This window comes from Hyaena hyaena, unplaced genomic scaffold (assembly GCF_003009895.1).
Source record: "Hyaena hyaena isolate Hyena2069 unplaced genomic scaffold, ASM300989v1 scaffold_47, whole genome shotgun sequence".
NCBI classification, from domain to species: domain Eukaryota; kingdom Metazoa; phylum Chordata; class Mammalia; order Carnivora; family Hyaenidae; genus Hyaena; species Hyaena hyaena.
Window position 1 is genome coordinate 4106510 of NW_024080679.1, and position 144179 is coordinate 4250688.

The window sequence follows — 144179 nt, forward strand, 5'->3', positions numbered from 1 at the left end:
TTAATGTTTATTTTTATTTTTGAGAGATAGCGAGAGACAGAGCACAAGTAGGGGAGGGACAGAAAGAGAAGGAGACACGGAATCTGAAGCAGGCTCCAGGCTCCAAGCTGTCAGCACAGAGCCTGACGTTGTGCTTGAACTCACTAATCGTGAGATCATGACCTGAGCTGAGGTTGGATGCTTAACTGAGCCACCCAGCACCCTGAAAATAAATTTTTTAATTGAAAAAAATTTTAATTTTAAAATTAAATTGATGAGAGAAATTTTAAAAATCTCATGAGAGTCCATAGAGAGATCTAAGATCTCGTACCCATAAAGAAAGAACTGGCTGCTATGAAAAAAGCCTACAGAAAACAAAACGAATTAATGGAAATGAAAAATAAACTGCCAACATAAAATCGAATAGAATGGCTGCAGATGAATTTCATGGGCTTTTTCAGAGTCCAGAGTAATATGGTGAAAAGATGAAAAATAAGAGAGGGAAATGAAGAGATAAAATATCAGTCCAAGAACTCCAGCATTCAAGTAATGAGAGGTCTGGAAAGAAAGAACAAAAGAGAGGAAATGATGACATAAATTATAGCCTGAGTGTTCTAAAAATTAAAGAAAAAGTATTAAAATTTAAGTCATTTTGATTTCTGAGCAGGAAAGTGAATAAACACTCATATCTTTTTTTTTTTTAATGTTTATTTATTTTTGAGAGAGAGAGAGAGAGAGAAGAGAGAGATTGTGACCAGGGAAGGAGCAGAGAGAGAGACACACACAGAATCTGAAGCAGGCTGTAGGCTCTGAGCTGTCAACACAGAGCCCGATGTAGAGCTTAAACTCACAACCTGAGAGAGCATGACCTGAGCTGAAGTTGGACACTTAACAGACTGTGCCACCCAGGTGCCCCACTCATATCTTTAGGTGAAGCAATATAGCACAAAGATAAAGAGAAGAGTCTAGACCTGCATTGTCCAGTACGGTATCCAGATGCCATATGTGGTTATTGAGCACTTGAAACATAGTCTAGAATGAGATGTGCCATAACTATAAAATATATGCTAGATTTCAAAGACTTAGAATGAGAAAAATGTGAAATATTGAATTAGTAACTTTTAACTTTTTTAATGTGGCTCCCAGAAAAATTTTAAATTACATATGTATGAAAGTACAGTAAACACTCTTCCAGCCATGCTGGGTTCAGAATGAATCAGAATCTTTATCTACCAAGAAAGCTTCCTTTAATACGTTTATGTGAGGATGTTCTCTACTATGAGTACAGGAGGGAGATAAGCAGCCAAGAGCCCAGGAAATAGGGATAGAATTCTGGATTTGAAATGAAAGCCATCCCGGGATGATACCTCTGCAGTAGACCTAAAAAAGCCCAGCTCAAATTAAAACATAAAGTAAGAGAACCCTAAAAATTTGCTCCAAGAATAGAATGGGGATCCTTTAATAGGCAGCACGGTTAAGAAGCCGGGAATGCCAAGAAAACAACTGGAAAACTAGAGAAGACACTTTTGGTGCAAATACAAACTAGCAAAAATGTGGCCTGATGTTGAGCACTTGATGGAATACAAGACAATCCACTTGACCTTAATCCTTGGGGCATTCTCCTTTGAGGAGAATCAGGAATCAGTGACAATTATATTTCTTTTTCAATGGATATAATCACATGACTTCTGCAGAGACCAAGAGACATATAATCACATTCACATAATTATAATTAAATGGTTACTAGTTTCAATTTTTATAATCAAAACAGAAGTCTTCTCTACAATTATAGAAAAGCACATATAGGCAATAATTAACCCAGTAAAGGTAATGCTCCAATTGACAGAGGTCAGCTTGTCAGCAGTGGGGGGAAGGTGAGTGTAGGGGTGCAGCCTTCCTCCTTTTAGTTGGGGATGAGGCAAGAGATACTGTGTAGGGAGGGTGGAGCAAACATAGAGGATCAGTTAAAAGAGTAAAGGCAACTAATAGAGGAAGTAAACACACTAGCGTAAGTGACCAGACTCAGAAGAGGGAGAGTTGAATGGAAACGTAAGCTAAATTCTTCCTCTCTCAAACAGAATGGAAATGACTTGCTGTTATCTACCACCGCTAAATCAAGAAATTAGGATCTGAGCATATTGTTTAGAATTATGGCAATAACTTAGAAGAATGAAAAACAAAAGATTAATAACAGGGGTTTCCTCCAGAGTGTGGGACTTGGGTTGAGGGTGGGGAAGAGAGATGGAGAGATGTACTTTCCTTTCTTTTTTTCTTAAATTTGTTAATGTTTATTTTTGAGAATGAGAGAGAAAGAGAGAGAGACAGAGAGTGGGGGTGGAGGGGCAGAAAGAGAGGAGGACAGAGATCTGGAGCAGGCTTTGTGCTGACAGCAGAGAGCCCAATGTGGGGCTCGAACTCAGAAACTGTGAGATCATGACCTGAGCAGAAGTTGGATGCTTAACTAACTGAGTCACCCAGGCGTCCCTGTACTTTTCATTTAATGCCAGCCTGTGCAGTTTGAATTTTCTAACTTTATGCATGTGTTATTTTATAATAATAATAATTATATGTATATATACACATACATACATATATACATACAACATTGGTGTTAACAATAGGTGTAAAGAAAGCCCTAATTAAAGAATTGCTTTCCCCTGCTGGTGACATTTGCTAGCTTGAGTCTTTAGCTAATGATGTATCTACTTGTCCTTTGGGGGGTCCCTACTCTGTGGCTGAGTTCCTGTTCTTTGCGCGGACACTCTCCATCATTCTAAATCAACGCATGCACTTAACAGTGCTCTTTAAGCCTTAATAAATATTGTATTAGCATTCACAGGGGATGGTCTGGAGAGATGGGAGTTCACGAGAGAGGGACTCTTGTTGTGGCCATTGTGTGTGTATTTGGCACAGGGAGGAAACAGATTTTCGCTGAGATTCTGGAAAACCTCGTGGGAAAACTTACAGGGTCCTTCTACGTTTCCTTGGGACTGGCAGACAGCCAAGGGCTCTTTGGGCTGCCCCAGGATCATGCTCCTGGCCCCAAGGAAATCTGCCTTAACCTGTCTCTTTCCTCTGGCTTGTAGGCCCTGAATGTTCTCAGTAGTGTGGTCATCAGAGGCCGCCGTACCTGGGCACTTCCCCATGGGAAGTGGAGCCCCTGGGCTTCCGTAGCGCTGGCGCTGGTCCTTGCCCGAGCTGTAGAATTGTGTGCTCCCCTGGCAGCTGGCTCTTCAGTGGCTCCTGCCTGAGGCACAGGACACTGCCTCTCATCAGAGCCCTGCTCATGCCTGCTCTCTGCTTCCTTCCGTCAGCCCTCTGTCAATCAGTGTGCTGCTAACACTCGGCTACTTCCTGACCTCACTTCTCTTGCTTTGTTTGGCTCTTGGCTCCTCTCCCCACTTGGCCTGACCTTTCCCATTCTTACTGTTTCCTACTTGCCTCTAGATCTCATGGCCCACCATGTAAAGGTAAGATGCTGGTGATACAGAAATGAGTAAGACACAGCCCTTACTGCCAAGCACCTAAAGATAGGGGTTAATTGCCAGAAGAACGAATCAGGAATAGAGGTTTGAACTTTCATTTCTACCCCCAGACCTCCTGGGATGTAAGAGGAGCTAGAGAGTGACTTTAATCACCAGCGGATGGTGATTTAGTCCATCATGGGTGTGTAATGAAGCCTCCATAAAAACCCACAAGGAGAGAGTTCAGAGGGTTTCCTTGTTGCCGAACACGGGAGGTTTGGGGAGAGTGGCTTGCTTGGAGAAGGCATGGATGCTCCATGCCCTTTCTCCATACCTTGCCCTGTGCACCTCTTCTACAGGCTGTTCTAGTAAGTAAAAAGTTTCTCTGAGTTCTAGGAGCCGCCCTAGCAAATTAATCAGACCTGAGGAGGCGGGTGGGGGAATGTCCCATCCATGGCTAGTTGGTCAGAAGCACAGGTGGAGACTGGTGTCTGAAGGGAGGGTCATCATATAGGACTGAGCCCTTAATCTGGGGGCTCTGATGCTGTCTGTGGGATGATAGTGTCAGAAATGAGGTAAATTGTAGGATGCCCAGCTGGTATGCAAGAACTGCTTGCTTTTGGATGTGTGGGGACCCTGACCCCCACATTGGAATTTGGGCATAGAAGCCCATTGGTACGTCTTAGAGTATTTATTTAAAACGTATTCACCTTACTTTATAATGTTATTTAACCATATTATGTACATACCTTGACTTTCAATTGGATTATGAACTTCTGAAGGGAAGCGGACCAGTTTACACTTTGTGTGTGCTGTGGTTACTAACATGGATGCTGGGCCCAAATAAAGAGTGTTCCTAATTATTTGTCAAAGGAATAAGGAGACAGTGTACTTCTGAGAGTAAATAGGCAGTCAATGCTGCATTGTCTGGACTTTTACAAAAGGGATATCTCTGGGAGCAGGCATTTTTGATATTCTCTCTTGTAAATCACTGAACACAATCATTGAAATTCAGCTACAGTGCCAGCACATTTGAAAGATGTCTGACCAAAATGCAAAGTCTATGCAGTCTCCAATGACTTCAGCGAAGTAAAAATAAGCCTACAGGGGAAAATAAACCTTTTCCTGGAACTTCACACAGGGAGAAAGAAAGTTTCCCAAGTTTCTGAAGAATGACTAGTATATTCAAAGTGGGGTTTGATTAGGAATGTGACAAGCAAAGGTGGTCTGGAGCAAATAAGGGGGCAGTTGGGAAGCACAGGTAGCTGAATCAGGCTTGGAGAGGAAGTGATAGAAATGCAAATCCCGGATTTGCTGCTCCCGGATCCCCTGCGGCATAGAAACACCTGGAGGCAGAATCAATTTCTTACTGTTAAATGATGCCTGCATTTCCTACAGGTTGAGAGCACAGAGGCAGGTAACTTTCAAAGTTCTCAGGAAATGACAGGTAAAAGGCTTAAAAATCATTTCTTCTGCCAAATCACTCTCCCCTGGCCTCTCTCCTCCCCTGGAGAAGGTTTGGTATCTCTATCCATCCTTCCTCTCCAGGACCGAGTTTTGCAAGCCCAACTACTAGTTGGTTTGTGATGGAGTCCTGGCTTAGGAGAGAGCGAGTGGCCGAGAGATCTAGGGCCAGTGGGGAACAGGCCAGGGTGGAGCGCGCAGCTTCAGGACCTAGGCAACCTCCGGGAAGAGCCTGAAAAAGCAGAGAAAACTGCATCGGCTTTAGAATTTCGCTGAAGGCCTGCGGCATCTGGGTGGCTCAGTTGGTTAAGTGCCTGACTGTTGATTCGGCTCTAGGTCATGATCTCACGGTTTGTGAGTTTGAGCCCTGCATCAGGTTATCACTGACAGTGTGGAGCCTGCTTGGGATTCTCTCCCTCTCTTCCTGCCCTTCTTCCACACGCTCTTTCTCTCTCTAAATAAATACATACATACATACATACACTTAAAAAAAAAAAGAATTTTGCTGAAGACCTGCTCTGCATACATACCGTGTGTATGTGTGTGTATGTGTGTGGGTGTGTGCATATGTTATTGATCCGATGACTGTTTTCTGTTTGCTTGTTTGTTTTTCCCACGTGAGGACTAAAGCATATTTAGGGGATATGCTGTGCCAAACTGCTAAGACTAGAGCTTTGCTGGGAACGCTGGGCTGTTGTCTCCAGGAATTGAACAGAGCTAGGTAACTACTCCCAACGACAAGCTGCGGCTCTCAAGTGCAGACTGGGAAAGGCCTGAGGGGGGCCGGGGAGCAGGCTGAGGCTCTATGTCATGGCAGATGGCTCCCAGCCTCAGTCTGGGTTTGCGCTGAGCTGGTGGTTCTGAAAAGCTGGGAATCTGGGGGTGGGAGTGGATAAAAAGGAAGGGACCCCGCTCCTTCAGTGTAGCTGCACATAGTGACTTCTTTCCAAAGAGAATGGCATGGAAAGGGGAAGAAAGCAGCCTCCCGGTGTAGAAAACTGACTATACCGCCTCAGCCAGGCCATCAAGGCCAGCAGCAGGGGTGAGTCAGGGCGATGGTATCAACCCCTCGATTTGATGTAAGGCGGATGGTATTTGACTTCTGTGATCTTCCTCCCCCAAACTCTTAATCCTAGCCTCATCATGAAGAAAAGATCAGACAAATCCCTGTAGAGGAGCAGCCTACAAAATACCTGGCCAGTAGTCCTCAAAACTGTCAAGATCGTCAAAAATAAAGAAAGTCTGAGAAACTGTATCTGCTTAGAGGAGAAAGGATGCCTAAATGTAATGGCATCCTGAAGCAGCAAAAGGACATTAGGTAAAAAGTAAGGAAATCTGAATAAAATATGGGCTTTCATTAATCATAATGTGCCATTATTGGTACATTAATTGCAGCAAATGTACCATACTACTGTAAGATGTTAATAATAGTGGACACTGGTTGCGAAGTATATGGAAACTCTCAGGACTATCTCTGTAATTTTTCTGTAACTCTAAAACTGTTCTAAAAACAGTTTTATTTTTTTATTAAAAAAATTAACATCCACATGAGAAAATGCTCAACATTCTTAGTTGAGTTTCTTAGGAAATGCAAATCAAAACCAGAACGAAATATGACTTCACATCCAGTAGGATGGCTGTGATCAAAAAGACAGACAATAACAAATGTTGATAAAGGTGTTAAGAAATTGGAACTTTGCACATGTTGATGGTGAGGAAGTAAGGTAACACACAGGTTGGTGGTGAGTTTATGGGGAAAGAATATTCTTTCCAACAAACGGTCCTGGAAGAATATGCAAGAAAATAAAGCTAGACCCCTACCTCACTCCACATGCAAATATTAACTCAAAGTGGATCAAAGACCTGCACGTAAAAGATAAAATTATAAAACTCTTAGAAAACAATATAGGTGTAAATCTCAATGATCTTGGTTTAGGGAATGGTTTCTTAGATACGACATCAGAAACACAACCAAAGAAGAGGGTGTGTGATGTGGGTGGAGCAAGAATGAACTGGAACCCTGGGGTGAGCTGGCATCCCCATCTGTCCCTCACTTTCTCCAGACCAACTTCCACAATGAAGGCGTTGATGCCCTCCATTAGGGAGCTTAGTCACGAGCTGATTTGGAGCTGTGGAGGAAGATGTGGACAGGAGCTACAAGATGGGCTGCTGCCCCTGTAAAAGCAAAGAGAATCAGCAGATTGGTAACCCCATGTTTGATGTGGAACAGTGCCAGAGCCCTGCGCCACCTTCCTAGCGTTAGAAAAAAACGTGTGGGGGACACTGCTTTACTTCTGGCTTCCAGATCTTCTGTAAAATGTCTTTTATGGCTCAGGCTAATCCAGAACTAAGCAGTTTCCCTAATTCTGGGAAATAAGGATCTAAGAAGGGGCCCCTCGCTGGCTCAGTCAACAGAGTGTGTGAATCTTGATCTCAAGGTTGAGGGTTGGAGCCCACGATGGGTGTAGAGATTACATAAAAGTAAAATCTTAAAAAATATATAAAGATCTAAGTTGACAGTTCAAATCTACCACAGGACCTCAGCATCCTCCCAAAGCACTCTTCTCTACCACAGAACCCTAATTTCAGTAGCTCAGATCATCCTTAAGTCTGCACCACCTCTTCTGGTCCTCGGTTTCTCCCCCTGCACTTACTGTAACTCGCATGTATTACTCTACATGTTTATTGGCTTAATGACTTCTTAAATATCTCTTCACTACCCGCCTATCAGCTCCCTAGAAGCAAGAATTTTGTCTTATTTACTTCTGAATCTTCAGGATCTAATATTCATGATGATGAAGATATTGATAAATAGTCATAATGGCAGGCATCTATATAACATATGTCATGTGCTAGGCCCATTTTAGTGGTTGATGTGTGTGAGTTTTTGCTTATTGAACACAGAACACGGTACCTGCCTCTGGCGGGACTCCTATGGGATGCCTGTCAGGATCTCCAGGGCTCAGTTCAGTTGTCTGAAGATGTCAGGGAGTGGATACAAAGGAATAGTCTAGTGGCTCACTAGAAACTCACTAGAAAGTAACTTGAAGTTTTGCGAAATCCTTTTTCTTATCTGAAGGGGCTATTAGTCTAAAGATTTTTGTCCCTACCCACCTCTGAGAATATTTGGCACTCAAGAGCACTGCTATTGGGAGCATAATCCCCTCCTGGGAGTTCTCTGCTGTCTGGTCAGCCCCTCTGACACCACTGAATGTCCCTTGGGGCTGCTTAGTCCCGTCTGCTTGGCAGTCAGGGCCCATTGCTCACCAGTCATGAACTCTGCAGGAATGGACTTTAGCTTCAGGACATTGGAGTTGGCCATCTTCAGTGTGGAATGTTATTGAATCTTCTTTAAAAGTTTGCTCCTATGCTGGTGATAGGCATCTGTTATTTGTGGTTATATCGCTTTATTGATCCCCATGTCCCATGGGCAAACTGAATGACTTAAGCATGAGTAATATCATAGAGGAGAACCAGCACCTCTCAGAAGAGTCTGGTCTCCGATACGCTTCTGTTTCTCTAGGTTGTTCCTCTTGATTCATGCTTGAAGCTGTTTTTGGAAAAAGAAAACACCCTTCAAGTTAAAATTATCTTAGAAGTTAAGAACACAAATTTAATAGAAGGCGACACCCAACTGCCCACCAAAATGGATGGTAGTACATTATAAGTGAAGGAAATTCTCCTGGGTGGAAGTCTATTTTTGGGTCCCCCCTACCCCACCATCTCCTCTTTTTGCTTTAAGCCGTTCCATTGATGGCACTCAGGCCAGTGAATTTTCCTCCTGTAAGGAAGATGGCCTGCTGAAATGAGTCCATCTTGAGTGTGATGGTGATTTAATATGCTGATCTTAACATGGGAGTGATTTTCAAAGAGAATACCTTTCAAATGAAGGGCTCTAAGAAGACTTACATGCTACTGCTGTGAGTGTAGACTGGGGTAGCCTTTCTGGAGAGCAGTCTGTCCATACTTGGTTTAATTATATAAACATACCTTATACCCAGCAATTCCACTCCTGGTATTGACCCCACAGACATTCTCGCATGGACAGTATGGGGCCATGCCCAAGGATCTTCCCTGCAGTAGTGTTTATGGTGGCTGGGAGTGGGAGTCAATCTTGGGAGGCGTTGGATGGGTAAAATGTGGTGATCCCTTCTGTGAGTTACCATGTAGCACTTAAAGCCAATGGATCCGCATATACACAGCAACATAAATGGACCTTAAAAACTGGGTGATGAATGAAAACTATAAGAAACAGAACACGAGCTCTAATGCAGTATCATTCACATAAACTGAAAATGCATGCACCCAAACACACATTTTTTTTGAGAGAGAGAAAGGGAGAGAATCCCACAAGGAGAGAGAGAGAGAGAGACGGAGAGAGAGAGAGGGGGAGAGAGGGCAGGGGGGAGAGAAGTGGAGCTCACCCAGGGCTTATGTTTTACCCCATGCGAGACTTGTGTTCACTGGAAGCAGGGCTCAAGCTCACCTGATGTGGGACTCGAACTCATGAACCGTGAGATCATGACCTGAACCAAAATCAGATGCTTAACAACTGAGCCACCCAGGTGCCCAACAGTATACATTTTATATGAACAAATCCAAAAAAAAAAAAAAAAAAAAGATAGTGTTGCTCTGGGAACAGAACAGAGTGTGTCCCTCCTGGCACTGCTGACATTTGGGACTAGAGGATTCTTTGCTGTGCAGGGCTGCCTTGGACCTTGTAGGATGTTTTGCAGCATCCCTGGCCTTCCCACTGGATGCCAGTAGCAAGACTCAGCAACGTTCCTGGACATTGCCAATGCCTCCTGGTGGGGAAAACTGCCTAGCTGAGAACCACTGCATAGAGAGCAAAGACAAATGAATGAAAAAATATATGCAGGACATGGGCTTTCTCAGAAAAGTAAATAACTAAAATTGACGATGTAAAGAGGGCAACAGTTAACGCAAAAGATGACCCTATGCGCGGTGGGGTTTCAGGCACTGGCGTCCAAGTGTTAGCACTTTCCTGTCACGCACCAGAGGCAGCTGTCCACTCCACTGTGCATGCAGGAGGGACAAGCGTGTTCTTTGCTTCTTAGACTCTAAGCCTGGCTTAATCCTGAGTACTACGTGACTAGGTTTGTTCTGGAAGATACAGCTACTTCTCTGAGGGGAGAGCAGTGGTGCCTTTGGTACAGTGGGTCATGAGCTGCCCTTCCTTGGCCCAAGGAGGACAAGGACCTGGGGCCTCTTGTCTTCTGCTCTGCTCTGCTGTCAGTGGACGTGGGCCACTCTCACCATGGAGCAGAAGTGCCACACAGCCTACACTCTTGATCTTCCTTTCGCTGTAGGGAGCTGAGCAGGCTGCGGTCCAGCTAGGAGAGAGGCAGCTGAGGGGTGGTGGCCAATCATGAGTAACTGTGGGCAGAGAATAGTTTTGGAAGCTGCCCATGGCTCTGGATTTGACCTCACAGCAGATCGGAGAGAACATTGATATTTCACCTTGGGCAGTTTTTCAGGGAAAAGTCAAGTCTTGAATTGTAGATGGGCCAGTTTGGGGGGAAAAGAGTCCTCTCACACTCCTGTTCAGCCTGCCTTTGCCATAAAATTCACGGGAAGAGTATTTTAGATCTTGTGCAATTTAGGTCTTAACAAATACGTAATGTCATACAATCTAATCCATGTGGGATCCAGGCCCTATAGTGTTACAACACGGGACACCCTATCGCTCTCCTCCGTCTCTTCTCTTTCCCCCTCCTCCTTCTCCTTCCTCGCCTCCTGCTTCTCCTCTTATCTTTTTATCCTCTTTCTACAAAATGTTAAGAGAAAATTACAGTATCTAAAATGAAGCAGGAAAAGTATAAGTAACTAATTAATTAACCACAGAACCAAGAGGTCTTGATCGAAGTTCAGCTGTCAAGTGACCAGGAGCACTTTCTCCTGTCTGTTATGGGTTGAATTTTATCCTCCCCAAATCTACACGTTGAATTCCTAAATACTAGTACCCCTACATGTGACCTTACAGGGAAATAGGGTCATTGCAGATGCAATTAGTTAAGATCAGTTCATATAGGAATAAAGTAGGCAGGCCCCTAATGCAATATGACTGGGGTCCTTATAAAATAAAGGGGATTTTGGACCCATTCACACAGAGATAGCATCCTGGGAACATGTGAAAGTAGATGTGAGAGCCATGTGTGTCTACAAACCAAGAAATGCAAAAGATTGCCCCAACCCACCAGGAGCTAAGAGAGAAGCCTGGAACAGGTCCTTTCCTAACACCTTCCAAGGGAACATGGCCCTGCTGATACCTTTGGACTGCTGGCTTCTGGAACAGGGAGATCGTAAGTGATTGTTCTTTGCTAGGTTTGCCCTAGTTTGCTATGCAGCAATAGACCCCAAATCTCCACTCCCAGAGGACCGGTCATATTCCAACAGCAGGGTGGGAGGGAGTAAGGCTAAGCAGGATAGGGTGGCCTGAGCCATTCTAATTGGAAGCGTGAGCATGTGAAAATGGGCTGCTTCATTTGCTGATGTTGTCCCTTGTTTCATGATTTGCCTTCACACTGCTTTTAGCGCCTGTTCATTGTCATAACCATCATGTTAACGTATTACCTTAAAAAATTTGGAAAGATACTAGTTTTGTAAGCTATACTCAAGAACAGCAACGATTTCCCAACTTTCTCTCCACCGTCAGCAGTTCATACACTGTTTCCATCCCTAACACCTGCACACAGGCTGAGGATGGCAGTGTTCTCTTGGGGGACGTCCTGGCCCACAGCAGTGCCTCCCACGCTGCTGGGTGGCCTCAAATGCCCACAGCCTTCAGCCTTTGTCCAGTTTGGATCCCCCTTCAGTTTTAGTTCGCTTACATCTTACATGTTTAAAGAGGATAGAGCCTCTTAATTTTCTATTTCTGATCTTCAAGAGCCCTATCCAGTTGTTTTGGGGAACATGTTAGGAACTTAGTCTTACTATTTCATAATGTCTCTTGTTGTTTAAACAGTCTGCTTTAGGAAATAGTTGAGTCTCTTAGATTTCCTCCCCTTTCCTCCCTCCTTGCCAAGTCTGTGTCTGTTTTTTGTTTTTTTGTTTTTTTGTTTTTTTTTTTTAAAGAGAGAGAGCACGAATCCACCTGAGCTGACATCAAGAGTGAGATGCTCAACGGCCCAAGCTACCCAGGTGCCCCCAGGAATCCCATTTTTTTAAACTGTTTTATTTATTTCTAGGAGAGAGAGAGAGAGAGACAGCATGAGCAGGGGAGGGTCAGAGAGAGAGGGAGATACAGACTCTGAAATAGGCTCCAGGCTCTGAGCTGGCAGTCAGCACAGAGCCCGACGCGGGGCTCGAACCCATGAACCGCGAGATCATGACCTAAGCGAAAGTCGGACGCTTAACCGACTAAGCCACCCAGGTGCTCCTGTGTCTGTTTTATTTAGGGGACGGGAGAGCGCAGTGAAGGAAAGCATATAAGCAGGTGTGTTAGATTAGGTTCTCTGGAAGGTAGGCCCAGAGACCCCAAGATCCATATGCAGGAGGTTTACTGGGTAGTGCTTTTGGGAGCAAACCACATGAAGGGCAAGGAGCAGGACCGAAAAGAGGGAAAAGTTGGCCGGCAGTTTGAGGGGGTAAGTTAACTTCAGGAGCATTATATTAGGAAACTCCTTTGGTCGCAAACCCAATGCATGTTCTCCACTCCAGCTCTACCAGTGAGATAGAGTTAAAAATAATACTATTTAATTTCTAGGTGTCTTTCTCAGTTTGTTCTGAATTCAGGAGAAGACAGGAGGATTTTTTATTGGTCTGAAAATCCAGCCAGAGTGGTACGGGTGAAGGTTGTGATGACAGTAACTAACAATGAGGGTGATGGTGAGGACCATTTGAAGCTCAGACAAGGTGATTCAAAAATAGTTCTGTTAGGAGATGTATTTGTAGCCACTGCTTCATCCCAATACCAACTACTTTCTTTGTGGTTTCAATTCTGCAGCTCTATCAGTATCCCTTAAAAATTCACTCTTGTGGGCACTCTGAGTACCCACAGCCGCCAGTGAACTCTTATACCCACTCTGTGTGCTTCTCTGTGGTTGGGAAGTCCCAAATCATCAGTGTCAGCTCCCTAGCACTCCAAGCTCATGTCCTGGATGGGGTTCCCCAAGGGTGAAATGAAGACACAGAAGGGGAGCAGGTTCTGAGCAGCCATCAACTATAACATCAAGCTGTGAACACGTTTTGTAGAGATGTTGGAAGGGCATTTGAACTACCTTCACTTCCATCTATGTCTGCTTCTTAGCCATCAGGGTTTCCTGTTGAAAGAACACAGGAGTAGGAGTCCCCAGCTGTGAGTACTAATCTAAGCTCTGCTAGCAACTGAAGGAAACTACAGGAAGAAGAACGTAGTTTTGGAGTCAGTCTGCTTCATGGTGACCTGTGGCAAGTTACTTCATCTCTACACACCAGTTTCTTCATCTGTAATGTAGGAGATAGTTATAGTACTTGCCTCACAAATAGTTGGGAGGATAAGAAAAGAAACCATGTTGGGGCGCCTGGGTGGCTTAGTCGGTTAAGCATCCGACTTTCGCTTAGGTCATGATCTCGCGGTTCATGGGTTCGAGCCCCGCGTGGGGCTCTGGGCTGACTGCCGGCTCAGAGCCTGGAGCCTGTTTCAGAGTCTGTGTCTCCCTCTCTCTCTTTGACCCTCCCCTGCTCACGCTGTCTCTCTCTCTCTCTCCTAGAAATAAATAAAACATTTAAAAAAGAAAAAAAAAGAAAAGATAAACCATGTAAAGTGTTCAGCACAATGTCCAGCACATAGTAAATATTCATCCACTTGAACTGTGATTAGATGAGTATGAAGAGGGTGATTTAAATTCTTAGCACTTAATTATTCAATGGGGATAATAATACCTGTGCTCCAGGTTGTAGGGAAAAATGAGATGAATAAATGAATAATTGCGATGTAAGGTATTATAATTTATATTGAAATTAACATGTGCTCTCCAACCTTTTCTAACAGAGGATGTGGATAAAACATGGACTTTGGTTGTAATGACTGTGACTCATTTTAGCAGACATTAGCACAGAGAGTTCGGTAATGTGTGTCAGTTTGTTCACGCAGTAAATTGTCCTAATCAAGGGTGTGCAGCCTGGGATGGTGAGTGAACAGTGTTTCTGAGGAGTCTCACTCCAGGGCCCACCACCACTCACTCTTCTCTTCAGCTAGCCACATCTCAGTCACCACCCAGCTCTGCTCATTAGCATAATGGATGCAGAAGTGGTGTTTTAATGGTGAAAATAGTAGACCATCGATTATCATGAGAAATGTGACAAGTGGACTCCGGTGTTAGGTAAGATTAAAGGTACTTAAGATAAGTGGGTTGGAGAACCCCTCCCACCCTCCCTTGCTTGCAGAGGGTGTAAGAATCCAGTGCTTGCACTGTTGGCGAATTTACAGGAGGTCTGATAACCTGAAAGATCCTGCGTTCGGTTGAGGAAGTTGCTTTTTGTCTGAGGCTGCCCAAGGGCTAACCAAAGCCTGCCTCTGGAATGTTCTGGGTCTATCTAGAGTATGGATAGAGGTCCCTATAGGACATTCAGTCTATACAGCAGGTAATGTGCCTAGCATAGTGACTGATTTGCTCAATAGAATTTGTTAAATCCTCATATTATATGTGGCAGTATTTGGTCTTAGACCCACGTTCTTTAAAATCTGACAGGGAGTTTTGGGGAATTAAATAACTTTTGCCCATCTCAAAGCCTTTGGGTGGCTGTCATTAGCCACCAGAAAGAACCCAAATGTGCAGGACCCAATCGGCTCAGTCAATTCATGACAATTTTTATGAATAGTTCTTGCAGGGCAGAACAAGTGAACTTAGGGGCTCAGTTGGTTGTGTCTGACTCTTGGTTTCGGCTCAGGTCATGATTTTGTGAGTTTGAGCCCCGTGTTGGGCTCTGAGCCAATAGAGTGGAGCTTGCTTGGGATTCTCTCTCTCCTGTTCTCTCTGTCCTTCCCCCACTTGCACTGTCTCTGTCTTTCTCAAAAAAAAAAAAAAAAAAAAACTTTTAAAAAAAGAACAAGTGAGTGTATTCTTCTACTAGTTACTCTTCTATTGCCAGGGCTAATTGTCAAGTAATGTCTTATGACATGCCATTCACAAGTATGCACTTCTGCAAGTGCCACAGAACTTTCCTTGGGGAATCCATGTTTAAATAGTAATTTTCATGTACTTTCAGGTGGGCTTTGATACTGACAGTCCTGGGCTCAAATATCCTAGCTTCACTAGTGTTATTTAGGGCAAATTACCTAATCTCTCTGAGCCTCCAACTTCTATTTTTATGAAACGGCCGCTATCTTCAATAGTGCACATCCATATACACCACACTGCCTGATAGTCACAATAACTTTGCCAACTAGGCAGGACAGTAGCACATTGTTATATTCTTATTCCCAGTATATAGGAAAACTGAAGATCAGAGAATTTAAGTGACTTGTGTATATTAGTGAGAGGTGGACCTAGGACCTAAATTCAAATCTTCTGACTCAAAACCCTGGTTTCCTTCCCATATGAGAGCTAAAGGTGAAAATGGAAGCATGATTCAGAGATCTAAATATTAATAATCTGAAGAGCATACTGTACATTTGAGGTTAGTTATGTGGGGAGAGGGATGTCCTCTCTTCCTCTAAATCTAGATTAGTTGGCCACGCTTGAGTTGTGCTCAGCTGAGTGTGTTAATAAGATGTAGCACTTAGAAATCTGCGTGAGGCGAGAGAAGCCTTTTTTTTGATCAGCTTAGGTTGGTCATTTCTTCTGAATTCTTGGCAGTTTTTGATTGTTTGTGACACTTATTTGGCATCTAGCAGAGATGACTCCATAGCAATAGTGATTTCATGGTATATGTTTTATTGCTCTAACCAGAGAAAGCCTGCCGTGTGAATCTCCGGTCCCTGTGGTACATACAACACTGAGTGACTAGGTACAAGGGACTCAACTCTGACATCTGGGTCTGAATGCTGGTTCTGCCACTTACTCTTTATATTGCTGCATCCCATGTAGCACCATGTAGCATGATGGCCCCTGCCCCAGCCTGCTGCAGAGGGGCGCCTTGCACTGCAAGGAAGAAGAGTTATGGAAGTGACAGCATAGTGAGTACTTCTGATGTTGGCAACCACCATTATTATTACTTCCAGAAATAATTATTCTCCATCAATAGTTATGGACTGACCAGTGTTTCCTCCTACCTGATAGGTCTACAGGGATTTATTCCTGTTTTTTCTTTTCCTTTTACAAGTACTTTCTCTTCTTAAAAATAGCCCCATTAAAGAGTCCAGGGAACAGATAAAAGTTAGAGAAGGGATTTGTAAGGACTGTGGCTAATCCTCTTGGGGTATTTTGGGGGCCCCTGGGTGGCTCAGTCAGGGTTTCAGCTCAGGTCATGATCTCACAGTTTCATGGGTTCAAGCCCTGCATTGGGCTCAGCACTGACAGTGTAGAGCTTGCTTGGGATTCTCTCTCTCTCTCTCTCTCTCTCTCCCCCTCTCTCTCTCTGCCCCTCCCCTGCTTGCACTGTCTTTGTGTCTCTCAAAAATAAATAAACTTAAAAAAATAATTTTGGGTATTTTGACTTAAGGATTCCCTTTCCCATCAAGTGGCTCTAACCAAAGTCTAGACAGATGGTGTCATGTCAATAAGCTTCCCAAACAAGAAAGTATTTCCCCCCAATGGGCCCAATCCAAAGGGTCAATCAAAGGGTCCACCTACATTACAAATTTCCTTTGTTTCTGCTGTCCTGAGGTGGCTAGAGTGAGACCAGAGATCTCTGAGACTTGGGATTTTCCAGCTTTAGCTACTGTTTAACTTTCTGAGTAACAGTGATGGATTATTCAAGTCAGCAGAGAGCAGAGGTGGAAGAGGTTTTGGTGATCATCTAGTTTAGACCTGGCCTAGCATGTTTATTGTTCTCTAAGATGGTCCTCTTTGTCCAGGATCCTGAATAAAGGAGGGCATGCCATTGGGGGAAGAAAGATGCCAATAGCAGATAAGAGGGACTCCACCTTAGACCCAAAGGCCATGCCATTTCCAGATCTCCATGATTGGCCCCAAGGTCGTGCTAGGCCCGGTGCTGTTCCCTGCATGTGCCTGAGATAGCCCAGAGTTCCTCCAGAGTATTCTAGCAGGAAGAGCCCCATGCATAGCTCCTGTCTTCCCAGGGCCTCCCACCAGCTCTGCACAGGGAATGGGTTAGTGGGCAGGCTCTGGTAGCTGAGGCTGGAGCTCATCTGCCAACAAAACAAATGTCTACATCATTCTGGTTTTGGGCAGATGTTTTCAAGTATATAAAGTCAACCTATAGGTGATAACCTATACTACAAGTTTGGAAGTTCTAAATAGTTTTTTCATAAAAGGAATCCAAGCTATACAGTGAAGGTATTTGAAAGAGGTGGCACAGATTACAGTTGGAGTTGTGAAAAAAAAAAAAGAAAAAAGAGAAACAGTAGGCTTTACAGTAGTGTTTTTACAAATTTGGCTGGATATTAGAATCTCTAAGAGAACTTTAAAACGTATAGATTATTTTTAAAAAATACAGCACTCCTCCTTTGGTAATGTGATTACGCCTGTCTTCCCATTAGACCTAGAGTCTCATTTCACTCTTCTCCTTGTGAATCTGGGCTGGATCTACCATGATTTTCTTTGGTTAGTAAGATACAGCAGAGGCAATAATACCAATTCCATACCTGAGGCCTCAAGGGGCCCAAACAGAGGCCATTCTAGACCAGCCAGCCCCCCTGGGGAGCTGACATGCAGATACAGGAGCCAGCCAAGGTAAGAAGAAACACCCAGTTGAGACCAGTCCAAATTGACAACCAGAGAATTGTGAGCTATAACATGGTTGCTTCTTTGAGTGTGTACGTGTGTTTGAACATGTGTTTTTTTTTTTTTAATTTTTAATGTTTATTCTTGAGAGAGAAAGAGAAACAAAACGTGAGCACGGGACGGGCAGAGAGAGAGGGAGAGACAGAATCTGAAGCAGGCTCCAGGCTCTGAGCTGTCAGGACAGAGCCCTACTCAGGTTCGAACCCACAAACCATGAGATCCAACTGAAGTTGGATGCTTAACCAACTGAGCCACCCGGGTGCCTCATGAACATAGTTGTTGTTGTTTTTGTTGTTTTTAAGTCACTGTGTTTTAGAGTTGTTTGTTATATAACAAAAGCTAACTGATATGTAAGTATTTGGGGTCCTCCCTGTCAAATCTGATTGGTCTGGAATGAACCTAAGTATCACTAGATTTTAAAAGCTCTCTAGGTCATTCTAATGTAGCCAGAACTAAAACCACTAGCCTAAATAAAGGCACTAACCGCTTCATGGGCTGGATTATAGGTGGGTTTTGCACTTAGACCGATGGTCTAATGGAACTCCTTTGCAGCTTGGGGATACTTAAGTTTAAAATGGATTAAAGAACTCTGTAACTCATTAAATTTAAAAAATAATAAGCCAAGATATGACCTATGCCAAAAATATAAATGTCTTCCAAAATTTCTGACAAAGATGTAAAGGACTTCAGATGTAACCTATCCTAACCTTAACCTCGTTGGAGAAACTGAAGGCCAGAGAGTGTAAGTGACTTCCTGAAAACTATATGGATTATGGCAGAGCCTAAATTCCATGAGGTCTCTGACTCCAAATTTATTTGTTTTTCACTCTTCCATATGGTGACAATAAAGTGATCCCCTTTTTAATTCACCACATGTGACCTCATATGGAGTCTGTATAAGGACAAAGTTAGGATAGGTCATCTCTAATGTTTTAATGGGTTAGGAGTAAGACAGTCTTTACAAGGCATCCCTAACCCTTTATGGTTGATAACACAGCTGACAGATTTGTTAATTATAATGTGTGCCTTGCATCCTGTCAGAGGTAAAGTTGCAATCTTACTAAGCAGAGCAACTTTACTGTTCTTTATGAAACCACGATGGGATGCAATAAAGGAAGGATGTTTAATCCTTTCCATGGAAAGAGAAAGAAGCCAACTGAGCCATGGTCAATGAATGAAAGCAGTTTATTTGACATTAATTGCAGAATTTACAGCACTACCATTTAATGATAGGAATAAAAATAGAAAGAATCCAGTGTAAGCAATGTTGTGGACGAAAACATCAAGGTGGGAAATGAGCAAAATTGAAAATGCAATTAACATTCAAAGAAATCTTTCAAAGGACTGGGAGCTTATCAAGGGGTGAGCAGCCCCTTGATAATAGTGTGTGACCCTCAGGATTTCAGGGCAGCCACTGACCAGATACCCTGTTGACCATCCCTGGAAAATCTTTCGGTACAGTCTGACTTAACTAACATGTCTGAGATGGGGCAAAATCTGCGATAGAATATGCTTTGGAATACAGCTCAGGGTGTAAAGAAAATAAGAATGTGGATTAACTAGTGTGGGTTTTCTTTTTCCCAATGAAAAGGAGTGCAAATTTTAGGGGTGTGTTTTCCTGATTTTAACTCTGAGAAGTGATGGCAAAAGGATTGATTAAGAATAAAGTTTAAAGCTTTCTTCTGTGATTTTCTTGGAGATAATATCTGAAAAGTCAGGGGAAGAGAACAAGAGGTGTGCGCATGACTCTTTGATCTCTCATCATCTTGGATCTGGATAGAGGCCTGTGAAAGGTAGGTGGGTTTCTATGAAAGGGCTGGATATCTGGAATTGCTAGCCTACAAGCCATGTGGCAGAGCATGGCTCTGAACGAGGGAGGGGAGTGTTAGCCACTTTACAGCCATTTTTCCATGGCTTAATAAGTCTCTTCTTTACATTTTAAAACTTTAAATAGAGCTGGGGCAAATTCTTCTCTCTTTTCCTCTTCCTCCCTTCCCTCATTTTAGTCACCTTTAAAACACCATAAAGCAACCAACAGATTGCAAGAAAGGATTCAAGTTCCACAGGCCAGAATGTGAAATTTAAAAGATGTTTTTAATACCCAAAGTAAACACATTTGCGATCCGGGCCTAAAGTGAGACAATAGCCAGGACTCATTCAATCCTGAGAACAAAAGCCCATGAAATAAAAGATATTAGAACTTGTTCTCACTCACTTTGGTGGAAGGATAGCTTCTGTAGTAAGAATTCATTGACAAAGAAAGAATGTACTGTACCTGTACTAATAAAATGTTAATTTGGGTAGAAATACTCCAATAGGAAAGATGAAAAAAATCGGCCAGGCTCTTTCTTGGCAGTCCAGGAAAAGACTTTCTTGAAGAGAAGCAAAGGATGAAGAAGAGAACTAATTGAAATGTTGCTCCTAAAATTATTTGGCATCCTAGACTGGGAGAGAAAAGCCTGAACTGCTCTAGGATTGGGGGGGTGGGGGGAATAAGATCTAGATGTTGGCCGTCTAGATTAAAAGAAAACCCAGCACCAAGATTATGCCTGCAATATCTCAGTCCTTGCCTGCCAAACTTAGATGTTCTTTACCATTTTGTTAACGTGAAAGTTGTCTTCTTGTTTCGGGAATTCCAATTTGGCCTATGTCTTCTGACCTGCCATGGTAAAAAGTTTGCTGGCACCATTTAGACAGAAAATGGCATAGTAAAGAAAGGAAATCATATTCTGTTTTCAACGAAGTATCTGTTCATGGTGGGACTCCCTACCCACTAGCTAGTCTTTGAATCCTTCATTTTCTTCCTAGGTGGCAGGCTCCCTGTCATAATCTGAAAAAACTTTCCTGGAGTGCAAACTGACTCTTAAACTAGATGCCAAACTGAGTCAAAGCAAGGAAGATGGAGGAAATCCCAAGTTGTACAGCTTTTTTAATAGAACTTCCAAGCAGAGATAAAGTACACATTGACAGGCCATGTCCCGGTTGGCTGGATAGCTGTGGTTCAGCCTGTCCCTTATGAAAGATCAATAGCATAGGCCATGTGCATGGCTCCCTCAGAGGTCAGCAAGGCATAGAGAGGCAGTGGGCGCTCCTTTTCTCTGTGGTATTTTCCCAGATCAAAGAACTGGGACTAGCTAAAGTACAAATTAGAAACAAAAATGACAGAAAAAGCCCATTCATACTTTTCTTGGTTTTCCACAGAACTGTCTCCAGAGGTTATAGATGGAATAACTAAACCAGGATGCAGAGGAAGAGTGGTAAGGGGGACTCTGGTTTGAAAGAGCCCACTTGGACTATGGAACATGTATGCTTTGCGGTAAGATGGTAAAGCCAACCAAATGGGCCACCCATAGCCTTGGCTGCTAGAGCCCTTCCTGGGGGGAAAGATGGGTGCCTGGTGGGCCACTGAAGATTAGGGATTGCTATTGTCTCTTCCTTGACTTTCCTGTAAGGATTGGGGTCTGCTTTCATGCTGGCATGTGCTCGAGGCCAAGGGATCTCAGGGAAGTGTTGGGGTTGAGAGACAGAGAGAGAGAGAGAGAGAGAGAGAGAGAAATGTTAGCAAGCTTAGGCCCAGCTCTCTTTAAAGTGACACTCAAGAAGATCTCTTCCTAGAGCCCAAGTCTACCTTCTAGCCCACAACCTTAATTTCCCAGGCTAGGACCACGCTCCCCCATGAAAGCAGGAGCGAACTCCAGGCCAAGATGAGGGAATTCCATAGTTCTTTGTCTCCAAGGAAAGGACGTCCACTGGCACAAAACATTGAGTAAAAACCCTTTAATAACAAAATAACATTCACGATGTAGCTACTTCAGTTGTCTGGAAAACTCAGCTTACACTTGATTCAACATATCACTTTCCACAAAGTTTTTTTTTTTTTAAGAAAAGAACATAAAATGGCATAACAAAATATACCTCGAGTTTCATAAGACAAGTCTTCTTGGCAAATCCTAGTGAGCAAGACCCATGCGTTGCTTGTAATAAAAAGGGCTGGGCACGCTCATGTCTCAGACACTCCTCTGTTTACTTGGGATCGAAAATGCATTTGAACTTTGTAGATATGACAATATCTACACCAAGAGGAATAGTTGGTGGGTTTGTGAGTGTGAGGAGAACTTCACTGAAACAAACAATCGATTTGGTTTATTGCAGAAGAACACATAAAGCTTTCTGGAAGGTTGAACACTATTACAATCATTTACTGTCTTACAAAAGCCAACTGAAAATTCTTGTATCCATTCCCATCTTTGGCAAATTAATAAGGGGGAAAAATTAAAAAGACTATATATTACAAAACTTTTATTATCACAATCTACTTTATAAGGCCAAATAAAAAATATGCTTGTTTCTATTGGTAATGAAAGCACATTGCCCCCAATTCTCATTGACCGATAATCAGAATGCTCCACTGTTGGTGATTTCCGCCATTTTGCATAGCAGACTGCTGCTTTCCCACCACTGTTTCCTACACTGCACTCTCCTGTGCAGAATAAAGGGTGCTTGGCAGTTGGTTTGGCTTTATGTCAAGTATATTGGTTTGGGAAATTGGTATGAAACTTGAGAATGAGTTTCAGACCCTAAATGTAAGAAAGAACAAGTCTGCCCAACTCACCACAACTGTAAAATACTTTTTGAGGTACAGAGACCTCAGATAATTGGGGAGTTTAAGCCAAGATGGTTTTCCAAAACTGTGTTTCAAAACTTCTTATACTCCCTTTAGGACAGACATCAAATTGTTGGGCAGGAAACAGTCTTGGGAGCAAGAAGCACAATTTGGTTGCACAGGTGGTGGTTTGGGAAATGGCTGTTTTGGCCGAAAACACTGGGACAGTTGGTGGGGTTGTCCAGGAGAATGGACCGAAAAAAGGCCAGAGAGTAATTGCTCATCTTGACTCCATTTGAGTTTCTACTGAGAATGAACCTGACCACAAAATACCAGACGAAACCAAGCAGAAAGTCAATTCCCAGGCAGAGACCTAGGAGTGGCTAGGGCTGGACGACTTCACATCTCCAGATACACAGGCCAGTTAGGTCTGAGGTCATGAACATAAAGCCAAAGTGACTCCGTTTCGGGGAAACGAAAAATGCAGAGTTGTTTTTCAACGCTTGTTTCCACACCCCTCTGAAATGCAGTGATACTGCTGGATTGTGAAGATCCCAATTTGTGGAATACAAGTTGGTAACTCAAACTTGGAGTGACCTTTCTCACAAAATTTGAACTTGACTCCATCTGACTCATTTGGAAATCCCAACAGATGTAAAGGTATTTTTGAGGTGAGACGTCTCCCAATAAAAGCAATATTACCAATGTCTGAGGCTGAACTGTGTACATTTTCACAGTTTAATGTATACACAACTGTTCCACAATTGCTAACAAACGATGGGCGCCCATGCATAAATAAAGTCCACTGAACCAAAGGGGAAGATCTACTTCAAAATGAAAAATGTTGCTATTAAGACCACAATGCATCACATTGCTAACGTTTTAGCCTCATGCATAAAATTATAGCACTGATTGGCAGTTGCTAATTATAATACTACACTGTTAACACAGAACAATTAATTGTTCAGACCAAGTAGCACAAATGTAGAAAATAATTTTTTTTTCAACAGAGCAAATGAACACAGATTGTTTCTTCAGCAAAATATGAAACTGTAAACTTTGGGCTCATTCTGCAACTTTCCCCAATCCAGAATAAATAAAATCCAAAGGGGGAAAAAAAAAAGAACATACATTTTTTTAAGCGCACCTTTTTGTCTATTACAAAAGCACAACCTAAAACGTATAAAGCTTTTTTTTTCTTTTTTCTTTTTTTAAATCACAGTTACCAAAAGAAACAGTGAATAATTTATTACATACGCTATAATAACATTACTCTAAACACTATTATCTATGAGGTATATCTGAGAAAATTCGGTAAGGAATTGCGCGGTCTGCATTGCCAACATGCCCAGGTTCATATTAAAGCTTTGGAACCATGAAGAATTAGAAAAGGGACATGAACGGGGGAGGCAGAAGGAGGAGACAGAGAGAAAGAACCTTTGGTATTAGTACAAATCTTGTTCTTTGCAGGGTTGCGTCGCAAAGCACCACAGTACAATAAGCCCACCAATTTACTGTATGGAGGCCCAGTTGAAGCTGAGGTATTCACAGGAAGGATTAAAAAAAGCACAGAGAGGTCCAGACTGGCTAAATCGTTGCTTTGGTTCAAGCAAGGCACTCGTCCCGTGGTTATGTCACACTTTGCAAGTGAAGCATGAGGCTAGGGGTGGGGGTGGGGTTGCCGAGGAGGGGGCTGCCCATCAAGGGATGTTTTCTGTGTTCGGGCTGCAGTCGCTCTCTCTGGGTTCCCTCTTGCGGGGGAGTGGGGGGGTTTGGTGGTGGGAAGGCTGGGGAAGGAGGTGTTTGCTTCTAGGGGAGCACTCTGCTGCTTAACCGTCAGATCTTCCTTCTTATGTCTCCCAGGCATTCTAAGGGTTCTAGTTTTAGTAGGAGTTTGGGAAGAAAACCAAGTGGAAGGAAGGCCTTACAAGTCTGCCTTGTTTGTATCAGGGAAGATGGAGCTTGTGTGGACAAGAAAGAACGTTGGCATCTATCTGTACTGGAAAGTACAGAAAGGGGTGAGCATCTCCTAGGCCACCAATTTGGCTTCTAAAATCCTCTACTAGCTACAGTCTCTTGAAGCATGGGACAGACGAGCTGGCTGGTCTTTTCCCTTCTTAGCTTCTTTGCCTAGTGGTCTCTTTAAAAGCTCAAAGATAACTATATTATGTGAAGTGCAAAATACTAGCACTGAAGATCAAAGAGCCGTACTGAGGAGAGGTGGGTCTTTGCATGCGTCTAAAACCCATTTGGTCAAAAGCGGAGAATGATTCATTAGCTAACATACAAAACACTCTGATGAATGGATCTTAACAGTGATTTAATCACTTCCTGGACCCAAAAGAAAATTTAAAAAGACCAATTAATTTTGTGAGTAAGAAGGGAAGAGAGAAGCAGCTTTAAGTCATTGTTTCTTAAAGTAGCCTGTCTTTTCCTCTGAAGTTTTAGGGTCATCTTTCACTTACAATGAATAATCCTTAAGGATCCAAGGATGTAAGGCTTGACCTTCCATAAACACAGAGCTGGCCTAGAAACAAGGTATACACACCTACAAATCAAGAGGAAGAGGCCAAAAGCCGAACACCTTCAGTGTCACATGTGCACTGATCGAAGTCCCCTTCTCTGATAAATATGACCTAAAAGTATCCATAATAATTAAACTCAACAGACCAAGAATGAACTTTCTCTTCTCACTGAATTAAATGCTTCTATATACAACATTTTGTAATGCACAGGTTCATCGGTGGGCACACGGATCAATGCATACGTCAGGGTAAAAACCCCTCTATGAGCTTTCACATTGCAAGACCGACCACCTTGACAAGCGACTGACCATAGCTGAGGTCATGTTGAGATTCTAACTAGACAGACGTTGTAATACCCGTGGCTTCTTCCACAGAGTGAAAATGTTAAGTGACAAGCCCCAGGCCCTGCTCATTGCTATAGGATTGCCACCTTCCTCTCTGCTGACATATGGCCCAGCTCACGCAGAGGTAGCACCGAGCAATGGGTGCAGCCCTGGAGCCGGGCGGCAGGAGGACTGTCTGGGCTTTGCCTGGAGACAGCTGTTTCACCCGGATAACTATTTCACGCCTCCAGGCCCCTGGGGGTTGGACTGAATAATTTCTAAGGTCCCTTCCAGCTCTTTCCCCCAACAATTAGAATTCCTATGGTTCAGTAATTAGAGATCTTTACTGTGACAGCTCCAAAGCGGGGACAGAGGTCATGGCCAGCACTGAAGGCCACTTCCCACCAGCCTTCTTCACCAATTTGAAACTGGGATTTAAGGAATCCAATTACAGCAGCATCTGAACGTGTGCAGCGGACAGCGAACAAATGTGAGAAACACAGAAAATATCCCTTTCCAAATTAGCAGCCACCGTCACACAGAGAATTATTTCTTTGGGGTATCTGAGCTGTGGCTTACATACCATATGTCAGAGAGAATAGTTAAAATTATAAAAGAGCACAAGCAAAATGCAGACCGCACAGAGAAAGAAATCTTTGGTATCTTTGGTGTCATCAACACGATTAAAATTACAAATGGAAAAAGTCAGTGAGGTAGCCTTCTTTGGTTCTCACTAGAAATAGAAAGTTTTTCCTTTTTTTTTCTTTTTTTTCTGCTTTTTTTGTTTTTCCCTTTTTTGTTTTGTTGTTTTACACACGCGCACACACAGAGTTCATTCTTGGAAGCAGCTAGCGTAAGGGTTTCTCTCTTTTTTGCTGTTATGATCTTTTAAAACTTATCTTTTCCAGTTTCTGTAAAGAAGCCCTGAAATCCAGGCTGGTGAAGCAGGGTCTGAATGTACAGGTTCAGGCTCGGGTTGAATAGTCATTGCTTGTCCACACACTTTGCTCTGTTGTTCTGACAGCAAACAAACTGCAGTGCTCTCTATCGTTTTAAATAAAAAATATAAACTATACAGCGCACCTTTTGTAGATGCTGAATAAGTTAAATAAATAAGTTACGATATGAAGGCTCTGAGGGGCCCCAATAATTAAAAGGTGAAGTTTGCCTGGTACCAGGTGGGGCTGCAAACTTAAATTAAATAATTTAATAATCATTATTTAAACTATTTTCAGAGTTAATTCAAGAAAGAAAAATACCTTGATTTTTTTTTTTGGTAACCTGTATTTCATCCCAGTCTGTAACAGAATTTCACTGCTTTAGAAAGCAAACTACCTTTCAAGAGAATTCTAAAAGAAAGCTTGCATCTCTGATGCACCACTGGGCTATAGTTTGATAAATAAGTACAAGGCATAAAAATCAATGTAAGATGATTAAATCATTACCCCAATCCTACACATTTGTGTGCTAGAAACTAATTTAAATAAATTAATTACATTAATTGTACATAGCTTGTCGGGTCATAACCCAAAGAAACAAGAGGGAGAAAAAAGTTTCTTTTGACTGTCTTCATTCTTCAGATGGACAAGATGGTATAGCCTCTTTCGAAAGTCTACATGAAACTAAAGCAGGAAATCATAACCTCTCAAGCTTTCTCACGTTCGTAAAGACCATTTAGATGTGACAAGCGCAAAGAAAAAGATCCCCACGTTCCCCCGTAGCTGGTGCAGCCCCCACGACACCATAGCACATTGTCTCAACCCTGGAGCCCAGAGCTCATTTTTCTCCTATTCGTTTGCACTTTGTTTTGCTATTTTTTTCTTTCTTTTTGTTTTTTGTGGTTTTTTTTTCTTTCTTGTCTTTTTCCAAGTCTTTGGATTTAGCCGTAGTTATGAGAAATCCAGAATAAAGCTATTCAACCGAAGTCATCAAGCATATGTGTATTCTTAGATGATTAAACAATATCCAAGTTTTCTTGAAAGTTGAGTTTATCTCGGATGTGCCCAAATGAAAGCAATTCCGGGTGTATAACCATGAGGATGCTGGGATACTTTTCTTTCCTGCACTTTAGTGTTTCTCAATGTTATAATAAATAAAGCAGTGTACATTGTAGAAGGCTCGTAGATGTTAAATGATCATTTAAATTCATTTATTGTAACAGATGACAGTATATATGTATGGAGACATCTGTGCACACACGTCTGGACACCCACAGGTCGTCTGTGTTGCTAAGGACAGCTATGAGGACACATGTCGAGAGAGATCTCTAAATTCGTATACATCCACGCTGACAGACTGTATGAGCTTTAGGCAAACTCATCTACCAAGGTTTATGCTCTGTGAAGTGTCTGTGAAGTGGAAGGCTTGCATGGAATGAGCAGACCTGTAGCAATGTGTGTTTTCTTAGACATGTTTTCTCCACTACAAAGGCCTTAGCTGGTTAATTCCAGTCAACCAAACTCAAAACCCTCTAAGGAATGCTGGGGTGCCAGCTTTAACTTGCCCCAGATGTCGGAGTCATTTTGGTATCTGAGAACAATGAGCATTTCTGGTCCCGGTGGGATTCATGCAACAGCCCAACGGCCTCAATTACAGGCTTTGTGCCTACCCATATGTGAGGCCTTACGTTATTTCAGTAATTATTTTTGTATCTTATAACACATTCTGAGGCTTTCTAAAACAGACACCCCTCCCTGTCCCCTTGGAAAGAAAGAAATCGTGGGCAGAAGTAGGCATTGGGACATCCGTATTTAAAGCCAGCGTCATTCATTTATAGGACTTCTACCTATGGAAGGATTCTGTGGCCTTATTTGAAAGCTAGAATCTCCTGTTTTTTACAGGTGACTTGGTTTTAGCTAAGTGTATGAAATTATTAAGCTACCAGTCTTGCCGGTGACTATTAGAAAGTTACAGGTTGGGGCGCCTGGGTGGCTTAGTCGGTTAAGCATCCGACTTTCGCTTAGGTCATGATCTCGCTGTAGTGGGTTCGAGCCCCGTGTCGGGCTCTGTGCTGACTGCCAGCTCAGAGTCTGGAGCCTATTTCAGAGTCTGTATCTCCCTCTCTCTCTGACCCTCCCCTGCTCACGCTGTCTCTCTCTCTCTCCTAGAAATAAATAAAAATATTTAAAAAAAAAAAAAAAGAAAGTTACAGGCACACCACTTCTATCTATCATTCCATCCTCACTCCCCTCCGGTGAGGCTAACAGGTCCGAATCACATAGCTTCAGCAGCAACAACAAAATACCATCTCTGATCTGTTAAGAATCATGACTGTTATTTTCACAGTACTCGTGTTTGGGCCTCAGGGTCAACTTTACCCACATGGATCATCTCTTTTTCTCTGCTTTTTAATATAGTCCATCACTCTTCAACAACATCGGGACTCAGGCTGTTCTTTTTATATTTTAAAAAACTCCTACCATTACGACCTCCTGAAAATTAGAGTTCGCCACAACGGTATCTTGTTATGACACTAATTGTAATGGCAGTCGGACACTTGAGTAATTCCAGCAGCATTTTCTAAAGGGGGAAAGTGTCCCCACCTGTACCAGGTGTTAGTGATTTTTTGAAACATTGGTTCAGCTTTAACTTATTGGTATTAAAAGGTGGGTGCCCAGCACAGGTAAGAGGAAGTGATTGCTTATCTAAAAGGTATTTATATTTGGCTCTGAAATACACTGTTTGAATTATAAAAATGCAGAAATCAATATTTGTGTATGTGTGTGTGAGTCAGATTTACCTTCCTAGTCTTGATTTCATTTTAGCTAGAATGAAAAGTAGCTTAAATTTCCCAAGCCCACAACTGCCAACAGCCTGTGGGAAAAAAACGCAGAGGTGGTGCTCTGATCTATCCAGAGGAAGAGTCATGCTGGGCCCTTCGTTTCTTTTTCTCTCCTCCACCTTCAAGTGGCACAGCCTACCCTTTTACATTTTGGAAAAGCCTTTACATATCAGGGTGGAGCTTTTGTTGTTGTTGCTGTTTTCCTTTAAGAAAGAAGTAAGCTGGCTCTTTTACACAATTCCCTGGAATGGAAGACTTATATCCCCAGTACCAAAATCACGCTGAAAACAAAAGAGCGAGCCAATTTCCCTACAGGAATAAAGAAAAGTAGTTTTCCACTCAATAGCCTTTAGATTTCTGTTGCCTCAAGAATGTGAATTTGGGTTCAGAACTGTCCCTTTATGCTGTCCCCTGTGTTGCTAATGGCTGAGGCATGCCTGGAATTTTTCTTGGGTTGAAGAAACGGAGGCTAAAGTTTAAGTCCAAGTCCAAATGGTTATCTTCTCTGAGACTAACTTAAATTTTAAAATGCTTGAGGAAACCCACTGAGTCAAATTCCATTACCTTTCAGTTAGCAGGGTTTTTTTTCCTTTCAGATTTTTTATAAATTGAAATTATGTAGGGCTTAAAATTTTGATACATAAATATATGAATACACTCATGTATTTATATATGTATGTAATTTTCTAAAAGCAAGTGCTTCTCTCTGGTATGACATTATCCAGTAGGGGACGTTTAACAAAAGTCCTTGGAGGGAAGTTCTTGCCTTTTTTACACTAGGACATCTTCCTCAGGTGACCAGGAACACCGAGGGGGTGTTTGTGGCCACACCAGGTTTTACCAGTATTGAAATCTCAGGCCACAGAGGCAGCCTCTTTTGGTTTTGACCTCTTCAGAGGATGCCAGAGCCTAGATGGTGAGGTTAGTGTGCCAAAGGATCACTAACCAAACCGACCAGGCTTGATCCCCAATCCAACCTCCAGAACGTTGGCCACAAGTCACAAGGATTTCACTTAGAAATAGCCAAGCTGAAATTCATTTTTTCTCAACCCACATGGAGCTTTCCCCTGCTGAAACACACTCTTTTCAAGGTCATTTGACAAAGGGGACATGGGGTATGAGCAAGAGACAAAAAGGATACAGGGGGAAGTCCCGGAACATCCCGAGGTAGGATGAAGTACAAAAGCCACGGAGAGTCGCGTTCCTTCACGGCTCCATGGCGGCCGCCCCTGCAAAGGGAGACTCGCGTGGCAGGAGCAAGGAGGTGGCAGAGTGGACGGTGGGGCTCCCAGGGGCACGACTCTGGCATTCTCCCCGCACCCTGCCTTGCATTTTCTTTCCAGGATCGAGACAAGCCCCCAGTCGGCACCAGTGCCTCACTCCAGTGCCCGCTGTGGTTGCACACAGGCTTGTCAACACAAATTGGTAATTACCACCCTGAGGAAACCTGATCAGCCCATTGCAACAGGAGTTGGCCCTTCCCTGTGAGAAGTCCCCTGTGGTGGACCTGCTCACGGAGGGGACCTGGAACACCCCGACGGGACGGGGTAGCTCCTGGAGAACAGATTTCTGGGCTGGCCTCATCTCCATAGGCAGTGGGAATGGCCTGCCGAGCCTTCCCAGCAGTTACAGAAGATGAGCACCCCACTGGCCCTGGCCCGCTTGCGGGCCAGGCTCCACGGACAGCCCTCACTTACCACCTTGACTGTGGTTGAGGCGTAGACTAGAGATGACTTCAAATACAAATAAAACTCATTTGCACCATGAATCCACTTATCAACAGGTTAAATGTTGAAATGTTTGAATTTGACTCCCAACCTTTCCTAGAAATTTCTACAGAAATCTGAATACTCCAAATCACCCACAGTGGAAGATGGACTCTGGGATGGCATGAGAAATGAGCAAAATTCTGAACTGAATGCTTAATAAATGAAACACTTGACCAACACAAGACATGGATTTGGACAGCAATAATTTTGGGTTATCACCAATGTCAACTTGAATCTATATATGTATTCATATATTATATATATATATCTTTCTTTAGAAATGCAACTTTACAGCTGATTTTTAAAAAGCTAATAGAAAAGTAGAAACTGGCAATTATTTTTACATGTTTCCCCCCACCCCCAAATGAAGCCATTATGATGTAGCAATCACATGAACATGAGGCTGTCGATTCCTCTATAAACTCTTTGGTTTCTGTGGTTCAGGAGAGGATGTGTCACCAAGATCCCTAACCCTGACCCTCACTCCCCTTCCCTCCCCTGATGCTGAGACTCTGAACATAGAAGGAACCAAGTCTAAGGGATAAGCAAAGAACATTCAAGTGACATTATTCCCCATACTCTGAGGAGTAGAGAGAATAGTTCAGTATCCCAACATCTTAAACTTGGAGCCCGTGGAGGCTTCTGAGAGATTCCGTGTTGGGGTAGAAAGCCATAAAACAAAATTAAAGGGAAACAATCAAATCAAATCAATGACCCTTTCCTTTTGTTGCTCAGAAACAAAATTGATTACCTTTACACAGATCAATGGCGCTATTAGTATTTTAGCCAGACAAGAGGAGATAATGAATTGAAACAAAAGATGTGAGAAATCCTCATCTTTGGTATTGTAGCTGTTGAGGTTTCTGTTGCTCTGTTCCGTGTTCTTTTGAAAAACTGCATAGGCACAAATTAAAGACAATCTTCAACTTTAAGATTACCGCGTGAGTTGTCAAATGAAGCAGTAGCCGCTGAGGCTTTTCCTTAGATCTATTCTTGTCTCAACCCTTTCTTTAAAATCTGCTTCCAAAAAATGTCCCAAGAGGTCTGTTAAACACAGTGTGTCTTGCTGTTTTTTTTTTTTTTTTCTGGCGTGCTTCCTTCTTGGTGGTGGTGATTTTCATTGATTTACGTATTTATTTATTTATTCATTTTAATGGAACAGTTTTTGTTTGTTGCAGAAGTAGGTGCAGAAAAAGTTTCTTTGGTTTCGATTAAGTAATTCATAAAAAAGTCAGTCTCAAGTGTCTGTAAAGAATCATTGCAGCGTTTGGCTTGCTTTGAACACCCCCATGGTGCCCCCCGGGGGCCATTCACTGGTAAGTATGCACATCGTGACCTTCGCAATCTCCCAGAGTTCTGTGGGCGCTCGGCCCCTCGCTGTGGGAAGGTGACAGCCAGGAACCAGAGTGGCAAAGCCGCTCCCTGGGTGACTTGGCCAGCCGGTTCGCTCAGCCCGATGGTGAGCCAAATGCAAGAGCTGAATGCCATTCGGAGTTGCAGAGGTTTTCTGATTTCTAAAAGTAATCACAGTATTTTTAGGCTAGAAAATGGCAAGTAATAAATGTCTTTGGTTTGCAGTATTCTGCTTCTTTGGTGTGCTGTGTTTTTTTTTTTTTTTTTTTTTTTTTTTTTTTTTTTTTTTTTTTTTTTTTTTTTTTTTTTTTTTTTTTTTTAGGAAGAGATTTGGGACTAGATGACCCTCATGAATGACACGTATGGTGGTTTGAATTACTTCTTTTTCTTTTTTTCTTGCTAGAAAACACTGAAAAACGTCCCTACCAATGGGATGGATGTGGAAACAACTGAAATCTGAAAGAGTGAGAATGAATGGCGTGGTGGTTACAATGCACAGTAGGAGGAACCAGGTGACTAATAACTGAGAAGGAACATTAATGATCTAAAAAAATCTAGATCTTTTAAAATGCTGCATTTGCTCCATGTACCGTAACAGTTAGATTGGCCTCCTGAGTGTGCGTGTCTGCATTATGTACAAACAGAATTTGTAGCAAACTGCAAAATGTGCTTGAAGCCATACTCCCAACGGTTCCCCTCATGACTTCACAATCAGCGTCTTGAAAATCCAGATGTGGTGAATCCAGAACCTTCCTTACTTCTCTGTTTATCTACGTTGTGCTTGATACGTTGAGCTCGAGAGAACTGATTTTTTTTTTTTTTGATGGATCCAAGACCACGTGAGATTTCCAGGAGGTAAGGAAAAGAAAATTGTGAACTGGATCAACTTAAAGCTTTTTAAACCATTCAATGGAACGATGCCTGAGTTGGAAAAACAGGTCCTTGGATTTTTTTTTTTAATTTCTGTATTTAAAAGTTGTGCTCAGTAATTATCATTCTGATGGATTTTTTTTTTTTTTTTAATGTTATGGCTGTGAATTTTGGTACACTGTGGTGCGATGAGGCCAAGCACTCGGAAAGCAAATGAGGTCATTCTTGTGGTTGGAAGCATCTCTTACAGTAGCATCTCGGGAGCCCACACTCAGAATCCTTCCACAGGCCAAATTCCCGCTGGGACACGGGGGACCCCTGACTGAAGCAGGCCCCAGAGTGAGACCGTTGATATCTGAAGTGATCCTGAGCTTGGCTGACACCACACTGAAATTAACTCACCCCAGGAAGGCCCCATTTGGGTTTCTGGGACGCTTAGCATGCTCGGAGGGCAGTGTCTGGTTCAAAGAGATTCGTTTTCGGCTTGCACTTGGACTCCATAACCATTATAAAACAAAACAAAAAAGAACACCTGGCCTATGATTACAGCTAGAATAGAAGTTTCTTTTCAAGAGAATTGTGCTTTCAAATCACCAGTGAAGGGCCCCAGCTAAGAATCCGGTGTCTTTTTCCTTTGCGTTTTCTTGTGGTGTCCGTTGTTCTCATCTGGAGGTGACCTGTGCCCAAGCGAGAGTCCCTCCTTCACGCTTTGGTACAAGTGCTGGAGGTGGACGAGGAGCCCCCTGTGCTCAGATCATCCTGCCACTTCTCCAGGCTGCGGCGTCGGGCGTTCATGAAGAAGTTGCTGACGGTGGTCAGCTCCAGGCCCAGCTGCTGGGAAATGGTGATCTGCATCTCTTTGGACGGGCGTTTGTTCTCCTTGAAGATGGCGAAGAGCGTTCGGCGTTGGAGGTCGGTGAACACCAGGCGCGATTTCTTCTGGGAATTGTTCCTGTCTTTGTTTGGTTCTTGCTCTTTGCGTTTGCACGCTTGAAGGGAAAGAGAAGAAGGAGCGAGTCAGTATGGGTGTGAGAACCAGCACCCGAGAAGGTGATCCATGGAAAACATTGACAAAGTCGTACAAGGGGATGTAAACCGTTAAACTTTATTGTGCAAATTGCCCAGCTGTCAATAACTAGCCTTCTCAGTTCATCTCCCGGTGACGGAAGGCACCAGTCAGTGGTGGAAGGAAGGAAGGGGAGAAGGGGCACACAGTCTGGTTTTAAACCAATGGCAGTTGCTTTCTTTCTTACCCCTTGCCTCCCAGCACACCCTCAGGCACCGTGAAGGGATGACTCCAAATTTCAAGTCCCGGGGTGGGGGTGTGGGTGGGGGTGAAGCCTGGGCAGGCACTTCCTCTTTCAGATTCAGCTTGTACAAGTGTTTACAGCTGGGCTGAAATTACTTTCTGGAGTCAAAACTTAAAAGTGCATAATTTCTCAAAATCAAAGCTTCTACTCATGGGATTCAAAAAATTGGAAACGACATTAGAAGTAACAGAGTGACGGTACCATCCACCTTCCTGCAGGCTCTTGGAAAATTAAGGACACACAAAACAACAACAGAACAAGGAGGGAAAGACTGAAGAAGAAAAAAATGTTGGCTTGGCCAACTCCAGTTTGGGTAGTTTGAAGAGAAGCAAGTGCAAGAAGACCAGGGCTGAGGGTGTCAGAAGCAGCCCAGACTTAGGAGGACATTCATGTAGGTCACCACGCCTGCCTCACCCTACAAACTCCTAGAAGGCAAGGAGCAAGTCTCTGCAATATTCCCCACGGGCTCCGTTTGGAGCCACAGGAGTAAAGGAATGGCTGGCGTGCTGATGACATGTGGTGCTCAGATTTTTCCAGGGGATTTGTGCGTTTCACAGACGGATCTGGTCTCAGAAAAGTGACTTGTAAGGGTTCAACAACACAGTGCATACGAATCAGGAATTGAAACATGAGACCCGGTCCCAGATTGAGAATTTCTGTGCCCTGGACTGACACTCCGCTAGAGCTAGCAGTTTGGGGTGTTGCACGGATGTTTTCCCAACAGCCCTCAAAGTCTGGGTTTGCAGGTTTTGCTTCTGAGCCTTGGGTCAGGGCACTGCCTCCTGTGCCGGGGGGGCAGTCGCATTTGGAGAATCAGGGGAACACTCTTCAAACTGATGGATCTTAGGATTAACCTGAGGACCAGCATGCCTCGGGAAGATCTTCAGGAGCCTGAATTCACCCCCTGCCCCCACACCTTACTGACCATCCTCCCTGGGGGGTACTATCTGCCATAAAGGAGTCACTTCTGAGATACACGAAAAAGGATTACACTTTGCTGAATGCTTCCTGATTTTTTCTTTTTCTTTTTTTTAAATAAAAGCAATCGTATTCCCTTTGAAAAGTAAATATACACACACCTATAAAAAACATTTGATTCCATCTTAAAACCCATTTTCTTGGAGGCTCAGACTTTCCTAGATAAGGCACACTTCCCTGGCAATGGAAGTCCAGACAGAAAGGCTCAAAGGGTCCACACCTGTTCACTCCTGCAATGGAAGCCCAGACAGAAAGGCTCATAGGGTCCACACCTGTTCACTCCTCACGGGAGCTTCCCAGTAAAGGCAGCCTCCTTGTTCATCCCTGTGAGGCTCTTATGTATTTGTTTACCATACTGTTATCTTCAGACTTTCTCTTGTCCAATCTCAAGTCTTCCTCAACAGGGCTTCTCAACCTTAAGGTGCCCGGGAATCACTTGCAAACCCATTCTGATGTAGTCGGCCTAGGGCGGAGCCTGAGAACCTGCATTTCTAATGAGCTCCCAAGGTGAATGCTGCTGGTTCACATTCCTCAGCTGGCTGCCAAGCAAATGCCTGATTTCTAAAATCTCAGAGGAGCACCTTGATGGAATGGAAAGCTCTGGAACCAGACATGCCTGGATTCAAAGCCGGGCTCCTTCACCTCCAGGGACTTGGGACCGCAGCCGACTGCTTCACCTAGCAGAGCCCAAGCTTGTCATCTAGTGGAAGTGACAGCGCTGACCTCTGCAGAGGCCCAGGAGGGCATGTGGAAGGGCTCCCTTCCCACCCTCCCTCTCACCACGTTTCCCCGGTAATCCTGATGTAGGTAAACCAGCCAAATTATTTCCATTTTAAAATGAAATAAATTGAGACCTAGAGGGGGTAAGTGATTGGCTTGGGGTACCATTCCTGTCTGCTCCAAACCCAGGGTAAGAGTCCTGTCTTCCAGCTCTCTACCTTTCTCCTCTACACAAACAGTGTCTGTGACATTGGCCCCTAAGAGGGGGATCTGTTTGCAAGGCAGTTTCTGGGGCCCAATCCCAGAGATTCTGATTTTCACCGTGTGGCGCAGGCTTCTGGAATCTGTTTTCACAAACCTCCTTGGGCCCCTCTGAGACAAGGGGGCCAGCATGCTTGACCACGCTGCCACTTCAGGTCCTAGACTTGTCCCTGCCCCGGCCTCCTGGGACCCCTGGTCCCCAGCCTTCATCAGGAGGATTCTGATTAAACAGTTTCATGGTAATCTCCTGATAACAAAATCTGGGCAAATATTCTCTACAAACACTGGCTGAGGTCCTTTGTCGATTCACGCTCCTTTGGATTAACTGTACAGCCCTCAATTTTCCCACCAATATTGATTACTCTTCGGATAATGCTTTATTTGTACTTTCAATAGGGTGTTTAGACAATCTTGATGAAGGTGCACATTGGCCTGTCACATTATATTTGGTTAGACACGCACGTGCATGAGTGTGCCCGCACACACACTTGAAGAGACAAATGTTCAAGGCACAATGTTCAGCAAACGAAGGGAAAGAACAGAACAACACATCTGCATGCACCTTTCCACAGCTTTCCAAATCCACCAGAGTCCACACCAACCCATGCAGAGATGTAGCCTGTGGTCTGCAAATGGATGGCAAGTCCAAAAGCCCAAAATACCGAGGCAGTAGGTCCATAACCTGCTCAGAGTCCTTATGCCCGGCACCTGGCACCCCACACTTCTCTTTGGGGGTCATAAGTTACTTACTTCTTCACATTTCAAAGAGACAGTTTTGCTTTCCACCCCCGACAGTTACGGAAATAACAAACACACCACCAACAGCTCTCACCCCACGATTCTTACGAAAGCAGTTGATCTGGAGCTGAAGGGAACTAAAAACAAGAGGGAGAAGACCTGCTTTACAAACCTAAGCCCAAATGATGCCTGGAGCTGGGATGAGGTATGAAGCCAGCTATCCCCACGGGCACGAGTGTAAATGGCGTTGGTGTGAACATACTACAGTACAATCAAATACCCATTTCTAAACAGCTAGGAGAAAGCCGTGTAGCTCCCTGTGACCCAGGAGTGTGTTAGAAACCCAACAGACAGGTGTTCGACAGGGGTGAGGGTACGTTGAATCTCCTATTTCTGGAAGGTCTGAGGTTAGCCCAGGTTCCTGCTGACCACCTGGCTCTGCTGCTACTCCCTCTGGGGGGCATGCCAGGGGTTGATCACACGGGCACCAATGTGTGTGGTCAGGGCATGCAGCAGGGTTACCAAACCAGAGGTGATTCACATCAGAAGGGGATTCAAAGACAGGTGAGACGGTGAGGGTCAATACCAGGGACTGAAGAAGATTAAGGAAGCCCAGGGGCTCCTGGGTGCCTCAGTTGGTTAAGTGTCTGACTTTTGATTTTGGTTCATATCATGATCTCGTGGTGGTGGGTTTGAGCCCCAGGTCGGGTTCTGTGCTGACAGCATGGAGCCTGCTTGGGATTCTCTCCCTCCCTCTTTCTGCTCCTCCCCGATGTGCGTGCTCTCATATTCTCTCTCTCTCTCAAAATAAATACTTAAAAAAAAAAAATATTAAAGAGGCCAAGAAAATCCCTGAATCATCTGTGCTTTCCTTTCTCTCCTTGTGGAGGAGGGGCCCTGGTGCCACAAAGGTCAGTGACTGTGCAGTTTTCTCCCGACAGAAAAAAGTTTGTTTTCACCCACCACCAATGTTCCATACTGTGACAAAGGTCTCTTGGCATCTGCATGCTAAGGGATGAAGGGCTGTTGGAAGCCAGGGCCTCTGTGGGGAAGGGAAGACCGAGTGGTAGGGAGAAGCAAGAAGGGGCAGGTTCAGGGCTCCCACCTGCCTGAGGCTTGCCAACTGCTTCTTTTCCCTTTCCTTCTTTCCCTGGAGGGCCTGGTGTCCCAGGTGAGTGGCCTCAGCTCTGCACGCTCGTGTGTGAGTGAGTGAGTGTGTGTGTGTGTGTTTGTGTCTGGAGAGGCCGACACAGGCCACGGCCATCCTGGAACCACACTTCACCTTGACACCTGGTCCCTCAGGTACAGTGGCTTCAGCTCTTCAAGGCGTGAAGGAAGAGGAACCCAATACTGGATGGGACTCCTTGGCCACCCCTGCTCTAGAGCTGAAACTTCTCACACTGGGGAGGGGGGTGGTTTGTCCCGTGAATTCAGTCCCCTGTTAAGCGACCCCTTCTGTTTGGGTTGGAACACTCTTCTTTGGGGAATTCAGACTGGCGGTTAGCTACAGAATTAGTGCTGGAAGGTTCTTTGGGCTTCTGTACACTAGCCTCAGTGGACAGGAAAATGTCTCATGGAAATGAGTTACATTCTCCAGACCTGAGATGCAGTTTTATTTTTCTTGAGCAGCTGACAGGGAGGAGAGAGAGACAGATGAGGGCTTGGCAGGTCGAACTGACCTAAGCACAGAGCCCAGCGCTGCCATCTCTTGGCTGTGTGACCTGGGTGTGGTCCCCGGGCCTCCCTGTGCCTCCCTTTCCTGGTGCTCACTGGACCCAACACGGCTGCCCAGGGCCTTCCCCCCTTTATGATGGATTAGCCTTCACGGGCCTCTCCCTCTGCCTTGTACCATTTTACTTATTTTCCCAAACCAAAGGCAAATGCTGTCTCGCTCAGTGATGTCATCTATCCATTTCCCCTCTGGTGGTCAGAAGAATTATGGAAATTTTGCAAGCTTAACATACACAATTGTGCTAATATACACAATCTGTTCTGCCTGGAAAGTCCCAAATTGGGCAGGTGCCTCTTCTGGGGACATTTATCCCACATTCCTAGTGAAAAGTGGAATCAGGAGCTTCTCTGCCCTCCCAGACTAGAGGCTTCAGGGTTTGGCCTCTGGGACCACTTCGCGAGGGTCCCAGGGGATGCTGGTGAGTTATCTGCTGGTGGAAGGTGGCCCCGGGTGTGCACTGAGTGTGAGTCAGCAGGGCAAGCGTGGCCTGATTTGGTCTCCAGGGTGTGCAGAGCTTCTCCTCTTCTCTCTGATCTTTCAGAGATAAAGATTTTTAAACTCCTGTCTCCCCAGTTGCCTCTCAAAATGTTTCGTTCCCATGAGCTTCCTGGCCTGGCCCGTCCCTGTCCTCCAGAAATCCGGCTGCGCCCGCCACCTCTGCTTAAGCACCTGCCTTCCCTCCTCCACCCACCGAGCGCCTGCCCGCCGCCGCCGTGCCACATCGCTGCCCCTGCGGGCCGGGCTGGCCCTGGAGCCCTGCGGAAATGGATTTGTCCTTCCAACCTTCCTCCCCGGAAACCACAAGCACACGGGCCGGACAGGTCCTTGCAGAGGCCAGTGGGAAGGTGAGCTGCCGGGTTCCTGGAGAGGAGGGGACTCCACCAGCAAAACGCGATGCTTGGGGCTGGGCAAGGGGGAGCTGCTTCCAAAGGGGAATCTGCAAGAAGCCACCATCTCAGGCGTAGGCGGACAAGGATCTAGCTGTGTGGCTTCCAAGAGCCCTGCAAGTGCCGTCCGCACTGCCCCAGAACGGCCTCTGCATGCTGGCCCATGCTGGGGGCGCCTGCTGTAGCTTAATCAGATGCGCTGAAGACTTAACCCCTGCCAGACTGACTGCCCTCCTTCCTCTTGGGAAGGGAGTCATTTTAAATTATCTACAGCAGCAGCATCCTGCCGCTTAGTATGAATGAGGAGAGGCTCCTGGAGCAGGCTTTGGGTGGGGGTGGGGGTGAAGGGGGCTTACAGGAAGCAGGTGCCCCCAAGGGGGCAGAGCAGCCCCACAGTGGGAACTGAGGCAGACTAATTGCAAAATTGGCCCCAATTCTTCCCTTCCCAATATCTGCGCCCACTGCAATATGACTGTAGCTCGGCCCAGCACGAGATGGTGTTTGCCTGCCTTTCCTGGGCATCTGGGCCGGCCGGGTGATGTGCTTTAGCCAAACGAATGTGGCAGTGCTGAGCCCAGGCCTCAAGGAGCCATGTGTTCTGTTCACGTCCTTGGAACCCTGCCTGGCTCCCATGTGACAGGCCCAGGCAAGCCTGGGTCAGCCGACCCTGGTGGCCCCAGCAGCTGCCGGCAGGTGCATGAGTGAGCCCAGCTCAGGCCACCCAAGCGTGGCTTGGAGCCGCAGAATCGCTCAGTGGACCACAGACTCCTGAGCAAAAATAAATGTTTATGGCTTTATGCCGCTGGTTTTGCGGTTCTGTGCTACAGAGCATTATGGCGGTGACAGATATAGATGCCAAGAAAGACCTTTGCCTTCCTGCCCAGGTAGAGAAGAAGAGTCGGCTTGAAACTGAGACCTGGTTATCAGCTGCATGACCTTGAGTCGCAGTTCCCTAACCTATAAAATGGGGATACTAATGCCCGTCTCTCCAGACATCAGGATGCTAGCTGTGACACCTGGCACATAATAGGTGCTTAATAAATGTAAATAGTCTCTTTTCATAGGGAAAGAAGAGAAAAGGCATATAAGAAGGTAAGGTTAAGAACTCATAATTTGAAGTGGTTTTCCAAGATTTACTCAATGGTAGATGAACTGCCCAGGGGGCTAATGGCAAATACAAGGTTAAAGAGATTTGTTTTCATTGTGAGGTTGTCTCATAGCCAATTCCCAGCCTCGTAGAAAAGGTAAGGCTGTGATGTGTTTTCATATATGTGTCAGACATCCTAATAGGTTTGGGACCACTGGTGTTTCCTAACATCACTAATTTATGTCCAAATACATTCTACATATGATGGGTATTGTTAGCCTCTCATAAATAATGCAGAAGTGCCATATTCTCCTTGCATTCAGTAAATACTTTCCGTCTGTAGTTCAGTGTGATCTTGCCAGGGCACAGGGTGGGAGTGGGGGAGGGGAGGAAGTCATGGTGGGGGCGGTTCATTTGTCAGTGGTCACTTCACCTCCAAGTATGTGGGTTTGGAAAATACGCTAAGGAGAATCGCTGCCCTCTTTCAGCTGGAGAGCCTGAAGCTGCCCTCCTTCAAGGGCTTGTGCAAAGTGGGAGTGTGGCCCCTCTCCGGCACGGAGGGCACACCAGGGCTGAGCGCTGTGCCGGGAAGATTAGCTGGGTTGTACCAGAAAAACCAATGACGAAAGTAAGTTCATATTTATAGCTCTAACCTGGTTTTGAGAAACCGAGGGTTGTTTTTTTGGTTTTTATTTGAATTCTAGTCAACATACCATGTAATATTAGTTTCAGGTGTACAATATAGTGATTCACCGCTTCCATACAATACCCGGTGCTCATCACAAGTCCCCTCCTTAATCCCCATCACTTATTAACTCATCTCCCTCCTGCCTCCCCTCTGGTGACCACCAGTTCTTACAGTTGAGTCTGTTTCTTGGTTTGCTTCTCTCTCTCTGTTCCTTTGCTCATTTGCTTTATTTCTTAAATTCCACATACAACTGAAATCTGACACACAAAAAGATGTTCAACATCACTGATTGTCGGGGAAATGCAAATCTCACGCAAACTGCAATAAGCTACCACCTCACACCTGGCAGAATGGCTAAACTCAACAACACAAAAAACAACAAGGTTGGCGAGGATGTGGAGAGAGGGGAATCCCGCACTGTTGGGATTGCAAACTGGTGCGGCCACTCTGGAAAACACTATGGAAGTTCCTCAAAAAGTTAAAAATAGAACTACCCTACGATCCAGCAATTGCACTATGAGGTATTTGCCCACAGGATACAAAAATACTAATTCAAAGGGATAAATGCACCCTGATGTTTATAGCAGAATTATCTACAATAGCCAAATTATGGAAAGAGCCCAGCTGTCCATTGACTGATGAATAAAGAAGATGTGTGGGGTGTTGAGGTAAGGAGAAGCAAAATAAACTCCCTTTGCTTCCCGGCTCTGAAGAGGTGGCTCTTTGGTCCTGACAGAAGAGCAAGCCCATGGAAGAGGTGACAGTGTCCGGGAGGTGCCCTTCCTCTGGAATGAATCTGCATATTCCAGAGCTTTTCAAGCAATAACAGGATCCCCTGCATTCAAATAGGGAAGCAAGAAGCAAGGAGTTGCATACTCTGATAGTCCATATTTAATGCTAGGAAGCCACCAATGCTGATAAATCTTAGCAAATGCAGGGAATTAGGTGCTGTGCACAGGAATTATGTGCTGGCACACTGCTACAGGGACATGGCACTGGAGGGTCTGACACACCAGACGTAGGGCTCCAGCTCTAAGCATTGGCCCCTGAGGGCCAGGGCTAGCAGGACACTGATCACCCACCTCGGAGGTGGGAGGGCTTAGTGAAGGGGGAGGGGCTGCAAGGGACACCATCTTTTCAAATCATTATTTAATTACCTTGGGCTGTCTAAAATTTGGAAGCTGTAGGGACGCCTGAGTGGCTCAGGTGGTTAAATGTCCAACTTCAGCTCAGGTCATGATCTCACCATTCACGAGTTTGAGCCCCATGTTGGGCTCTGTGCTGACAGCTCCGAGCCTGGAGCCTGCTTCGGATTCTCTGTCTCCCTCTCTCTCTCTGCACCTCCCCTGCTCACACTCTGTCTCTCTCTCAAAAATAAATATACATCAAAAAAATAAAAATAAATAAAACTTGGAAGCTATAAATAGTTTGCAGTTAAATGCTTTGCAGTTTTCCCTGTTTCTCTCTGATTCCTGACCTTATTATCAAAGGCCAGATTCTTACGGAGCCAGTGCAATGAACTCGGCCCCTGAGAGCTCAACCCTCACGTCACTCTGGTTTCTGCAAGTGTCTCTGGCCTGAGTAAGACAGGACGCGTAATGGTTCTGTCTCCAGGTTGGAAGCTGGGTTGGAAGCTGGCTTTCCTCACAGAACAGACGCCAATGCCCCCTGGCAGTGGAGCCAGTGACCTCTGGACCCACAGCCGTGGGGGAGGCCAAGAGCAGAGACAGGGAGGGCGTACACATCAATGGACTTGGAGTCATCATTGTTGTTGGGCTTCATCCTTCCTTCCTTCCCTTCTAACTGTGAGTGCAGACAAAGCCCTGGCGAGAAAAACCTCTAAACCATTTGCCAGGTCATCCCGGACAGCCAAGGCGCTGGGTTGAAGAGTTTACACTGCAGTGAGAGAGCTGCTGCCTGGCTGATTAGCACAAAATTGGGCTGGGGCTGGGGAAGCAGCAGGGAAAAGGGAGAGAGAGAGGACGGGCGGGGGGCAGCCCCACACGCATATACCCCTCACTCTGGAGACACTGGATGGGGGTCACATCCAAAGTGCAGAGATACCAGCAGCCCCACGAAGCTTGGTGTCGCCCTTGAGCGCCTGAGCCGCACTCAGGCTTCACTTCTGCCCTGAGACAAACTTCTGCCCATCCAGGTAACCCTGCAGTACCCGCTTCCCACCTGGAAAATGTGGATGATGGATATAAATCTCCACTCCTCTGTGTGCTGCCCCCACCTATGCTTGGGTGTTGGCAGGGGGTGGGGGATGCTTCTAAGCAGGCTGGTCCTGACAAACCTTACAGCAGCTCCCCGATGTCCATTTATTGTCAAATAAAAGGCAGCCAGCCAGCCACTATTCTCAGTTCCCATGCCCCAAAGACATTCCCTGAAGAAAACAAATTTTATTTCCTGTCTTTATTTTTACCGTCAATACGAAGTCACGGAAAGGAACTTGGGAAATGGGGGCCCTTGGATGCCTGACAACTTTAAGTAGAGGCAAAGGCAGAAAAAAGCTCAGGGTGGCCCCAGAGGGCGAGTCTCCCCAGAGGGCACCAGACCTGGGCACCACATGCTGTCCAGCGCTCCTCCCACTGCCCCCCGCCCCCCAGCATGTCTGCCCACCCAGCACAGATGCGCCTTCAGCCTCTGCTTCCCTTTCAGCACAAGCTCAGAGCGCAGAAGGGACAGGTTGCGGACAGCAGATGTCCCAGGATACCTGGTAGAATGCCCGAGTTTCAGAATGGCAGGATGTTGGAGGCCACTTGGTCCAATCCTTTATTTTGGATATAGGAGTCTGAGGCATTTGGAGGTGCCTTGAGTAGCCCAAGACTGACCATAGCCAGTCGGTGACACAGCCTTGAGAACCCAGATGCCCTCACTTCTAGTCCAGGGGGCTTTGCTTCCTATCTGCCTATTAGAATAAGCCTTTTGGGGCACTCAGCCTTTGAAATGACAGTTTCTGGTTATTCTGCCTATGCTGAAGTCTGGCAAAGAAAGATTTTGTTTTTGAGAGAGAGAGGGCGTGAGTGAGGGGCAGAGGGAGGGGGAGAGAGAGAGAAGCTGGGCTCACCCAAAGGGAGGCTCCAGCTTACGTGAAGCAGGGTGCGAGCTCACCCAAAGCGAGGCTTGAACTCATGAACCGTGAGACCATGACCTGAGTGAAGTCAGATGCTTAACGTCTGAGCCACCCAGGTGCCCAAAGAAAGATCTTTCGTTCTATGGTATAGCTGTATGTCCTGCAAGCTATCCAGGAAGTCGTGAATTCGTAAAAACAAATACTTAATTCAGGATGGAAATGTCCGGCTTAAAATGGCAAAGACAGCGTAGCCTCTCCTAACTTCCTACTTAAAATCATCTCAAAAACCTAGAAGATAAAACTCACCAAACTGAAAATTAGGACTTCCGTCAACCTGTGTGAGGGCATTTCTGAGGCATCTGCCCCTCAAACACAAGGCCAATGGAACTAGGTTGAAAAACAATATCCGAATTGAAAAACTAGCACCTGAGTCCTCCAGTGGCTCAGTAATTCAAATTAAGCAGCCGTTGCTTGTGTCGGTAAGTCTGCTGAGACGGCCAATGTGCTTTCCACTACTACCCACTAGCTAACTGAGAACAGCAACTCTCAGAAAATAATTAGGAAAAAAATAAATTGAGGGTTAGGAGAGAAACGCCAGCAGCAGTAGACCACAGCATGGAAAGCTCAGTTTTCTTCTTCTTTTTTAAAAAAAATTTTTAAAAATATTTTTATTTATTTCTAGGAGAGAGAGAGAGAGAGACAGCGTGAGCAGGGGAGGGTCAGAGAGAGAGAGAGACACAGACTCTGAAATAGGCTCCAGGCTCTGAGCTGGCTGTCAGCACAGAGCCCAACGTGGGGCTCAAACCCACNAGAGACACAGACTCTGAAATAGGCTCCAGGCTCTGAGCTGGCAGTCAGCACAGAGCCCGACGCCGGGCTTGAACCCACGAACCGCGAGATCATGACCTAAGCGAAAGCTGGACGCTTAACTGACTAAGCCACCCAGGCGCCCCTTAAAAAATTTTTTTAATGTTTTATTTATTTCTGAGAGAGAGAGAGAGAGAGAGAGAGACAGCATGAGCAGGGGAGGGTCAGAGAGAGAAGGAGACATAGCATCCAAAACAGGCTCCAGGCTCTGAGCTGGCTGTCAGCACAGAGCCTGACGTGGGGTTTGAACCCACAAACCGTGAGATCATGACCTGAGCCGAAGTCAGCTGCTTAACCAACTGAGTCACCCAGGCTCCCTGGAAGGCTCAGTTTTCAAAAAGTGCTCTAGGTGAACACGAGGCGAGAGGAGGCTTTGGTGAGCAGTGTGTGGGGACCGATGCATCTACTCCCCTTGACCAGCTTGTCCACAGCCCAGGAGTGCACGCAGGCCACGAGTCCTTGGTGGCCCAGCAGGGCCAAACTAAAAGAAAGCTGGTTCCATAGGAGAAGCTGGGTTGCCAACTCAGTGCAGGGCCGAGAGGGTGAGTGCACTGACACCCAGAAATGAGGTCGTAAGGAAAACACACAACTTTTTTGTTGACCGCACTAGCCTTGACTGCCGTTTTCTCATCTGAGAATGAATCAGAGGAAATTCTTCTGAAAACATCTTACAGAAACTTTAAGAATATTTTAGAGAATCAGGTGGTATCTCAAGATGATGCCAAAGGAGATGTTTCTAAGAAACAGGAACGGAAAATGATGAAGAAAACAGAACTCCCGAAGTAATAGTGTGTAATAAAAACAGTAAGATGAGATGAGAAAGATAGAAACTTGCAGGAGAGAAGTACACAGCATTGGAGGGAATTAAGAGCAAAACAGACATAGCGGTTGCAATGCTAGAATTTCTGCAGCTCAGGGGGTCTTTCCCATAGGAAGGCATTCTAAGCCACATGATAACTCAGAAAAGTGGTATCTATAGACTCTTTATGAAACGAAAAATAACTGAACACATACTCTAGGTTAGTTGGAATACAATCAAAATTAAAAGCTCAAGAATGTTACACTGTCCTAACAAAGAACAGGTCAGCAGCCCCATGTGGCTATGAATACCCCTGAACTCATCCCAAACATCCAAAGGAGAATCACTACGTAATACGCATTGCCTCTTCAGAAAGGCTGCGGCAGTAACTCTGTAAGAAGGTAGGACAGCTGATGCCTCCTTTGGCAACAGGATCTCAGTGATGTTTAAAAACAAATAATTCCATATTAATATTTCATATCACTATGTGAAGTATACAGTTGGGGAAAAAATCCTCTGGAAAAGTATCTCCCTCTTCCAGAGTCAAACGTCAGATTTATAATCCAGTTAAAGATGATTTCCTATATGTGAAACAGATAAAAAAGAAAACAATTGTGCCTACAACAACAAGAAAAAGAAGGAAATATTTCAAAGTGTTCACTTTCACGAGAGGCAATGAAGGCACCACTACTATTCAATATTATGCTGGGAAAGTTGTCAGTGTGATAAAAATAAGAAAAAACCCCCACAAATAAGTGAACATTTAGAAAGGAATGAAATTGGTAAAATGAAAAAAGTCTACATAATCTGAGTGTTCATTATTTGGTAGGCATTATTTGATAGATATTAACTCATTTAACTTTTACAATCAACCTTAGAGGTAGTCTGCAACTAATGATACTGAGTCACAGAGGAGTAAGCAAATTACTTAGTAAGTAATGGGGCTGCTACCCTGTAGTGCTTCTCCAGGCAGAAATGGAACACTCATAATTATAAGTTAATAAGATTTTTTAACCTAGAAAACCCAAAAACCTCAATACTCAAATTACTAGAACCAGTAAGAAAATTCAGGAAGGTGCTCAGTTACAAGATGAACATATAAAAACCAACATTGATTACGTATACATAGAAAATCCAAGATAATAAACAGATTAAACTATTAGAATTAATATGAGAATTCAGCAAGGTTCCTAGACTCAATATCAATAGACAAAAATCCTATATAACCCAACAAACAGAAGAGGAAAAAGATACCACTTATAATAGGATCAAAACATCAAACATACAGAAATAAATTTAAAAAATAGGTAGCAATATTTTGACAGAGGAAGCTATATACTTTGTTAGAGAAATTAAAGAATATCTAAATAAAGTGATTGGAAGACTCAATATTTAAGAGTTCAATTCTCTCATGTTGATGTATAGATCCAATCAAATCTCTAATGAAAATCCCAACAGATTTCTCTCCGTCATTCTTTTTCTTCTTTCTTGCCTTTTCAGCTTTTTTGGGGATTTGACAAGCTGATTCTAAAATCTTTAGGAGAATGCAGATTTCTCTCCGTCATTCTTTTTCTTCTTTCTTGCCTTTTCAGCTTTTCTGGGGATTTGACAAGCTGATTCTAAAATCTTTAGGAGAATGCAAAATATCAAAGAATAGTCAAGCTATTCTTGATAAAAAGAAAAAGACAGGAGGACTCGCCGAATCAACCATCAAGACTTTAATAAGACTACCATGGTTCAGTACTGGGATAAGGGTACAGAACTAGATGAGTGGAACAGAACAGAAAGCCCACAAACAGAACCACACACACGGACACTTCATTTAATAACAAGATTTAATGACACTTCATTTAATAACAAGGGCCATTTAATGACAATGGCACTGAAGAAAATTAAGAAAGTGTTTTCTTTCTAATAATGGAGCTGGGGTAACCGGATAGGCATTGGGGCAGGGCTCAATTCTTCACCTCTACCTTCCTGTTATACACCAAAAATAAGTTCTGTGTGGATCATAGACATTCATGTTAATGGCAAACCAATAAAGTTTATAAAAGTAATACAGGGTTGTATCTTTACAATCACATGAAAGAGTTCTTAAGACTCAAAGAAACAAGATTTACGAATAGAAGCATATTAAAATTAAGAATTTCTGTAGATCAAAAGACACAAGAGAGTAAAAGGAAAAAAAAAGGGAGAAAGGGAGAGTAAAAGGAGAGCCATAGATATCTGCAACACATATGATAGACAAAGGGCCTGAATCCATAATATGTAAAATCTCTTAGAAATCCGTTAAGTCAGGGGTGCCTGGGTGGCTTAGTCGGTTAAGCGTCCGACTTTCGCTTAGGTCATGATCTCGCAGTTCGTGGGTTCGAGCCCCGAGTCGGGCTCTGTGCTGACTGCCAGCTCAGAGCCTGGAGCCTGTTTCAGTCTCTCTCTCTCTCTCTCTCTCTCTCTCTCTCTCCTAGTTCCCTCTCTCTCTGACCCTCCCCTGCTCATGCTGTCTCTCTTTCTCTCCTAGAAATAAAAACATTAAAAAAATAATAATAATAAATTAAAAAAAAAAAAAGAGAAATCCGTTAAGTCAGACATCCCAACATGAAAACAGGCAAAGACTTGAACAGACACTCATGGAAGAAGACCAAATTTCCAGTAATTATATAAAAAGACACAATTAGGGACGCCTAGGTGGCTCAGTTGGCTAAGTGCCTGACTCTTGATTTCAGCTCAGGTCATGATCTCATGGTCCGTGTCAGGTTCTGTGCTGACAGTGTGGAACCTGCTTGGGATTCTCTCTCTCCCTCTCTCTTTGTCCCTCCCCCTCTCACTTGTGAGTGCATGCGCAGTCTCTCTCTCTCTCTCTCTCAAAAACAAACTTAAAAAATATTAAAAAGACACAATTACTAGTCATCTAGAAATTACAAATTAAAAACAATGTTACACATTCACCAAAATGGCTTAATTGTAAGTCTCTCAATATCAAGGGCTGGCAAGGATAGGAGAACTCTCCCATGCTGTTGGGGGAGTGTAAATTGGTACAGTGGTTTAGGAAACATTTGGCAGTGTCTGATAAAGTTGAATATATGCATGCCCTATGACCCAGAAATTCTGCCCCTAGACAGACTGACTTGTTGCAGACACTATCGTGTGCCGGCACAATCTGTTGGCTGTCACCACTGCAGTGCATGCCAGCCCAACCCCCAATTGCCAGCACCTCTATCTCTTTGCCAAATGGCTTTCTCTCGTTGCCAGACACTGCTATGTCCATATGCAGGTCATGCCAGAAAGGCTGGGGAATTAATGACCCCCTCCCCAAAGCTTCTCCCAATCAGTGAATGAGGAGTTTTGCCAGATAAATACCCCAACACCCTGAGGCATGTTTTCTATGAACACACAGAGAGTGGCTCGATAGGATTAAGCCCTACTTACCTGCTATGGAAAGTCCTTGATAAAAGAGCACTTCCTGTGTTTCTTCCCTTCTTGGCCTTACTTCTCCACTCCTCTACCAGTGCTTCCTGGGATCACCTTTCAAATAAATGACCTGTACTAGAATCCTTGTTTCAGAGTCTGCTTCTAGGGGAACCCAAATGAAGAACCCCTTACAGAAATATATGCCATGTACATTAGGATACATGCCCGAAAAAGTTCAGAGCAGCTGTCTGTACTAAAACTAGAAAAAATCCAAGTGGTGGTTTCAATCCACCAACAGGAGAATGGATAAATTATGGCATATTAATTTAATGGAATACAACACAGCTATGAAGAAGAAAGAACACCTTCTCCTCTTACTACATGTAACAAAGTGAAGAGAATGTTGAATAAAAGAAGCCAGACACAAAGATATACATACCGAGTGAATTTATTGATATGAAGTTTAAAGACCTGGCAAAACTAGCTGTTAGGGATACATACTTGAGTGTTAAGAACTATAAAATGAGGCCAAGAGATAATTATCATAAAAGGCAGGTTGTTACTTAAATATTATGATTGAGGGACAGGATTTTGACAAGGAAAGGGAATAACAGAGGACTTTTGTAGAGCTGACAATATTCAATTTGCTTTACAGTAACTCATTAAGTGATCCATTTATTTTTCATACACTCCCTGTATATATGTTTTATTTTATAGTGATACATTTTATTTTGTTTTCATTTTCATTTTTTTTAAATGTTTATGTATTTACTTTGAGAGAGAGAGAGAGTATGTGATGGAGGGGCAGAGAGAGGAGAGAGAGAATCTCAAGCAAGCTCCACATTGTCAGCGTAGAGCCTGACATGGGATCCCATGAATCACAAGATCATGTCCTGAATCGAAATCAAAGAGTTGGATGCTTAAATAACTGAGCCACCCAGGTGCCCCTATAATAAAACATTTTAAAAAGCTATAGCTTTTCTTTAAACCAGAAGTAAACTATTAGAAAAGGCAACAGAAAAAAAATTCACAATAACACAAGTACTTAGGAATAACAACTATTTAGCAAAAAATAGAAAAACCAAAGCTAAAACTTTTCTTAATGAAAATATACACAAAAATTTGGCTAAGCGAACTGTATCCCCTATAAAATTGAAAGGTCAAAATAATATATAAATTCAAGCTCACTCTATAATTCCTATGGAAGAATAAAAGTGCAAGAAAAGCTAAGAAAATTCAGAAACAAAAGATGAGAAGGTAAAACATGCTTCACCAGACCTCAAGACATTAAATAATTTAAATAGTGTGATGTTGACATGAGAATTAATAGATCAATAGAACAGAATGGAGTTCAGAAACAGACTCACATATATAAGTGAATTTAATACACGATTAAGAAAATACTGCATTTCAAATCCTAAGAAAGGGATGAATTGTTTAGAAACTAGTGTTGGATCAAGTAGTTATCAATTTGAGGGAAAAAAATAAATCCCAACCTCACATCACTTACAAAAACAAATTCTTGACAAATGAAAGAACAGATTAAAGCTAACAGCATACTTAATGGTAAGAAACTTGCTTTCCCACTAAGGTCAGGTACAAGGCAAGAAACAGTGCAAGTGGGCTCCTCTCACCACCACCACCTCCCTTTTATTATTTTTTTTAATGTTTATCCATTTTTGAGAGAGAGGTGGGGGTGGGGTGGGAGAGAGGATCTGAAGCAGGCTCCACGCTGGCAACAGTGAGCCCAATGTGGGGTTCAAACTCACGAACCATGAGATCATGACCTGAACCGAAGCTGTATGCTTAACAAGTGAGCCACCCAGGGGCCCCGCACCACTCCCTTTCAACATTGCACTGGAAGTGCTTGCTAATGCAATAAGGCAAGAAAAGGAAGTAAAAGGTATACAGACTGAGAAGGAAGACATAAAACTTTGTTTACAGAGAACACATTCATCTATGTAGAAAATCCAAAAGAATTGAAAATGAAAAACAAAAAGCGTGCCCCCAAAACAAAAACTCCTGGAACTAATAAGCAGGTAGAATAAGGTTGGAGGATGCAGATTAATATACAAAAGTCAACTGCTTTCCCACATACCAGCAATGAGTAAGTGGAATTTGAAATTAAGAACATAATATCATTTACATTAACATCTAAAAAAATGAAATACTTAGGTATAAATCTAAAGAAATATATAAGATCTATGAGAAAAAGCACAAACTGATGAACAAAATCAAAGAACTGAATAAATGGACAGATATTTCATGTTCATGGATAGGAGGACTCAATACTGTCAAGATGTCAATTCTTCCCAACTTGATCTATATATTCAATGTAGTCCCAATCAATATCCCAACATCTTATTTTATGGATATCGACAAACTGATTCTAAAGTTTATATGGAGAGAGCCAGAAGGCCAACACCATTTTGAAAGAGAACAAAGTTGGAGAACTGACACTACATGACCTCAAGACTTACTATAAGGCTACAGTAGCCCGGACAGTGAAAGAATGACAAGTAGATCAGTGGAACAGAATAGAGAGCCCACAAAGGACCCCCATAAATATAGTCAGGTGATACAATGGAGCTAAGATAGTCTGTTCAACAAATGGGCTGGAACATCTGGACATCCACATGTAAAATAAATAAATAAATAAATAAATAAATAAATAAATAAATCTGGACTCCACAAAAATTAAGTCAAAATGAGTCAGAGGCCTAGATGTAAAATGCAAAGCTATAAAACTAGAAGATAACAAGGAGAAAACCTGGACAATCTTGGATGTGGAGATGCCTTTTTGGAGAAACACCAAAGACACGATCCAAGAAAGAAACAGGTGGTAAGCTGGACTTCATGAAAATTTAAAAACCCTGCTGTGCAAAAGATAGTATCAAGAGAATTAGAAGACAAGCCACAAATTCAGAGAAAATGTCTGCAAAAGACAAACCTCATAAATAATTATTATCCAAAGTATACAAAGAACACTTAAAACTCAACAATAAGGGGGGGAAAACCCTCAACAATAAGAAAACAAACATCTCAATTAAAAAATGGGCCAATGACCTTAACAGATACTTCACCAAAGAAGATATACAGATGGCAAATGACAAATAAGCATATGCAAAAACGCCCCATATGTCAGCAGGGAAATATGCAAATTAAAACAATAATCTGATACCATTACATACCCATTAGAAAGACCAAAATTCTTTTTTTTTTTTTAATTTTTTTTTTTAATGTTTTATTTATTTCTAGGAGAGAGAGAGAGAGACAGCGTGAGCAGGGGAGGGTCAGAGAGAGAGGGAGTCACAGACTGAAACAGGCTCCAGGCTCTGAGCTGGCAGTCAGCACAGAGCCCGACGCGGGGCTCGAACCCACGAACCGCGAGATCATGACCTAAGCGAAAGTCGGATGCTTAACCGACTAAGCCACCCAGGCGCCCCTAGGAAGACCAAAATTCTAATGTCAGTCCAGAACACTGACTTCACACGCTGGCGAGGGTGTGGAGCAAAAGCAGCTCTCATACATTGCTATAGTAGGAATGCAAAGCAGTCGTTCCTTTGGAAGACAATTCAGCACTTTCTCACAAAACTAAACATATTCTTAACATATGATCCAGAGATTGAAATTCTCCTTGGTATTTACCCAAAGGAAATGACAACTATGTCCACACAAATACTTATACATAGATACTTAGGGTAGTTTAATTCCTAACTGCCCAAACTCAGAAGTGACCAAGATGTTCTTTCGCAGATGAACGGATAAGTAAGCTGTGGTAGATCTAGGCAATGGAATATTTATTATTCAGCATTAAAAAGAAATGAGCTAGCAAGACATGCAAAGACATGGAGAAACCTTAAATGCATATTACTAAGTGAAAGAAGCCAATCTGAAAAGACTACATACTATATAACTCAAACTATATGACATTCTGAGAAAGGCAAAACTATGGAGACAATACAAAGATCAATGATTGCCTGGGGGGAGAAGGGAAAGAGATAAAGAGGCCGAGCAGAGAGGATTTTTAGGGCAGTGAAAATACTCTGTAAGATAATAATGGATACATGTCATTATACATTTGTCCAAACCCATAGAAGGTATACCACCAAGAGTGAACACTAAGGTAAGCTATGAACTTGGGGGAATCTGATATGTCAATATTGCTTCTTAGTAAACAAAAATGTCCCATTCTTGTGAGCAATGTTGGTAATGGGGGAGGCTACACATGTGTGAGGCAGGAGGTATATGGGAAACCTCTGTAACTTCCTCTTCATTATGCTGTAAACCTCAAAGTGTTGTAGAAAAAATAAAGTCTTCAAAGAATAAACAGCTAATGTTTAAAAATTACCCAAGAAGCCAAACACATAAAGTAAAAAACAAAAGGACTAATTTGCATGGAAGTTAAAAGAAACCTTATTAAGTTTCAAAAAAAAAAAAAGCAAGGGAGAAAATGTCTGCAGTATATACAAGAAAGGATTATCAGCATACAGAATCAAAGAAGTACAAAGAAAGAAAGAAAGAAAGAAAGAAAGAAAGAAAGAAAGAAAGAAAGAAAGAAAGAAAGAGAAATCAGAAAAAAAAGCAAAGGATATGAACATAACATTCTCAGAAAAGGAAATACATATAACCAGTAGGTCTATGAATATATTCAGGCTCACTAGAAATCAAGAAAATGTAAATTAAAACAACCACAAAAATTTTTTAACCCTTCAACTATGCAAAAAATAAATAAAGGTGATGTGGATAATATATTAACTACTGGCAAATGTGGGGGAAATAGGTGCTTTCCCACATTGCTGAGTTTGGTAATATCTATAAAAATTCAAATATGTGCTTCTCTACAACCCAGCAACCCACTTCTCAGTGTCTCCCCCAAGGAGCATTCGCTCACATAGGCAGGGAGGCGTGTACAAGGCTATTCACCCAACATTGCTGAGCAAATACGGCCAATAGCAAAACAGGATAAACAGGCCAACAGTCCATCTGTACAGGAATGGCTAACGAAATGCAAACAACCGTGCCATGGGATACAACGCAGCAAGTCCGGGTTGGGTGAATCTCAGTTATACAGAGAAACTGGGTGGACTTACCACTGAAAGAAAGCAACAAGCTTCAGAATGAGGCACTCGTGTTAAGGTACAACAAGGCCTCTGAGATAAACACTTCTGTGAGTACATATATAGGTAAATAAATGCATCGGAAGCACCTGGATTGGCAGACAGCATTGAAGCCGTAGGAGTGTCACTACTGGGAAGTGATAGAGACTGGGATTACGGGACGTGGGCAAAGGAGACTTCATCCTGATCATTAAAGTTTTAGTCTTTGTAAGGCGAAAGTTTTATTTTTATTTATTTATTTTTAATGTTTATTTATTTTGAGAGAGAAAGAGCATGACCAGGGGAGGGACAGAGAGTGACGGAGACAGAATCACAAGGCTTCACACTGTGGGTGTAGAGCCTGACGCAGGCCTCAATCTCACCAACCATGAGATCGTGATCTGAGTGAAAACCAAGTCAGATGCTTAACTAACTGAGCCACCCAGGCTCCCTGTACAAGAAGAATATTTTAATGCATTACCTAAATAATTAGAAAATAAATTTAATAAAAGCAAAGTATTAATATGGCTGTCTTTGAGTGGCAGAACATTTTTGTTTTTCTATTTTTTCTATTTTCTAATTTTTAAGATTAAGTATTACAATATAAATGGCAAATAATCTTTTAAAAAAGTTAGCTTGGGGCACCTGGGTGTCTCAGTCGGTTGAGCATCCAGCTTTGGTTTAGGTCATGATCTCTTGGCTTATGGGTTCATTGAAGCCTCGCATTGGGCTCTGTGCTGACAGCTCAGAGCCTGGAGCCTGCTTTGGCTTCTGTGTTTCCCTCTCTCTCTCTGCCCCTCCCCCCACTCACGCTCAGTCTCTCTTTCTCCTTCAAAACCAAACATTTAAAAAACTGTGCTAAAGTACACATAACATAAAATTTACCATCTTAACCACTTTTAAGTGTGCAGTTCTGTGCTGTCCAATGTATTCACATTATAGTCCAACCAATTGCCAAAACATTTTCATCTTCTAAGACGGGAAACCCTGAATCTAGAAAACAACAAGTTCTCATTGCTCCTTTCCTGGCCCCCGGCAACTACCGTTTCTCCTACTGTTTTATGAAACTGACTACTCTAGACGCCTCAGATAAGTGAAATCACACAGTGTCTGGTTTTTTGTGCCTGGCTTATTACACTTAGTATAATGTCCTCAAGGTTCATCCATGTTGTAGCATATGTCAGAATTTCCCTCCTTTTTAAGGCTGAGTAATATGCCATCTTATGTACACACTATATCTCGTTTATTCATTCGTCGATGGACATTTGGTTGTATCCACCTTTGGACTATTATGAACGATGCTGTCATGAACATGGGTGTACAAACCTCTGAAGACCCTGCCTTCCATTCTTTGGGTTATGTACCCAGAAGTGGTATTGCTGGATCATATGGTGATTTTATTTTTAATTTTTTAAGGTACTGATTAAAAGGTATTCTTTTCATAGAGGTGGCCTCATTTTACATTCCTATCAACAGCGCACAAGGTTTCCAATTTCTTCGCATCTAATGCTTATTCTTTTCTGGGGTTTTTTGATAGCTGCCATCCTAATGAGTGTGAGGTCAAATAAACTTTTAATGAGAAGAACTGGCATCAGAAGTCTGAGCAGGAAGCAGGCTTCCAGAGTGTAGCCGGGGCCTGTCCACACATCTGCAAGAACTGAAGAGAATGTGCTTGCCTTACTCTCTTCCAAACGCAGCTTCTCAAGGCAGATTTCTCTTAGCACTACCCTGTCCTTACCCCAAGTTCCAGAAGACGTTAAAGTGATGCTCACTCTCACCAAGAAGCTCTGCTCCCACTTCATCGTCCTTAAACCCGTCCCTCCCCTCCAGAACACCTGTCCTCCCTGCAGCCTTCCCTCCCTCCCTGGATCCAAGGGCAGGCCCTGGGTGCAGCTGTAACTAGACCCCATCAGAGCCGCCCAAGATACGCCTGTGGATCAGAACTAATGGCATTAAGCGATCACTCAGGGAATAGAGCTGCAATTACCCCTTGGATGCTTTCTCCAAGATGACCACACACAGAACACCAAGAGGGAGAGAAAATGAATCACCAAGTGAATTAACTGGAAGCTCCTCTAATTAGTGTTATAATTTTTCATGAAAACACTAATGAATATGAAATAATGTGGCCATGAAACCACTAGGACAATTAATGCATGGGAGTAATTTGGGGTCAGGAAAGGATTCTAGAGACTGTTTAAATAGACTTGTGTGTTGAGAATTCAGAGGCCCATACCTTCAAAATCTTTTATTAGCAAAAAAAGTTGCTACTTCAGAAAAAGCAACAGCATGGTGTCTGTGGGTTTTCTTTTATTTTCCCTTCCCTCCCCTCCCCTCCCCTCCCCTTCCCTTCCCTTTCTCTCCTTCCTCCCTCCCTCTTTCCCTTCCTACCTTTCTTTCTTTTTTCTTGTTAATGCTCCTGGCTTTTTGAGTATAGATGATGGTGTGAACCAAAACAGAAGCCATTCAGGGAGTTATGGGGAGCCCATGGTAATGCATGAGAAACAGGTTTGGGGAATATGATAAAGAGGCAGGGTCCAGACACACTGAAACCAGAAAAGATGCCAACAGGGAAACCATTCTCAGAACTCTAGCCTCATAACCACCAGGATGTCTGAGAAACTAACTTTCTGATATGAACCCCAAACCTGTGATCACTATGAGCATAAAGACAAGCCAGAGCCCTGTTGGCTGAGCTGCAATTTTTACATGTAAAATTGTAAATTCTAGCGAATCTAGACTTTCTGCTCAACACGTACCACGCCAAAACAATCTTTATCCCGATATAAGTTAGTGAGGATTCAGTCAGGAGCTACTTACATACAAAGTAGACTTCCATGTTTTAAGCATGACCTTAGCAGAATATCCATAACTGTTGAGTCTTAAAGGACACAGTGGCACAGGGCGGGGTAGGAGTAAATAACACCAGGGCAGGTCTGACCAGTTTGAAAGGAGTACATTCTGAGACCAGTGTGGTATCTGGCACTCTCTGTCATCATAAATTCCACCAGTGAAAATGATGCGTACATTATGCGGAAGAACAGATGTGTTCACGTGAAGTGGGTGTCATCTGTGGTATGGAGGAAAGAGGAGTTAGGAGTTTGTGGTGGTATCTCATTTAATCTGCACACCGATTAGGTGATGTCAGACAGCAACCTTACCCCCATTATACAGAGAAAGTAACGGAATCGCTCTAAAGCCAATCACTCGCTTGAAGTCACATAGCTAAATAGTAGGTGGTGTAGCTGGGACACAAATGAGATCTGTCTAACCCCAGAGCTCATGCTCTCGATGACAACACCAAGCAATATTCTTAATGTATAAAAATTAAGAGAGTTGGTCCCTTGGGTCAAATCTCCTGCTAATACACAGAGAACTGACAAAAGGTAATATTAATCAACAGTAATAACAATGATAGCAGTTAAGTTAGCAAGCATTCGTGATGTACCAATTGTACTAAGCATCTGTATGCATTAGCTCATTTAAGGCCCATAGTACCTTAATGATATACCTATAATCTGAGGCACAGAGATTGCTATGTGCTGAATCTGTGTGACCCCAAAATTCATATGTTGAAATCCTTACCCTCAAAGGTGATGGTATTTGTAGTGTTAAATCACCTTTGGGAGGTGATACAACATGAAGAAGGAGCCCTCACCAGTGGGGTTAGCGCCTTTATGAAAGAGGCTGCAGGGAGAGCCCTAGTCTGTCTCCACGCGAGGACACACACAGTGAGATGTCTACAACACAGAAGAGGGTCCTCAGCCAAACTTCCTGGTGCCCTGGTCTCAGATTTCCAGCCCCTAGAACCATGAGCAGTAAGTTTCTGTTGTTTATAAACTACCCAGTTGGCAATATTTTCTTATAGCAGCCCGTTAAGGAAAAACCTTGAAGACCTTGAAGATTCTAATGAATTCTGAAATGCTGAAAGGCTAAATAACAGTGCAAGAAAAAGCAGTTCTTTGGGATGATTTTTAAAAATATTAAAGCAATACCTTGGAGTCCCAGCTCTCCAATTACAGCTTTATTACCACAGGGGCCTTTGCCATAGAATTTAATGGAATGGCTGTCTCAGAGCTAGGATAAAAGATGAGGAGGGTCTGTTTTTGTCTTCAGTAGCAGAGTGGGTGGAGCTGAGAGATAATGCCTTCCTCCTGTCTTGCTTCCAAAGATACAAAACATTGAGAATCACACCTCTTCCACTGGGGATTAACCCTCAGACAACTCATCCTTTTTGCTTTCAAACCCAATCTGGAATTCTACCCTCTTGGCTAGGCAAATAAGATTGCATGCCCCGACGAAGCTAGCTGCCTTGAGCTGTGCTGTGAGCTTATATATAGGAGTCCCGGGACTCCAGCTAATCCATGGAATAAGTTACGAATTTTGTTCACAATGCTTAGCATCTGAATAAATCAGCCTGCCCAAACCGCAGGCACAAAACTGCAAGCACTTTTTGGAATTACAGGGCAAACAAGTTCAGTAACCAGGGACAGCTTGTTATAATAATAGGAGACTACATTTGCCTACTAAGGGTGTCATTTCTTCACATCTATGGGAAGTCTAAGCGCTGGGTATTGATTCATAGGATGCCATTTCATATATACGCAGAACAAATCCAGCCAAACAAAGTTATCCGCCCAATGGAACTCAAAAATATTTCTCAATTTAATTTTAAACAGATCTTGATGTGAAGGAAATTTAATTAGGTAAGTAATATAGAACACAATGAAATGTCCGTCAAAATTGCTTCCAAAGGTTTAAAATGTTTTCCTTTTCAGACAATGTAGTTAGAGCAGCTGAGATATCTATGTAAGTACAATGTCTTGAAAAGTGGGACTCAGAAATCAATGGGATCGCCTCTCTGAATTAAGTATGCACAAATGAGAGCAACTGAGATCCATATAAATCAGCTCAAGTAGCCTTCTGTGTACCAGACCATTAGGGGACAGGCAGAGAAGAAGGAAGATGCAAATAAACACATTATCTGGGGCATACTCACTAATGGAAGGCATCTCTTAACACCCACATTAAGAATCAGGACAAAACTATCAGGTATTTTTAACGCTGCTTATGATTTAAAAAATAATGCCCCAGATATAGAACCTAAGGTTAAAAACAAACAAACAGAAACAAACTTTAAATACTCTCAGAGTCACAAATGAGTAAATCTTTTGACCTTTCTGATATCATCTCCAAATTGCTTCTGTCTTCATTAGCAAACTCTAAGCGAAGTATTTGCATTGTTAGGATTTTGTTGGCATAGAATAGCAGATCTGAACTGAATGTCTTAACTTCTGTAGGCATCGGATATTTGGTGATTATTTCGGTGGGGAAAAATAGAAAAATTGAAAATAAAACCTTTTTTAAAATGCGTGGAGAGCTGTATGTGGTCAGCAAGAGGGGATCTAGTTGGACACTAGAGCTGTGTGACCCTGAGGATCATTTGCATTCTGTATTTATTGAGTGCCAACTACATGTTAAGCCCTGTACTAGTGCTAAAGGGAAGAAGAAGGAAATCAAAGCTCAGGAGGCCTAACTGCTAGGATCTAGAAAAGCAGGTCACGCATGTCCATTGAAAGACATAGTACAAAGAAATATGGCTCCCATCAAGTTGGTCGTACATTTGTTACTTGTAGAAAGTATAAAATAACAAAGTAAATTGAAATACTTCCACATTTATTTTCTATTTGTTGTCAAATTTCTTATCCTGTCCTATCCCTACCATAGAAATGGCTTCCTACAAAATTAAAAGAGAGCTAAAATATATATCACATAAATTGCAAAAAAAAAAAAAGAAAAGAGAGAGAGAGAAAGAAAAAAGGGAAAAACAAGAAAAGAAAGAAAAGGAAAGAAAAGAAAAGAAAAAGTTCCAATTCACCCTTCCTTGTACCTATGTTCCTTGCCAAGTAACCTTGTAGCACCCTCCCACTCTGTCTCTGGGCTCAGCCATGTGACTTGCTTTCACCAACATATATTGCAGAGTATGTTATTGCTTGTGTTCTCCCCTTTGGCACTGTTATGTGAAGGACAAGCTCAGGCCACTATAGTGGTCCCAGAAAAGGATGGGAGACATGTGGAGCAGAGCCACCCATAGACACAGATCAAGTCAGCTGAACCACAGATGCATGAGGAAGCCTAGCAGAGGCCAGCCTAGATCAACTGAATTCCACACACATTTGTGAGAAAAAAAAAAATGTTTATTGTTGAATGCCATGAGTTTGGGGGATGGTTTGTTACTTGGCACTGTAATGGCAGTAGGTAAATGATACATAGCATATAATAGAATTTCAATAAAATCCCTTCGCAACCCCTCTCCAACATCCAAAGTCATCTTGTCCCTCAGGTCACCACTCTAAGTGTTTCTGTGGGGAAGTCCTAAAGACGGTCCATCAGCCTATTACTTGACAGCTACTTTACACAGATCATCCCTGATACTTACATCTGCTCTCCAAGGTAGACATTATTTCCATTTTATAACTGCTCTGAGACTCTGAGCAGTTAGGTTAGAGCTAGAAAATGGCAGATTTAGAATTAACACTCAAGCCTGTCTGGCTCCAAAGCAAAGACCATTGTTTCTACTGTACTAACTTGCTACTACCTCTGTAAGATCAGCTGGGTGAAGGTGTGGAGAAAAGGAATTTTTGGTGCTTCCAACCCCTTCCCAATAGCTCGGGAGAGAAGGATCTGGGTAGTACAGACACAGTTCTCAGGACCTGCCATCAACTCCCACTTTCCTTAGCTTGAGGCTCCTACCCAACCTCAGATAGATATGCCTATCCCAGGGAATTTCAGAGCTCTACGAAGGCAGGGCACTTGGGCTCCTCAGTTGGCATGGGTTATAGCAGAAAAGCCCACCTAGTTTTCCTGTTGATTGTCCTCCCTTTCCCCTCCAATGCAATCACCTACCTACTCTCCACTCTGTTCTTCTTAATTGAATTTCCAGAATCTGCCTATAGAAGGCTGAGCCCAAAGCTCTTGGTGGAAAATTGGTCAGGGAGGGGTGAGCTCAGTTCTGATTCCTCTGGGTCAAACCTAATTCCTTCGGCAGGATGGCAGGAGAGGAGACTGAGGCACCAGGCAGAAGAAATAAAAGGGCAGTGTGTGGTCTTTGGTGCCAGGCCATGGTGTTCCAGCCAGGGAAGAGGTTGGCCCCTACTGGGAGGTCTTCAGACAGGTTCCATAGCTGCCTCTTGCTCTGCCCAACCTGCCTATTTCTGCCTCTGTGTCCATGGAAATTTGGTTGGGTTAGGCAAGGCACATGAATGATAGTCACTTATGTCAACTGCTTACTGAGAATCCCTAATATTCATGCAGCGCAGCAATGCATTCAATTAAAGTCATCAGAAACAAAAGTCTAGAATGTTTTAATTTTAACACTAAATTCAGCTTATATATGTTTGGTCTTCTTTGTTACTCATGTAATATGAAAGTCAAAATATCGCTGTAAAAAAGATAAAACATCTCAAGGCAATAAATGAGTTCCACATAAGATATATAGCAAATTATCTTCCTTTTAATTTCTCACTAAAGCTGAGATAACAATAAAATCTCTTTTCACTCAGTCCTATATGGATATTGTAATGGTAAATGAGGATTTACCCACTTAAATCTTTGAAATCCAGTAAAATGAAGGGTTAAAAAAGTTATTTTCCCCCCTTAACTACTTAGTTCAGTACTGTGTAGGCTGAATTAGTACATCTGGAAATTTTTGAACTACTAAGTTGCAAAGATCTCAGGTAATTTTGTTTATGTACACATTTGCCAAAAGATAAGGAAATTGAGAAAGGAAAAGAATAAACTTATGAATATAAAAATGTTGACCTCCGGCTTTTTTCTTTATAGGTAAATTTAAATCAATAATCTAAGAATTTGCAGATATCAGATAATGGCCTTTTGATTCAAGTTTAGTTTACTGGTAATTAAAACAACTTAAAAGAGGAAACCAGTCCCTCTGATTTGCCGATGTATTTGCAGACATAATTGTTCTAAAATGCTTGGCTTTGTCTGGAAGTAGAACAACCTTTCTTATTAACTGACCCATTATGAGCACTGTTTCCTCCATATTTGGCTTATCTCTCATTTCAGGTTGACATAGGAATCTATTTTTGGTCATGTAAGCAAGAATTTCTGTCAACAAAACATTTATAGAAAAGAATATTCCTTTTTGAAGAGTAGTGGCTAGAAAAGAATGCCAGATATAAATAAGTCAGCCTACACAACCTATTCCCTACAAGAGTGACCAACATTAGGGGATTCCATAAAGATAGGAAGGAGTCCATCAAATGATTCACTTGGGAAAAAAATGCCTACTACGGGGTCAGCTGTGGACCAGTCGCTGTGGGAGGCACAGGATGTAATATCTCCTCTTCAGAGCTGCACAGAGACATAGGAGAGGTCTGGAGAGTGGGGTTAAGACCATAGCTAAGAAGCTGCTATGCAGTTTGGAATGGATGATTACAGCCAGAATTCAGAAAAGAAAGATAAAACAATTGGCTGGAGTAAGCTGGAAACTTCTAGAGAAGGAAGACCTGAGATGGCAAGGAAGGGACCAAGAGAGACATAAAATAAGGCATTCCAAGTAGTGGGGGAATAAGTGTGCAAAGACATAGTCATGAAAAGAGGACAACGTGTGAGCAGAATGGCAAGGAAAATGACTTGAGTGAAGCAAGTTACCTTGGAGTACCAGAGTCAACTGGTAAAACAGGTCCCTATTCTAGTTGTCTAGCTATTGTCATTTTACATCCTCGCCTCATTGGTAATAATCTGAAGCTTTGGATAAGACTCAGCCTCACTTCAAGATTCCCTTTACAACTCACACATACTTGTACTATCTTAGCTAAGGAGAAAAATGACATTGATGAGAACTTGAAATTGTGAAATGTGAAATACTGCTCCAAAATGATGCACCAACACAGATGATTTTTTCTTTTCTAATGTTTATTATTTTTGAAAGAGAGAGAGAAAGAGCACAAGCTGGGGAGGGGCAGAGAGAAAGGGAGACACAGAATCTGAAGCAGATTCCAGGTTCTGAGCTGTTAGCACAGAGCCGGACTCAGGGCTCAAACTCACAGACCATAAGATCATGACCTGAGCTGAAGCTGGACGCCTAACCAACTAAGCCACCCAGGTGACCCCCTGATAATTATTCTTCAAATGCCATCTACTAACTTGGGGGAATAAGTGAGAAGAAACAGTGTCATATAAAAGAAAGGTATTTATTAATTTATTCACAGACACTTATTAGCTATCTACTATATAATATATCTGACCTTTGCTCTAGTGGAACTTACAATCTTTGGCAGAAAGATACTGACAAATCAGCAGATGATATCTGTTTATGTTCTACGTGCAATGAGAGGGGTTGTTCAAGGGCATCCCAACTGAGGAGACTAAAGAAGACTGCTTAGAGGCAAGGACATCTAAGCCAAGACCTGAAATTGAGTTCAAGTTAGTTTAGTGAGGAAAGAAGTGTTTTCAGCCAAAGGAATGGCCTGATGTGTTTGAGCTGCTGGCAGTAGTACAGCTTGGCCAGAGCAGCGTGAAGTGGGGACGATGTGAGATGAGGCTATACGTGAGTAGGAGTCAATCCCTATAGTCACTGGTACACCCTGCTCAGGGGCCTGGCCCTTCATCCAATGGTCACAGGGAACTAACAAAAGAGTTTTAAATAATGGTGTAATGTGGTTATCTTTGGGTTCCAAAAAAGCACTCTGGCTTAATCCGGAAAATGGATGGGAGGAGTCAAGACTGGAGATAGGGAGACCAATCAGGAGGCTGTTGAAGTTGGGATGGCTCCAACTAGGGCAGCAGCACAGGTAATGGAAAGAGAAAGATACATATTTAGGAAATAAAACCCATGGGGCTAGCATGGTTGACTTAAGGGGAAAGAGGAAAAGGAAAGAGTCCAACTTGATTTCCCAGTTTCTGGCATGAGATTCTGTGTACAAAGTAACATTATTGAAAGAGGGAATAAAAGAAGAGACTTATATTTGGTGGTAGTGGTGAGGGGGTCAGAGTGAGGCAAGAACAAGTGTTCACTTTAAGGTAAACTAAATTTGAGGGCATTCAGGCGAAGATATTCAGATGCAGAAGGAAATAAGGACCTGGAGCTAAGAGAGATACAAGGCCTGGAGAGAGGCCAGGAAGCCTTCAGCCTACAGAGATGGTAACCGAATGGATGAGATCTTCCAGAGTGAGTATGTTGAGGGCAAAAATAGCCTAGGCCATGGGGTGCCTGAGTGGCTCAGTTGGTTAAGCACCCAACTTCGGCTCAGGTCATGATCTCACGGTTCGTGGGTTTGGGCCCTACGTTAGGTTCTATGCTGACAGCTTGGAGCCTGGAGCCTGCTTCAGATTCTGTGTCTCCCTCTCTCTCTGCTCTTCCCCTGCTCATGCTGTCTCGCTTTCAAAACTAAATAAACATTAAAAAAAAAAAAAAAAAAACCTAGGCCAGAATTCTGAGCTGGATGGACACATCAAGAGGATCCCAGAAAGGAGACTGACAGGGAGTGGCCAAAATGCTAATAAGCAAAATAAGAGAGTAGAGTACTATTTTCAGAAGTCAAAAGAAGAAAGGGTTTCCAAGACGCAGTGTGCCAAATGCTGAGAGGCCCAGTTAAAATAAGAACTGAGAAGCACTGGATTTGGCTACAAGAACCTCAACACTAACACTGGTAAGAGCTGGTTTAGTAAAGAGGAGTGGTTAGAACCAGCCTGCAGAAGGCTGGGCTTTAGGAGGTAAGAAACAGACACAGAGTTCATGCAACTCCAGGAGTGAAGAGAGGGAACAGAATCTAGAACAGGTGTGTGTGTGTGGAGGGGGGGGGGTGCATTTTCTGAAAAGATAAGAGGAACTGGAGCACAGACATGCTGATGGGAAAATGGTAATGGAGAGGAAGAGGGTATAAGCACAGGGGAGTCTGGGATCCTGAGAGCGCAGGAGAGACAAGGGCCCAGAATCAGGTGGAGGAATTGGCCTTGGGAAAAGTGTCTCTTCCTTTTGAGAAGAATGAAAGAGAAATGAAGAAAAGTTATACATTGAGATGAATAAAGCATCCACAGTGGTGTCTTGACCATGAACGGAAGTGGACTCTGGCACATATTAGGAGAAAACTGAATCCAAGAAAGCTATCTTAGTTGTGGGAATCTGTTATATTGTTTCAGAAAAGCAAAAAGTTTTTTTACCCCACCCATTTTTTAGTATTTGGAATAAAAAAAAGACTAGGAGAGGTCCTGTTTACATTGCAGTCTTGTGGAAACATCTTTTGAAAAGCACACTGAGTTCACTGTAAGAGAAATGCATTTAGTATAAGCCCCTGCAGAATGTACTGTCTTCTTTTACTAAAATGCAGTGATGCATATAAAATAGACTGAAACAAAAAAAGCTTTGCTTACTGTCAAACCTATGTTTTACTGGAAAAGGTTTTGATGGTGTAACCCAACAACTACTAAGAAATGCATGTCTGTAAATTCGAAGATTATACGGCCTGAAGAAACTGCTTTAATCAATGTTTATCAAATAGATTTAAAACCAGTCCTCAGATCTGATTTAAACATGTTCCTGCTCATTTTGAGGGCAAAATGTACACAAAGAAAATTATTTTCTTTTTTAATATTGGCAGTGAATGCTCTGTCACATTTGTTTTGTGGACTGCATTTTCCTTCTTTTCATGCAAGAGTCACGTGGAATTTAAAGATGAATTGTCACAGGAAAGACAATCTCATCTATCACATCCTTGACTTCCTTTTAAAGTGGACACACTTGTCTGTTCCTGTGCTCGACCTCCCTGAAACCACTTTAGCAATAAATTAGGCCTGAACTAAAATTCCTTGAAATAAAACAAAAGTTTTCTTTTAATTAGCTTTAAGAAGTCAAGGGCCATTTTACTAAAAACCCAAAGAGAGATGAGCTGTGCCCTATTATAGACCCACCTGTCTCTTTTCTCTGGCATAAAAATACAAAGAAAGCAGAGCAACTGATTTAAAATGGCCAGAGTCAGGGGTCTGTGCCTCATGTCAACTGTCACCCTGTAGGCCCACCTGACTCCACTGTGTGGCCTGGAGAAGTGACTCAACCCTTGGCCTTAAAAGGAGCCCATCAAAGGTGGCTCTCAAGAAATCAAACCCAGTTTCAAGACTTATTGGAGGTAGTGATGCCCCTTAGTTGGCTCTCCCTGCAACATTACCCTGATACAATGTGAGAATATTGCTTAATATAATGAAAACCATGTTTTCAAAAATCATCACGTAGGTGGAGGTGGGAGCATCCATTTGTGTACATCTGTGTGGGGAGTAACTAGACTGTAAACCCAGAAAGAAAACCCAAATCTAAAATACCTTGTTGAGAGCGGCAATCAGTGTCTGCACAAGGCAGTAACATGGAGAAAAACAGTTCAATCCCTCAGCTCCCCCAACAGAGGTAATGCTCTTCCTCTTCCGAAGGAAAGGGTCGTTTAGCATCTTTTGTCCTCTGACTTGGCATCGCTTCCTCTCTCTCTATTATCGGTGACCTCACACAGAGAACGGAAGCCATGAGGCGCGAGAGGAAAATGTGAGGCCCTGTTCTGTCTGGGGCGCCCAGATCTGCAGAGCTGTAGCTTCTGATCAGGGTCCTGCCCGAATTTAACCCAAGTAGAGGGGCCCATTTTTCTTCTCCGGGTAGAGAGGGAAACTCGCTCAGACTGCAGCCCAGGCGGGCAGTCTCTGGGTCGCTCCGTGGCGCTGTTCGTGGTGCTGAAGCCCAGGTCGGGCGCGGAGGCGGCAACCCACCCACAGGCGCTGGGCTGCCAAGGGCTCTGGGCCGAGATCGATGTGAGCCGAGTCTGGAAACAGCTGCCGCCCACAGAGCTACGGCCAGCTCCACAGTTGGACTCCAAATCTAGCTCACTGGCTCACTTCTTTGCAATTGCAAAAAGGCTGGTTCACTTTTTTCTTCCCAGGGGATTTCACAGTGTCCACCTCTGGCTCGCTGATTTTGCATCTCTCTTTCCTGACGTCCTCCCTGCCAATACTAATTCTCTCCCACTCCCCTCCTTTGTACAATATATTACCTTTGCAGAGCACCTTACGGTTGGTAGAGTTCTCACTGGCACCATCAACTGAGCCACTTCTCCTATACACATAACCATTCCTCTTCTCTCCCACAGATATTTTTTTGCTTTCTCCGCCCCTCCCCTCCCAAGCAAGAGACTACTACCTCAATGTGCAGAGTGGGCAAATCACCTTACCCATCACAGCAGAACCAATGATTTCTCTTTGACAATGACCTAGGAGAGGCAGAGGCTAGAGTACCAGGGAACAAGGAAACAAGGAAAAAGTCCCTCAAGAAATTCCTAGGAAAATGTGGGTAGTGATCAGGAGTGTGGGGAATGGTGACACAGATACTAGGAACAAAATAAAGGAAGGGGCTGGGGCCTCATGGGAGGTGCAAGATTACTGCAGTTAGAAGACTCCCGGCAGGTGGCACTCTAGCTCAAGGTGCTCTCCATAGAAGCCCCGACTATGCTGGGGCTCCATCTCAAATCATCTCCACCCCACCCCCAGTCATGTTTGCAGGTCTGTCTTCCTCTTGATCCAAGCACTTATCCAGACTCTATTCCTGCTAACAAGCACCGTTTGCACAATTCTATTTACTGTAATGCACAATGAACAAAACATAAATAGAAAAGAGAGGGTCAGTGGGAGGATTTTTTTTTTCTCTCTGGTGTGATTGATGGTGCTCGGATCAGAACTGTTTAATCATCAATAACATGATTCAGCGATTGGGAAATGTAAACAAATTGTGCAACTGCTTGCTGTGGTCAAAGCCCTGGAGGGGCCTACAGGGCTAGGCCAAGCATGGGGAGGGCAGTGCCAGCAGAATGCCCCCTCCCTCCCACCAGGGCAGAGCAGGCTCTGCCTACAGCCTGACTGGTGTGACCTCTGGCTTTTGTAGCACACACACGATTGGGCTGGGGTTAATGGCACTTTGCAGGGAGCTCCAATTGAGTAAACAAAAAATGCCTTGCCCTGTTCTAATGGAGCACATTATTATGAGGCCTAAGCCTTCATCCAGGCCCCTGCAGCTGCTCTGCAGGTCAGTGCTACCAATAAAGCAATTAGCCAATGAGAAAACTCTTCTTCCCCGAGGGGGACTCTGAGGGCTTGCTGCAGTTGCTGTGCTTTGCTTTGGGTTTTTAAACAGGCAATCCAAGTGGATCTGAGCCTCTTACATCAGACTCCAGGATGAGGACAGTGAAATTGTGTGTTTGCTGAGTGTGATATTTTAAGGGACTGGTCCCTTGCTCAACACAGCCTGGAGAGCTCACTGCTTCCTGTTCAATTAACCTGAACCATAGCTGAACTCTGCCCTTTGAACTCACTCAGCAGATAAATACATTAGTTCACCTAAGGAATCATTAATATTTTTCAATCATAGAAAACAAACATGAATGTCTGAACACAACCCAAGAGCTAGCCAATTAGGAATAATGCATGTACCATGTTGAAAAATAAAATCACACATGGATGTTATTTACAGAACAAAAAAGGGTCAAGGAAGAAATGAAATGGATCATACCAACAGTTCTGGAAACAAAGGGGACTTTCACTTTCATATCTGCAAACATGAGGGATACTGATGAATAGTTAGCAACTCCTATTCCATCTATAACGCTCCATAAAAAAAAATTGTACCTTATTATCAGTCTGGTTTCTACCCACTTTTATCAGAATACAAAACTCCCAGCTCTCTCTCTTCTGGAGTGACTTCAGTGTTCATGCTCAAATACGTAGTCCAAAATATTGCATTTCTGGAGACAGTTCTATTGTATTCCTGATTTGCTACAAATGAAGCAAAATAATTTTTATGGAAGATTTAACTGCTTTTAAGTATGAGCTTCAATGAACCCAGCTAGTGGCTTGACTGAAATAATTTTACAGTAGAAAATGATGTTCCTGAAACACTGCTACTCTAGCATATAAACAAATTTTCTTTGGTGGGAGAGAGAGAGAGAGAGAGAGAGAGAGAGAGAGAGAGAGATGCTAAGTGCATCTATTTTGTTCTTAACGCTGCATGTCATCTTAGAAGAATGAGAAAAACATCTCCAACTGAGTCATTACACATTTCAGTTTGATTCAATTTCACTTCCCACAATTCTGCCTCCTGACCCCTCCCCTTCTACCCTCCTTTTCATTTTTGTTTGGTTTGGAGTGTGGGCTTAATGCCCAGCTATCCTAGATGAGAACACTTAAAGGAATATCACAAGCGCGAAGGGTAAATCTATTGAACGAGGGTCTTTAACTATGTGGTTTCCTTAAAGGGAAAGGTTGGATCAATAGGATCAATATGAAAGGTTTCCCTGGCCCGACATAAAAGGGTAAGGGCTTCTCTTTTCACTGGTTTAACTTTACTCTCTGACAAATGCAAATCAATGGATCTGTGTTTACAACAGATTCCCTAACAGACTCAACTTGGGTAAAGCCCAGAACCTCGCCCTGGGGGTGGGGAGCCCAGGATTGCTCCTGGAGGATGCTCTAGGGCAGGGCTTCACGCTCTAGGCCCTGCGGGTAGAGTAAGGAGTGGGCTGGCTATAGCTACCAATTGCAGTTAAAGAAGGGGCTGGCTGCCCACTGAGATACTGCTGCTGCCTGTGAACACCACACAGGTTCCTCAAAGGATATCTCAGTCCAAAGATAAAGCCCAGATTCCCAGGATCTGGTGAGCCAGTCAACCCTGTTTCCTGCTATATAGATGCAGGAGGCTGACTATACAGAGGAAGCTGGAATGAAATATCTAAAATCGGAGCAGCCCTTTCTTAGGTGGTAACTGGCTTTCTTAGCAGTGGCAAGGCAAACCACTAAAACTGTGGGTTCTTTCCCCCTTAATTTTACCTTTCCCTTTAAAAATGTGATGCTTTCCAGAGATTACATGACTTCAAGTCAATACCAGTTACAGAGAAATTATTTTTCTTCCTGCAGGAGAAAGTATATGTATATTTGATTACACGAGCCAAAGTCCGATGCTGATTAAATTACGTTGGAGGTGTGCTTCCAACCCAAACAAAGTCTGCTTTCTACAGAAGAGTAATGGATCTTCAAATGGCAACAGAGGCACCAGGGTGGAATGCAGTGCCTCCCTTCCCTCCAGGGCAATTTGCGTGGGGACAGTTTTTCATAAAGAATGTGCACAACTTCTAGGAATCCTGCTTCCCAAGTAAGATGATCTCTATATGCATGATGACAGCCTGCCTCTGTGCCTTGCCCCTCCTGGGCCTAGTCTGGCACCAGATGGGCTGAATTAGCCATACAAAAACCTATGCACATTTTTCAGTTGTTGCCTTGAGTGAGACTTGGAGAACAAAAAACCTTTCCCAAAGGCACGGAAGTTGGGTAGGGAAATAGAGTTGGTGATGAGGGGTGCTGATGGGCTTCTGCCCTATCCTGAGCAGGCTCTGCACCTGATAGCAGAAATGACCCCATTAGGCTTCTTCATAATGTTCTCTTTCCCCACCAAGAAACATATCCCTGGAGGAAGTGACTTCCCCCAGGTTGGGGTGGGGCGGGGGAGGAGGAGCGTTTCTGAGCTGGTCAGGGGTGAGGATAATCCAGAGAGTCCACAGATAAAGTTTAAGGCTCAGGGTGTCTCAATAGTCACCCTTTTCCTCAGGGCCCTTTATCCAGGCAATTATTTCTATTTATTCCCTTCTCATTTCCTTTCCTTTGGCAAGAACCCAGAAATTAAATCTCTCTCCTTTTCCTTTGAGGTTTTCTTTCCTCCAGGGATTCCCCCTACATGATACCACTCTCCCTGAAGACAGTTTCTGCCAACACCAGCCACTTGCTGTAGCGTGCTGGGGCCCAGTATTTCCTCCTTCAACCTCTTTCCTCTGATATTCCTTCAGAAACAGATTCAAAAGGCCAGAAAACCAAGAGGTGACCTGACAATAAAGTCTCAGATTGAAGATGAAGGAGAAGCAGGCTCTCCTTCCCTCAGGGTTCAGGTTTGGAGCTTGGGAAGGTGAACCTGCCCAGACCCCGGTTACTGCTGGGCAGACGTGGCTCTAGAAGGAAGTAAAGCATTTTCCTCTTGGAGACAAAATCTGAGGGAATCAGTTTCCCCTCTGCCCTACCCTCACCATTCACCAGAATCCCTGCCCTATGTTTAGGATTCTAAGATGGGTATGGAGGAGAGTCTAAGCCTGCTCACTCCTCCCAGAACCAGCAGCTTTTCATCTGGGACCTGTGGGGAGGGGGCAGTTGTCTTCCAGACAACTGAGCCAGGTTAATGTATGAGGGTGGGGAGGGGGGGGAGTAAGGCATTATCCTGACTAGGAATCAAGGAGCTGTATCAAAGCCCCCTTCTTTAAGGAAGTCCACTGGTGAGAAGATGAGCCCTGTCTCTGGGAATGACCAAAAGAAATACCAGTTCACCCTATGGCACACCTCAAAGCAAAGCAATGCAAGATCTTCCTTCTCTTCTCTCTCCTTCTTCCTTTTTTCCCATTTCATTCTTGGCAAAGGAAGGAAAACACTCCTTTCCTTCCAGATCGAGACCTCCTCTTGAAGAAAAAGCTTAGCTTTCACCAGTTAGAGGATTGAGAATTTCAAAAGGCCAGAACAATTTAATTCCTATTGCACTCGCCCCCATTACCATCCTAGTTCTTTCATCCTGAATTTCAGAGAATTCACCTTAGAGTTCCTTCTGGAAGAATAAGCCACCATTTGGCAAGGAGAGTAGTGGGGCACAGTGGGGATATCTCCCCCAGGGGAAGGAAGGAAGAACTCAAAAGTTCGTTCTTTTCCAGTCATTGCAGGTGCCTCTGGGAAAACCTCTGATCCCGAGTCTCAGACTAGAAGTTCTCTCCAGCAGGTGGGAAGGGGTGGGGTGGGGCTCCCCAGTCCGATATTCTTACCTTCCTGCCCCAGCCGGTATAGGAGCCAAGATTCTTCCCTGGTTGACCTAATTAGCCCAGAGCCAACCGTCCTGAGGGATGAAGCCCAAGCCTTTGTCACTGGAGCCGCATCTGAATGCCCAACTAATGCATCGGTGTACAACGGTGTAGAACGTCTGCGAATGAGAACACTTTAGTGCGAATGATCCCTTTTAATGAAAACAAGGAAGGGTGCGAAGGGATCCGAGGATCGGGAAGCTGCGCAGTTAACAGGCAGCTTTAGAGACGTTTCCAAGTTGGGCTCAGTAGGCGCATATCGAGAGGGAGGTCAAATTTCCTGGATGGTTTAGATGGAAGAAAGAAGTTGCGCCGGACGCTGTTTGATCCGCCGAGGGCCGCGCGGGCCCCGGAAGCGACGGTCCCCCGGGAACTCCGGTGCGGTCCCTTCGCGGACTCAGCCACCCACAGAGCCCTCCGTGGAGAACGCAGAACGCGGTGTGCGCGCGCGGGGGGGGGGGGGGGGGGGGGGGGATGGCTAGCAGCTCTGCGACCGGAGAAAGCCTTGGGAAGGAGCCAGCTGGGGCCGGGCGGGGGAGAAGCCGCGGCCCGACCCGAGGGCCCGCCGGGAGCCGGGAAAGCGGCGCGGCGGGAGCGCCCGGGAGCCGGGGCGCTGGCGAGCGCTCTGCTGGGAAGAGCGCGCCGTCGGGCTTACTGGAAACGCGCCGGATCAGGTTCCAGATCAATGAGATCTGGGTCCACACGTTTACGTTATTGTTGCCAGCATTAATGCTCTTTTAATCTTCTAAACATTATCAGCATCGATCTCCCTCCATATACACATTTGTTTGAGAAAGTGACATAACCACACGGTGGAAAGCCTGGAATAAAAATAAATGCACAGCCGCTCGCGTCGAGGGCGCCTGGCGGCCTGGGCTACTTCTCTCGCTCGGCTTCACCACCCTCCCTCGAGTCCTGCCTTCTCCTCCCGCTCCCGCTCCCCCTAAGGCGCGTTAGAAAGGTGTTCTTCAGGCACCCGGGACTTGACCACAGAAGGACAGTAGCTTTTCAATTATTAATCCGACGAGCCGGCAGGAAAAAACATCATGTGTTCCGTATGGACGTGGGCTGCGTTCGGTCTCTGGAGCTCCGAGCGCGAACTAAACTGGGGTGGGGGGGGGGGGGGAATGGGCTGAGCTGGGCCGGGCGTCGGACCAGCGGGGTGTGAGGCTCTTCAAATGGGGTCTCCGCCTCGAAGATGCCGGTAGGCTAGCACAGCCCAAGCCTTCCCCCGCGCCGAAGGAGAGACACGCCCGCGGTGCCCTGGCAAAAGCCGCTGGGGGCTGTCCCGGCCATGCTCTGCTGCTGCGGGGCATCAGGTGGCCCAGGCGCCGTGACAGCAGGTTGGCGAAAGGCCGTCGGCCGTCTGAACAGAGTTGCTTCTAGAGCGGCCGCCGAGACTTGCTGTCCGAAGAAGGCCTTATTGTCTGTCCGCCGCCGGACTTGACGCAAGTTTGGAGCCGGCCGCCTTGCAAGGCGCAGCCCTGGGCAGGGTACGTGCTCAGCGGCTCTGCTCCGTCTTCAGGGCGTTGGAGGAAACCAGTCCCGCCACGAAAGCCTCGATTTTCCTCCGAGGGGAGCCGGTCCAGTTTTTGATTTTTTTTTTTTTCAGTCCCTCCTTTTTTCGCGTTTGTGCTTGGTTCAGGGGCTTCTTGGGCTCAAAGCCAGGGAGTCTTTGGGTTCAAACCCGCGGGAGTTTGTTCTTGCCGCGTCTTGCCGGCGGTAACACAAACTGCTCTTCGGGAGCCTGCCTGCGAATCGCTGCCACGGGGCCCAAGTGGGTGTGGTTACAACCAACGACTTGCTGCCTTGGCCACCCTTTCCCAGCGAAACCGTGTGCTTGGAGTCTGTTTCTCTGAAACCTAGCGCTGGGGCAATTTGAGTTTCCCTGAGGTCCTCTCCCTTACCTTTGCAACGCCACCCGCGGCTGTGGATACACCCAAGTAACTGGCCAGGAGGAGACAGGCCTGTGGGAGGCAGGTGGGAGTGGACGCAGGACCTGCTTCCGTTGTGCCCGCTTTGCTTCACCTAAAGGTGAGGGTCTGCAGAAGCTGGTCCAAATCAGACACCTTGATTCGGAGGTCCCTCAAACCCCTGTCTACTTGGGCCTCTGGCAAGACCCAGAGGGGTCAAAAACGAGAAAGAGAAAGGGAAACCAAAAGGAGATTGCAGGAGAGAAAAGAAGCCTGGTTCTGGCGAGCTGGGGGTGGGGGGCTGGGAGCCAGCTCTCCCTGGCCCGGGCCTGGCAGTCAGCCTCAGCAGCCCTGTGGAGCCACTGGGCTTGTTTAACCCCAGAGCCGAACCGTGTGGGCCCTCAGCGGTGTCCCTGCGGGGATTCCGATCGATATTCCTGGCGAGAAGGCCTCTGCTTTTCTTCTCCATTTGCTCCTGTCCCCTAGCGCTCCTGAGCACATAATACCTACTTACCAGTCCTAGCTTCTGCGTCAGTGTCTGAAGAGACTGATCTACTGACCCCAAACTGAAAAGCTTCCTATGTAATAATAACCACTCAACACACTTGTAGTTGCTGATCAAATGGCCAGATAAAAAGGCTAAAGCTCTTGTCCCTTTTCAACTCGGGGTAATAAAACAGACACACATTTGAATGCTTGAGCAAAGCGGGATCCTCAGCAGGATTTCCTCCACTGGCTGAAGGAGGCTTTCAGTCTCCTGTGCAGGTGGCTTCAGCGCTCCTTCTCGGAAAAACTTCCATGCTTCCAGGAGTCCGGCCCCCTGAGGAGTGTGCCCCCACCTACACTTTCCTACAATGGGCGGTGGGACTGGGGACCCCTAGGCATGCCACACTCCCCCTCACCCCAGCAATGCTTGGGCCATTGGAAAAGCAGAGGAGGGCTAACAGGTGAGGCATTACTTGCCCCATCACTTTCAGACGTATGTGGGCATAAGTCACATGGTTTCTTTCTTTCTTTCTTTCTTTCTTTCTTTCTTTCTTTCTTTCTTTCTTTCTTCTCTTTTTTTTTAAGGCTCTGTCCTTTGCTCGACAGGCGTGAGGGGGCGGCAGCGCTCTGAGATGGTCGGGAATAGAATAGATGTCATCCTGCCTTTAACTGTATCCTCCACTCCAGCTGCCAAGTTCCTTCTGGCCACCTATGCCCAGGAAGTCAGCCCATGCTAGAGATCACCTGAGAGGGACTGGGGAGGTGTTTTCGGGGCCTAAGACAAAGGGGCACCACACTATTCAGAAATGTCAATTAGCCTCCAGTTTACTTCTCACCGCTGCTCTCAACTCACTGTTCCATCTTTCCTAGGAACCAGGAGCAAATAGGAGAAAATTGTAGGAGAGAATGAAGGGTCAGCTAAAAGAGAAAGATCAGTAAACCCACACAAATGTATTAGGAGTCACCGATTTAGGGGAGCTTTTTGGGGGAGAAGCTAGTTTTTTTTGTTTGTTGTTGTTGTTTTTTACCTTTTCAGATGAATACTGTGGGGCGATTACAGCTTGGAGACCAGAATCCTCCAACAGCGGGCAAAGGCAGAGGCGGTCAGAGTGGAAACGCCCCCTCCCAAGCCTGGGTGAACACGCCCCCGGCCCCATCCGGCGTCGGTAGAGTGCACCCCATAAGTCAGGCTCAGTGGTGCGGGGAAAGCTCCAGGGAGCGGGAGAGGAAGCCTGAGCTTGCCGCTCCGGAAGCGCGTTGTATGTAGCTGGCTCCGACCGTGCCGGCCGCACACCACGCACAAGCCACTTCTCGCACCCATGTAAATCACTCCCACCACAATTTGTCGCCTTGGCGATCCACCGATCTGGAGAGATGGCCCCAGTCCAAGAGAAACTGCCCATCCGGACTTGCAGTAGCGTAGTGTGTCCCCCCGAGTGGGGCGCCGGGACACTCTGCCCCTCTGGGATGGCGGCTAGGTCCCGGGGGTGGGGGGGGGCAGCGCAATTGCCACGCGCACCGCGCTGGGTCTGTGCGCACAAAAGCGCGCAACTGTGTGCCAGTCGCAGCCACTGCTGCGTCCTTCTCTCTCACTCCCGCCGCCCACACAGAGGTATCCGTGCTCCTAGAACAATAGAGGGCTGTACCTCGCGGCTCGGCCGCTAGAGGAGGCACAAAGAACCAAGCCCGCTCCAGAACAATGTAACCAGCGCGTCGACCGGTCCCCTCCCGCGGGCCGCCAGCCCTCCCCGCAGCCGCGCTCCGGCGCACAATCAGCGTCCGCTTAATGCAAAGGCGGAGCCTGTAGCTCGTGGCCAAGATGCATTAACTAACCTGCATCTTAATTTTTCAGCACCTCTCTTCAGGAGCGCCTAGCTTCTCTCCGAGCCAAGCCAAACCTCGGCAAATCCCAGCAAAGGCTGGGAGCCAGGCAAGGTTGGCCGGCGAGTTCGTCAGGAAGCTCTGCATTCTTAGTTTTCCTTCCCAAATCCTGGTAGAGGTGAATGTGTTAGTCGCACCCTTCGTCCTTGCACCCTCTCTTCTCTGTAGGCAGAGACGTGGGAACTGGCCCAAGCCGGCTGTATGGGTCAGAAACTCCCCACGCCACCCCCAAGGCCCGAGCTGTGCTTAGGAAGCGTTGTTGTAACCCAGCCACCCGTTCCCGAGCAGTCAAGATTGTGATTCCGGCTAATAACTAAAGAAGTTTGCCTGCTCTGATGGGTAAGAAGAGAACGCAGACTTTGTTTTTCCTTTCTGAAGAGCAAAGCCCCTCAACTGCCTCCATATAGGAAGACCCGGCAGCCTGGAAAACTGAAATGTATTGTCTAAACAAGAGTTCAAGTGCACAGGGCTTTGAAAAAGGCCAATCCCCCGTCTCTGTGAGTCTTGTAAAGACAAGGCTCCTAGAGAACACTGCGTACCCCCATCCCTTGTCCCACAGCTAGAGAAGGTCAGAAACAGAGGGTAAAATTGGTACATTCAGGGGAGTGGGAATGACATGTGGTGGAGGGGCGGGGGTCGGTCAACGAAAGCTCGGTTGACAGGAGAGAAGTAAGAAAACGCACAAGAAAAAGAACAGAAATGGAAGAAGGGAGGAGGAGGAGGAAATGACAGCAGAAGAAAGAAATTCGAGGGAAAGTAGGAAGTGCTTGGGGGAGAGGAGGGAAGAACCGAGAGTGGGCGCACTGACCTGGGGCCACCAGACCACGCAGCCTGACTCCGGGAGGCCCTCTGGGCTTACCTGCCAGGCGTAAGGCGGACATGCGCTGGAACTCGGGCTCCTGAAGCCACTTCCACATCCTGCGAAAGGTCTCCCTGCCGGATTTGAGTTTACTCCACGGTTTTGGGTTCCGGAGCAGGTCGGAGAGAGTCCCCTGAGACCGGCACAGCACCCTCTGCGCGAAGATCGCTTGCGGGATGCTGTAGCGTTTCAGCTCGGCGGTGATGCGCTGGGCCACCTCTTTGGTGTTGATCTCCTCCAGCTGGCCCGATGTGGCCACCTGCGAGCCAGACGACGACGAGGGTGGCCGCTCGCGGCTGGGCGCCAGCACCGGCCCGTGGGACTGAGCGTGGCCCGGGTGGTGCAGGCCGTTGAGGTGCGACATCATGGCCGCAGGCGGGGTGCCCAGGCCGCGGGACAGGTGCTGCTCACCGCGGGTCAGCATGGCAGTGTGGTGCGCGTCGAAGTTGGGGCTGAGCATTTTGTCGTGGCCCGGCGGCCCGTAGTTGGGCAGGCTCTGCTGAGCGTTGTGGAGGCCTCCCAGCCCGTTGCCCAGCGGCGTGGCGGCCAGCGGGGACAGGCTCTGGCTCATGCCGGGCATCTCCTTGTAGGGGCTGTAGAGGTTGTTCATGGCCGGGAGCCCGCGCTCGTCGCGCATGAGGGTGAAGCTGCCGCTGACGTTGCCCGACAGGCGCTGGTGGTGGTGGTGGTGGTGGTGGTGCGGGTGGTGGTGCGGGTGCGGGTGGTGGAACTTGTCCGACACGGTGGAGATGGGCGGCAGCGGCTGGAGCGGCGTCAGCGTGGTGTAGGTGTTGCTCATGCCCATGCCAGGCGGGGACGAGTCGCAAGACATGCTCATGGCGTGATGGAGCGGGATGGAGAGCTCGGGCCGGTAGTCGCCGCCGTCCAGGATCGAGGCCATGCTAGTGACCATGGCCGAGCGCGACGCCGCCGCCGCCGCCGCTGCCGCCGTGCCCAGCTCCTGGTGCGCCGTTGGCGGCGGCGGCGGGCCCCGCAGCGAGCCGGCAGCGCCGCGGCCCGCGTGGTGGGGGCTGGGGCTGGCCAGCAGCTCCTGCTCATGGCTCGGGCCCCCGCCGCCGCCCCCGCCGCCCCCGCCCCCGCCCCCGCCGCTGCCGCCGCCGGCCGGCCCGTGCAAAGTGCCCAGACTTTCCATTGTCAGCTCCGGGTTCATGGCGCAGCCTTCTAGGTCTTTGGTGAGGCATCGATAGGCGGTGTAGGCAGCCTTCATTCAGTCCATCGGGGCCCGGGGGCGGCGGGGGCGGCGGGGGCGGCCGGCGGGCTGGCAAGGCGCGCGTGGCGGAGCTCGGTCGCGGGAGCGGGGGAGGGCGCGGGAGTGCGTGAGTGTGTGGAGGGGGAGCGTGCGTGCGGGTGTGCGCCCCGGGCTGCGGGCGGGCAGGCGGGCGCGCCCGGGGTGGGGGCGGGGTGGGGGCGCACGGGGCGTGCGTGCGGGAAGGGGGAGGGGGCGGGGAGGGAGGGAGGGATCACCGGGCCCCACCGCTCGGGCCGGCGCGCTGCCTCGCCATGTCCGAGCCCGCTCCGGCGCCGACGTCTTCTGTTTGGGTGAGCGGGAGCTGTCCAGAAGGGCTCTGCCGCTCGCCGGGGCAGCCAACCTAGCCTCCCGGACCCGGGGCGGGGCCGTGCCCGATGGGCGCTGCGAGCAGCCACTCCGAGTACGCCGCTGCCCCGGGGGGCGGGCCTTCTGGCTGCGACCGCCAATGGCTGATGAGGGGGCGGGGCCGTGCTTTTCAGGTTTGGCTGACGGCTCTGTGCCTTTTTTTTCCTCCTTTGCCACTAGAATCGAACGTCAAGGAGAGGGAGGGAGGGAGGGGAAGGAGGGTAGTGGGGAGAGAGGCGAGAGTGCGAGCGAGGGAGAGAAATTATGCTAAAGATGCTTCACTGTGTCCCTCTTGAGCAGCTGCGATCTGGAGAAAAGGGCATTGCTTTAGTTCTCTTTGCCTCACCCCAAAGCTTTTCTGGAGGCTGGAAACCCAGAACGTACTGGCTTAAAAACAAACCCAAGTCTCCCAGCAAGCCACTACCCGAGCGTCTTTAGCTGGGAGCCAGTAGTTTAGGCTTTTAAAATGCAGGCGCTTCTGTATTCTAACGCTGGGTAAATTTCCCGAGGCCGGGGCGTGCATAATCTACTGGGCTGTAGGAACCCCAGCGCCCTCGCCGCCTAGGAGCTGCGGTCAGCTTCCCAAGCCCACAGGCGGCGCGGGCCACCGTAATCCAAGCAAAGTTAACACAATAACATCATTTAATTACCCGGCGAGCCCATAAATCTCCCAGTTATGAGGCTTCAGAAGGGCCCTGTTAGATTGCAAAACAAAACTAGAACTCTAGGAGCTGCGGTTTCAAGGTGACCAAATGCTCCTCCCATTAGAGACTTGGAAAGAAGTTGGGGGGGGGGGTGCGGCGGTGCGGCAAGATTGTTCTATCGTGAGCAAACTCCTGGGAGCAGGGAGTACGTAAACCTTGCGGGACGATACCCGCGGATTCTGCTTCCAATGCGCGCGCGCGCGCGGACACACACACACACACACACACACACGCGCGCGCGCGCGCGCACACACGCTTCTCTCGAATCCCTAGAAAGGAACGCCTCAGGTTATGGCTGTGGGTAGATGACACGGACCCTCGGCCGACATGCGTGTATCCAAAACTTGTTTCCGAAAAGACGAGAACCCTGGCGAGTTTTTAAAACGCTCGAAAGCCGCAGCTTTCAAAAGTGCACCTTGGTCTACCCAGAATTTCCGTTGTTTGGTAACCCTGGGTCGGGGACTGGAAGTGGAGCTGCGGAGAAAGGAGGTGGAGATTTCCGAGGCCTGGGTGGGGGTGGAGGGGAGGCTGAACACAGGGAGCTACCCGGCAGTGAAACCCTTAAAAGTAACAGATTCTTTTAAGGCAGGTTGCGCCCTGTTTGCCTCCGAAGATTCAAGCTAGCTGAGGTTGCGCAGATGTTGCCTTTGTTTAAAGAGACAGTAATTAAGGACAGGGTGGACATAAGTTTGAGAAGCGTGACCTATTTTCTTTTGATCAGCTGTCAAAAGAAGAGCAGGGGGTCTCCTTAAGACAGCCCCCTCCAACCACTTCCAGCTGTTAGAGAAAACTTGATAAGAAAACAAGGACATAGCCTGGGATACTGTATGTGCCTTCCTGGTACTAGAGAAAGGTTTGATTCATTTGGAAAATAGTTCTTAGTCTTGGTGACCTTTTGCGGCTGCCCTCCTTTCCCTTCTAGCTACAGAGCAAAAAAAAAAAAAAAAAAACCCTCCCACACCATCCTGTCACATGAATGTACAGTAACGTTATTCACAGATCAACTTTATTGAGGTCTGGCAAATACCTTGCTAATTATTCTTTCAAGTAGCTTCTGCCCTGTGATATCAAAGCCTGGGTAAGAAAGTGGACTGTCCTCTACTTTGCTAGACATACTTTTCTAGCTGTTCACGTCTTGAATGTCACAAATTTAGATAGGTAAAATAACCACGTTTTGTTTGTTTGTTTCTGTCTTTCCTCTCCTCCTGAACCTTCTCTTACCATCTCTCTTTCCATTCCCCACCTTACAAATGGCAGCCGGATACTTGGGATTATTTGAAACAGTTAATGTTTGAAAAACTCACTGAGTTGAACAAAAGTTCACAAGAGTGCAACCTCTCGTGGGTCTAGGAGTGCTCAGAGACTGAAATAGGGCAAGAGAGGAGCGAGGCTGGGGCAAGAGTCTGTCTGATGGGTCGCAATGCTGAACACAGCCTTCCCTGCCCAGGCTTCAAGCTCGAGGAGTGGCCAATGTCCCCAGGCTGGGACCTCGAGTAAGCACTGCTTCCATACAGAAACCTGAGTATGTAGATTGCCATTAAAATAATTTTTCAAAATGATAAACTCGTTTACCAAGCTACCAAGATAAATCTGTTCCTGGGAATTGCATTTTGGTGTGCCTGGGAGCAGTCACATGCTGGAGAGTTGAAAGGTGAGTTGCATATTCTCGCTGCCTTGCTCTCTCCCTCCTCCCTCTCTCCCCCACCATCCCTCCCCCTTCCCTCGATCAATATTGGCGATCTCAGGGAAATCATGAAATCGTATTGGCTTCTTTGTGTATAATTTCATTGGGCTAGATTAAAGCAGATTTTTCACATTGTTTTTCTTAATGATGGTTTGAGGTTTTGCATTTCAACCTAAAACCCATTTAAAAGGAAAATTAATGTGCATTTTTAGTCAGCATCCTAATTTTTACTAAATTGGTCTTGCATGCCCTTTCCCTTTCTTTCTAAAAAGGGAGAAAATATTTATTTTCTACTTGAAGATAATTTTAAGAGTATCAGTATTAATAAGATTTTCAAATATGTTTCAGAATATCTTTCATGTTTCTTTCTCTGATAAAAGGAAGAGTTGCTTTCTGTCTCTTGTTTAGCACACGTACTCTAATCTTCAGAAGTTGTGTAACTCAGAATTTTTTTTTAAATTTGAAGTTATGCTCTTGTTCCCTCTTCCCCTCAGTATTTGGATTCACAAATAGACTGTGCAGAAATATGGCATTAGGAGTGCTAGTTCATGACTATTAAAATCTGGACAGTTGCACCAGCCATGATATCAGGATCAGGCTATCCATTTCTTAACAAACCACACCCGCAGATCCCATTTTCTTCAAAATCAGACACTTAAATGGGTAAGAGGAAGTCTGTAAATAAAAAACAGTTTTGACAACAAATGTAAGCTATTGCGTTACAAAAGAAAAAATTAATTGAGAATTATAGGAATAGACTGGAAATTTTTACTGCCAGAGCTTTTCATATGCGCTTTCACATTTTAAAAAAATTTTTAGGCTTTGAGAGAAAGAGAAAGGTGAACATTCCATTAAAACAGAGACCCTATAAATTATTCACCAAAAAATAAAAATTAAAGTAAGCAGACCACAAGTAAACCCAATCTGGATAAGGGGCCCAACAGCTTTGTTTTTACTAACCACAGCCCAAATCCCAGAAAGAGGGGGGGCTGCTTATTTCTTCCCACATGTTCGAAATCCCGAGGAAGGTTTTGTGTTAGGCAGAACACATTTGTGCTGCAACTAGGTTTATCAGAGCAATACAAAAAGACATAATGGTGGGTTGATTTGGACTATTTTATTTTTGTCCTTCCCCAAACCATCTGGCGTGTGAGTGTAGGGGTATTGATCAGGATCTGTGAGCTGCAGACCCCATGCCAATCCATAGCGTTTCTGGCAATCAGTGTCGCCCATGAATTGCAGCTGTCTGTGCAGCTCTCGAAAAAGAAATCTTCAGAAAAGTCCCCCCCTTATCAAACACTTCATCCGTTCAGGGGTAAGTCAATATCATTTCTTTGTCATTCCGTGGGCGAGGATTATGCAGGAGAAAGTTTTTGTTGTCCGTGGAAGCTGCTGCTGAGCCTTTTTTTTTTTTTTTTAAAGGAAGGAGAGCAATTTTCTAGCCATTGAATGGTAATGGTTTTCCAGAAAGGCCTCAAGCGTTTGTATGAATCGTACAACAAATGCTGTCTCAATATTGTGGGAGAATTTTAAGAGGAGGGGGGAAATTCTTATGTTGCTATACACAAATAATAATGGTGATAATAGAAGGTTCCTTTTAACGACGGAGAAATGTCCCCCCACCCTTTTCCCGGAGCCTATAGTGATGAAGACAGCGCAAGTCTCGGTGATTACACTTGCAGATGGACGGTGGGTGCTGGTGGCGGAAAAAGGAGTCTTCGGAATTGTGGCTCTGTTTGATATCTCCATTAGCTTCAATTTTATTCTGCCTGAAAGCTCAGGCTGGTTGAGCACAGAGAGAAGAAAACTAAAACCCAAGCCCAGCACCACTAACTCCCTCCTGCCTCTCAGCTCAAATTCTCTGACACTTTGCAGATTCCAGTTTAATCGAAGAAAGATTGGTTTTGGTTTTTTTTTTGTTGTTGTTGTTGTTGTTTTTACCCCCCTAAGTATTTTAGGTGGTGAGACAAAACCGGTTCCTTTTTCATGAACTCGCTCCCCCTCCGCGTCGATCTGGTTAAAATTGGAAAAGCCAGTTTACTTATAAACTGTCAGGGACTGCCCTTAACTTTTTGGTCGCCGCTTTGCGCCGGCGTGGCGGAGCACCTGGAGTGTGTTACCATTCTTGTCACACTCAGCTGGCCTCTTAGGAAAAGAAAAATGAAGCTACAAGAGTTCTGGTAGCTGGGGGAGCGTTCTCTCGGAGCTCCCAGCCCAGTGCCTGGATTCGAGGGTGGGGAGCAGAGCTGCGGGGCCAACCCAGTGGGGAGCCTGGGCTAGGGCAAAATCCACCACGGCCTCAGTAGTCCGGGCGCGGAGAGTGGGCGGGCTTGGGGGCGGGGAGAAGGAGGAGGGGACCCCGAGCCGGGAGAGCGTTAGCACCTGCTCACCGGGGCTGCCAATCTGGAAGGGCGGCGGCAGCCAGAACCCCGAGCTCCGCAGCTCTAAGTGGCTAGCGCGTCCACCTGCCTAGTTTTAAAGAAAGCCTGGTACTAGGTCCGCAGACCTTGATCGTTCCCCCTCCATTCCCATAACTAGAAGACTGTTGGAGTTTTGTGCTCTCAGGGACACACACCCACACACACTTCTGTCCCTTGGTTTCCTGACCCCTCGGGGGAGGCGTTTGGGCAGAAGTGAGAGTCTGGGCCTCTGAGACGGACAGGCGGCGACTGTCGCCCTAGTTGAGTGCTGGGATTGCCCAGGACATTTTTCTTCCCCCGAATACGGGGCCCACCCCAGATCCTTCTCTGGGGCCGCCCTCCGATTCTGTTTTCGCGGCTGCTCTCAGTGCAGAAGCTGCTGGGAGATACGATTTAACGGTTGGGGAAAATGAAATTCAAAAAAGTGAAGGGGAATTTGAGAATTTGAAGCTGCAGAGATCAGAGGGCTGCCGCTTCTTTTTTTTCTGGGGGAAGAGTGGGGAGGCGAGGAGCCTGGAGCACGGCGCTCACAGAAATACAGCTTCCTCTACAAGAACGTTGCGCTTCTAGAAAGCAACTGGTTAGCCTGAGAACTAAGGAGTTTTATGCCCGCCGGCCTTCCTTCCGTACCTGTCCCGTGATTTCTCTCCCCCAAAGCGTCGGGTTTGAGCTGTGAATCCGCAGTCGCATTTTCCTTTAACAATGGGTTTCCAAAACTACAACTCGTGTAGGGTTAAAAATAAAGTTTTTCTCTCCTCCAGTTGTTACCCCACAAAAGAGAAGCTGGCGTGAGGTCCTTTTGTTCAGGCCAAGTTGTGCGTGAAATCTTTTTGTTGTCCTTTCAAAGGGAAGGCAAAAGTTGCAGTTGATTGTAAAAAGGACAAATTTAACTCTCTGAAAGTGGAGCTGTTTCCAAGTTGCCCTGAGACACTAAACACGGGCATCGCTTTTTATTTATTACCTTCTTAAAACGATCATTTATTTGCTCTGGACAGAACCACTTTTGATTGAGGATTCAATATTGTTTAGGCATGAATACAAATACCTAGCTAGCACTTCCTCTCTCTAGGAAAACGGGAGAGTGTAAAAACCTTTTTTGTGTAATTTCAATTGTCTCGGCTTCCATGAAATCAGAAAAAGAGCAGATTACTGAAAAATGAAGAGTTGGCCAGCTTTTAAACTCGAGGAATATTATTTCCGATTTCTAAAGATACTCTTTCTATTTGAAAACTAACAAAACCAATCGAGGGGTTTAAAATATTCATGCGAGTCAGGCTATTTCTTTTAAAAGAAATCACAATGGTATATATATATTTTTTAGATTCCGTGCATATTAGATCCTAAGGTAATTAAATGACCGAGGGAGTCCGAGCTGATGTTTCAAGATAACATGATTAAAGCAATATAGCGCAGTCAGATTATTTCAGGAGCATTTTATCTTGGAAAATCCCTTCGATGCCACTTTTTTAGGAATTCTGAATTGTTTCGCTTCCAAACGTGTTGGAAAAAGCAGCTCTGGCCCACCACAGGGTCCAGACGCGGCGGTTTAGTCAATGCGGGGGCCGCGGTGCTTCGAGGAGGGGGACGGGCTCCCCGCGGGCCGTTCGGACCCGCACCTGGGCCGGGCCTGGGCAGGCACAGGTGGCTTGGCCGCTTCCGGGAGCCCGGGCTCCGAGGGCGTCCGGCCGCCCGGGCTGGGAGGCCGCTGCGGCGGCGCTCTTGTCTCGGGAGCGACTCGGGAGACCTGTTGGCCGCGGCGCAGCGGCGCCCGGGAGGCGCAGCGGCGGGCGTCGAGGCTGCGGGCGCGGGGTGGCCGCGCGCGAGGCTGCGAGCGGCGCCCCAGGCCGGCCGTGCCCCCGTGCGGCGCTGCGGGCGGCCTCCCAGCCCCGCGGAGCCGGGCGGCCTCGGGCCGGGAGGGGGCTGCGCGGCCCCGCGGCTCGGGAGGCGGCCAGGATTGATGTCTAAATCAATGCCGTTTCTAGGCGCTTCTCTCTGCTCCTCTCCATCTTCCTCAAAGGCAAATCGCCTCCCGAGGGTGATTTGCTCTCCTTTCGCAGAGTCAGCGAGAGGAGAGTGGCAAGCGCAGCCCCACGCGAGGCACTGCGGGGCAGGGCGCTCTGGAGAGAGCCCCCAAATGGGTCCCCCCTACCCCCAGAGGAGCGCCCTGCGTGCGCCCCGGCCACCCCCCATGTTTCCCACGCCGGAACAGTCCTGCGTCCTCGCACGGAGCCGCTCTCCCGGCCGCCGCACGGGGCGAGGCCTGTCCCCCGGCTGCCCGCCTGGCTCCCATCTGGGCCCCCGGTTTGATGGGATCTGCTAGGGGAGACCCCTAGTCTCCGACGCCAAACCTGGCTCTACTCAAAGCATGCCTGGCTGCTTCTGATTTAATTATTCGCTGATGAATTAGACAGCTGCAATTGTCGTGAAAAATCGGCGGTCACTATTGATTCCGGGAGCGAGCGGGGGCGGGGAGGCCGCGGGGGTGCGGGGAAGGGAGGGGAGTGGGCCCGGCCCACGGGCACCCTCGAGCGGGCGCCCTGGCCCGGCTCCCCGCGCCCCGGCCCGGGTCGCGCACGCGGCGGGGTCCGGCCACCGGGACTCGGGCTCCTCTCCTGGAGCTAGGCCCGGCGGGGGCCGCGATCCGGGGTCTGCTCTCGCCCCCTCGGGAGGCGAAGACGCAAGGCTGGAGGTGGGGAGACGCTCCCCCCGGGAAAGCCGGGCCACCCCCAGCAGGCGCCCCAGGCCCGGCTCGGCTCCCAGGCCCGGCGCCCGCGTTCTGGAGGCGGAAGGGCGGACCGCGCGCGCTTCCGGTCCCGGCTCTCGCGGCGCGGGGTGTGGAGGTCCGGCGCCCCCCTCCGGGCCGGGCCCCGCGGGGCGCACAGGCTCGCGGGGCCGCGCGGGACGCCAGGCCCGGGACGCCGGCTCCGAGCACAGGCCGTCCGGCTCGAGGGTAGAGCGAGCCGCACGCGGTCGCCAATGGTGAGTTCCCGCCGCTGAGCAACAAGTCTGGGCGCCCTCGAGGCGGGACCCAGGAGCCCCGAGGGCGGTGCGTGCCCTTCCCGCTCCTTGGCTCAGGATCTGGGTCAGGAATGCCGTCCCGAGGAGGAATATCTGTGTGCTCTCAGAGCAAGGAGCGGACACGATCGTGTGGACAGTTCATGCTGAAGGAGCCATTATGGTCCTATCGACACAAAAATGTAGAAGGATTTGATATATCCAAGCAGTGTAGGAAAAGCTCTGACCCCCCCCCCCCAATCCGTATCAGAAAAGGACTGGAAGCCTGAGGGTAGTCTTTGGTATATACATTTTATGTTCTCCTCTTGGGTCGTCTTTACGTTACAATTTAAAACTACTGCCTTTTATAGGAATCACAAACGATACAGGAAATGTATGGGCTATGTAAACTCCGGTGTTTCATTTTTCTCTTTTTCTCTTATTAAAACTATTTCTAAGTGCTCACTATCTACTTTTCTTGGTGAAATGCGTTCTTCAGACTCTATCCGGGAAGGAGTTGAGCTCAGGCTCCCAGGAGACCAGATATAGAGTCAAAAAGGCACTGCATTGCCTGCTTCCTAATCCATGGGGCTGAGTATAGGTCACTGAACACAACATGGCCTTTCCTCTCTTGCTTACTGAGATGGTTTAATGGATTCTGTAATGGTTTCCAACCATCAGACTGGCGAAACCTGGTTTGGGGGCTTCGTGTCCACACGAACCAAACACAATGCACGATGTTAAATTCTTTGCCTTATCAGTGTAAATCTGTAACAAGAGAGTGGAATTTCTTAGGGCAATTCTGAAACATCGTGTTTTGATGCACATGTTTCAAACATGGCTGGTGAGTATAAATGTGAAAAGTCCTCAGAATGTTCCATTTAGTTGACTCTGGGCTTGAAAGATTTCTGAAAACCCTTTGAATAATGTTCCACATACATGTGCTTCAAAACTATGATATTTAATTTGAATGTGGTTTTCAGTATTAATCCTCCCACCCCACCCCCCACCCCCCTTTTAAATCAGAGGGTCTTGTGTGGAAGGAGTGAGTTCTGGTTGATGTCAGCTTTCAGTGGAGTAGAGGTGGGGTGAATGGAAACATTTTAAAGAACTCACAAACCAAGTAAGGTTCAATAGAGTTATCTGATTAAAGCAAAGCTTTTTGCTTTATGAGGGGACCCAGTTTTTGTCTTGCAGACACTGTTCAAAGCCCCTGAACTGTTTCCACCCACCACGTAACCAGTGAATGTCAGCTCATATCTGAAGTTTCAGCTGTCCCTTTTTCCACTTCTTTTTTGATGCTATTTGCAAGTCTAATTTCTTTTGAATAAAATTATTTCAGTTTTCATTTTTCATGCTCATACTTAGTTTTTCTCCCTCGCTCTTATTTTAAAATTCTCTTTTGAAAGCTCTCACTTCACCAAATTACTTACTACTTAAAATGGTATTATTACTCATAGTGGTAGCTGACACCGTGAGGTATCATGGCAGACTTTGGGAAATGATGTTTAACCCTAGTTTAGTTAACACAATTATTTTTTGTGCTTGACTCTTGCATCAAGAAGAATTTGCCTTTGTTAAATGTCATAATTTAAATATCGGAGCATAAATGGGGTAGCAACCAGATGCAATAATCAGAATATGGGAGAGTTCTTGAAAATTCTAAGCGTTATACCGAAAATTGTGATGACGATTAATGGATTCATTAATTGATTTGTTCACTTAAGAAATATTTATTGAATGCCTGCTATGTGCCTGTTAGAGCTCTTGGTATAAGCAAGAGAAGCTACCTTAAACCAACTTAAGGAGACAAGAATTTTCATGGAAGACACCAGGTAGCTCACAGAAGCAATAGGAATGTAAGAGATGCAAGCTTGGAAAGCAAGCGAGGACCAGGGGAGAATAGTTGCTGGAGCAGGGTCAAGGTCACTCCATGGAACAGACTGGCTAGAAAGCCTCTGAGGGCGCTGCTATCTCCATGTTGCAGCCAAAAGTAACTTCTCCGCTATGCCCTGTGTTCTTATGTTGCCTTTACAAGAACCAGTTGGACGCCTTCCTAACTAGGAGAAGGTGAGAAGAGGGTCATTGCATTCTACTTATACTGCATACTGTAGGGAGTTACTTTAAAATAAGAACGGTATTTGGATCACGGGCAGTAAAAAACCCCAGAAAACAAAGAAAAAGCACCCAGAAATATGTTACCACATAGGTGCTAGGGACAGAACAATGAACAAGTTAGATGTGGACTCTAATACCCTCATGACTCCTGTATTTTAGTGAAACATTTTATTTCATATTTTAAAATATTTATTTTTATAGTATTATTAAATAATACAATCTTTAAAATATATTTAGAGTATTTATACTTTAAAATATATTTAAAGTATTTATACTTTAAAATGTTTTATATTTGCATGAATCTTTATATTTTTTGTATAAAGGAGGGAAAAAACAGTTATTCAGATCCCATCTCAAAGCAATGGGCTAACTTTCCTCATTTCTTTCTATTTTGTTTTCTTTTTGGATAGAGAGCACATGAGCAGGGGAGAGAGGCAGAGGGACAGAGAGAGAGAGACTGAGAGAGAGAGAGAGAGAGAGAGAGAGAGAGAATCTTAAGCAGTCTCCATGCTCAGTGTGGCACTTGACACAGGGATTGACTACGGGCTGGATCCTATGACCCTGGGATCATGACCTAAGCTGACATCAAGAGTCGGAGAGTCGGATGCTCAACTGACTGAGTCACCGGGGCGCCCCTGCTTTTTTTTTTTTTTTTTTTTTTTTTTTGTATTTTGGGTATGGTTGGATGTTAGGAGGGCAAGTCAGATATCACTGATGTAGGAGGTGCTGTGTCTGGTCCACCACCCTCAGTCTCAAGGTCAAACATCTGGAGATGCTCTCTGAGGTCCTCTTCATGCTTCCAGACTGATATGATATAGATCCCCTTTTATCAAAATGGGCCTTTAATGATGATTGCCTTAATTTTCTGAGAGCTTTCTTTGAGGTATTCTAAATCTGAATTCAAGTAGTTATGGAGTGTACAGCCTAAAAAAACTATTTCTGATGGGAGACATTTATAATGATCAACATATTCCGAAAAGCTTTTAGGATTTTTATTTTCATAACTGAATTTTCTTTTATTTCTAATTCCAGGTGATTTAGTTCAGTGAATGGGCTTGTCGCTTTCGGTTTCAGATAACATTCTGGATAATTTCCTATCTGTAACTAATTTTCAGACCAAGAAAGGCAGAAGAAATAGAAGACAGAATGAGAGAACAGAAACCGTCATGATTTAAAGTAATTGAGGAGTCTAGAATTGCTTCAGAGATATGTTATTCTTTTTTTTATATTTACTACACATTTTTGACAGGTATTGCTTTTGAAGAGAATTTTAAGTTTTATGTGGACAAAATTACTTGATGGGGCAAACTCCTTATTTAAACCCTATTTCTTCAAACTGGAACCATGGTGATATTTACCATTTCATCAAAGTGTCCTGACTGGAAAGATGTGGGAACAGTTTCAAGGGTCATGTTTAACATTAGGTTTGTTACACAATATAAACAAACAGTGGCAACCCTGGATATTTTGTATTCTTGGTATTCTGAAAAAAAAAAAACAAAAAAAAACCACCTGGTGTCAAGCAAATGAACCCATATTAAACCAGGGTCCCTTGCCTTGTACATGAGCCCTATGTATGACCTGCATTGTTTTATTTAACAATTTTTTTTAGACTAACCTCTATACCCAATGTGGGATTTAATCTTAAAACCTAGAGATCAAGAGTGGCGTGCTTTACTGACTCACCCACTAAGCCAGGCGCCCCTGTATGACCCATTTTAAAAGTGAATAATCCCCTGGCAAACTAGTCATTTAACAACATGTATACTTAAAATATTGATTTTTGTATTTTGGGGCTGCTGACAGTAGTGGTTGTTTGGAGTGGGCTAGGTGGAGTCAAGTTGGCGGTGTAAGGAGTTATATATCTGTCGTAGTTTATTGATCCATAATGGGGTAAGATTTTTTTCCTCTGCTAATTACCCCCTTCCTGGTGACATTTCAGATCCTACTCATCCTTTAATATTGTGTTTGCAAACTTTCTGGGTGAGATCCTTCGTAGGAAATGGATTTTATGTGCAACCCTAGCACATACATATGCACATTTCAGGAACGAGAGACATCTTTTTAAATGCCCTATTGTAGTGAAATCTGTGAAATTAATTACTAAAATGTAGAGCCTGCTCTGATGGTTCTGAGGTGTGTGATTTTCTTCTCTACATAGCATTTGTTTTTCTTATTGCTCATTCAGTACCTGTCGTCTAAACCTTGGTATTATTATTTGTATATGAAGTTTATTGCCTGTTTTGGATGTTAAGCACTTGGGGATGCCATCCAGGAGGGAAGTCTCCAGTGGCATGTCACAGGGCTCTTGATCCTATCTTGTTCAATATTTTTATTAAAGTCTTTACTGAAGGTGTCAAATTTGTAGGTGACACAGAGCTGGCAACCATAGCTAATATATTGAAAGGTGCAATCGAGATTCAACGTGAAATGTAAATGTTGGAATGAAAACCAACATGATGTAATTGAACAAAGACCCGTACAAAAGCCCTTTACTGAGACTGAAAAATATAAGTCAAAGGAGGTTCTTGGATTGTGATAGCAATGCATGGGAAAAGATGGGGGAGATTAATTTACTATAAATGCAGAACAATCCAAAAGTATGCTGCACACACACGAACTAACATAATCGTAGGCTGCATTACTAAAAACATGATATATAGCTTACAAGGGAGATAACAGGTCCCCTGCATTCATGGCTGGAGATTTATCTAGGTCTAGCTACCTCGATTTATTTTACACATTGGTAAGTTAGAGATTAGTATGTGCTCTTGGGATGTAAGGGAAGAGGAAACTATACTTTATGTGGAAGAGTTGGAGCAAATGTTTAGCCTAGAGTAGAGGCAAATGACGTGGTACATGATTGCCACTTCAAATATTTGCCTAGCTGTCACATGGCAGACGGGGTAGAGAAGTTTTTCTGCTCCCAACGGCAGAGTTAGGACTAAAGGGTAAAAGTGACAGAAGATCTGACTTTGATTCTAATAGTTAAGGTTTTCCCAGAATGCAGGGAGTTGCCGCATGAAGAAATGAATTCTTCGCCCATAGGAGTATTTTGCAAAGGCTGAGTGACTGTCTGGCTCTAATGCTTATTAGTAGGCATCAGCTGAATTAGGTGGCAGATTGAAATAGATGATCTCTCTGATTGAATTCAAGAATTTACAGCGTTGAATATTTAAAAAGGTTCTTTGAAAGTGATTTTATATAGATTTAATGAGATAGAGTGATACTAATATTCAAGCTTGTAAGAACTTTGCATGTACATGGTAGAGCAGTTTCTATTGCAAGGCACTGTTAATCCTTTGACTCTTTTATGAAAAATACAACTTTGTTTCTCATCTGCATTTTTAAAATCCAAAAAAAGCTTTGAAAACCAAAGGTGTTTTCTTAACATTTTATTTTTTAATGTTTTAAAATATGTTTATTTATTTTTGAGAGAGAGAGAAAGAGAGGAGGGGGGCAGAGAGAGAGGGAGACAGAGGGTCTGAAGCAGGCTCTGTGCTGACAGCAGAGAGCCAGGTGTGGGGTTCATAGCCAGGAAGTCCATCACTTAACCAACTGGGCCACCCAGGCGCCCCCCAAAAGTGTTTTGAATCTTATTGAAATCACCTTTACTGAACGGATGTGAGATTGTTTCAGTGTTTATTATACTCACAATGAACATTCATTCATATCTCTGCAGAAAAATTACTGTGGTTGATTACAGGGTACTGACTTAGACCCTGCAAACAGTTATGTAATATATGATTTTTGCCACTAACAACTTTTCAAATATCTGAAAAAATTTCAATTCTAAATCTATCTTCAAAGGATTTGGGTAAGGGATTGTTATTATCCGCTTTCCTACAATTAGATAGTTCCTGTTTTCTCAGGGTGACTTGAATCCATTGGCCAGAAATCTACATAAGCTGTATTAGTTCCCCATGTTAGCATGATTCTCAAGAAATATTAGCTGATCTCTAAAACTTGTCACAGGAGGATTTTGTTCTATGAGTCAAATTTATACTATATATTGAAACAATTAAGTTGATCTGCCACTTCCATATTTATTTTATAAAGAAGTTGGTGGCAGAAATTCTCAATGTCACGGGCCTCTTCCTAAAGCATATTTGGTATTACTTTAGTCTGGCTCTGGGTGACAATATCACGCTTTTCTAGTCTAGGTGCATAATATAGTAGGATCAGTTAATTAATGGCTTTCATTTTACAAATATTTTCTATAACTGTTACTCATTCTGTAGACATTAATGGAACACCTATTCCTGTCTAACCCTTGCTAGTCAACAGTTTTACAGAGATGAAAGAGATGAAGGTAGGAACCTTAATATGCTCACACACTCATTTGATCCTCAAAACAAATCTGAGAGATAAACAGGGCAGATATTATTGCTCTCATGTTAAAGATGAAAAAATGAGAGTCTCAGAGAAGTCAAATGACTTGCTTAAAGTCACACGTTTAATAAATGGTAGAGCAGGAGTTGAATGCAAGGCTTTAATTCAGAGTCTACTTTTCCTCGTACATTGAGAATCTGTTGTTTGTCATACAAAATGTATCTTCTCCTCATCCAACCCTTATCATCGACATTTGCTTTTATTTGGCTGCTTAGAATTTGTAGCCACTTCTGGTGTTTGGAATATGCACTGTGAAATGAGTTTTTATGGAAGATGGGTCTCCACTTCTTACTATGAAAGCCAGTATGCCAACTCTCCCTTTTGTCAGCCTGTGGCAGTGGGAACTCAGGAAAATCAACTAACCTCAGCCAAGTAAATACACCTCTCTGGAGGGAGGACACCAAAGAACAAAAAAATGAGGACAGCCTAGAATTCATGCAGGTGGATCTGGTGCAGCAGTAGCGGCTTATCAAACAGGCTGGTTCTTTGGCTGTGATTCCTTATATTTAAACTTCGCTGATTTCAGACCATTTTCTAGATTTGGTTCTCATCTTCTTTGCTCTATTCTGTGAGTCATTTGATTTACTTTCACTAAATTTGTCTGTGAATTTAGCCTGAGTCAGTTTCTGTTGTTTCTAACCAAGAACTTTGACCAGAAGAGATCCATTTGGTAGATGCAGTGATAGACATTGGTCACATTTCGGACATATTTTGAAAAAAGACTTGACAGGATTTGTTGAGGGATTGGGTATGGAATACGAGAAAAAGGAGTCAAGGATGACTTCATAAGTTTTGATCTGAGTAATTGAAAGAATAGGCCTGCCATCGGCTTCAGCTCTTTATTAACTACAAACCACCCCTAAAATAGTGGACTAAACCAACCGCCATTTTGTTATCTTTTAAAAATTTTATTGGTTTGGGGTTTTCACAGTGTAATGGCTGTGGTTTTGAAAGGAGGAGTTTCCTGAGAGTGAGCATTTCAGAACCAGAAGGAAGCTGCGTCAGCTTTTATGACTGAGCCTCAGAACTCACATAGCGTCACTTCCACCATATTCTGTGTCTAGAAGTATGCACAGGCTCATCCAGATTTGAAGAGATGGGGACAATGAGTTGTCAAAGAACTTGAAGCCATGATTTAAAACTGTCATGCTATTTATTAGGGAGTTCTAAGAAAGCTTTCTTTTTCTTAGAAGCTCCTGGGGAAAGACAGGGAGAGGGAACAAGTTGAGGCGGGGAGATCATGTGTTTGAATGTTGTAAGTAGACATGTCTATTAGGTGCTCAAGAGGAGATAATTAGTAGGCTAATTGGATGAGTCAGGAGTTCAGGTAAAAAAATTGTGGCTAAAGTTATAAATTTAAGAGTTGTACACACACACACACACACACACACACACACACACACACACACACACGGTTTGTAAGGTCATGGGGCAGGTTGAGAAAGATTGTCTAGAGATATAATGTTTTGAAATCATGGAGTGTGATACCGCCAGCTTTGTTGTTCTTGCTCACAATTGCTTTGGTCATCCAGGGTCTTTTGTGGTTCTAAATGAATTTTAGGATTATTATTATTATTATTATTATTATTATTTCTTTTTGAGAGAGAGAGAGAGACAGAGTGCGAACAAGGAGGGCAGAGAAAGAGAGAGGGAGACAGAGAATCTGAAGCAGGCTTCAGGCTCTGAGCTGTCTGACGCAGGGCTCAAACCCATGAACCACGAGATCATGACCTGAGCTAAAGTTGGACACTTAACCAGCTGAGCCACCCAGGCACCCTTTTTTTCTTTTTCAGTAAAAAAGGCAATTGGAATTTTGATGGAAATTGTGTTGAATCTATAGACCACTTTGGGAAGTTTCGATGTTTTAACAATATCAGTTCTTTCATTGCATGAACATGAAATGTCCTATTTATTTATTTTAAATAAGTGTATTTAAAATTTCTTTTGTCATTGCTTTGTAGGTTTCATTGTACAGGCTTTCAACTCTTCTGTTAAGCTTATTGCTAAGTATTTTATTTTTTTGATGCTACTGTAAATGGAATGTTTTCCTTAATTTTCTTTTCAGATAGGTTGTTAGTGTACAGAAACAACTAATTTTTGTATATTGATTTTGTATTTTGTTATTTTACTGAATTAGCTTAATCTAACAGTTTTTGTTTTCTATGTACAAAATCATGTCATTTGCAATCAGAGATATTGGATTCTTCCTTTTTGATCTAGATGGCTTTATTTCTTTTTCTTGCCTAATCGCTCTGGTCAGGATGTCTGGTACTATGTTGAATATGAGAAGTGAGAGTGGGCATCCTTGCCTTGTTCTGGATCTCAGAGATAAAGCTTTTAACTTTTCATTGTTAACTATGATGTTAACTATGAGCTTTTCATAAATGGATTTTATTGTATTGAGGTAAGCTCCTTCTATGCCTAACTTGTCAAGAGTTTTTATCATGAAAAGGTGTTGAATATTGTCAAATGCTTTCTTTGCATCTATTGCAATGATTGTGTGTGGTTTTTAGCCTTCATTTTGTTAGTGTGGTGTATCACATTGATTGATTTGCATGTGTTGAACCATCCTTGAGTCCCAGGGATAAATTCTACTTGGTCATGGTATGTAATTCTTTTAGTATGCTGTTATATTCAGTTTGTTAGTATTTTGTTGAGAATTTTTTCATCAATGTTTTTCAGGAATATTGGTCTATAGTTTTTTTGTGCTTTTCTGGCTTTGGTGTCAGTTTGAAGCTGTCCTCATAGAATGAATTTGGAAGTGTTTCTTCTAATTTTGGAAGACTTTAAGAAGGATTGGTATTAATTCTTTAAATGTTTGGTAGAATTCACCCATTAAGTCATCTAGTCCTGGGCTTTTCTCTGTTGGAATGTTTCTGATTACTTTTTAAATCTCTTCATTTGTTTTTGGTATGTTCAGATTTTCTGTTTTTTCTTGATTCAGACTTGGTAGGTTGTATGTGTCTAGGAATTTTTCTAGATCGTCCTTCCTCTAGATCGTCCAATTTGTTGGCATATATTTGTTCATAATAGCCACTTGGGAACTTTTTATTTCAATAATATCAGTTACAATGTCTCCTCTTTCATTTCTGATTTTGAGTCTTCTCTTCCTTTTTTTAGTCTCAGGGTTTGTTTTCAAAAAGCCAACTCATAGTTTCATCAATTAAAAGATATTTTTCTATTCTCTATTTCATTTATTTCTGCTTTAATATTTATTATTCCCTTCTTTCTGCTAATTTTGGGTTTAGATTGTTCCTCTTTCTCTAGTTCCTTGAGGTGTAAACATAGGTTGTTTATTTGAAATCTTGCTTCTTTTTCAGTATAGGTGTTTATTGCTATGAACTTCCCTTTTAATACTGCTTTTGCTGCATCATAGAAGTTTTGGTATGTTGTGTTTCATTTTCATTTGAGATATTTTATAATATCCTTTTTAATTTCTTCTTAGATCCAGTACTTATTTGAGTGTATTGGTTAATTTTCATGTGTTTGTGAATTTTCCTATTTTCTTTCTATTGTTGACGTCTGGTTTCAGCGCATTGTGATTAGAAAATATACTTTGAATTTCCTCCATTTTCTTAAATTTGTTAAGACTTATTTTGTGATCTAGCCTTTGTTCTATCCTAAAGAATGTTCCATATGCACATGAACAAATATTCTGCTGCTGTGGGGTGAATGTTCTTTATATGTCTGTTAAGTATATTTGATCTACAGTGTTTTCATTGATTTTATGTCTGAATAATCTATCTGTTATAGAGAGTGAGTGGTATAGAATTCTCCTATTATTGTATTGCTGTGCATTTCTCTGTCTAGATATGCCAATGTTTGCTTCATATATTTAGGTGGTATCATGTAAATATATTTATAATTGTTATACCTTCCCATTAAATTGATCCTTTTATCATTATTTAATTGCCTTTATGTTATCATATAATTGCCTTCCTGTGGAATTCACCCTTTTATTATTACATATGGCTTTTGTCACTCATGACAATTTTTAACTTAAAGTCTATTTTGTTTGATATAAGTATAAACACCCTGCTGTCTTTTCATTACAATTTGCATGGAATATCTTTCTCTACTCTTTCACTCTCAGCTTATGTATATCCTTAAATCTACAGTGAGTCTCTTGTAGATAGCACATAGTTGGGTCTCAGATTTTATCCATTCAGCCACTCTGTGTCTTTTGATTGGGGAGTTTAGTCCATTTACATTTAAGGTAATTATTGATAGGTAAAGACCTAGTATTGCTCTTTTGTTATTTATTTTGTAGTTGTCTTTATGGTTTGATGATTTTTCTGGTGACATGCCTTGATACCTTTTTTCATATCTTTTGTATATCTAATGTACTTTTTTTTTGGTGGTTATCATGGGTTTCATATTGACCATTTTATGTTAAAGCAGTCTGTTTTAAGCTGGTAGCACCTTCAATCATATACAAACACTGTATACTTTATTCTCCAACACATTCACACTTTATGTCATTGATATTAGATTTTACTTTTTTCTATATTGTGTTGAATTGACAGATTTCTGTTGTCATATTTTTACTATATCTACCTTTTAATTCATATAACTAGTGTTAAAAGTGATTTACATGCCATTATTACAGTAGTGGAATATTCTCTTTGTCTTTATGTTTACCTTTAGCATTGAAATTTTTACTTTCATATGCTTTCATCTTATTGTTTAACATCTTTTTATTAAACATGAAGAATTCTCTTAGCCCTTCCTGTAAGCCACATCTAGTGGAGATGAACCCCTTTAGTTGTTGTTTGTCTCCTACATTCTTAGAGCACAATTTTCCTGGGTATTCTTGGTTGGCAGTTTTTTTTCTTCTTTCTGTACCTTGAATATATCATCCCATTCTCTCCTGGTTTGCAATATTTCTGCTGAGCAATCTGCTTTATGGGGTGGGGAGAGTTTCCCTTGTACATGACAAGTTGCTTTTTTCTTGTGGCTGTCAAATTCTCTTTTTCTTTGACTTTTGACAGTTTACAATGTGTTGATTGACAGGTTACAGTGTTGCTCTCTTTGGGTTCAACCTATTTGGGAATTTTTGAGCTTTATTTATCTGGATGTCCTTTTCCTTCTGTAGATTTGGGAAGATTTTAGTCATTACTTCTTTAAATAATTGTTCTGCCTCTTTCTCTACCTCTTCTGGGAATTCCATAATGCATATATTGATTCATTTGATAGTTTACTGTAAGTACCATAGGACTTCTTCCTTCTCCTCCTTCTCCTTCTTCTCCTTTTCCTCCTTCTTCTCCTTTTCCTCCTTCTTCTCCTTCTCCCCCTCCTTCTTCTTCTCCCTCTCCTTCTTATTTTGGTTCCTCTTATGGGATAGTTTCAAATAACCAGGATTTGAGTTCACTGTTCTTTCTTCTGCTTGGTTGAATCTGCTATTGAAGTTCTCTGTTGAGTCATTGCGTACTTTAGCTCCAGGATTTTGGTTTGCTTCTTTTCTATGGTTTCTGTCTCTTTTTTCAATTTCTCATTTTCTTCATATATTGTTTTCCTGATTTGTTTTGCTCTCTATCTCTGTCTTCTTATAGCCCACTGAGCTTTTTAAGGATGATTATTTTGAATTTGTTAAACAGTTCATGGATCTCTATTTCTTTAGGGTCAGTTACTGGTTTATTAGTTTCTTTTGATGGTTTCATGTTTACCTGATTCTTTATGATCCTTGTAGCCTTGTGTTGGTGTCTGTGCATTTAAAGAAGTAGTCACCTCTTCGCATCTTTACAGACTGGTTTCTGAGGGTAAAGATCTTCTCCTAACAGGACCATGGATGCATGGGACTGCCCCAGATCATAGTCTAGAAGCACTGCAGGCAAGTTATAGGGCTGCTTCTGAGTCTGTAGTTGGGTCTGTGGTTGGTGGACCTGTTACTGGGACATCCATTCATCCATTGATGGACATTTGGGCTCTTTCCATACTTTGGCTATTGTTGATAGTGCTGCTATGAACATTGGAGTGTGTATGCCCCTTTCAAACAGCACACCAGTATTCCTTGGATAAATACCTAGTAGTGCAATTGCTCGGTCATAGGGTGGTTCTGTTTTTAATTTTTTGAGGAATCTCCATACTGTTTTCCAGAGTGGCTGCAACAGTTTGCATTCCCATCGGCAGTGCAAAAGAGATCCTCTTTCTCTCCATCCTCACTAATATCTGTTGTTGCCTGAATTGTTAATGTTAGCCATTCTGACAGGTGTGAGGTGGTATCTCATTGTGGTTTTGATTTGTATTTCCCTGATAATGAATGATGTTGAGCATTTTTTCATGTGTCGGTTGGCCCTCTGGATGTCTTCTTTGGAGAAGTGTCTATTCATGTCTTTTGCCCATTTATTCACTGGATTGTTTGTATTTTGGGTGTTGAGTTTGGTAAGTTCTTTAAAGATTTTGGATACTAACCCTTTATCTGATATATTGTTTGCAAATATCTTCTCCCATTCCGTTGGCTGCCGTTTAGTTTTGCTGATTGTTTCCTTTGCAGTGCAGAAGATTTTTATTATGATGAGGTCCCAGTAGTTCATTTTGGCTTTTGTTTCCCTTGCCTCCAGAGACATGTTGAGTAAGAAGTTGCTGCAGCCAAGGTCAAAGAGGATTTTGCCTCAAGAATTTTGATGGCTTCCTGTCCTACATTTAGGTCTTTCATCCATTTTGAGTTTATTTTTGTGTATGGTGTAAGAAAGTTGTCCAGGTTCATTTTTCTGCATGTCGCTGTCCAGTTTTCTCAGCATTACTTGCTGAAGAGACTGTCTTTGTTCCATTGGATATTCTTTCTTGCTTTGTCAAAGATTAGTTGGCCATATGTTTGTGGGTCCATTTCTGGATTCTCTATTCTGTCCCATTGATCTGAGGGTCCTTTTTTGTGCCAGTGCCATACTGTCTTGACGAGTACAGCTTTGTAATACAGTTTGAAGTCTGGAATTGTGATGCCTCCATCTTTGGTTTTCTTTTTCAAGATTGCTTTGGCTATTTGGAGTCTTTTCTGGTTCCATACAAATTTTAGGATTGTTTGTTCTAGCTCTGTGAAGAATGCTGGTGTTATTTGATAAGAGATTGCATTGAATATGTAGATTGCTTTGGGTAGTATTGATGTTTTAACAATATTTGTTCTTCCTGTCCAGGAGCATGGAATATTTTTCTAGTTTTTTTGTGTCGTCTTCAATTTCTTTCATTAGCTTTCTATAGTTTCCAGCGTATAGAATTTTCACCTATTTGGTTAGATTTATTCTTAGGTATTTTATGGTTTTTGGTGCAATTGTAAATAGGATTGATTCCTTGATTCCTCTTTCTGTTGCTTCATTATTGGTGTATAGGAATGCAACTGATTTCTGTGCATTGATTTTATATCCTGCAAGTTTGCTGAATTCATGGATTGGTTCTAGCAGTTTTTTGGTAGCATATTTGGGTTTTCCACATAGAGTATCATGTCATCTGCAAAAAGTGAAAGTTTTACCTCCTCCTGGCCAATTTGGATGCCTTTATTCCTTTGTGTTGTCTGATTGCTGAGGCTAAGACTTCCAATACTATCTTGAAAATAGTGACAAGAGTGGACATCCCTGTCTTTTTCCTGACGTTAGGGAGAAAGCTCTCAGTTTTTCCCTATTGAGGATATAAGCAGTGGGTCTTTCATATATGGCTTTTATGATCTTGAGGTATGGTCCTTATATCTCTACTTTTTTGAGGGTTTTTTTAAATCAGGAAACAATGCTGTATTTTATCAAATGCTTTCTCTGCATCTATTGAGAGGATCATGTGGGTCTTGTCCTTTCTTTTATTGATGTCATGTATCACATTGATTGTTTTGTGGATATTAAACCAGCCCTGCATCCCAGGTAAAAATCACACTTGGTTGTGGGGAATCTTTTTTTTTCTTTTTGGTGAGAGAGAGAGAGAGAGAGAGCATGAGCAGGGGAGGGTCAGAGCGTGAGGAAGACACAGAATCTGAAACAGGCTCCAGGCTCTGAGCTAGCTGTCAGCACAGAGCCTGACGCAGGGCCCGACCCCACAAATGGTGAGATCATGACCTGAGCCGAAGTTGGACGCTTAACCGACTGAGCCACTCAGGCGCCCCTGGTGAATAGTTTTTTTTAATGTATTGTTGGATCCAGTTGGCTAGTATCTTGTTGAGGATTTTTGCATCCATGTTCATCAGGGAAATTGGTCTGTAGTTCTCCTTTTTAGCGGGGTCTTTGTCTGGTTTTCGAATCAAGGTAATTCTGGCTTCACAGAAGGAGTTTGGAAGTTTTCCTTCTGTTTCTGTTTTTTGGAACATCTTCAAGAGAATAGGTGTTAATTCTTCTTTAAATGTTTTGTAGAATTCGCCTGGAAAGCCACCTGGCCCTGGACTCTTGGGTTTTTTTTGGGAGATTTTTGATTACTAATTCGATTTCTTTTTGTTTTAATTTTTAAACATTTATTCATTTTTTAGAGAGACAGATAGAGTGCAAGTGGGGGAGAGGGAGAGAGAGAGAGAGACAGAGACAGAGAGACAGAGAGAGAGAGAAAGAAAGGGTGGGAGGGAGAGAGAGAGGGAGAGAGACACAGAATCTGAAGCAGGCTCAAGGCTCTGAGCTGTCAGCACAGAGCCCGACAGGGGGCTCGAACCCATGAGCAGTGAGATCACGACCTGAGCTGAAGTCGGATGCTTAACCAACTGAGCCACCCAGGAGCCCCAGACTAATTCGATTTCTTTACTGGTTATGGATCTGTTCAAATTTTCTATTTATTCCTGTTTCAGTTTTCGTACTTTGTATGTTTCTAGGAATTTGTCCATTTCTTCCAGATTGCCCATTTTATTGACATATGATTGCTCATAATATTTTCTTACTGTTGTTTGTGTCTCTGCTGTGTTGATTGTGATCGCTTCTCTTTCATTTTTTTAAACATTTATTTATTTTTCAGAGACAGAGAGAGACAGAGCATGAGCAGGGGAGGGACAGAGAGAGAGGGAGACACAGAATCTGAAGCAGGCTCCAGGCTCTGAGCTGTCAGCACAGAGCCAGACATGGGGCTCAAACTCACAAACCGTGAAATCGTGATCTGAAGACAGACACTTAACCAGTTGAGCCACCCAGGCACCTCTCTCCTCTTTCATTCTTGATTCTTTTTACTTGGGTCTGAGGAGCCTGAAATTAAGTCCCCCATTAGAAACAACCTCAGGCTGCACGTAGTCCCAGTTCCAGGAAAAGCCTCAGCTGAAGCCACCCTCGGATCAGCCAATCAAAAGAAATGTGTGACATTCCTGTAGTCTTGGAGACGAGTCAGGGCTGGGAACTGCAGGTAGTTACTTTGTACAAACTTGCCAGTCAGTCACCGCTTGCAGGAGCCCCACGTAGATTCTCTGAGCCCACCTCATAACTGGTCATTTTAAAAGACTCTCAAAGGTCATGACTGGGTCCCGCCAAATGTAACGGATGCCTTGCAGATACTGAACGGTCAAAACTGTTACTATGCTGTTACTATGGGTGCTGTACAATTATGATTGGTGCTTATGTAATGATGCAAAATGTACGTGTGCACGGTAACACCCCCGCCCTTCCCCCCTAAAAACCCTGCTTGCCACTGTTCGGGGCTTCACCTTGCTGCCGCTGCGCTGGGAGACAGGTGAGCCCCTGCTCGAGCTTGTAATAAAGACCCTTTTGTTCTTGCATCGGTGCCGGCTCCTTGGAGGTCTCTGGGGACTCGCGATTCGGGCATAATAGGTCCTTTCCTTTTTCTTTTCGATCAAGCTGGCTAGGGGTTTATCAGATTTTTAAATTCTTTCAAAGAACCAACTTCTGGTTTAATTGATCCATTATCCTTTTTTGCTTGTTTGTTTCAATAGCATTGATTTCTGCTCTAATCTTTATTATTTCCTGTCTTCTGTTGGTTTGGGTTTTTTTTTTTTTTTAAATTTTTTAATGTTTTATTTATTTCTAGGAGAGAGAGAGAGACAGCTTGAGCAGGGGAGGGTCAGAGAGAGAGGGAGTCACAGACTGAAACAGGCTCCAGGCTCTGAGCTGGCAGCCAGCACAGAGCCCAACGCGGGGCTCGAACCCATGAACCGCGAGATCGTGACCCAAGCGAAAGTCGGACGCTTAACCGACTAAGCCACCCAGGCGCCCCTTTGGGGTTTTAATTGCTATTCTTTTTCCAGCTCTCGAAGGTGTAAGATTAGGTTGTATAACTGAGACCTTTTTCGCTTCTTTAGGAAGGCCTGCATTGCTATATACTTCCCTCTTATGACCTCCTTTGCTGTGTCCCAGAGGTTTTGGATTGTGGTGTTTAATTTTCATTGATTTCCATGTACTTTTTAATTTCTTCTTTAACTTCTTGGTTAGCCCATTCATTCTTTAGTAGGATGGTCTTCAGTTTCCAAGTATTTGTTAACTTTCCACATTTTTTCTTGTGGTTGATTTCGAGTTTCATAGTGTTGTGGTCTGAAAATATGCATGGTATGGTCTCGATCTTTTTGTACTTGTTGAGGGCTGATTTCTGTCCCAGTATGTGATCTATTTTGGAGAACGTTCCATGTGCACTGGAGAAGACTGTGTATTCTGCTGCTTTAGGATGAAATGTTCTGAATATATCTGTTAAGTCCATCTGGTCCAGTGTGTCATTCAAAGCTATTGTTGCCTTATTGATTTTCTGTTTAGATGATCTGCCCATTACTATAATTGGGGTGTTGAAGTCTCCTACTACTATGGTATTATTATCAATAAGTTTCTTTATGTTTGTGATTAATTTATGTATTTGGTGCTTTATATATATGCAGCATAACTGTTTACAATTGTTAGGTCTTCTTGATGCATCGACCCCTTAATTATGATATAATACCTTTCTTCATCTCTTGTTACAGTCTTTATTTAAAAAAATCTTTTTATGTCTTTATTTTATTTTGAGAGACAGAGACCGAGAGCGAGCAGGGGAGGGGCAGAGAGGGAGACACAGGATCTGAAGCAGGCTCCAGGCTCTGAGCTGTCAGCACAGAGCCCAACGCGGGGCTTGAACCCACGGACTGTGAGATCATGACCTGAGCTGAAGTCGGATGCTTAACTGACTGAGCCACCCAGGTGCCCCCATTTTAAAGTCTAGATTGTCTGATAAGTATGGCTATTCTGGCTTTCTTTTGGCCACCATTAGCATGATAAATGGTTCTACATCCCCTTACTTTCAATTTTTAATAAAAATAGAAATAAAATATTTTTTTTCTCTTTCTGTATTCAAGAATAAGAAAAGAAAAAAAAAAAATTGAATAGATGGACCAGTGAACAGACTGAAGTCCGGTTGAAATTACATCGGTTTCCCCTAGAAGTCAAACTTTGAAGCACTTTATAGTTCGTAAACTAAGCAGGTGGAGGGATTTGTGGTTTTCCTCAAGAGCACGGTTGGCCCAGTTGGGCGGGGCTTAGTGTAATGGCTCCATTCTCCACTAGATGGCGCTGCTTAGCTTACTGGGGTGGATTGTTGTGGCGCATGTAAGCATGCTGGTGGGGTGAAAATGGCATCACCCAGCTACCCAGTCTCCAGTGTCAGAACTCTGTGCTCTCCTGACCACAATTGCACACCCTTCCTTTGTCTTCAGCTTCTGTCCACTCCACACTTTTACACTGTCTGTGACCAAGCCGTCAGACTGCTAGGAGGGCCCTCCCTCCTGAGTTTTACCTCAGATGCAGCTGTGTTTCCCAACCCCTTACTTCTGAGGGCCTGCAGCTTTGACCCATTCTGACCCGCTGGGGGAGGGTCTCACCGAATAATGGCCTGATATCCGTCCACCTGCAGGAATGTTTGCAGAACTGCGATGCTGCTGATGCCCAGAGACTGTGGCTATGTGCCAGCTCACCCCAGAAAAAGTTCACACGATTGTGTAGCAGCAGCAATTCGGGGATTATGGAAAACTGTAACACACATCTAGCACCAGGCTTCACTCTTAACGTCCTTGTTCCAACACCAGCGAGTGTGGTTGTTCCCTGGGCTCTTCTGGGACCTTTCCCTGTGGGGAGGCCACACAGCCTCTACCAAACGACTTCCCAGCAAGGGAACTGCCTCTCCTTGTGTGGCCCGAGAACCCCTCACCCTCCCGGGCCTCACTCTGCTCCTGGGCATTCGTCCTTCCTACCAGAGCACCACCAGGTATGGACCTGCGGAGTTTCAGACTCTGTGCCCCTCCTGTTTATAGAGTCTTAATGGAATTTAAACCCTCTCCTTTCTCCTTTCTCCTTTTTGTTCAGTGCTTTGTGTACTCTTTTCTCTTCACCTGCTTTTGGGCGGGCGTGGGAGATGCTTTCCCATACTCTCCCTGCCTCTCTGCCCTCTCTCTGCCCTCTCTCCACAGCAAAAGCAGCTCCCTGCCCTCTGCGGCCTCTTTCTCCCCCAGTTCACCTCCCTGTGCTGTGTACGTGCTGAGTTCTGTGGTTCAGGTTGTGCAGATTGTTGTGTTAATCCTCAAATTAGCTTTCTAGGTGTGCAAGATGGTTTAGTGTTGATCTGGTTGCATTTCAGGGACGAGAGATGCAAAAAAAAACTTCCATGCTGTTCCACCATCTTGGCCCCTCCCCTGTCCTTTGCTCATTTTCTAATTGGATTGTTTCTATTTTATTATTGAGTTTTGAGAGTTCTTTTTATATTCCCAATATTAGTTCTTTACCAGACAGGTTGTGAATATTTTCTCTCAGTCTATAGCTGGTCTTTTCACTTTCTCAAATAGGACCTTTCACAGAGCAAACACTAATTTTGATGAATCCAGTGTATTACTTTTTCCTTTTTTGGGCCATGCTTTTTGTCTCAAGGCTAATAATACCTTGTTTAGCCTTACATATATTTTCTCACATTAAACAAATTATACTTTTATATTTAAGATTTAAGTTCATGATGCATTTTGAGTTAATTTTTGCATAGGGTGTGAATTTTATTTTATTTTATTTTTTAAAAGTTTATTTACTTTGAAAGAGAGAGAGAGAGGGAGAACTGGGGAGGGGCCAAGAGAGAGGGGTAGAGAGAATCCCAAGCAGGCTCTGCACTGTCAGCACAGACCCCACTGTGAGTCTAGAACCCACCAACCATGAGGTCATGACCTGAGCTGAAATCTAGAGTCCAGGTGACTGAACCACCTAGGCACCCCTATAAAGTGTGAATTTTAGTACAAAGTTCTTTTTCTTTTTTGCCTGTGAATGTCCCGTTGCTTCAACTCCATTCATTGAAAATGCTATCTTTCCTCCTTTGGATTATGTTTGCACCTTTGTCAAAAATCAGCTGGGTGTAAATATATGAATCTGCTTCTGAGTTCATTCTTCTATCCCATTGATTTATTTGTCTGTCTTTCCACTAATATCATGTAGTCTTGATTCATGTAGCTATATAGTAAGTCTTGAAATCAAGTAGGCTAAATCTTTCCCCTTCGTCTTACTTTAATAAATTTGAAGCTATTTTAGTTCTTTTGCTTTTTCATATATATTTTAGGATAATCTTGTCTATATCTACAAAACATCTTGCTGGAATTTTGATAGGAATTGTGTTAAACTTGTATATAAACTCAGGAATAATTTAAAAAATAAATTCAGTCATAATTTAAATCTTTACTATGTTGTGTTTTCTAATCCATGAACATAGTATGTCACTCAATTTATTTATATTTTATTTGATTTCTTTCATCTTGATGTGTAGTTTTCTACATACAAGTTCTATTCACATTTTGTTATATTTTCCCTAAGATTTTCATTTTGGTGGGTCATTATAAATGGAATTGTATTTTTAGTTTTGGTATCCATGTGTTCATTGTTATTTACAGGTATATGGTTTTTTGTGTGTGTTTATTTTGTCTCCTGAAACCTTGTTGAGCTTACTTATTAGTTATTTTCTTTAAATGGGGAGAGTCCTTGGGATTTTCTATGTAGACATTCATTGTCATTTGCAAATAAGGAAAATTTTATGGCTTCCTTTATGATCTATGTGGCTTCCTTTATGATCTATAGAAGTTTTATTTCTTTTCTTGCTTTATGGACTGGCTAGAACTTCTAGTACTGTGTCAAACAAGAATGATGAGAATGGACATTCTTGCCTTGTTCCTAAACTTGGAGGGGAACACATTTAACCTTTAATCATTTAGTATAACATTACATGTAGATGCTGTTTATAAAGTTGAGGAAGTTCCCCTATATTCTTATTTTTATAAGAGTTTTATCATGAATGGGTGTTGAATTTTGGCAAATGATTTTCATGTATGATTGATATGATCATGTAATTTTTCTTTTGTTTGTTAATACAGTGGGTTACATTGAATTTCTAATACTAAACTTGGCTTTCATCTCTGGAATAAACATCACATGGTCATTGTGATGCTTAGTTATATATGTCAGTATATATGTCAACTTTACTGGACTAGGGGATGCCCAGATAGTTTGTAAAGCATTATTTCTGATTGTGCCTGTGAGAGTGTTTCTACAAGAGATTGGAATTTGAATTGCTGAAGTGAATAAAGTAGATAGTCCTCCTCAGTATATGTAGGCCACACCCAATCCATTAAGGGTCCAAATAGAAAAGAGAAAGTGGAGGAATGGCAAATACTTCTTTAAAATTAAAGAAAGAAGGAGGGAAAAAGAAACATAAAACAGGTGGAACAAATAGTAAACAGATAATGAGATGGATGATATAAGTAACATCAGTAATTGCTTTAGATGTAAATGGAGTTAATACTTTAGCTAAAAGACAGCCATTATGAGACTGGATAAAAATAAACCCTTATTAAATGCTCCTCGTAGATATACCTTAAACATAAATATAGGAAGATTGGAAGAAAAATAATGGAAAATATATAAGCAATATTCAACAAACTAGACTTTTGGGAAGAAATATTACAGTTTAGATAAATAAGATTTTATGAAGACAAATGGGTCAATCCAGTAGAAACATAAAACAATATTGGGAAACTTTAACATGTCTCTGTTGATAACGATAGTATAGACAAAAAAATCAGAAAGCCTACAGAAGATCTAAACAACATGATACTCAAACTCCACTTAATTGACATATATAGAACCCAGCATTCAATAATAACAATGCATGCAATTTTCAAGTACACATAGAACATATACCAAAATTAATTGTATGCTGGGACTTAAATCAAATCTCAACAGATATCAACATTTTATTCATTTCGAGCAACTTCTCTGACCACAGAAGATCTAAGCCTGAAATCAATGATAAAGATAAGTAGAGGGGTGCCTGGGTGGCTCAGTTGGTTAAGCGTCTGACTCTGATTTTGGCTCAGGTTATGATCTCATGGTTTCTGAGTTTGAGCCTCACTTCAGGCTCTGCTTACAGAGAGATTCTCCCTCTCCCTCTCTCTCTGTTCCTTCCCCATTTGCATGCTCTCTTTCTCCCAAAAATAAACATTAAAAAATATTACTAGAAAATTCTTCAAAGTGTTGGATTTAAGCAGTGTGCTTTTAAATTACTTTGGATCAAAGAAGAAATCACAAAATATTTTGAATCAACAGTCAATGGAAATATGATTTAGCAAAACTTGGTGGCTGCAACTAAAATTATGCTTAGAGATAAATTTATATCGTTAAATGCAAATCTCAGAGAAGAAGGACTGAAAATAAGTGATTTAAACATCCATCTTAAGATAGTAGAAACATAATAGGAAATTATAAAGATCAAATAAATGGGGAAGGATTCAAGTAATAAAAGAAGAAACCAACAAAATAGGATTCAGATTGGGCCTTCTAGGACATATGCTACACCTAAATATACCTATTTGGGGCACATTTATATTTATATTTTCAAAAAGAAAAACCAGAGATCAAGTTAGAGCCCTTTGGCTTGATACAGTAGACAGACTCTGGCTTTAGACATTAGCATGCCTGGTTTCTAGTCAAACTTTTGCCATGACTGAACCACATGACTTCTTCATGTCTCACTTTGGTCTTTTTGTCAAATAGGACTATAATACCCAATGTATTTCATAGGGTTTTCGATCAGAAGACTAGGTGGAGACTTGAGCCTAGAATCCGAAGTTGCAGCCCTGCCTCTTTTACTGACTTTCTGATATATTAAGTCACTTACCCTAAGTGTTTCTTTTCATCTATAAAATAGGGGATTATACTTCTTTCTAGTTTTCTGCATTAGGAAGGAAGATGTGCCTAAATCACTTGTCCAAGACCACATAGCTTATTGGTCAGAGACAGGACTAGAAATAGGCCTCCCGCTTCCTGAGCATCTGTCTCTCACTTTCTCTCTCTCCTCTTCTTTGATCTACTCATTAATTTGACCAGCATACAGGCATTTTTTAATTAACACAGAATATGCTTGACAGAAAACTGACAGTCTACATGGTATATGACCTGAAGGACTGATGGTTTCTGAACTTTTTGCTGAAAAGTGACTCTTTCCTTGGCTTGCTGTGGCATTTGAAATTTTCATCTCTTTTCATTTCTCTAGGTGCAACCACTGAAGACCTCGTGAAAAAAGCAGTCTGTTGAAGAGACACATGAAATCCACCGTTGAGACCTCAGCACTAATGCTTCCGTTGTGTTGTTCTGGTACAGAGCAGCAGGTAAGGAGATGGGACACAGCAAGGATGCTTTCAGGTCCTCTACCAAAGCCGATGTGAGACGTGGCTGCCGTGGTGGGAATCAGTGTCCTAACTTAGTCAGGTGTGAGTGAGTCTTACAGTGTGATGCCAACGTAGGTAATTAATGTGAAGAAATGTTTTACAGTCGAAACCAGGGATGCCTGGGTGGCTCAGTTGGTTGAGCATCTGACTTTGGCTCAGGTCATGATCTCATGGCTTGTGGGTTTGAGCCCCGTGTGGGGCTCTGTGTAGGCAGCTCAAAGCCTGGAGCCTATTTTAGATTCTGTGTCTCCCTCTCTGCCTTCTCTTGCTTTCTCTCTCTCTCTCTCAAAAATAAGCATTACAAAATTATAATAGACATGAGTTTTAAAAATTTTACAGTATGTTCTTTTTGTGTCCTGTCCTTGAAATAATGCAACTCAGTGTCCTTGTTAATTATTATAACTGTTTTTACATGATAGCAAGTGGCGACTTATGCCTTGCACTTAGTCCTGTGGAGAGGAACCAGTGTGTTCCTGGCATGGCCTCGGAAGCAGCCATTTGCATGGGGGAAATTCCAAGTTTCGCAAAGGAGGCTGGGTTCTGGAAATTAAGGCATACTCGGAAGGTCTAGGTGAGGAGTGAGATCTGAGATGGCTCTAGAAAAGAAAGCTGACTGAGTAATGCACTGGGGGTACTAACATAGATAAAGAGAAGGAGATGAAGGAAAAAGTTTCACTTACAGGAAAGGGGAATACAGGATTTAGGGCCAGTTAAAGAGGAGATTAGGGGCACCTGGCTGCTCAGTCACTTAAGTGTCCAACTTAAGTTCAGGTCATGATCTGCAGTTCGTGGGTTCAAGCCCCCCATGGGGTCCTATGCTGACAGCTCGGAGCTGGGAGCCTGCTTCAGATTCTGTGTCTCCTTCCCTCTCTGCTCCTCCCTCACTCATGCTCTGTCTCTGTCTCTCTCCCAAAAATAAATCAACATTAAAAACATTTTTTAAATAAAGAAGAGGTTAAATGGGATGGATTGGATTGATGGAGTTTTTCCAAATCATTCTGATCTGGCATTTGTTTGAGTGTTTGTGACTTACTCATCGTGTTTCCTCATAATATGTATGCCAGCATTGAAGTGGCTCAGTGACCCAGGGAGCCAAATTCATGGAACCACTTTAAGGAGACAGATAGACAGGTTTCTAACCATGCAGCTATTTGGCGACGTTCAGGTCCCACTTAAGAATATTACCCGGATTTAAGATAATCCTCGGAGGATTTTGGTTCCATTAAAAATTTTGAGCACAGGATAGACGTAATCCTTGATTCCTCATTTAATAAAATATAAAGATAAATGGGTGCACACACACCAACGCCCTGAAATAAGAGATGATTAGAAGTGACTTGATTGGAATACATTCAGACAGATATAAATGCAGTTAAAATTATTGGATGGCATTTCCGGTGGTTTGGGGAAATGTAGTTTCCCCTTGTCTTTTACTGTCTATTGCAAACAAAACAAACCAAAACAAAAACCTCTCTTAAATAGAGTATTACTGAAGCCTTTGTGCTTGCTCCCGTTCACAGGGTGCCAAAGTATGGTTTTACTCACTGATTATGGTCTTGCCAGGGGAAAGATGTTGAGTCCCAATTGACGAACACTGTGCTGGTTGTTTTGAAGTTAAGTGAAATGAAAAAGAAGGACCCTGTTTCTGTAAAGGAGCTAAGGCTAAACCTCTGGGAAGATGTGAAATATTACGTATTAGATATATAATGTTGTAATCATAGCTGCTGGTGTTTTTGCAGCACGTTACAGTTTCAGAATAGTTTTAAGCATCTCTTCATTTGATACTAGCTATACATGGAGTGTTTACTATGTTCCAGATATCATAAAATATTAGAGTAAATGACTTCCGTAGGTTATTTGACCGTATTGACTTAGTCTTCTTAACCCTTTCTCATGTGAACTTTTGGACGTTAAACATTTTTAATGTACTGTCTTTTAACCCATTCTATTTTGATCTCTGTTTATATCTGTAGTCCAACATTTTGTGTTGGAAGAAGGATACTTTGCAACAGTTTTTTGTTTTTTTTTTTAGGCCGTGTGGTGATGAGTATGGGTGATGTGTATCCTAGATAGAGCACTCGGAAATAAACTTTGAGCCAGAGTTTCATGCAGAACATTTATTACGAATAAACATTTACATGGTTTGGGGAAGACAGGATTGGGCTCAGGGAGGAAATGACCTGTCGTTCTGTGGCAACAGGGGTCTCAGCTGATTCTACAGGGAGCTTTGGAGCTGGGGTGGCCCTTCAGAGTTGTCCCATGTTGAGGCATTGGGACCAGACCTCTGTATCCCTTCATCAGCCAGCCATTGGCCATAGCTAGTCCCCAGCAGGGACCATCATCCTGGCTTAGGCACATCCCTGTACCTGAGGGAGATTCCCAGTGAGGAACTCATCTGGGAGTTGCCAGCACACAGGACCCGCAGCAGCTGGGACCTGAGGGTATCAGTCCTGAAGAGGGCCACTGGGTGGAACACCTTAGGGTGCTCTACAGTCCATCCCCTGCACTGCTTAAATCCACTTCTTTTCTATAACAAACTCACCCTATCAGAGAACATCTATTGCATTTTGGTTGGTCTTATTTCCTTGGAACTTAGAAATGAAGGTTTAGTAGGAAATACTTCAGCTCTTGATTCTATAGTTATCTCAAGGCTGTAACTTACGCTTCTTTACTATTCATTCTAGAGACCTCTCCGCGTTGCTAGCTCGTCTGCTGGTCTAGGTGGCTGACCTCCCAGAGAATCCTGAGCCCCGGTTGCTGTGCCCCTCTCAAGCCAGGGCTCCTGTTCTTATCCATATGCCATTAAATGGTAAGCATGGGAGCATCCAGAGACTCTGCAGTGGACCACCTGATTGCCAAACACGTTCTTCCCTGCTTTCACTATGTAGCTTAAGAGAAGCTCCTCATGTGGACCAGAGGGGTAATTACCCTTACCAGTATGGTTGACTCCTTTGCTAGCCTGCAGGCCTCCTGACATGAAGATCCTGGAGTAATTGGGTGGCAGCTATAGCATGAAGTTCAAAGGGACCCTTACTGCCTCCCCAAGTAGAGGTATTCGCCTTTGGGAATTAGGGCCCTTAGATGCACAGAACCTAAACTTTCATGGATAACGAGCATAAATACCCCAAGTGGATTACAGGTGGCAGGGGTGATAAATAGTTTTACCTTTTAGTTCTTGGGCATATGTATTCTACCTAATGGGGACACAGAACTAAGTACGGGTGATGTAGAGGATATATTGAGTTCTGGAGGATAGTGAGCCAGCCTCATAGAGTATCATCTCTTAAGATGGTCACTCAGCGATGTCATTAAGAAACCACTCCACTGTTCTTTCAGTCTAGAGCCTTCTCAGTACTACGGTATGTGAAAAGATGGATGGTTTTCACAGTCATATGCCCCCTGCCACAGTACCTCTGCTGCAAAATGGGTCACGTGGTCTGAGGTAGTGTTTCCATGGAATTTCATGGTGGTGGCACTCTTATAAGTCTTTGGATAGTGATACTGTTCAGGGCTGTACACAGGAAAGGCAAACACATGCCTGGAATAGGTACCTTTCCTAGTCAAGGTGAATTGTGGCCTTTTCCAGGATGGAAGAGGTCCAATGTAGTTGACTTAACCACCAGGTGACTGGTTGATCTCTTCAAGGGATGATGTCAGATGTTGGCTATTTGGTAATATTTGGTGCTGGCCCTTGGCAATTGAGAGCCTGTACTATTGGACTCATTCTTAGGCTTTATCCCTGCAATCATGGCTGCTATGTTTATTCATGCATTGTCCCCACACTGGGATGGCTGATGACAAAGATAGGCCAATTCACTGTCAACTTGGTTGTTTAATCTCTTCCATCAGAGGTGCTCTCTGGTGGGAATTAACATGTCCTACAAAGATCTTCAGTGTTCATGCCCTCTCCCATAGGTCACCCAAATGCCCCTTCTCAAACCTCCTTCTCCCCAGGCTCCCAAATTATCCCCTGCCAGGCTCCTGACTAACTAACTGGCCAGGCCATTGTCCTTGAGTTAGTGTATATTTAACTTCCAATCATTTACCTTCTACACCAAGTGGAAGATGGGTGCATCACTGGCGGCTTTGTCTCCTGGGAAGATTGCTGTCTTCTAGGCTGCCCTGCATGGGCTGTAGTGCAGCTGCTCAGCCTCTTACCCCTGTGTCTCCTGGCCCTGAGACTCCCTCATGCAGCTGTAGGCAAGGAGCTGGAGGATCATCCTGGAGGGTAGGCGGGTTTGTGCCACTAGCCTGTGCAGCCTTACGTGTGCTCTCTGAACCGGCTCATACCTGATCCCTGTTGGACTACTTCCACTTGTAACAAATTTTTCTTTTATTTAAATCTCAAAAAGGTGATGGTACTATGCCATCTAGGAAGGTTCAAAGACCTAGTAAGTTTTGGATTTCCTGGATTAAGGATTAAGTAGTAGTTTCCAAGATTAGATGCCGGTGCCAATTGCTCATAGTTGAACTGCATCTAGGAAATTTGGCCAAAGACTAAAAAGAATTCCAGAGAGAGCCAAAATACCTCCAGTGTCCAAACAGCTAGGTCTGGCTAAGGCTAACGTAGGAAGGAGGCAAAGTTTGCTTTTCTTTTTATACAGTTTTGTACTTGAATGCTTTAATAGTAAAAATTGGAAAGTACTTGGGTTTTGGTGTTAAGATTAAAATCAGCTCCATTATTGGGGTACCTGGGTGGCTCAGTTGGTTTAGTATCTGACTCTTTTTTTTTTTTTTTAATTTTTTAATGTTTTTTATTTATTTCTAGGAGAGAGAGAGAGAGACAGCGTGAGCAGGGGAAGGTCAGAGAGAGAGGGAGTCACAGACTCTGAAACAGGCTCCAGGCTCTGAGCTGGCAGTCGGCACAGAGCCCGACGCGGGGCTCAAACCCACGAACCGCGAGATCATGACGTGAGCGAAAGTCGGACGCTTAACCGACTAAGCCACCCAGGTGCCCCTAGTACCTGACTCTTGATTTTGGCTCAGGTCACGATCTCACAGTTTGTGAGATCAAGCCCTGCATCCGGCTCTGTGCTGATGGCGTGGAGCCTGCTTGGGAATTTCCCTCTCCCTCTCTCTCTGTCCCCCTCCTGCTCATTCTCTCTCTCTTTCTCAGGATAAATTAACATTTGAAATAAGACTTAGGCTCCATTATCTTGCAGCTTTGTGAATTATTTTTTTAAAGTTTGCTTGTTTGCTTGTTTGTTTGATTTAGTAATCTCTACGGCTGCCCAACGTGGGGCCAGGACTCACCACTCTGAGATCAAGAGTCACGCGCTCTCGCCGACTGAGCCAGCCAGGCGCCTCTCTCAGGCAAATTATTAACCTGTCTGAAACTCAGTTTGGTAACTAAAGATTACAGTTAGTAGTATGTACCTCATGGGTTTATTGTGAGGGTTAAATGAGATCTTCGACAGGCACGTAGCAGTTGCCCATTTAATGGTGAGCAAAGGACGGGATAGATGACGGTTGCTTTGAGCTGGTGTATGCAGAGTATCTGTTGTGAAGGACAGGTGAAGGGAGGTAGAAAAAGAAGCAAGATGAACTGGGGTTGCCTCAAACGTCAGTCTCTGCAAGCCAGGAGGTGGTAGGTACCGAGTTGTTCAGGTTTTCTGAGCCATCTAGAACTGTCACCCTAAAGCCACCGAGAAATTATGCGGAGACCTGGGGGCCTGTGCAGGGGGTTGAGAATGACAGGCCAGCCTATCGTGTGGGGTGATCCTGGTGCTGTATTTATATCCCTCGAAACTCCTTCTCTCCTAAATCTGTCTTGCTTTTGAGGTCCCGAACCTCTTCTGCTTACTCGCTCGTTTGCTTAAGCTCGTCTCCTCCCCAGCATCTTTTTTCCTGCACCTTTTCCGTGTGTTTCCCCTGTTTGGGTTGTCCTGTGCTTCTCACTTCATCTCCTCCAAGCAGCCTCCTGGGGCGAATCCCTTCTTGCTACTTTGAACCATATGGGCAGGCCCCCCAGTTAGCACAGGATGGAGCTCTGCTTACCTCATTTGCGTATTTCTTTCTCTGTGGAAAGTTACATTTCTGGGGAGCAGCTATCACAGTGCTCAAAAACAAGAAAAAAAAAGAAGAGTGGCTCAATCTGTATCTGTTGGGTAATTATCATGTGTCTCTTTAGACCTTCCGACCAATAAACAGGGCAGTCCCTGTTTGGAGAGTCCTGGTTCATTTTCAGTGTGTGTTTGAAGACATCATGTTACTTTCCTGAGCTTCAGTTTCATAAACTGAGAGTATTGGGTTTGATAAGGTCTTTTCCAATAAGAAAAGTATACGATTCTATGAAATACAAGGCAGTAACTTATATGTTATCAGATCTTTGCATACTGGCTCCTTGTCATTCAGGTCACCTAGTCAGTCTAACATATGACCCCAGCTTTTAATTTTAGGTGATGGTAAATGCAAAGAAGAAACTGCCTGCCTTTCTCCTGCCCTTCCTTCCTTTTTTTTCTTTCCTTCCTTGTTTATTTGCTTATTGTCTATCCCTCTTCACTAAAATGTGAGATGCAGGAGTTCAGGGCCCATGTTTTACTCATAGTTGTTTTCCCAGCATCTGTATCAGCATCTGGTGCATTGTAGGTGCTCTGTAAATATTTGTCCAATGAATGAATGAGGTCCGTTAAACTGGATAAGTCCAACTGTACTTGGACTGTTAGCAGCCAGACTCCTTTCCATTAAACAGGAGATCTAATAGTTCATTGTGTGTTCCATCTAGAACTACACATAAGTTGGACTGAATAAGTGTGTGTCCTCATTGCCTGCAAGTCTCAGTGCAGGAAGGGCCACAGCTGCTTAGGCATTATGTTTGCCATTTCGTTCTTTTTGACTTTATATCATGCAGTGGCTTCTCACAGCCCTGGCTTTAAGAACCATACATGATGAGTTCCAGTCTCATGGAGATGACGTGAAGATTTGATTTATGAGTTCTTTGGACCAGTCCTTTCTCCCTTGGAAAGAGGTCTAGAACCATTACTTGGTAAACCACGTTGATACCTTTTCATCTCCCACTGGCTCATTTGTGTAGTGGTTTGCTCCATCTACAGTGGTTCATTGTTTTCAAGGAAAAACAGTATTCACCACCAAGCATGGCTGCAGACCTCGCCCTGCTGAGATTCTGGAGATAACACTGCTCTGCAGATAAAGACTTGCTTGAGGCCCTCGGCTCAGGGAGTTTAGTGCCTTTCTGAAATTGAGTGTTTTGGATAGGGTGGTTGTCTGCAACAGCTGGGACCTCCAGGAGGGAAACAAGAGTCAATCTTAGTTGAATTGTAGAGCAAGGGCAAGGGGAGGGTGGGAAGAATGATGAATTTGTACCCGGGACTATGTTGTGCACAATGATCTCAGTTAATCCCCTGGCAAAACAGGAGAAAAACCAATGCTCATTGATTTAAATACCTGTATTTAATAGGCTGAGGTAGTCGCCCAATACAGACCTGGCTGACATCAAAGGCCATGACTTTTTTCATTATACTGGGCAGTGCCCAGAACAGTGCCTGATACATCAAGGAATCTACATTGAATGGATGGATGGATGGATGGATGGATGGATATTAACCAAGCTTCATTTCACTTCTTTGCAATTATATTGTGATGCCCTCTTTTCCATTCTACTCCAGAACTGCTGGCTGCTTAACTCCCCTCCCTAACTTTGGTGCTCCTGGGGGGGTCTGCTATTCTCTTAACTTGCTGATCCATTTTGGATCTTGTACACTGAGCTATCCACATATCCAGTCTTTCCAGCCTTGCTTCTGCTCTTTTCAGGACCTTTGCTAGGAGGTTGGTAAAAGAACATGTGCCTCAATGTTTATGGTGCTCCTTATGCTCTTTTCAGGGTCCTCCTTCAAGAATTACTTTAACGCCAAGGTAGATCTCTAAGAGCAGCTGTTTTGGGGACAGTTGCAGTTAGGTAGAGGAGGTAGACTTTGGGTGGGAGGGAATTTGAATGTCTTCCAAGTTTGCTGCTTCTACTTATGCTGATGAAGCCAAATTGAGAGGGAAACTGAGGTGCAAGGAGAGTGTGTGTTTGGGAGACAGAACAGGGGGTTGAAGGACATTCCAGCTGTGAGGAAGGAACCATCAGCTGGCAGACCAAGACTGGTAAGTCTCTAATGCTGAAGAACGAACACAAAATCTCTTCTCCAGACTTCTTCCCTAGATTTTAATGAGTAGGATGGGGGATTTTGTTGTCCTACCTTTAAAGAAAATGTGACTCTGTATATAACAATCTATCCTATATAAGAATCCACCCATCATAAACAGGGAGGTTTGGAAGAAGAGCTTTGAAGCCTTAAAGGCCCCCAAACCACTGCATCGTGGTGCTCACTTCAATCCACTGCCAAGCCTTCCAGGAGTGCCTGCTTACTGAAGTCCAGCCCCATGATCTGAGAAGTCTAGAAGCTTAGAATCGAAGGCAGCCCCTTCGATTGTTCTCAGGTAGTAGGGTTAGGAAATCCTCTTCTGACCTGTGACTTCCATCCCTTAGCCTGTGTGTGGCCCTCAGGAGGGGACCAGATTTAGTCCTCACTAGGAACAGCTCCAACAGTCTCAGCCTGCAGAGGGTTAATTATGCATGCAGCTCTGCTCTGCACAGGAAAGGACAAAAGGCAGTGTACAATTAAAGTCACAGAAGCAGTGCTCTGTAGCTGATTGTCCTCTGCCCCACGTCCCCAAACACATACATGTGGGTAAAAGCTACAAATGTGGATCATGGCTCATGGTTGACTGTGTGACGGTCTCTGCCTCTGGGCCTCTGCCTCCTTGTTCAGAATTTCTGGCTCTATGCCAAGTGATTCTACACAATATAGAAATAATCCCCGCGCTCTCTCTCTCTGTGTATATGTGTGTGTGTCCATCTGTCTGTCTGTCTGTCTCGGTCTCTTTCTCTGCATCTGCATGTATGTGTGTGTGAGAGGAGAAGCAGGGTGGGGTAGGGTATCAGGAGGAAAGAATCCCAGAGATCTAGATTAATCTGTAATTGACAAAGGAGATCCTTCTGAAACTTGTGCACACTCCTCAAGTAAGGTCGCTGAGCATACCATAGCCATCATCACTGAATTTGATTAATCATTGAAGATAGAGTCCAACTTTCAAATTCTTCCCCTCTGGCCACAGCATCATTCATATATTTAGTTGGTATTTACTGAGCGTCTACCGAGTGGATAATCCTGTTGCTGGTTCTGCGTGAAATGCATTATTTAAGCCACTTGTGGGTTTGAGATTGACCAGGAAAGACAAGTCAGTGATATCAGTAAAATCATCATAATTGTAGCTATCATTTATGGAGTGCCTACTCATGAGACAGATATTGTATAATTTATGTAACCCCTCCTCTGACACCACTCACTGTAACATCCTTGCCAAGTGGATATTATCAGAGGTTCTGAGACAAGTATATGCCAAACCTGGGACTGAAGTCCAGGCTCTTCTGACCGTATAGCCTTGCTTCTCTCCTTGAAGTCACATTGCCTCCCCATAGGGACAGGGACAGGACCAGTCACAAGGTAACAACAGTAACTTTGTGCTGAAAACACTGTGAATTCAGTCTAGTCCATACAGTCTCATTGGGCATGCAGACATCTCGTAGGGTAAGTTTAGTCTAGACAGACATCGTGGAGGAGGTGTCTCCTTGGCAAATCATACAAGGAAGGGAGAATTCAGATTCATGTGGAAATCAACTTGGGCTTCCTTGGTTTTGGTTTGCTTAAGGATCAAACACAACTGACAAATGGAAGAGCTACTCTCCCTTCTCCCTTCTCTCCCTCCCTTTTGCCTTCAGTAAGGAGACAGTCTGACTTAAAGGAAAGGACCCTCTCCCTCTGGCTCTCTCTTTTTGCCAGTGCTGAGGTAGGAAAACCCATCTCCCTACTCATCTTCTTCCCTCTCCCCTCAGACTGGAGTTCCCATCCTGTACTTTGTGGTTTTCACTTAACGAATGTTAATGAGATGGCATTGTAATCACCGGATTTTATAAATATCTCATCCACAAATTGGACCACAAAACCCAAATGAGCCAGCTGAGCATCTATATTCCATGAACCTGTGTTTTCCCCACAGTCTTAACCAAAGGATGTAAAACGTGGTCTTGCTTTGAAGCTGCTCCAGCCCATGGGTGTTAGATGCCGAGGACAACTGCTGTGTGCCTGTCCCTAACTCAAGTGGCTTGTTGGGTATGAGCCTTTCACAGAGTCCTGGGTGATGTAAGGGATTTAGGCTTGATCAATTATACCCTTTTCAAGTTAACGCTAGAAAAATGAGAAATTGATTTTTTTGACGAAACAATATTTTAGAAATTCAGGATATAAAAATGGGATTTGACCTCTCTTATCAAGTCAGCTATCATCGTGATGATTACAGTCTACAATTATGCCATATTTTGTATGTCACGGCCTAATGTGATCAGCTTGTCAGATTTGTTCGGGGAGAGGGTAGAGCAATGATCAAGCATCCAGCTGTGACTGCTTTGTGGTGTGAAGGGGAGAATGTGGAAGATCCATCTTGTTCAGCAAATTTGCTGGAGTGAGCATCCTCAGACACGGGCATCAGAATCTAACAATCCTGTTTAACTTCTCTGTGGTGACCTAATAAACAAAAGCTGTATTGAATAATTTTCTGGTGTTCCATATTTGTACCTGGTATTTTTTAAATGTCCCTATTATTATACCTAAATCACAACCAAACAGTAAGTGAAGAGATAATGTACATGGCAGCCAGTCTGTTGACACACTGGTAGGCTAAACAGCATTTTGAAGGTAGAATTGAACTTCTATACACTTTTGTATCCTCAGTACCTAGCATGCTGCTGGGCTCACAGGAAGGATTTAATTCATATTCACTGAATATCTGTAAATAATAGCCTTGGAGATAGTCTCCAAGATTATCTGAAGAACAGTCCCCAGGCTTCTCCACTGCAGTAGTATAATAGGAACCCTAATTCCTTAAAATTTGCCTGTAAAAAATGTTGCTTGCTTGGATAAGTGACTTTTTGCAAGGAGGTTAGTTAGTCCAAACATTTCACTGGCAAGTGAAACAAAAAATATAATGAAAGAAGAATATGAAAGACTTTGTTAAAAACCACCACCATCACCTCCCTTCAGATATGGGCACCCAAATGACTATGACATTAGCCTTCTTACTGTTCATTGCCAGGTACTTCCATATTTTTCAATACCATTTATTTAATCACTAATTTAAAATGTCATTATCATCATATGCTGAATTCTTGGACCTGCTTTCAGAATTTCTCTTCCAGAATAGAATATATTGACTTTTTTGTCTACTCATTCACTAATAATACACTTTTAATTATAGTAACTCTTTTATATGTTTTCACATCTGCCAAGGCTAGAACCTCATTATTAATTGTTTTTCAATAATTTTTTTGGTTATTTTTGGGGAGCTATTTTTTAGGCTGAACTTAATAGACATTTTGTCAAGTTAACTTGTTTTTTGCCTCCCCTCTGCCTTCTGTTCCCAAAATCTGGTTGGAATTTTTACTGGAACTGTGTGAAATGTATTTATTAATTTGTGGGAAAATTGACCCATTTATGATGTTACATCTCTCAATTTGATATTGTATTTCCCAGTATTGGAAAAAAACTATGTAGCCGGGAAACCCCAGACTAAGAATCAAGGCCTGTGAAATTTAGTATCTGCCCAGTCATAACTGCGCCTGTTTATGTCACTCTTTTCCTGTCTTAGATGTTGAAAAACTTAAATACATTCACATATATGAAGCTTTATGATTTACGGTTTTTAAAATGATTTATTATTCTTTGATAGAATGTGGATATATCCTTTCCTCAATTCTAGAATTTGTGTCAGATAAAAAATGGGATTATCACATAACATATAGAGGACTTCTAATTCTGGTTGGGGGAAAGGAAGGTACAAGAGACCATTGTTCCACCCTAAAAAAGGAGAATAAGCCAGATAAGCTACAAAATCATAACTTTAAAAACTCATCAGGGGCGCCTGGGTGGCTCAATCAGTTAAGCATCTGACTTCGGCACAGGTCATGATCTCACGGTTTGTGGGCTTGAGCCCCACAGTGGGCTCTGTGCTGACAGCTCAGAGCCTGGAGATGCTTCAGATTCTGTGTCTCCCACTCCGTCTCTCCCCTCCCTTGCTTCTGCTCAGTCTCTTTCTCAAAAAAAAAAAAAAAATTAAAAAATTAAAAAAAAAAAACCTCATCAGACACAATGGGAACCCAAGTATCCATGGAGGGATGAGAGATAAACAAGATGTGATGTCTACATACAGTGAAATATTCAGCCTTTAAAAGAAAGGAAATGCTGACACATGGCAACCTGGATGAACCTTGAGGACATTATGGCGAGTGGAGTAAGCTGGTTACAGAAGAACATGTATCAATGACTGCTTGCACGAGGTGTCTGGAGTAGTGAAATTCAGAGTCAGAAAGTAGAACGGTAGTTGTCAGGGGCTGGGGAGAAAGAGAATGGGGAAGGGGGTATTGTTTCATGGCTACAGAGTTTCAGTTTGGGAAGATGAAGACATTTTGGAGATGGCTGATGGTGCTGGTCGCATAACAACGTGGATGCACTTAATGCCACTGAAAAGTACACTTAAAAAGGAATAAAATGAGGGGCGCCTGGGTGGCCCAGTCGGTTGGGCATCCGCCTTCAGCTCAGGTCATGATCTCACTGTTCATGGGTTCGAGCCCCACATCGGGCTCTTTGCTGACTGCCAGCTCAGAGCCTGGAGCCTGTTTCCGATTCTGTGTCTCCCTCTCTCTCTGACTCTCCCCTGCTCACGCTGCCCCCCTTTATCTCTCTCTCTCAGAAACAAATAAAAAATTTAAAAAAGAGGAATAAAATGGTAAATTTTATGTTATGTATATGTTACCAGAATTAAAAAGAAACCCTCAGAAAACTGAGGACAGAAAGAAACTTGAAGGAAGTACAACCCAGAAGTATTAAGCTAATTAAGTAAATAAGTGCTTTCTGGATGGGAAGAACAGAGCAGTGGGAGGGAGAAGAAGATGCTGGAGGCAGGGACAAGAAGCCAGCTGAGCTTCAGATAAAATAAATTAAGTGTTTTATGGATCTATAATTGACATACAGTACATTTCAAATATTTAAAGTGTAAAAGTGGATACATTTTGACAACATTATACATCCACGAAACTATTACCACAATCAAAATAATGAACATGCTTCCTCTGAAAGTTTCTCTGTGTCCCCTCTGTGATTCTTCCTTCTCAACCCCCTCCCACGGGCTGCCCTCATCCCCAGGCAACCAGTGATCTGCTTTTTTGTCACCATAGATTAGTTTGTATTTTCAAGAATTTTATATAGATGGAATCATGCAGTATTGACTCTTTTAGGCTTGGCTTCTTTCACTCAGCATAATTATGTTAAGATTCAGTTACGTTCTTGAGTGTATCAGAATTTCTTTTCCTTGTGGAATAGTCTTCCATTGTGTGGCTATCCCACAATTTTTATCCATTCAGCTGCTAATGGGCATTTTGGTTGTTTCCGGGTTTTGGCTGCTACAAATAGAGCTGCTGTAAGTATTTGTGCACAAGTTTTTATACCGACATAGCTTTCTTGGGTAAATACCAAGGAGTGGAATAACTAGATTACAGAGCAGATATATGTTTAACTTTTCTTTTAATTTTTTTATTTATTTCTGAGAGAGAGAGAGAGAGAGAGACAGTGTGAGCAGGGGAGGGTCAGAGAGAGAGGGAGACGCAGAATCTGAAGTAGGGTCCAGGCTCTGAGCTAGCTGTCAGCACAGAGCCTGATGTGGGGCTCAAACCCACAAATCATGAGATCATGACCTGAGCTGAAGTCGAATGCTTAACCGACTGAGCCACCCAGGTGCCCCTATATATTTAACTTTTAAAGAAACCATTGGGGCTCCTGGGTGGCTGACTTGGTTAAGTGTCCAACTTTGGCTCAGGTCATGATCTCGTACTCCGTGAGTTCAAGCCCTGTGTTGGGCTCTGTGCTGACAGCTTGGAGCCTGAAGCCTGCTTCAGATTCTGTGTCTCCCTCTCTCTCTGCCCCTCCCCTCCTCAAAAATACACAAACATTAAAAATTAAAAAAAAAAGTAAAGAAACCATCAAATCATTTTCCTAAGTGGTTGTGCCCTTATATATTTCCATAAGCAGTGTATAAGAGTACCTTTTTTTCCATGTCCTCATCAACACCTGATGGTGTCAGTCTTTTTATTTTAGCCAATTAGAAGAGTATGGAGTGGCATTTCCTGTTTTGATTTGTATTTTGCTAATGACTAGTGATGGTGAGCATCTTTTCTGGTGCATATTTGCTATCTCTTCAACTCTTTTGAAGAGCTTCTAGCAACCACGTGTAGGTCAGCATGATCAGTTAGTATCTTAAGGAACTTCAGTTACAGATCAGGAATGCTTTATAGGGGGCTTCACTGAGTACATGGAAATAGTATATACTCTTAATTTCTGAGGGCCACCAGACCAAAGTACCACAAGCTGAGTGGCTTAAACAACAAAATAGAAAATAGAAAAGATCTTAGATCAGTGCAAAAACACACAAACAAATACTGTATTACACATGTAATTGGAATAACAGGAGAAGAGAGAGAAAATGGAACAGATGAAATATTTGAAGAAATAAGGGCCAAGATTTTAAACAATTGTTGAAAGATATTAACCTACAGATCAAAGAATCTTCAAGAACTCCAATTCAAAGGAAACCACTTCTAGGCACATGTTCATCAAGCTGCTAGAAACCAAAGATAAATAATAATAATAATCTTAAACTATAGAAAGCAATGAAAGAAGCACTTTAAAATATTAAAACATAAAATTGTCCATCTAGAATCCTACTGTCTAGTGACAATCTCCTTCAAATATTAAGGAAAGATAAAGACATTTTCAGATAGACTAAGACTGAGAGAATTAATTTTCAGCAGGGGGCATGTGGGTGGCTCAGTCCATTAAGCGTCCAACTCTTGATCTTATGGTTTGTAGGATCTAGCCCTCATCAGGGGCTTCTGCTGATGGCACAAAGCCTGCTTGGGATTCTCTCTCCCTCTCTCTCTGCCCATCCCCTGCTTCTTCTCTCTTTCTGTCTGTCTCACACTCTCACAAAATAAATAAATAAACATTAAAAAACTCTTCAGATCTGTGATAAAATAAATTCCAGGGGAAGTCCTCCAGGCTAAAGGAAAATGATAGCAAATGAAACCCTAGATCGTTAAGAAAATTGAAGACCACCAGAAAAGATAATTACCTGGGTAAATATAAAATACCTTTTAAAAATTGTTAGTTAGGTAGCCACACCTGTATATATGTCTCTGTGTGTGTTTACATTTCTTTAAAAGAATATGGACTGCTTAAAACAATGACAATGTATTGTGGGATAATTAAACATATATTGAAGTAAGATATATGAGAATAAGAGCACATGGGTTAGGAGAAGGAACATTTGGGTTATACTGTTTTAATCTTACAGTGTTAGTGAAGCTGGGGCACCTGGGTGGCCTAGCTGCTTAGGTGTCCGACTTCAGCTCAGGTCATGACCTCACAGCTTGTGAATTCGAGTCCTGCATCAGGCTCTGTGCTGACAGCTCAGAGCCTAGAGCCTGTTTCAGATTTTTGAGTGTGTCTGTCTCTCTCCCTCCCAACTCATGCTCTATCTCTCTCTCTCAAAAATAAACATTAAAAATTAAAAAAAAATATTAATGGAGCTATATTAATATTATTTGAAATTAGACCTTGATATGGGGCGCCTGGGTGGCTTAGTCGGTTAAGCGTCCGACTTTCGCTTAGGTCATGATCTCGAGGTTCGTGGGTTCGAGCTCCGCATCAGGCTCTGTGCTGACAGCCAGCTCAGAGCCTGGAGCCTGTTTCAGTCTGTGACTCCCTCTCTCTCTGACCCTCCCCTGCTCAAGCTGTCTCTCTCTCTCTCTCCTAGAAATAAATAAAACATTTAAAAAAAAAAAAAGAAATTAGACCTTGATAAGTTATAGATACATATTACAATTTCTAGGGCAACTACTAAAAAAACAGTAGTAAGAAATACAGCTAAGAAGACGGTAGGGCATATAAAATGAGTTACTAAAAATACTTGATTAACTTGAGGCCTGGAAAAGAGGAATAGAAAACAAAGAACAGAAGAAACAAAAAGAGAATAAATGCCAAGATGGAGAACTGAAATAGATGCATATATATGCATTAAATGCATATGATCTGAATATCCCACATAAAAGGCAGTGGTTGTTAGGCTGAGTAAAACTCCTCTCTCTCTCTCTCTCTCTATATATATATATATATGTGTGTGTGTGTGTGTGTGTGTGTGTGTATATATGTGTATATGTATATGTACATATATATGTCTGTATATATAGTTATTTCATAAAAATAACATTTGTATATGTTATGTAAATGAAACAGATTTAAAACGTAAAGGCACAAACAGATCAAAAGTAGAAAGGTGGAAAAATATACACTATCCACATTCTAAGGATAAGAAAGTTGGTGAGCTTAATATCATAAAAAGTGACTTCAAAGCAAGAGATTTACCAGAGATAAGGATATACTATATCCTTTACCAGAGATAAGGATATATTATAATGATAAAGGGATCAATTCATCAAGATTTAATATTCCTAAATGTGCATACATCTAATAAGAGAAGTTCAATATTATGACACAAAACCAATCTTCCTAAAGGGAGAAATAGATAAACCTATACTCATAGCTGGTGATTTTATACCCTCTCAGTTAGCAGAAAAAGTAGACCAATAATTAGTAACCCCAAGCCTCTGGATCTGTGGTTTGGTGTCATTGATTTTGGAAAGTTCATGGCCATTACAACTTCAGATATTTCTTCTCTCTCTCTTCTCCTGGTTTTCATTTTCCAATTATGCATATGTTGCACCTTTTGATACTGTCCTATAGTTCTCGGAGTTTCTGTATTTTGTTTTTTCCCCCCACTCTTTTTTTGTTTTGTATTTTGGTTTTGGAAGTTTCCATTGACATATCTTCAAGCTCACTGATTCTTTCCCTGGCTGTGTCCAGAGTACTGATGAGCCCATCAAAGCATTCTTCACTTCTGTTACATGTTTTTGATTTCTGGCATATACTTTAGATTCTTTCTTTTGCTTCCATCTCTACCCCTTACCCATTTGTTCCCGAATGTTGTCTTCTTTTCCATTAGAGCACTAACATAATCATCATTGTTATTTAAAATTCCCTGTCTGGGGTACCTGAGTGGTTCAGTCAGTTGAGTGTCTGACTTGGGGTCAGGTCATGATCTTGTGGTCTGTGGGTTCAAGCCCCGCGTCGGGCTCTGTGCTGACAGCTCAGAGCCTGGAGCCTGCTTTGTGTTCTGTATTTTCCTCTCTCTCTGCCCCTCCCCAGCTCATGCTGTCTCTCTCTCTCTCTTAAAAATAAATGAGCATTAAAAATTTTTTTTTAAATAAAGAAAAATAAAATTCTCTGTCTGATCCGTGTCACATCTGAGTCTGGTTCTGATGATGGTTTGTTCAGACTTTGTTTCTTTTTTCATTTTTGTTTGCTTTGTAATGTTTTCTTGAAAGCTATACATACTGTTTTGGGTACTAGGACCTGAAGTAAATAGGCCTTTAGTGTGAGGATTTATGTTAATCTGGCTAAGGTTTGGACTGGGTTTAATATTTCCCGTAATTCCAGGTACCAGAAGATTCAGTTTCTCCTAGTGTCTTTGTTTTTGTGTCCTTTTGACTTTAGGCTTCCCCAACTACTCCTTTTCAGTGAGAGTCTGCCATGCAACTCTTTTAGCTGCAAGCCACTGTCACTACATTGGTATTCCTTGGTGTGGGGGTTAAGGTAGGGGAAGGAGGATCGTTTTCTAGTCTAGATTTCAGCCTTTTAGTGGGTTTGTGTCTCAAGGCTGTGACCTTCACAAATGTTTCTTTAGTGGTATTCCTTTTTTCCTTTGGCCTCTGTCTCCCCTTCCTGGATGCAGCCTTTCCAATCTATTTTTTTTGAAGCTCTGACCCCTTTGGTTGCATTTTCTCCTCTTAGGTGAGACAGGAAGACTGTAGAAGGCTGGAGTGGGAAGAATTCACTTCCTTCAGCTGGTACAAGGCACTGGCAAGATATTTCCGAAAGGTGGACCTTTGTTATAGACAAGGCTCAGGCTGAGTGCATTTAAAACTCACTCTTCCTCTTCCCCTTCTAGAGCTATAAACTGTGGGATCCCTTTTATATGAAGTCTAAAAATGGGGAAAGTAATCTATGGAGATAGATATCAAGATGTGTTTGCCTCTGGGATGGGAGAATTGACTGGAAGGGAATAAATGGAAATTTCAAGATTGATTGAAATATTTGATATGTTGCTTTGGGTATCAAAGTGGTGGAATTGAGCACTTAGTACTTGTGTACTTTGTTGTGTATAAATGATACTTTAATAAGAAAAAAAAGAAAACTCTAGGCTCTAGATATGGAAAAGCACAGTAATGTTAGCAAAGGGTATATAGCCTTGAGGACACTGATGAATGGAGATACTAGCACAGACCTAGGTGAAGAGTTTGGGAGAGGCAAGTTGATGTCACCGCTTTACTTTGTGAGCTTCTACCCATCATTCACTTACCTGGGTTTGAATTTCCTCCTATATGATAAGAAGCAGCTAGACCAGATGATCAATAAGTAGGGTGATCTTGTCATATATTATCCACATGACATTTTTGAGAGGGAGATGCAGTTCTCTTAATAATTATGCCAGGAGAAGAGTCATAAAACCACTCCTGTCCTGGGCTATGGGGATGAACACTCATCTTCTCAATAAGGGTCTCTGAAATGTCTCAGACCATGGGATGTGGCAGCCTGGGTATCAACCACAGTGTGGAGCTAGGAGCTGAACTCATGAGCTCACTTGGGTTCCATTTGATCCGATGACCTGTTAGGACCTGTCCTGCAGATGCTTGCAGGGCAGGGAGAGGGGTTTTAGAAAGACCTCCAGCCCTTCCAGCCAATGGGCTACTGTCTTCCATTTCTGTGGAATAATTAAAGACTTCCTAGTAGGAAGACATTGACATTTCTTGGCTAAAATACAGTTGCTGAAATGGAACTAATTTCTCAATAGGTTGAAAAATGAATCCTGCTTTCACAAGTTCTGATGATATGAAAATAATGGGTCTCCTTTACGGGTTACCCCTCCCCCCATTTTATTTTCAATCTTTTGAGGCAGTTGATTAACTTCTATTTATAAAACTCCTAGATATTATAAGCTATCAGCATCAAATCTTTCTACTGCCAAAGCTTTGAAGGGACCAAGAAGAAGGTCCTAAGTGACTAGGGTTCAAACCATTCTGAAATATAATAATGCCGTGTTGATGGAATTCATTTTACTAAGAGACATCTTGACTCAAATTGATTCTTAGAAGGAATTCAATGGGTAATATAGGTAATAGAGACCAGAAAGAATCTAGGAGATGACTAAAATGCTCCAGACATTAGTGAATTTCTCTAATATCCTAGGGAGGGAACGGGATTTAGAAAAAACACAAGCACTGTGATCTGTTAGGTGGGATTGAGACCCTTATATATGTTAATTTATAAATGAATCCAATCTCCAAGATAGTGAGAGCAGAAGGCAGCATGACCGTGGGAGTTAGTAACCACCTTAGAGGTTGGTTGAGAGGAAAATGAGATCATGTCTTGAAATCTTTTAGTATGCTGCCTGGTACATCATTCCAATAATTCCACTACTAGAAAGTTACTCTCAGATTCTGCATGGTGCCTCTATAGTTCTTAACCATTTTTGTGTGCTGGTTGATCTCTCTGACTATCTAGTGAAGACTATTTTAACCTTGTCTCATAATTTTAAAAATACAGTTACATTGCATATGACTATCAGTGTAGTAAAAACAAAATTTTTGATACAGTAATATGTATTTCTTAATGCATTCAATAAGATTTAGTGGTGACTTTAATACCTATTTATTACAAAGTAGTGATGAACATATGACATTTTAAGATATCTGCTGAAAGTTAATATGAAATGAAAATATCTAGGATTTCTGTTGGTAACCGAGGCCCAGGTAATTGCTAATATCACTGTGATTTGTTGCTTCCTCTCATAATTGAATGAAATTTGCTAATTTTAATTGGAGGTTAATCAAATTGGAGATGTGATATGTTTCCCAGATTCATGGACATCTTGAATTGTATGTAGGGTGAGCAACTATTTTCCAGGACTTAGAAGTTCCAGTGCTAAGAGGCCCCTGGGTGGCCCAGTCGGTTAAGCGTCCGACTTCGGCTCAGGTCATGATCTCACAGTTCGTGGGTTCGGGCCCTGCATCGGGTTCTGTGCTGACTGCCAGCTCAGAGCCTGGAGCCTGTTTCAGATTTCGTATCTCCCTTTCTTTCTGACCCTCCCCTGCTCACACTGTCTCTCTCTCTTTCTCTCTCTCTCTCTCTCTCAGAAATAAATAAAACATTAAAAAAAAAAAAGTTCCAGTGCTAAAATTGGGACCATCCCATGCAGACTGGGACAGTTGATCTCCTAGTGAACCCCAGTTTAAGCATCTCGGCTGTGGTAACTCAATGGTTGTAAATTTCTTTCTCAAAGGCGACATATTACCCCACTATTACCTTTTCATATTACGAGGAATTAGAATTAGCTCCAATGACCTGTCTTACCAAGAAATATAGTTCTTTTAAATCTACTTTGCTTTCATTTTTTAAACACTTTTTTGATTTTAATTTTCAGTGGACCCCGTTATATTTTTATTATTGCTGTTGGAAGCTGACAAGTTAATTACTAATTATAGCATAACAGTGATTGTTTCAAATCTAAGCCCCTGCCTTTTGATTAGAGAAGTCAGAAAGCAAACTACACAGAGGTGCACACAGAAAAGCCACGTAGGGCCACTGCAAAGAGGGATGGAGGAGATGGATGCCCTCAGGGATACAGGAAGGCACTTTGTATCTGATGTCCCTGCCCCCCCCCCTTTTTTTTCATTGTCATGCAAAGGGGCCCAGCTCAGAGTAAGAGTCTAGGAAGGGACTTAGGTTGAGGTCTCACATCTGTCATTCACTAGCTGTGTGACTCAGGAGAAGTCAGTTCATTCCTCTGAGCCCCTGAAATTCCTTTTAATGTTAGTATCCTCTACTTGTCCATCTGAGAAGCAGCCATACTTTTAGTGCCCATTCACTTTGGAAGTATCATCCCTCAGCCACTCAGTCTTGTTTGTAGGTGGAGGAAAGGAGCCATACTGCAGCTGCATTCTCCTCCTCACTCCTTGCTTTGAGCCAGGTCTCAAGGTACTATTAGTCATGGTTCATGGAGGTCCTGGCTCCTGTGCTGTGGGCTCCCCACAAGATACACCATGGAGTATTAATGGGGCACCATTGGTATTCAGCCCAAATGGGTTATTTGGAATGACTCTCTGTCGAGACTGATATCTCTGTGTATGGCTATAAAAGTGAGTGTGCATGTTGGTTTTTCCTGCTTAGCTTCTATTGTTTGATTGAACATTTTAGCTGATGACCTCATTCTGGGTCCCAGTGCTTCTTCTGGTCACAACAGTCACTTATGGATAGTGCTGAGCCATAGCCTAAGGCTTTAATATCCCCCCCGAAGGATATTTTTAATTGTACTCTGAATGGAATCATTGTGTTTTGTGGTGGGGAGGGAATGGAAACAAAATAATCAAACTTTTTCTTCCTAGATCACAGAAATAAATGTTTATGGGAGAAAATGTAGACAATTACCAAAAAAAAAAAAAAAAAAAGCACCAAAATAATCACCATGCAGTGATAACCATTGTTATGTAATATGCTGGTATCTATCCTTCCAGGTGTAGATGTGCGAGAAAAATCATAATAGAATATCCAAAGGGATTTCTGAATGTATCTACTCATGAAAACTACCTCTGCTATCCAGTGAGCCTCATTCTGAAATTAAGTAGTCTGTGCTGACTCCTCAAAGCTATTTACTTTAGAAGAAAAGACTTGGGTGGGGAATACAAGCCTTTTCGGAGGAGCTAGGATATGCAGCTGAGGACAAGTTGGGACGATTTCTCTTTGGACACCATCTTTTGGTGATATCTATTTTTGAAAGTGTAAAGTCTAAGATACTGTATTAATTTGGGTAAGGTAGGTTACGTTTTGGTAATAAATTAACCCTCATGTCTCAGTGGTTTAACAACAGAAGTTGACTTGCCTCCCTTGAACACTTTTGGGAATGTAAAATCACGAATAGGTTTCTAAAGATGCCATTTTTCTATGAGACAGTCGGGAATCTATCAGCCTACTCCAGCTTCCTGCCTCTTTTGCTGTGGCCTCTTTCTTCCTCCCCAGAGAGAGTAAGTCTGTTTTTCTTTATCCCTTGAGTTGCTGCTGCTACTGCTGCTGCTTCTTCTTTAACATTTATTTATTTATTTTGAGGGAGAGAGGGAGAGCATTCTTTCATGCAAGCGGGGGAGGAGCAGAGAGGTGGAGAGAGAGAATCCCAAGCAGGCTCTGAGCTGTCAGCAAAGATACTGACTAGGGGCTTGAGTCTCACAAACCATGAGATCAAGACCAAGACTTGAACTGAAGTCAAGAGTCAGACCCTTAACCTACTGAGCCACTCAGGCACCCCATCCCTTGAGCTTTCTCGATGTGTCCCCACCCTGGCAGCCAAGGGGGCCAGGCTCCTAGTTCCCAGCTCTAGGCTTATTTTGATAATTCTCTCCTTACATGGTCTGGGCCTTGGGGTGCTGTGGGCTTGCTCAGTCATGTCCCAAATTGCATCTCAACAGCAATCCATGGTTCAAAAATAATGTAAGGTCTTGGAGTTGGTGTCAGGTAGGTGAGGACACCAAGCTGGGGACTGAGTAGGAGGTGGACTATGGGGAATAAACATGTGGGGAAGATCAGTGTGGTCAGAAGGAAAGCACACGTGGAGAACTCCCCTGAAGCAGCATGGTGGGGGCTGCCAGGGAGCTAACTCTATTCACAGTGGGGAAATAGTCTAGGCATGCAGCAAGGGGAACATAGGGAATTACAGAGGTTAAAGAGAATGGCAAAGCTCTCTGGTCCATTGTCCCTGATTGGTACTTCATGATTCTCTTCTTTAGAGAATATCCAGGTCAGCCCAACCCTCTCACTTGTATACCAAGGATTTACTGAACTTACCTCTTCCATCATTACTTTTCCCTGCCTTAGTGTTTGCTAGATCATCACATGGAAAATACCCTCCCTTAGTTAGGGCTGGATCAGAGAGTGAAAACAGACTGGCCACGTGTGTTCCCTGGCCCTGGTGGGGCATTTCCTGGTCTTGGACATCCAGCTTGGAGGATTAGGGGGGAATGTCTCCCATCTGGGAACATTTGGCCTCCTACAGGAAAAAGCATTTGAACCTTTTCCTTTTAGAAGCTTTCACATTCCGTGTAATTTTATCTCCTAAGAATGAGGCTCCAAGTAGTCATTCCGGTCTTGACATACTTTAAGGCAGAAAACTTTTGTGTACTGTGAATGTATCATTTTGAAAGATGTAATGCTTCCAAAAGGACAAAACAAATCTATGTGTTCAGTTTCTGATTTTCTATTTAACTCTGACTTCTCTCCTTCAAGTCACTCAGTCACCCTCCTTTACTAGCTCCATATTTTGTTAACGATAGTTTCTATTTCTGAGAAAAATATCTCCAACTAAATTTCCACCTTAGTTCCCAATAGGCTTTTTTTTGCTGATTAGGTCACAAAGGTTTCTGGAGGCAAAATCAGACATATTAGTGTTTGTGACTAAAGTTGTTTAGATCTATATCTATGTATCTGTGGTATCTGCTGCAAGCTGAGAATGAGTTTTAAATTGATCTTTAAGTGTTGAACCACTGTGTCCACTGAAACATTTCAGAAATTTCTTCTGAACTTATCACTTCATGTCATAGGTTGGTCAACTTTTGTATTTTCACTATACACATTTTTACTTTCAATGTGGTTGCATGCACCCCGGGCAGAAAACTCACTTAACGTAAGATCAGTATCCCTGGCACTGAGTATCTATTCGGTATGGGAATGAGTTCTTGTATACTTATAACGTCTTTAGAATTTATTGATTTTGGAGGTGATATTTGCTTTGTTTCTGAATCCATGGTTGGAAGCACATCCATTTACTGTCTATAGATACTGGAGAGTTTTGTAAATATAATCTGAGGACATAACTTCCACCACCCAATAATGCTGCTGGGCATGTACAGTATGGGTTTGTTACCTTCAAAGGGGAAACAACAGCACCTGAAACACATCTGAGTCTGCATCACTGAATTGTGTTCCATGGGCTCTTCTCTATGGGTCCTTGAATTACTTGGTGGTCAGGGATATATTATAAAGGGATGTAGTGGGTTGAATTGTGGCCTCCAAAAGATATGTCCACCTGGAACATGACCTTATTTGTAAAACGGGTCTTTGCAGATGTGATTAAGGTAAAGATTTCGAGATGAGATCACTCTGGATTGTGGTGGGCCCCAAACCCAATAGTACGGCCTTAGAAGAGAAGAAGAAAGAGATACAGACACACAGAGAAGGCCATGTGAAGATGGCGGCAGATTGGAGTTATATAGCTACAAGCCAAGGAAATACCAGGGTTGCTAGCAACCAACAGCTTCAAGGAGAGAGACATTGAGTGATCCTCAGAACTTCAAGAGGGAATCAACTTTGCTGACATCAACCTTGATTTCAAACTTCTGGCCTTAAGAACTGTGAAGGAAAAAAATCTTTGTTGCTTTAAATCACTGAGACCGTGGTAATTTATTATGACAGCCCTAGGAAAAGAATACAAGGAAGGTTGTCAAATGAAATATTTCACATAAAGAACATGTTACTTAAAGCAAGAGTTGGCAAACTATAGCCCCACTGGCCGAATCTGGCTGCTGCCTATTTTATAAATAAAGTTTTATTGGAACACAGCCACACTTAGTCATTTATAAATGAATAAGCAACTTTTCTGGCTGCTTTTGTGTTACAGTGGCAGAGTTGAGTAGTTGTTACAGAGACCATAAGACCTACAGTGATTAATATATTCACTAATATATTTTTTGGGCAAATACAGGTTTACTTAAGAGAGGGACAGTGATGGGGAATAGAGAATTCTGTAGTGATTTCTTCAGCTACCCTTAATGTATCTGCTTTGAAAATATCTATGTTCATATTTCAATTTGCTTAGTCACATCTCTCCTATAGAAGTGGAGATATTGATTTAAAGAAAGTTCAACAACAACAAAAACCTGATCTATAGGATTTGTGCAGCCTAAAGGTAGATTGTTAGTACGTCCTCCTCATTTTGACTTCTTGGACTTAATGTGAATTGGAAGCATTATTAGCTTGCTAGGATTGAGTAAGCAATAAACATCCTCTTGGGATAAGGAAAAGAGCTATCCATCATTGTATTGAAGGTTTGTCTTTCCCAGATAGTCCTGGGTGCTTTTTATTTGATTAGCAATGAGGAACAATTGGATGGGCTCTCCCTCTAAATGTGTGAAATTCTCCTGTCTCCTAAATAAGAGATATGGTAACTGAATTTAAGTAGCACACAACAGTAGCTTATTTATTTATGTTAATATAGTACATGAAAAGGCTTTCCCTCTCTGTGGAGGAAGTCATCCTCAATGATGATGTATGCTTTTCTCCTGACCTTGTTGTCTTTTTATTTTTATTTTTTATTTTTTTAAAATAGTTTATTGTCAAGTTGGTTTCCATATAATACCCAGTGCTCATCCCAACAAGTGCCCTCCCCCATGCCCATCATTCCCTTCCCCTCTCTCCCACCCCCATAAGCCCTCAGTTTGTTCTCAGCATTCAAGAGTCTCTCATGGTTTGCTTCCCTCCCTCTCCCCAGCTATTTTTCCCCTTCTTCTCCCCCATGGTCCTCTGTTAAGTTGCCTTTTTAAAGCCTTTTAAAGTTTTCTAGAGAAATAAAGATGTAGAAAGTTTGTCATTGACCTTCTATTCAACATTTCTAACTGCCTTTGAAAAAGACTCCTCTTACTGAATTTTTTCGTGTCTCTTGAAAATCTACTTCAGGAGATTGAATAATCATGGATGTTCAACCATTTAATTACAAAGATGTTCTTTAAAGCACAGTTTGCAGCAGTGAATAATGGCAAAGAACCTAAACTTAAATTTGAAACAATAGAGAAATGGTTAAGTGGTTTCATACTGTGAGCTCATCTAAGAATATTAAATGGCACGGGAAGATGCTCTCGGTGTATTTTTAAGTGGAGAAAAAGCAGGAAACACATAGTATGCCTGGTGTAGGACCAGCATACATTCGGAAGAACAGGTGAAAGTTTTAGGTATTTTTTAAAAAAATATTCTTTTGCTTATCTTTATTTTCTAATATTTTTCCAAAGAATATTCTTTAAAGATTTTTTTAAAAGTAATCTCTATACCCAATGTGGGGCTCGAACTCACAACCCTGAGATCAAGAGTTGTACACTGTCCTTTCAGAGCCAGCCATGTGCCCCAAGAATATATTTTTTAATTTTTTAATGTTTATTTTTGAGAGACAGAGACTGTATGCATGTAGGGGAGGGGCAGAGAGAGAGAGGGAGACACAGAATTTGAAGCAGGCTCCAGGCTCTGAGGTGTCTGCATAGAGACCGTCGTGGGGCTCGAATTCATGAACCGTGAGATCACGACCTGAGCCATTGGATGCTTAACCAACTGAGCCACCCAGGTGCCCCAATAATATTTGTATAATAACAAGAAAAAAGAGTTAGCTTAAGATGAGGAGACTGTGCTTTCAAATATTTCATTTAGAGTTAAGAATGACAGCTGATATAAGAAAAACTTTCTTTTGCTTTCCAGAAAACCAATAAAGTACTTAAATTGTTGCTCACTAGGAGAGTACATTTGGACAAGTCATTTCTCTCCTGAGCCTTGGTTTCTTCATTTGGAAATGAAACTTTCAATTCACTGAATCCTTAAGTTCCTAGTCACTTATGACATTCTGCGTGGTGTGACACAGTGTTCACAGACCAGCCTATTTATTGAGCTAACTCACCAAAAATAGCATACTCAGAATGGGAGATACTTCAGTTGAGTTGGGTCTCAGCCACCCCAATCTTTAGACCCTAAATAAGGACCACTGGGTAAGCGGCCCATGCTCTTGCTTAGACCGACACAGAAAGCCTACTTCCTTTACTGGCTTGGGAGACTTGGGTCAGAGTAGTCCTTTAATGAGTTGGGTTTCCTTAGTTCTCTTTGTCTTGATCAGGCTGTGGCAATGCATTTTCTTAGGGAAAAAAAATCTACTTTTAAAATTTAATTTGTACCATGTGACCCCAGGCAAAGAGAGCCTGCAATAAATTTGGTGTCAATTCCATGTTTGGCCAAAGTTTGTGAAGTGTTTTGTTTTAGAAGAACTTATCATTTCTCTGTGTCAGTGGGAGTGGGGGGTAGGGTGGCAGTTGGCATTTCCTTTTTCTGTCTCTTACCTGCACCCTAACATTCCCTGGTGCTGCCCAAGATAAGAAATATTCCCTGGTAATGCATTGAACTGTTTCACCAATAAGACACGTACGTTCCTTCAGGATAGGCATTGTGATTTTGCTCATTTTGTATGCTGTTCCTCTCCTGCCCAGTGTTGTACATAGTGACCAATGAGGGCTTTCCATTTGAATTAAAGAGCATTGCAGCAGGCCCTCTCAGATGTCACCCTGTTTACTGAAGGCAGGGTCTTTCCAATAATGCTGTTTCACCCTACAGAAGTTCTTGTTTTGTTTGAAACTATAATCAGACAAGTACAAGAACAGGATGTGCTTTGGTGCATTAATATGTTGAGACATTCTTGATATTTTTCTTAGGGAAAACCATCTATCCATCCATCCGTTCATCCGTCCATCCATGCATGTGTGCATCCAACAAATATCCACTGATAGCCTACTAAGTTCCCAGCACCGTGATAGGCACTGGGAACATAGTGTTAAGACAGGCGCAGTTGCCTGCTTTGTTGAAGGTAGAGCTTATAACATGGTGGGAGACACAGACAGTGAGTGATTAAATACCATCACTTTAAACAGGGAAAGAAAATGCTATGAAAACAGATAACACTGTGTAAAGGGATGGAGGCTGATGGGGGCATTTGGGAAGGCTCTATGAGAAAGTGCTGAAATGGGGTGAAGAGGCAAGAGAAAGAGCCCTGGGCCAAGAGTCTGGCTGAGATCTTATTTTCACTTCACCAGCGACTGTGCACCATGGATCAAGTCCCTCAGTGTCCCTCTCTCACCCGATTATTGATGAAATAAAATGATGTGTGTGACTGTACATTCAAGATGAATGTGTTATTATTAATAATGTTAAGTCCTCTTGCCTGATTTGCATAAAGGACCAATGGAAAGATGGTGTGTGGGGGGGTGCTTTTACTATTTGCTGCTTGTTAATGGCTGAAGACAGCTAAGCGCAACCTTTCTGGAAATCTCCCAGGAGAATTCCTCAAAACCCAAGGAATGAAAGAAAGGAGGATGCACTTTATCTCTTCACTAGATGGAGAGTGTTAGTGTGGGGGTGGGGGTGGGGGTGGGGGGTGTCTTCCAAATGGGACAGAGACAACCAGCAGTGTTTTCCAATGCACAGTAAAACAGTTTATTTAAAAACAATGCATTCAGTACTGTGTTTGGCACATGAGGCAATGAGGCAGGCACATTCACACTTCACAGGTACATTTGGGGAGCTGTCGAAGCAAGTCATTGCATTTTCTTCACAAACTAGTCACAATATACACACAATTACCTCTACAAAAGAAAGATGGTCATCCTTGTTCACCAAGAAGGCAGAAGATATTTACATGTTCCTCAGTCCAGCAGTGCTGGCTCCTTTCACGTCTCCATGGCCCTGTCAGTCTGGCAGCTTGTTTCTGAGGGCAGCAGAGGCTGCCTGTCACAGGAGACGGGAGTCTGATCCTAAGGGCCATGGCTTCTCCCGAAAAGTGAGAGTGCTTCTGATGTAGGCGAGAAGGAGTGAAGTCTTCAATGTCAGTCTCTCAGCATAAGATGGCATTTTCCAAAATAAGTGCATCAAGTGTGTGAGGGGAGGGCTCGATGGTTATGACAGGGGAAGAAGCATTGATTTTCCCTGACACATGCTTCTTGCTCATTTCTTTAGTAACTTACATTCACTGCTCTCCCACCTTTGACCTTTCGGTTTCATCATGAGTCTGAAAAGAGCGTGGTTGCTCATTCTATATTGGTGTAGCATTCTTTAAAATGAGGCCAAAATGAAGTGGTGAAACCAAGTAGGTTAAGTGAGAGAAGATATCACAAACATTCTTTTGTCTTGACTTCTGATTTATGCTTTCCAGTGGATTGTCAGCTTCCCCCACAACTGAGTGGAGGCAGCATGGTGTGCTGGAGTAGAATCCGTGCTTGGGAGTCCCTGACTCTAATTGCTTTTAACTAGCTGGGCAGATAAGTCACTTCCTACTCTCTGACCCTCAGCTGTCTCATCTCCATGTCGAAGATGTTGATCTGGAATCTAGACCTGAGATCGTGTCTAGATCTGTGAAGTTCTGCTATGCATGTAGTTGACTTTCCTATGTGAGTAAACGATGCTGCATTGTGATGTTTCAATATTTTTGTTCTGTGTCCTGGGAGAATTTCAGCGCTAATTGCTGATGCTTGGTGATTGGATCTCAACTCATCAATAAACCCCTCCCAGGGCTCTTGGCTGTAAGGCTGCTTTTCTGCATAATAAGGGCTGAGACCTGGATTTTGAAATGTGGTTAAAGAGTGTTTAGACATGGAGACCAATTATTCTAAGTCTTGCAAAATGGTCTAGATTCCAGATATCAGAGGGAAACTTCCCTTTCCTTTTTGTAAGTACTTCAATGACTTTATTCCACTTCTAAACATTGAACAAACCTCTCTCCTATCATCTACCAATTTTTCTAACCTACTTCCTGGATAAATAGATTTTGGAAGTGACTAGTTCCTCACGGCTGGCTTCACTGTGAATTTGTTCATAATAAGATGGGGTCTACTATCAACTCCCTTCTGCCTGTAGCTATGGACTTCTCTTTGGTGTCCAGAAAAGAGCCAGGGGATGAAGGTGTATTTTGTGCCTACGCTGCATGCAATTTGTTGTGAATACAGAAACACATATGAACACGTACTGATCCATTTAAAACAAAATGTAGCTTATTCGGTATAGAAAAGCAAGCTCATTTCAATGACTGTTAAGGAGCACAGGAAACAGAGGGATACCCTGGCCTTTTCAACATAAGATAGACAGTGTTCAAGTTGAATTTCAAACAGTTATAGTCTGGAAATGGGTTACAGACCCTGTAGGATATTTTACGACAGCAAGGAAACTAGATTTTGTCCTTTATAATCTAGTTTTGATTTACTACATACAAAATAAAAGCCTATGTCCACTTACTGTGTTTGAGGAATTAAATACATTATTTTTCCAGTGTTGCCTTCCAAAGGATTTAATCAAATTCACCTAAGAATGATTTCCATCAGAAAAACCTTTAATTTGCAAACAAAGCTTGTTCTGTGGCTCACCAGAGTATCTGATTTCTAAACACTTTGTAAGTAGGAAATTCCCTTACAACTAGTAGGAGGAAGATGGAAGTTTATAGTACGACTACTGCTCAATGCCCAGGGGATGGCAGTGGCCAAATGTTTGATGGTAGGTTTTTTTCAGGGTCCAGCCTTACACTAGCATAGCTAAGGGCAAGGCATCACACGATGCCTTCCTCTACAAAGTTTGCCCAGTGGTGTTCTTGTTTGTGCTGTTTATTGTCAATTAGAAACTTTTTGAGGGCAAAGAAAGCCCAGCCAAGTGCATACTCAAGCCTTGGGCATGAGGCTTGGCAGGTGTCCCCTGTTGGGGGTAGAGACATTTGAAGAATGGAGCCCCTCTAGCTGTGGTGGGTCTAGGTAAGCTTGCTGGATATCTGTTCTTCCCTTGCTCCTGTGCAAGCACTGATTTCTGGGTGCTGTGTCAGAAGAATGAGGAGCAAGTGGACAGGGAAAATTAGAGATTTGGGGAAACAGGTAATGGACTGTAGGATATGAGAAAAGATCAGCCAAACATGGTTTTGACTGGCAACTAAATTAAGGAATGTTTACCTGGAAACTCACCCTTAGACATTAGAAAAACCGTGGCTGGTTATATCTGAGTAGTCTGCTGAGAGGTTTCTAAGTGTCACATGGATAGGAAATATTTTCAACACCTTAGGGTCCTTAGCTTCAAGGACCCAATAATATACTAAAAATTAGTAGATCTAACCAAAGTAGAAACACCTCCTTGCAGGGAGGGGGGCACTTGGGAGTTTCTCCAAAGCCTTTGCTAGCCTCGCCAATTTGGTACTCACTGACTCAGAAGTTGTTCAGGCAGTGCGGTGTGGGAGCCAGCTCATACTGGCTCCTGAAAACATGTTGTTACATATTCAGCTGGTTGACATCAGTTAGTAGCTTGAAACTCTATGCTGATAGTCTTTATACCATGGAAATTGGCAAGTGCTACAAATCAGGGCTCCACTTTCTCCAGATTCAGTTGTTAAAATTTTAGCAGCACACTGAAGAGCTACAATTGTCTCTGAGTCCCATAGAAAGAAAGTCACAGGAGCCCTTTAGTATCTCTGATGATTAAAGGCTTTGCTTGTGTACAGCTGTCAAAATGAGCCTGGCCAAAACCATATTAGAATGGTGGCACCTTATTCAACAGAGGCTGGCCCAGGGCAGCCAGTGCCAACCGGTTCAGCTGGTTATAGAATTTCATACTCAGTTGGTCTTAAAATTTTAACTTCTTGAATTTCCTTTTTTGATTGGTTTCATTTTAACCTGAGGAGCTTTGTATTTGGGGAATTACCTATAGGTTGAGAAATCAGGCCCCTTTAGGACTATTTTAGGCTCTGGGAATGACATCCAAGTAGACTCTGAATGAACCACTTAACGTCTCTGTTTCTTAGTCTACCTATTTGTAAAGATGAATGACCTGAGATCTGCCTCTTAGTTTGAAATATAAAAAGTGAAATATAAAGAGCTGGCCTTGGGGTAAACTATATTAAAGCTTTGTTCCTCATTCTGACTGTCTTCAGGCTTGCATCCATTCTGACTAAATTAACCAGTTACGATTTGCTTACAAATTATTGACAGGTCACTTCAGCCAAAACTCAGCTTGAATAGTTGAGTCACTAAGACTGCGTCTATATTGCCATGTCTAATGATAACTTTAAGGAACAGATGTGATACTAATTGCAGGAGGAGTGATAAGCATTTAGCGACTTTGGTCAAGACGGTATGTATGACTTTGCTGTATATTATTTGTTTCCCAATGCTGGCAACATCAGAATCACCTGGGAATCTTTGTAAGCGTAGCTTATCCCAGGGCATTCTGAGTCAAAGGTCTGGTGTGGGGAGCAAGAGTTGTGTTTTAAAGAGCTCCTCATGTCATCCAGCTTTGTTTGCTGGTGGATCAGCAACATAATCCAGCTCCTAACCCCATAACCCCATTGTCATCTTAGACTGGAGTCAGTTTTTCTGTGACAGGCTCTTCACTGTGATTCCACTGTAATTAACAGCATGAGAATGGGCTCCACTGAGGATAAAACATCTATTAAAACACATATCTTCAATAATAAGTAGTCACAATAAAAACAAATTTTAAGATATACTCTGTAATACAATGATGACATTCTAAAAGGTTTCCCATTTCAAATGTTATATTTATGTGGCAAAGCAATATTTAGTCATTTTGGTCCTTGGCATCAATTCACCTGTGGCCTTGATTAGTTGGGCCACAGAGCCCAGTCACGTCAGTCCGCTGGTCCAGGAGCTCTAAGTCTCCGGCACTTGTCATGTTCCATCTCAGTTTTTCAGCCACATACACAGCCACAACTGTCTTTGTAAGTGAAAGGACAGTTCTGTATGTTCAGGTAGAAGTAGAGGCTAAACAGATCCTTTTGCCTGGTACATTTAAACAATTAGAGGAAAACAATTTAGGGATCCAGATTTATACAGAAAACTGGTCTGTCATTTTGCACATGAAAACTCGGCCCAAATTATTCATTGTTATTTGCACATCTTCTTAGCATATTGAACTAAATGCAATAATGTAAAGCCCGCTATTGAAATTACTTACGATATGGAAGGCATTGACAAAAGGTCGTCCTTACCTCAATAGGCCCCAGCTGAATATTATATAGATGGAGCCATACAATGAGTGAACTGATTTTTTTTTAGGTTAAATAAATGGATAAAAAATTTTTTAAAAAGTACATAACTATTCTCAATGCTTAGCTTTTAAATTGTGCATACATATTACCAAAACAAGGTTTTAGAAATGAATAGATTGTTGGATAAAATTCCAAGTATCGGCTGTGAACTGTCAGTAACTAAATTGTGATTTACCAGAACCATGATTTACCAAGGTGGTTTTCCCTCATTTTAGGGGACGGAGAATGTAGGATATTACCCACGGACTGTTGTAGGCCTACGCAACCATCTCCCTTATTGTTTTGCATTGACATATAAATATTTTTTGTGAGTGGGTGGGGGAATACATTTTCTTCCTTTACAGCCTACTTATTTTCTCTGCCATAAGGACCCCAGACCAAAATCACGTTCTTTTTGTGCCCATATTCATTAGATGCTGATAAGGAGGAGATGAAGAATCATACTTTTTCTACTGATTATCCTTGCAATCTTGGGAAAATCACTTAGCCTCTCTGTTTCTCCATTCCTCATTGGTAACACCAAGGATTAGGTCTAGAGAAACTGAAAGGTCCTTCCATTTAGAATATCTTATGTTTCTACAATTCTGTCCCTGCTTCCTCTAGCCTCAGGTCAACACTCCTTTGCTGTTTAAGAGTGTCCAATAATTACTGCTTAGCCCAAAGTCAGAAGAAATGTTCTTCCATTCCTTAGCTTCCCCACCAGATTAGGTTAGTCACTGCACTCACATTCATGGATAATTGGAGACCAAGCCACAAGGAAGGAGGCTGGAGCAACCTCTCCCCTTGCATATCCTG

The 144179-nt window shown here is 43.4% G+C and overlaps 1 protein-coding gene across 1 annotated transcript; it reads right to left on the reverse strand.

Annotated features, from left to right (window-relative positions):
* Positions 1 to 33681: 33681 nt before the first annotated feature.
* ONECUT2 (one cut homeobox 2) lies at positions 33682 to 78923 on the reverse strand. The gene is made up of 2 exons (XM_039230544.1): positions 77696 to 78923; positions 33682 to 33968 (listed from the first exon to the last, which is right to left on the reverse strand). The coding sequence occupies exons 1-2, from the start codon at positions 78921 to 78923 to the stop codon at positions 33682 to 33684; spliced, it is 1515 nt and encodes a 504-aa protein (XP_039086475.1).
* Between the last annotated feature and the right edge of the window lie 65256 nt (positions 78924 to 144179).

What these genes read in the sequence shown, in the direction of transcription:
- ONECUT2 (XM_039230544.1), bottom strand. Translation starts at nt 78,923, where the DNA reads ATGAAGGCTGCCTACACCGCCTATCGATGCCTCACCAAAGACCTAGAA. An exon ending in GTCCGCCTTACGCCTGGCAG is followed by an intron (nt 33,969 to 77,695) that starts GTAAGCCCAGAG and finishes TTTCCCTTCAAG; the next exon opens with CGTGCAAACGCAAAGAGCAA.